This window comes from Thermobia domestica, chromosome 7, assembly GCF_964235325.1.
Source record: "Thermobia domestica chromosome 7, izTheDome1.hap1.1, whole genome shotgun sequence".
In the NCBI taxonomy this organism is placed as follows: Eukaryota; Metazoa; Arthropoda; class Insecta; order Zygentoma; family Lepismatidae; genus Thermobia; species Thermobia domestica.
The window spans coordinates 146,136,839-146,273,323 of record NC_137460.1 but is presented as its reverse complement, the minus strand read 5'-3'; the positions used below and the strand labels follow the sequence as shown (position 1 = coordinate 146,273,323).

General features: G+C 36.7%; 7 non-coding genes across 7 annotated transcripts; all 7 read left to right on the top strand.

The window, feature by feature from the left end:
* Positions 1-49,959: 49,959 nt before the first annotated feature.
* On the top strand, positions 49,960-50,032 carry TRNAR-UCU (transfer RNA arginine (anticodon UCU)). The gene has a single exon. It is a non-coding gene; the product is annotated as a tRNA-Arg (tRNA).
* A 1,384-nt stretch (positions 50,033-51,416) lies between these two features.
* Positions 51,417-51,489, top strand: TRNAR-UCU (transfer RNA arginine (anticodon UCU)). Its single transcript has one exon. It is a non-coding gene; the product is annotated as a tRNA-Arg (tRNA).
* A 24,801-nt stretch (positions 51,490-76,290) lies between these two features.
* On the top strand, positions 76,291-76,363 carry TRNAR-UCU (transfer RNA arginine (anticodon UCU)). Its single transcript has one exon. It is a non-coding gene; the product is annotated as a tRNA-Arg (tRNA).
* An 18,111-nt stretch (positions 76,364-94,474) lies between these two features.
* Positions 94,475-94,547, top strand: TRNAR-UCU (transfer RNA arginine (anticodon UCU)). Its single transcript has one exon. It is a non-coding gene; the product is annotated as a tRNA-Arg (tRNA).
* Positions 94,548-98,528: 3,981 nt separating this feature from the next.
* On the top strand, positions 98,529-98,601 carry TRNAR-UCU (transfer RNA arginine (anticodon UCU)). The gene has a single exon. It is a non-coding gene; the product is annotated as a tRNA-Arg (tRNA).
* Positions 98,602-102,582: 3,981 nt separating this feature from the next.
* TRNAR-UCU (transfer RNA arginine (anticodon UCU)) lies at positions 102,583-102,655 on the top strand. The gene has a single exon. It is a non-coding gene; the product is annotated as a tRNA-Arg (tRNA).
* A 3,979-nt stretch (positions 102,656-106,634) lies between these two features.
* TRNAR-UCU (transfer RNA arginine (anticodon UCU)) lies at positions 106,635-106,707 on the top strand. The gene has a single exon. It is a non-coding gene; the product is annotated as a tRNA-Arg (tRNA).
* Positions 106,708-136,485: the final 29,778 nt, after the last annotated feature.

Genomic DNA, 136,485 nt, shown 5'->3' with positions numbered 1-136,485 from the left:
CCAATAGTTTCTGCAAAAAAAAAAAAAAGATTAGTTAAATACCCTACCACTAAGCTACTGTGTCCCCGCCCACTGAATTGTCTATTAAGGTATATACAGTAGTTTTCTGAATTTTTTTCTTATAGGAAAGACCCAAAAGTACAAATCCATAAAGATCTCTATTTTTACGTCATAAAATATATAATTCCTTATATCTTAGTTACTATCTTAGATATTGACAGCGAATTTTCATTCTTTTGCACAGCTCGATGAACCCTTGGAATTGCCTGAAGAAAACCTAGGACTGAACTAATCTTTCGATCGAAATTGTACTGAGGTACTGATTTAACCCATAGAAGTACCATCTTATTTAATTTTGTTGCGACCAATAATTGTTTCCGAAATTTCAAGCTTTTATTTCACAGTGTTTCTCCAGATGTTAGATGTACTAGCTGGAAGTTTTGGGTAAATACATATTTCAAATACTGTTTACAAATGTCAGATTATATTTTCAAAAGCTTTTAAAATTTAATTTTGGTAGACTCCATGATGTTCTAACACCCCATGAAGATATCTAATTACTTTAAGATGAAATTGCTACTGGTGTTTATTAACTTTCCATGACCGATTTCGGAAATTTTAGCATCTAACACGAAAACCCCTTAACTGTGTTGGTCCTCCCTTTATTTGACAACATCTTGATAGCCGTTAGTCATATTTTAATTCAATTTCCGAATTGTAGCGTCAAGTATGCAAGCCCCACATACCTATAGTTTATTCCCCCCCCCAAAAAAAATCAGTTCTTTACATTTTAGAGACATGTATTTCCATATATCTAAAATGCAGAAATTAGGTACCGCATTGGAACCCCATTGGAGTACTTACTCACTTTTGCATAGCAAGGTAAAAACGCCAGTGGTTCTCACTTTAAGTTTGAAAACATACTATTTTGTCTCTTCTCTGAGCATCGTGAATCTGTCGGAGCTGCACCATAGTTGGAAAGACTCACTGATCCTTCCTATAGTGACCATGTAGTCAGAATTCAAAAAGGAGTAGCCCTTGAAGGAAAAACAATATTTTAAAATCCTTGCACCAGTAGTCGTCACCTTAAAATCACAATGTTCCAGTAGTAGTCAGGATTTTCTACCAGTTTTCATCACTCAAATAACTTGACAATTTATTCAAAAACGCACTGTGTATCAGTTTAGGGTTGAGAATAAAATATAACGTAGTAAGCTTAATAACTTTGCATCACTTTTAGCACTCAAGAAAGAAAATAAAAACGTTTTTACATACTTTTTAAAGCAATTTCAGAAAGAAAAATGTTAACTAAATTCAAAAGTTAACTGTATATCACTTCCACGTTGAGTACAATATTAAATACTATGTTTAATAACTATACGTCACTTTAAACTCTCGAGAATGAACATCAACGTTTGTACATACATTTTAAAAACAATCTGAGAAACAAAATAAGTTAACTGAATTCAAAATTTAATTATACATCACCTTAAGCTTAAGAATACACTATAAAATGCTGAGATTAATAAAAAATGAAATCTAAGTTTAACGTCCCACGGTTATGCCGGATAGGATAAGGAGACGGTGATAATGAGAAATGAGTGAAATGGTGGAATGAAGAAAGTGGGAGGAAACGGGAGAACCCCGAGAAAACCCACGAGCAAGGTGTTTGTCCACCACAAAGTCCACCAAAGAAATATCGAAAAATACAGCAATATCGAAATATAAACAATATCAAAAATCGAAAATATAGAAATATGAAAGAGATAATGTTAAAAAATATGGATATATCGAACAAAAATGGATATATAATCTTGGAATACGATTTGGTGGAATAATGAGGGAGAAAAATAATCATTGATTAAATATTAAATTGAAAAGAAATAAGAGCCTGACGCTCAAATACTTATCTATCCGGCACCCATCTTGATCCCCATAAAATATCATGAAGTGCTTCATTGATTCTAAACCCAATAATAGTAATTTAACAATAAACACAATATATAATTTACTACGCACCTTGAAATGTAGAAATTAATGATTGTAATCCCCAGCTTTCCAATAGACTTTGATTTCTCCAAATGAAGATTCGGATATCTTGTTTCTTCTCAAGCAATAATGGGTTACAATAATCAGTTGCAGTCCAAAGCCAAGTCACTAAGTTAAGCATAAATATAAAAGAATTCATTAGTTAGATGCATACAAAATCCTACGCATGTAAATCCGAATCTACTTGTATTAAATTGTAAATTTAAACAAACTAAATTATACTACAGTTATAGTGACATCAAACATACATTAAATAAGGTATACAGGGTGTCTCAAAAGTCCCCTGACATAGGGTAACTGTTATTACCAGAGTTACAACAGAATGTAGGAGGGAAAAGCATATCCAATTATGATGTTTTCAATCTAAAGTGAAGGAATTTTTAAAATCGGATGGCCCGTTTGCGCTGTACACTCTCTATGCGCCCAATGTGAAATGAAAATGCAACGTTGCCATTTACCTGGATCCACAACAGAAGTGAGTGAAGTTACTGTCTTTTACGCTAACATGTCGATGGCCAGCCCCCGTTTCAAACAGTAACTTCATTCACTTATGTCGTGGGTCCAGGTAAATGACAACGTTGCATTTTCATTTAAAATTGGGTGCATAAAGAGTATACAGCACATTCATCTTGTCCGATTTTTTAAAAAAGTGTTCACTTTAGATTGAAAACGTCATATTTCGAGATGTTTTTCCTCTTACATTTTGTCGTCAGGGAACCTATGTCAGGGAACGTTTGAGACATCCTGTATACATCATAAGAAGTTCCTTTCTAAATTCTACACGGATGTGGTTTCATTGAATGTGAGGTGGGTGATACACATTAGGCCTTTTGGGAGTACGTCACACGGACGACCGTAATTTTGTGTTCAAAATTTTTATGAACTGGTGGGATATGTGATACATATGGCCACGGGCTAGAATTTTCTCAGTATGTCAAATATGCAATCAGATTTCATGCAGCTTAATTTGGTGAAAAGCTATTGCCAATTGAACGTTACATTTACCTCTTTCTTGCAGATGTTGAACCATGCCGTTAGCACGTGAGGAATGGATCGAAATAATCAAACTGTGGGGCAGGAGGAGTATATGTGCAGTGGTTGCCGATTGCAGAGTCATCCACAATGTGACTCTGTGTCACATGTTTCAGTGTCACAGTAATTAACTAAATTTGAGAAGACGGGCACATTCGTGAACATACATCGTAGCGGTTCAAACTCGCGGGACCTTGTTCCTTCCCCATTTTGAACCGGTACATGAAAATGCCATTTACTCCATGTTTGCCTGCGCCGATTTTGAAAATTCCTTCACTAATCGATTTCTCCCGTCGAGTACTACAAGAACCAGTTAAAATCTCGCGGGCCCTTTTTTCTTCCCCATTTTGAACCGGTACATGAAAATGCGATTTTCTTCATGCTTGCCTGCGCCGATTTTGAACATCCCTTCACTAATCGATTTCTCTCGTCGAGTACTACAAGAATCAGTTAAAATCTCGCGGGCCCTTTTTTCTTCCCATTTTGAACCGGTACCTGAAAATGCGATTTTCTTCATGCTTGCCTGCGCCGATTTTGAACATTCCTTCACTAATCGATTTCTCTCGTCGAGTACTACAAGAATCAGTTAAAATCTCGCGGTCCTTTTTTCTTTTCATTTTGAACCGGTACCTGAAAATGGGATTTTCTTCATGTTTGCCTGTGCCGATTTTGAAAATTCTTTCAGTAATCTATTTCTGTCGTCGAGTACTTCAAGAATCAGTTAAAATCTCGCGGGCCCTTTTTTCTTCCCCAAGCCAATATTTTTTGTATATTTTGAATGTATTCAAGTATGGAACAAAAGTATTATATAATTCCCTTAGTAGGCTTCTCAACTTAATATTTTTCAACTTAAATTTTATTTATTTTAATTATTTATTTTCTTGTGACTCAATATTTAATTGCAATCGTTCATTGGGGAGAAGGGTGGCCATTCTCAAATATATAAATATAGTATTCTTAAAATTTATGTGTTCTCGTACTATTAGTTTCTTCCACTAGACCTGGAAATTGCAAAATTAATACCTGGAAAACCTGGAAAATTCAGGAAAATTGAGTTCCATATTTATCTATGAACACTGCTATTTACAATTTTTTTCGAATAGGGAGAACTGTACAAAAGGGTGTTTTGGGAATGGTATAACAATAGGTTTCTGGGAGTGTTGTTCGAAATGAAATCTTTAAGTTTTACGTCCCACTATTATACTGGCTAGGCTAAAGATAACGGGGTGTTGTTCGGTGGGGGTCAATGTTGCCAATTTTGGGTAAAGTCGCTAAATAAGGGGAATTCGACCTCAACGATAGCGTAGGTTGACCATAAAATTTTCAGTTAAAAACGGGACAGGTTCTTGCAACCCTAGACTTTTAGATCTACCTTTGTTCTTATCAGTGCCTTGATATCAGATTTCCTCCTCTCTCTCTTTGTTACAGAGCGGGTACTTATCAAAAAGGAAAGACACGTTGAAGTTTGTTCAACACACAACCAACTGCTAAAACCTCTGCTGCCTTTCCAGCAGTACTGCGAACTATAGAGTATGTTTAATATAGGGAATTTCAGTTCAATTTTTGCCGCTTTGTTATTATTTATACTTTTAAAAGGAGTAAAGGTATTGGGTTTGTTATTTACTTCTTTCATTTACATAAAACGGGACGAATACTACTTTTTTCCATCTACTGACGGAACGGCCGCGACACGCCCCTAAAACGGGACTGTCTCGGTCAAAACGGGACGTATGGTCGCCCTACGATAGCGACAAAAAAAAATTCCGATTGGAGACTTTTTTGGGTGATTTTTAAATGACGATTTACCTACTTACACATTTAGCGACTTTTTGCTGCAAACAAAATGTTCATCTGTAGAGAAGCATTATTAGTTCAAAACAGTTTTTTCTGTTTGTTTGTTTTAATCAGCGCAAGTGATGAAGAGTTTGGAAATACAGCGTCAGGGCCGGCGCGAGGGGGGATCGAGCCGTGCCACCGCCCAGGGCGGCACGTCTAGTGGGCGGCAAAATTTGAAAAAGAAAAGAATATTATTAAAATATAATGCTTCGTAATAGGCCCACATGGAAAAATAAAATTGTGTTCCCTGAGAATGTAATTTAAACTTACTTCACTCAGATTCAGGAAATTCAAAGCATTCCCCCTCATTTTCAATTATCAAACTACTAGCCACAGGTATCTCGTTCAAGATTTCCCTTGCAGCAGCGTAGATAAGATTTTCAGCTAGAGCGGATAAGATTGTCAAGTGTCTTTTATATTTTTTTCTATTCAGCAATACTCTAACGCTCCACTCCAAGTACGCAAAAGGTACACTCCCACTTGAGACAGGCGGTTCTAGCCTACAGCACCTAGAGACATTTAGGTTTTAGCAGCGAGTTTTTAACCAATTTACAAATTGTTCATTATCATGTCTTATCAACAATATATATAAATATATATATAATTGTTTTTATATTTAAGCAATACAAATCATGGCCGAACACATTAAAACAACCATGGGAGGGCAAAATAAATGCGACCATTACTGAGGAAAAGATGTCCAAATTTTTTTTAAATTCCTATTCTTAGTGAGTAAATTGAAAGTAAAATACTGTTTTTGTTGAGAGCTGCAACATATTATACTATAGTGCTAGACTGTACACCAGATATTTCTGGTACAAAGGATCGTTCGTTTTGTACAAATCACATACAATAATGGAGAATGGCTTACAAAAATTTGCGAACACTTTCTTGGTTTCGTACCAGTAAAAGACATCACTGGTCTAGCTAGAACTGACAGAAGTAATAATTAAACGGCTAAAAGAAATGAACTTCTATCGAAGATATGAAGGGCCAAAGATATGACAATAGTTCCAATATGAAAAGAAAAAATAAATTCTCAAGATTTACATGTTTCTTTACTAAACTTTATCGTTAACGATGTAGCCACAACATCTCAAGTCCACCGTTTCATTTTTTTTTTTTTTTTTTTTTTGTATAGTTAAAAAAAAGTTTCTGACTTCTTTTCTGCGTCAGTTCAACGTTGGGCCATACTAAAGGAACCTATTAGCAGCCTCACTTTAAAACCATTCAGCACCACAAGATGGGAGAGTCGAGTTGATGCTCTGACTTCACTTAGATATCAAATAGAGGCTTATTATACCTTACTTCAAATAAGTAACGACAATATAATAGAATGATCGCCCATGATGTTCTGTGTATAGCAAACCACCTGCGTGGCTTTACTTTCTTTACTCACTCGTTATGTGGTATGACTTTTCACTCCACATAAACATAGTAAACAAAAGTGTGTTTGATCCAGTAGGGTTTCTTTAAAACAAATCTGAGAACTTTCAGAGGAGCAGAAATGATGCAAAGTTTCAACCTTGCTTAATTGATGCGATGGAGTTGGCATCAGCATTAGATATGGATGATCCATGGATAGGCAATACAGTGCAAGCTCGAAGTCGAAAGAAGAGAGTTTCAATAGAAGGCAGAAGATGAAGCTATTGAAGATCCACAAACAAGATACAAGATCGATTTTTATTACAAACTTCTAGACGTGATTGTGTTAGATTTAAGAGAAAGGTTTGGGCAATTTAAACATCACAGCGAGTATTTCGATTTTCTTTACGATATAAATAATCTGAACGATATGCCACCTGAACTTTTGTCTGAAAAGTGCCTGCATTTTAATACGCGAAGAATCGAAAGATATTAACCCGTGATTTGAAAGACGAACTGAAACTATTAACCGCTATAATTAAGCCTAAAAGTTCATCAAAAGAGACTAAAATTAATCAAGAAATATGACTTTGCTCCCTATGTCAGTGTTGCAGTTATGATTTGGTTTATCTTACCAGTAACCGTGGCAAGTTGAGAAAGAAATTTTTCGAAACTTACTCTAAGCTTATTAAAAACTATCTACATTCTTCCATATCTCAAACACGTTTAAGTGCTCTAGTGATGATATCAATGGAACATCAATTGGCTGAAACATTGGACTACGCGAATGTGATAAAGGAATTTGCTCATACCAAAACAAGAAAAGTTTTTTCAATTAAACTATGTTAAATTGTGTATTTCTATTGTGTTTTAGTACATTATAAATCTTAAGCTAATTACTTACTTTTGCCGTAATATTTGACTCACTATATTATCTTTTTGCTCCATACTCTATTGGAAACACCTTTTGATATAAAATAAGCTTAAAAATTAAAATTCTTAGTCGAACTAAAGCATACATTAAAAAAAAAAAAAAAAAACTGTATGCCCTGCTGTATATCACGTACAGCAAAATCGAGCATACTGAATATTGTGTCATGTATGGAGTCGTTTAAATATTAAAGCATTCGAGAGAGGCAGTTCAATTTTTTGTTTACTTTTCCTTTTCATACATGTTTTTAAATATGGTATCTTACTTTTTCTTAATATCTGAATGTCTTCTGTCAAAATAAGGTTTGTGGATTAAAGGGGCGGCATTTGAAAGTACCGCCCAGGGCGGCAAAACTGTTAGCGCCGGCCCTGTACAGCGTACTCACTACTCCACAATCCTGCATTGTTATGTTACCCTTGCCCTCTAACGAAGAATAACTACAAACTTGATGTCCTTTAGTTCGCAGAGTTTCCGTTGAGAGACACACGTAATACATCATTACCGATAGCAACAAGATTAGCTATAGATGCGTGAATAAAGGCGAAGAAGGTGTTTGTTATATTTGTCCTCTGGGGTCTTTTAATTATTCTGCATGTTTTCTTTTACAAAAAATTGCTTAACGTAAGTACTGTAGTGTTAATTATTTCGGAACTATTTTGACCACAACATGAACAAAAGTACCCGAAACAACCTGAAATGATCCCTGAATTAAAGGATTGGTTGCGCTCTGTTTACAAAGATGTGAATAGAACCAGCGGCGCAAATCTGTCTTCAACATTGGGGGGGGGGGGGAGAGGGTAAGACCGTTACCATACTTTTTTTGGCGATGTCCAAAATACTTATGAAGTTGAAAAACAATGTTGTGGAGGATCAGAGTTGTCTTTAGCGTTAGGAGGCTGCAGATTTGAGGCTTATTCTGGGGGACATCTCTTTTATCTCACGTTCCTTTGTAGCAATCGGACAAAAATCATCAAATTTCTCCCAAAAAACACATTTCAAATCGGATTATTTGGGAGAAGTCCCCCTCAGTTCCAAGATTGGAGGGGACATGTATCCGTCATCCCCCCCCCGGGATTTGCGCCAGTGAGTAGAACATATTGTTTAGTTTACATCTACAACTTTTACAATGCTTATAGACAATGAATTTCTCGATTATTTCTTATAGCGACTTTTCACCCAAAATTGGAGTCGTCACCTCTCGTTTCGCAAACTTATTGCCAACATTTTAGAAACTGGTTGCGGGGAGAGCTACAATGGATGATTCAAGTTATTTCGTCGCTTCCGCTGTGAACCTAAGTACAAGATTCCAAAAGTCACATTTTTTTTTGGTTCCAAACAATATGTCTGCTGGGTGAAAGCATAGACTGGAATGTGTTGCCTTTCCTACCTTATCTTTAATCCCATAGTAGCTTCTTTCCCAAAGTTAAAAAAATGCAATTCTTCCTTTCTTAATAGTTCTTATTACCCAAAGTATTACGTAAGCATTGTATGTTACTTATGTAGCTCACAGAGCCGCAGCTATGAGCGAGCAAGCAAAGCACGTGTCCCGGGCGCGTGGTTGGAGGGGCGCCTAAAAGAGAGGTTATATATTAGTACTTTTCCTGGCGGTATTTAATACTTTTCATCAGAGTGCGAAATCATGAAATCAAAGTGAGAGGAAAAAATGAAATGAAATCTTTGAGTTTTACGTCCCACGGTTATGCCGGTTAGGCTAAAGGAGACGGTGATTATGAGAAATGAATGAAATGGTGGAATGAAGTAAGTGGGAGGAAATGGGAGAACCCCGAGAAAACCCACGCACACGGTGTTTGTCCACCACAAGGTTCACTTGGCGGGGCTAGGATCGAATCCGGGACCCCAAGCACCAGAGGTGAACGCTCTACCACTGAGCCACCGCGGCCCTAAAAGTGAGAGGAGACTGGAGGAGTGAAGAGAGAGAGAGAGAGAGAGAGACAGAGAGAGAGAGAGAGAGAGAAGAAAACGCTCGCACTTTTACACTTCAAAGTAAATTAAGTCATTTATTTTTTCTGTCCCCCTCCTCCCCCTCCCCTAAGTTCTACTGTCAAAGTAAATAGCTAAAAACACTCCCAGGCCAGAACCGCATCTACGTTGGAAATTTGATCGAGATCGGTCGGTCGGTGCAAGAGATTAAGAAAAAATGAAATGAAACCTTTGAGTTTTACGTCCCACAGTTATGCCGGTTAGGCTAAGGGAGACGCTGATGATGAGCAATGAATTAAATGGTGGAATGAAGTAAGTGGGAGGAAATGGGAGAACCCCGAGAAAACCCACGCACACGGTGTTTGTCCACCACAAAGTTCACTTGGCGGGGGCTGGGATCGAACCCGGGACCCCAAGCACCAGAGGTGAGCGCTCTACCACTGAGCCAGCGCGACCCATGATTTAACAGAGAAAATACATATATTGTACATTATAATTACATTACATTACCAATCTTTCGCAATTAATAAACCACAAGTCATTACACAAGCGTGGTTGGTTCGAAGTTTAGCATCCAATTCAGGTCCGAGGCTATCTGAGACTTGGTTCTAGATCTTTAACGTGGAATACGCACCACATGAGCTTCCAGAAGATTCGAATGAACGGGAGGATGAGGAAGATTTCCCCTCTCCAAGTAATTTAATAGTGTTCACTCTAAAGATAAACCGTATATAACTCTATAACTCTCAATCTTTGTCGTTGCGGGGCACTAGTTTGAAGTGAGGTGATCGTGAACAAAAATTGACCTGATGAGAGAGCATTTTCGTATTATGATTTATTACGATATTCGGCAAGGGTTAACACAACAACAATGTGTTCATCAGATAACTGTTACTTTTCCTGATGAAGCCCCATCTCAGACAATTTACAGGTGGTTTCAGGAATTCACGTGTGGTCAGCTCAGCCTGACTGATGGAGATTGTGCAGGTAGTCCATCGACAGTCATTATGCCCAAAAACGTTGCTGCTGTTCGTGAAATTATGAACACTGATTGGCATGTGACTTATCGCGAAATTCAGGAAATCTTAGGCATTGTAATGAGCCAAATACAAATAATATTGCACTATTATTTACGTGTAAAAAAACTTTGCACTCGTTGGATCCCACACAATTTAAGTCGCGCACAAAAGACGCCCGTGTAAAGTGGTGCAAAGTTATAACGAAACTGTTCAAGTCTGGATCATCTAATTCGGTGTTTAACATTGGAGCAGGTAATGAAACTTGGATATATACGTACGAACCGGAAACAAAGCGACAATCTGCTGTGTGGGTGTTCCGCGAGAACCTAAACCAATCAAAGTTGTTCATGCACACTGTGCCTCCAAACAAACGATTGCATAAGTTTTTGGTAAATCAGGTCATATTGCAACTGTACCATTGGAGAATTCCAGAACAGTCAATGCAGAATGGTACACAACCATATGTCTATCAGAAGTACTGAATGTGAGCAAACAGTTCAACCGTCGTATCATTCTGCACACGACTATACGAGCTCGCACACAGCAGCTGCCACAAATGATTTTCTGGACCAGGAAAGCGAAGTCATGACATCCGGCTTATTTCCCTGATTTAGTTCCCAGTGATTTCTTTTTGTTCCCAACAATAAAGAACATGTTGCGTGGGAAGCGCTTTTGCACCTCCAGAAGAAGCCATCGAGACATACAAACTGCAGGTTTCACAGATACCAACCTCGGAGTGGCATACCTGTTTCAAGATTTGGTTCTATCGCATGAAAATGCACTGCTATTCATGGGGAGTACTTTCAAAAGCAATAAAAAAATGCACTTTCATGTTCTTGCGTTCTATCATTTTCCCGAAACTTTCAGTGCAACCCTCGTATTGCATCACTGAGATATAAATAGCTTTGATTGTATATCTAGAAAAGTCACCCTCTCGTAAGAAGCTTCATTTGAACCCTTCGAGTTACTGCACTTCCCACCTGGATACAACAGGGTAAACGTAGTCTCAAGCAGGCCCGAAACCAGCCACATATGTTTAGAGGGACCATGAATATATTAGGGGGGCAAGTCATCAAAACTTCTCTTACAAATATCTAAATTGTGTTTTCTGTATTGAGGTCTGGAGGGGCCATGAAAAGTTTAGGGGGCAGTTGCCCACTAGCCTCCCCCTCTACTTACGGGCCTGGCCTCAAAACAAAACACTAGAATGTGCGCAACTGGGGATCAAAACACAAACGGAATAGGAGAAATAATTCAAGTGAATCAAAGCCTAGCATAGCGAGTTTTTGCGTATTAGTTGCTTTGTTAATACCTAATTCCTTCTAGAAATAGTGAAACAATACTATGAAGAAAAACTAATAACCGAATGAATCTCAAGGAACCGGAATAATTTCTGACTGATTAAACTAGTTATAAATTCTATAACTTACTGTTCCGTTGAAGGTCTCAACTCCAGCAAGTAGACCTACACAAAACCAAAACTAGGGAATTAAAAATTATTTTTCTTTTTTCATGTCGCACAGCTACGACCTTAGGCCAAAAGAGACTGACAATTAATAGAAGTGAACGCGTTTATGGAAGTAATTTGTTTCCACTCTCCCACCGAGAATCGGACGAGGGGCCACGTTTAGCAAGGCCACACGGAAATCACTAGACCAGTGGGGAAGACTACTAAAATACAAAGTAACAATATATTTAATGTATAGTAGAAATCAAATTAGTGTAAAGAATTGAGAAGGAATCTTATTCTAAATGCCAACAGGGTATATAGTATGCTATTTAACGCAGTTTATCTGAAATCGTGAACTGTGCACACCAGTGGCGTATTTAGGGGGGTGGCTTCCGGGCTTAAGCCCTCCCCGAAATCTTACTTAGTAAAGTAAATGAAATATCTTGCAGAATTTTCACATTTCCAGGCAAAGCCCCCCCCCCGAAAGTTAACAAAGCCCCTCCCGAACAAAATCGTAAATACGCCACTGGTACACACCAATATCACGGAACGATTTTTATGACGGTGCCCTTAAACTATACCAACTAAAGAAGTAGACCCAATTATCTTCGTGACATTAGGGAATGCAGGCAGGCGCATTAGCCCAGGTTGGGCACAGCTATAAAGAAAACGCATGGAAACAAAGTAAAACATCTTTCAGTTTTACGTCCCGCTTGTAACCAGAGTCTGATCTAGAAGGTAAAAACTGGGGGGGGGGGGCAGAACCCAGACTATGGTAGGTATATCATGAGTTTACTATAAACTTTGAAAGAAATATTAATAATACCTTAAATTATATCTGTCACTCAAAAAACTGGGGGGCCTAGCGCCCCCGGCCCCGGGCTATATCCGCCCCTGCTTGTAACGTAATAAAATGTAATACAAGTACTTGATTGATCAAATCTGGTTATCATACCGTGAACCACCACTCGTAAAACAATGAAAATACAGTTACCAACTACTATGTGGTCTTCACGTTGCTGTTAGTAACCACATTATATCTTTACTATTACTTATCGATATATAACATGCTCTGTCTCATAACATCTATAGCATCTGTCCAAGTTAAAATTCAGTTGTTTTACGTTTTTACCAAGCACAGAATATGAACCCAGTCCAATCCTACAATAGTCTCACTGTGAAAGGTGAAATTAAACTGCCTGGCATTCGAACCCATGTCAGGCATTTGCTTTAACGTCCGTTGCAGACTCTCGTGGCGGCTTGCGTGCATACCCATGGCTTTCAACTATGGTTTAGTAACCAAATCAAGTGCCAAGACAAATACAAATAGCAAACACGCCAACTCTCCATATCAAGTTAACGCAGATGGGAGGGGAGGAATGTATACCTAAATTCCAAATTTATGTATCCAAAACAATGAAAACATGTTTTAATTTTGAAAATTATGTTTTCTAGACCAAATATGAACTAACCAGAGATTTCAAGGAACCAGTTCGTCATAAGCTAGAACCATCGCATATCACTAACTATTCAAAATTATATTACTAATTTCTAATATTTCAAACTACTAAGGCAAGGGAATGAGTTAATTTTTTGTGGAAGTTAATTTGAGCTCAATTTACTTTCATATATACATACCAATAAGCTGAAAGTTTCAAGAAGGCCTGAAGATGGTCAAAAAGGGTTCTCAAGCCCTCTCTCCTGGCCTACATCCTAGCTACGGACATGACCGTGTTATACTACTCTATGTGAAGATACGTTCCTCAACCAACATAGGACATTTTTTTCGATTACTTACGTAAAGAAAAAAATATTTTATGCAACCTATATACACCTTTGAGTAATTTCAAAATGCTCCAAGATTTCAAATGACTTAATCCAACAGTCAATATTGTATGATATTTAAGTTATGAAATGAGAGCTCGGACCACGGTGGCTCAGTGGTAGTGTGGTCACTTCTGACGTGAGGAATTACTCCCTGTTCAATCCTTGTTCCAAGGTTAAGTACCATAAACTCCGTCGGTCCAGACCTACTATGTAAGTGAACCGGTAAAAATGCACTTTAAACAGAACATTCATAGGAACCAATACTAAACCGAGCCCTGCGGGGTGTCTAACCCCGTTCGCTTGCTGTCACTCGCTCAGTTATATTTCCCTTAGTAAGTAACACTGGAGATCTTATATTTGCAGGATTGGGGGAGAAACTAAAAGATACCCAAAATCACTTGTTCTGCTCAAAGTGCACTCTTACCAGTGAACGAAAATTAAGCAAACCTAACCAAAATATATTTATACGTAATTATGCCAGTTTTTTTTTTCCTTTTTAATAGAACCACTCAATCGTAATAAAATAATCACCCTGACTACTAAGTAATCTTGACTCGCTATCGCTCACTTGGCATTAGTATGTGAATTGAATATTGAGCTTTGATGAAGAAAGTAACCATCCTGGGTACCAACTCTCTTTACTTATATATGCGCACCAGCATTCTAGAACCTTCCCCGTAATTACTGTCAAAGTTGAAGAGCTATTGGGGCTTAACGGAATAAATAGGTCTACACTGTTCCCAAGTGCTTTGTGATGAATAAACACCATGGCCCTTTTTTCCACAGAGTTCTCTCGTTTCCTCCCACTTTCGTTATTCCAACATAATCATTCATTTCATAATCAGTCTCCCTCAGCCCCAGTGCATAATCGTGGGACATTAAACTTAAAAAAAAAAAAGAAAAGAAAAGAAAGATTAACGTAGTCTACACAAACTGCTACTTCTATAAACATACCTTCATACATTTACGTAAATAAAAAACAAACGAGCTTACGGAATCTCGCAGCACTGAGGTGAAAGTAAAACAAAACTAATTGAAATGTAAAATAGTAGATCTTCTAGTGCAGGAAAACCAACTTACTTGAAATCCTAGGTGAGTGACCACGATCAAAAATGCTTCCACTCTCCTTCTTATACTAATTTTGCACATCAAATGTCAAGCCAAGACGAAGCTAAGTCGCTTCTATGCTACTGAATTCTGGGTATTACAAAAATAATGACAACCCGCCCGCTAATGCTACCAATGAAAAGGATCCACCAGTTAGTAACCCCTACGGGCAATTTTACTATTGGGCAATGGAAATAAAAAAAAAATGCTTTTTACGTCAAGCAACTGATAGCAGACACTGATATATTACTTGTTTTCTCTGTTGTTTTTTAAACCTTTCAATACCCACGTATTTTTTCTGTAGTGGGACTGGGTTGTTAGTACACAAGATATACATGGAAAGATACAGCAGGCGGCGCGGTGTCTCATTGGTAGAGCGTTCACCTCCGGTGCTTGGGGTCCCTGGTTCGATCCCAGCTCGCGCCGTGTGGACTTTGTGGTGGACAAACACCGTGCTCGTGTGTTTTCTCGGGGTTCTCCCGTTTCCTCCCACTTTCTTCATTCCACCATTTCACTCATTTCTCATTATCACCGTCTCCTTTAGCCTAACCGGCATAACCGTGGGACGTTAAACTTAAAGATTTCATTTCATTTTCAAAGATACAGCACCGAGGCTACTAGGCTATATTAGACGTAGATCCGTAGCTTTCATTCAAACCACATTAGAGAGAACGGTGGCTCAGTGGTAGATCCTTGTCTCTGTGGCGTGAGGTCCCTTGTTCGATCCTCGACCAAGTAAGTTTGGGGTGGGCAACATCGTGTGCGTGGATTTTCTCGGGGTACTCCTTTCCCTCCAACATTCTCATTCCATCAATTCTTCCATCATCATTCACTTACTTTGATCATCGTCTCCCTTACCCTAGCGGACATAAGTATGGGACGTTAAACTGAAAGATTTCATTTCAATTCATTTCATTTCTCAAACCACAGTACCTACCATCGAGAATCAAACCTGTTCTGCATAGGCAGCGAAGTTCTAACTACTTGGCCATGAGGAATCCCATCAGGGGTGTCATTTAGAGAGGGCAGGGAGGGGCAATTGCGCCCCTGAGATTGAGATTTATATAGATTTTATCAATAGAATAGTATTAAATCAGTAAGAAAACGCAAAATTTTACTTATATCAAGAGGTCTTGCCCCCCCCCAAGCAAAATCTGAAATGACGCTCCTGAATCTCATCGATGTATGTTTGGTTTGGTCAACAATATATTTTCCTCCTTTGCTTCTTTCTTTAGTGGTTGAATAATAATAATAATAATAATAATAATAATAATAATAATAATAATAATAATAATAATAATAATAATAATAATAATAATAATAATAATAATAATGAGTTTCTTCGTGGTTAAGCGGTTAGCGTACGCGCCTTTGGCATGAGAGACCCGGATTCGATTCTTGGCAGGAGTTCATGTGGTTCGAATTCCACATTAATCAGTAGGTCCCGTCTCATATAGCCTCGCTGCTTAAAGGGACGTTAAACTCAAAATCAACTCAACTCAATAATAATAATAACATACATCCAGAAATGCTTTAGAGGTGGCTGCAAATCGGATGATTAATATGTATGCTTCATATACATAAAACAAAACGTAATAGACGACTAGTTAGCTTCCATGGGCACGTTGTATTACAGAAAGATCAGTATTATAAACGTAATTTGGAAGATGGTATAAATATAAAGAAGGCAACAATGTAATCCTGGTATCTTATGCGTTCATCACAGGGATGATACTGCATTGTAATATATATAGAATATAGGAATAGTCTATAGTTGTTTTAAGACATTGGAGAACTCCAGTATGTGACGTAAAACAAAGTGATAAACAATTCCGCTTTTTTCGCCTGTGATCAGTACTCCAACTAAGATTTTTTTTTTTTTTTTTTAAAAAAAGGTACATTGGAAGCTTGTACGGTGGCGTCAACTGCCGTGTCCCCGTACGAATCCTTCCATTTAACACAATGCTTCTTCACGACTGCCGGGTAGGAAGAGTTGCTCGAGACAGTTGTTCTAAAGCTAACGGTGGCGGCGACTGTTTTAGAGGAAGCAACTACAGTTGCCCCGTACAAAAGCTCCAATTTAAGCAATACTTCACAAGCAGTGACATAACTCGGTGGTTGCGTGTTAAAAGGACATTAGAAGAACTAAAACACGTAAATGACGTAATCGAATTTTCCGAAGAAATAAAATAAATTTCGATGATTTTTTCCAAACCAAACTTTGACTTTCCGCTGAATAAAATGAAATGAAATGAAATCTTTAATTTTAACGCCCCAGGGATATGCCGGTTAGGCTAAAGGAGACGGCAATAATGAGAAATGAGTGAAATGGTGGAATGAAGAAAGTGGGAGGAAACGGGAGAACCCCCGAGAGAAACCAAGAGCACGGTGTTTGTCCACCACAAAGTCCACTCGACGCGAGCTGAGATCGAACCAGGGTCCCCAAGCACCGGAGGTGAACACTCTACCACTGAGCCACCGCCCCCACCCCCGCTGAATAAAGTCGAAGTCACTACTTCAAAAATGAAATGAAATGAAATCTCTAAGTTTTACATCCCACGTTTATGCTGGCTAGGCTAAAGGAGACAGTGATGATGAGAGATGAGTGAAATGGTGGAATGAAGAAAGTGGGTGGAAACGGGAGAACCCCGAGAAAAAACATGCACACGACATTTGTCCACCACAAAGCTCACTTGGCGCGAGTTGGGATCGAACCAAGGACCCCATGTGTCAGAGGTAAAGGCCTTACCACTAACCCATCATGGCCTCTATTAATAAAATTGCAAACTTTTTTTCATGTTATAAGTGTACAGCATACAGTACATATATACATTGTATTATTTATACCTTTTATAAACCATGAGTTGTAAGTAACAGACCGTCTAACGTCGTAAATATATTTCACGTGAATTACTTTTCTATATTGAAAGTATTTATCACGAAAACCTATCAACATAATATTTTCAGATTTGAAACGTCAAAAACTGGAATGTTACGCGCTTACAAGTAGGTCAGATAAGCTAGTAAATTTGCATGCATAGTAAAACTAAGTAAAGTTGACTGATAATAATTTCCGCCCCATCACATTTGGTGCCTTAACTCTCTGTGCTACTCGACTATTTTTACAAATTGATTCCCTCCCTTCACAGTGTTTCACGAAACAAATCTTGGACCCGGTAGAGTTCTCACCTCTGACGCCTTGGGTCCATGGGTCGATTCCAGCTACTGTCAAGTGAGCTTTTGGTGGGCAAACACTGTGTGCGTGATTACTCTTAAGATTCTTCCGTTCCACCCCACTTTCTTTTTGCAACCATTATCACCTATCTCATCATCACCTTGGTGGATAATCGCAGGACGTTAAACAAAAAGCTTTATGTGAAAATATTCTAGCAAAAATGGCTAACAGTCTTTTAGACTACACGAAGACGATATTCGCGCTGAAAACGGTTTCTAAGCAAACATGTTATGAAGTTATGAGATTTACTCTATGTTATAGTAATTCTCCTCCGAGGAAGGGACCGTCTAAAAAGAAATAAATAAACACAACATTTACTTTGTGCACCTTGAAATGTAGAAAAAGTTTATAAGCGCCAATGTTCAAAGAATTCTCAAAATTCAGATTCGCCCATTCTTTCTTCTTAACTAACGGGTTAAAATAGGAAGAGTTGCAACCAGAAGTCACGTTAACATGTTAGTGATTTATTAAGCTTAAAGAGAGTTATACTAAAGTAATCGGTAATTAAATGAATATTTAATTAATGTTATAGTTAACTATTGTACTTACTCAGGCTTTTGTTTCCTTCCTTTGTTCTTTTTAGCTGTAAACAAACCTAGTTCAGTAAATGACTCTTCTTCTTCTTCTTCTTCTTCACCAATTTAATGCCCGAGGCAACAAATATCGTTGGATAGTTAGTAAATATATGAAGCGTATAATAAATTAATAAGATCGTGTTACGTAGTAAAGTATTAAAAGTATAAAGTAGAAGATATAGAATGAAGGGTGTTACGACCTCCCACGCCGTGACACGATATGCATAAACCGACCCGCAAGAAAACGACAGTTGTTCTTTGTTCAATGACGTCACTCATGATGAAAGAAAGAACTGTCCATGGGCGGTCAGAATCTCACATACAGATGGATGTATGAAATATATAGCTGACGTATATAATATACGTATACATATGTAATATACGGAAGTTTGTTCGATGTCAGACATCCTGCAGCAACATGATGTAATATCTAAGTGAGAAAAAGGCAGTAATTATGTAGTATATGGATAACGTATGCTCCATACAGATTTCCGTACTAAACGTAAGGATTCCATATATTTGTACAACATACCGCTGTCCGGATAACGGATTTTTCTCAGTGTAAAAGGTGATATTTCAGATGTGGATATGTCCAAGGTTGTCCCTATTGGCATGAGGTCATAGGAAAACCAGTGAGGAATTCAGAACAGTTCCTTTTTAGTACGTTTCAATACACTGCGGGTGAAAAGTGATAATGCACAAATACTGATATCACACTCGGAATTATCGGAGATATAACATCTGGGGAAACATTACTAACTGCTCGCATTCTAAAATTTTCACTGTTTTGCAGGGGCGTAGACAGGGCTTTTTGAGGGCAAGTTTTATTAAAATGTCTATCGTCATCTCTAAAATTAGATATAATTTACAGGAAAGTAGTGATTTCGTGGGGCAGGAGCTCTGGATTGCCAAGGCCTGCATTCTGTGTATGCCCCTGCTGCTCTGAATTGTCATAAGCTCCTCTTCAAATGTAAGACGTAAAATGTAATTAAGAAACGTATAACATAGAATACAACATATATAGAAAATATGTTATTATAAATAAGAAATACAGTAGAAAATAATTATAAAACATAATGTTGAAGGACAAGCTTTTTTAAAAACAATCATACTTGAATGTAAAATACACTTTTAAAACAATTTTCCATTTATGCAAGGCTACAAACAAGTGAGGAGTGCCATCTAGTAGCCACTATTCATCTCTTCGAACCAGAAAACTATGAATTTGACACCAATATTTTTCGTATTCTATTACTTTTTTTTACTGGTAACCCCTTTCCCTCCGTGGAATGGTTTCAGTGTCAGCCCCCACAGTAGATTGTTGAGATGGTAATTTATACGCATAGTAAATTCGTTTGAAATTCCTCCAAGAGTCAATGTTGCACTGTACGTTTTTTTTTTTTTTTCTGAGTCAAACTTCCTAAATATATAGACATACATTACAGTAAGAACTGAATTTTGTATTAACGCCTGACTGTCGTCGTTGTGCAATCATTCATGATGATATGCCGTAGGGAAATGAGTTACATTAAGGTTGTAAGATTTAATATCAAGTTTGAAACATCGCAAGTTAAAGAAACGCATGTAATAACAAATATCATATTTGAAAATAATTTCGAATTAAACTAGCTGTGACTACATTACTTCAAAATTGAACTTGTGGAATGCACAGTATGAGCGTAGCTCAAAGAAAATAATCAATAAGAATGGTCTTGATTCGAAGCTCGGACCATAATAGTAGGAGTAATTTACATTAACCATTCACCTAACAGACAATGACACACAGCGTTTGGCACTACTTTATCAGATGGTTCTATCAAATGTAACCCAATGAACACAATTGTGACAAATTTTACTGCCCTAAAAAGTGTTCTGAACAAGAAGAAGTTCATTATGCACATTGTAACTAAGTTACAAGAGGTTTATATCCTATCAGACCGGAGCATCCAACAAGTCAAGTTTTGGAATATCAAATTAAGTTAACTTTCAATGTAGCTAAAGGAAACGTATATGAATGAGTACAAAGTTCTCCGTAACAGAAAGGATAAAGTCATGGTTCGATAACTGCAAGGTTCGTGGTTCGAAACCCGTCTCGGAAGCTACAGTTTTTTAAAACTTCTTAATTCCTCAGTTCTCAAGATCTTTCTGTCCATTCGTAATCATCTGATGCTCTCAAAAGTGTTCTCCACTTTAATTCGACTAGTGCCTAATGTGATCCTCGCAGATCGAAACCTTCCCTTCTTCTGTTTCACAAAATCACAATTTTCGTCATAATACGAATGCTGTCCGATCATTTCCCCTCAGTTTTAAATCTGTGTATATAAATCATTCATCTCTGTCTCCATATTTAATCTCTCTTTCTCTCTCTGTCTCTCTCATTGTCGCCCAGGAATTCATATGGCTTGAGATCAAACCTTCGACTCTTGAAGCCAAATGTAAGCTCTCTAGCAATGTGCTATCGTAACTCTATAGGTTTGTTGCTAAAAGCAGTGTCATTTCAGATTTTATTCGGGGGGGGGGGGGGGTCTCCGCCGACAAAAATTTTTCAGTTTTTTATTAGTGTATTACTATACATTTGTTCAAACAATATGTATTTACGAAGCTGAAGGGAGGCCTCCTGTCCTACCTAAATGACGCTCTTGGAACATTTGCTTGCAATTACTGAAAAGAAATGAAATAAATCATTGAATAACACTCATTTCTGCCACTAGATATTCTCGAGCTCTGTGAATGCTTTACAGACTTTAGGAAGCACAAAACTTAACTGCCGTTATTGGCAATTTCCATAGGTTTCCTAGGGAGCATCTTACTAGCTTGTAGTCTTTAAAGAAGGGAAAGAATGAAACTAAATGTATTAATGAAGCTATGGGAAGATTGTGTGACTTTTGTATATATATATATATATATATATATATATATATATATATATATATAAGCTCTTAAAAGATATTTCAAAACAAACGAATGAAAAAGACTCTCTTAGAGCTGTAACATAGTGAACTTGATTCCTGTTTTTTTTTTCGTCTGAATAGAAAGAGTGTACTACGTCACACACACTGCTTTAAACAAGGACGGGGGAGGAGTTGGAATTGGATCGTACTAGAGGCAACTAATCGATTGAGATTTATATTTCTGGATGCATAAGAGACCCCGGTAAGAGTTTGTTATTAATTTGTTCTTAGAATTTTTGTAACAATTTCTATGCCGCGAACTGTATCAAATTGATCCTCCGAATGGGTGGAACATTCGCAAATGGTATCGACGGTTTGTATAGGTACAGGATGTGTATGCAAACGAAAGAGTCTTGGCCGCCCTCGGTTTCTGAGGAAAATGTTGCACGAATTCAAACTTCTTTCCCAACGTAGTCCTTCAGAATCAACTTGTCGTGCCAGTCAGGAGTTACAAGCGCCGACAACAACAATTTGGTGCGTTTTGAGACGTCGGTTGGTTATGAAGCCGTACAAGTTACAATTGTTACAACGCATTGTGTTCAGTGATGAAGCGACTTTCCGTGTTACTGGTGAGGTAAACAAACAAAATGTCGAATTTGGGGCCTACAGAACCCACATGCAGTCATTGAACATGTACGAGATTGGCCCAAAGTCAATGTGTTTTGTGCGATATCCCGATCATCTGTTTACGGCCCATTCTTTAATGGAAACACGGTTAACAGTCAGCAGTATCTCGCTGTTACAAAACTGGTTGTTTCCGAGGCTGCACGAAGACAACTTCATTTTTCAACAAGACGGGGCACCCCCTCACTGGAGTGCCAAGTGCGTGAATATCTGAATGAAACTCTACCGAACCGTTGGATTGGTCGTCAAGGACTTGGCGACTTAGCATGTCTCAGCTGGCCTCCACGGTCACCGGATTTGAAACCCTGTGACTTCTTCCTGTGGGGTTTCGTTAAAGACAACGTTTATGTACCACCACTCCCACAGAACCTGGAAGAGTTGAAGAACCGGATCCATACTGGCATAACATCAGTGACGCAGGAAATACTTGCCCGAGTATGGGAGGAATTTGAGAATCGATGTGATATTGTTCGTGTCGTTGATGGAGGACATATTGAACATCTGTAATTTGAACTTTGAACTGTAATTTGAACTTGAGAGGTTCGTAAATGTGTGTGTAAAATTTCATATTCGTATGTCTTAAAGTTTAATAAATATATGCATTCGAAATACGTATATTCTTTTTGAAACAGGGTGTATTACAGCAAATAAGTAAATTTTACACATTGTAGCCTAAATTAGGTTATCTTCCAAAATATTCTTCCGCAGGGATGTTCGGGGAGTGCACTGGGATACTCTTGGTGGTTTTAATGTTACGTCATGTAATTTATCTGATCCAGGAAAGCAAACCATTTTGAGATTATACCTGAAAGAGCTACTGTTCATAATAATAATAATAATAATAATAATAATAATAATAATAATAATAATAATAATAATAATAATAATAAACCCTTTTCTTCTAATGTGTGATACTATATCTCTTGAAATGCACTTGGAAGCGCACGAAAATAACCTAACCATCACTGCTGAAGTTTTGGGGTCGCAGTGGCTCAGTGTAGCCGGTGGGTGTAGCCAAGCGGTCTGAGGCGTTAGACTGATGATCATGAGGTGAAACCCATTGGGAGTTCGAGACCCTCTGTAGTAGCAAGGGTGAAATTTTAACTGTCCTCGATGTTTCTGTGTTTGTGTCCCTGTCGTGTCTGGTAGTCTTGAAAAGTGGTTCAAGAAGAAAATAAGTCAGGAAGTTTAAAAAAGAAGTGGTAGAGCGTTCACCTCTGGTGCGATTACGTGTTGTTTGCCACGAATCGATTTTTGTGTTGCTTGCCACGACTCTATTTTTGTGTTGTTTGCCACTGGATTGTTCTTTCTGATTTATCTTATATCATAATCGTGAAGCTTTATAGAAAATCGACTCATAAACTAAGGGTTGCCAGATGACTATATTATAACAATGAAATCCATTATATTTATAAATAGAATGCATACAATACATACGGTCCCAAACACGGTTACTGCTTCTATTCTGCAACCATAGTTTTGAATATTCATTAGACATTTCTATCCAAAGGTATTTTAGGAATGTTTTAGTTTATTCTCAAAATTTAAATTATATCTGAATGTTCCATTTCGTATCCTCTGACTTGGTCCGATAGCTATTTTAGTGTATTATGTTTTAGTATAGTGTATTTTAGTGTATGTTTTTGCTCGTTTGACATTAGACAGGACTTGATCCCTTATTAATTTATGTTTTAATGAGTTTGTATAGGCTAATTCTATTAAGATGCGATGGCTCAGTGGTAGAGTGTTTACCTCTGGTGCACTAGGGCCCTGGTTCGATCCTAGCTCGCTCCAAGTGGACTTTATGATGGACAAACACCGTGTGCGTGGGTTTTCTCAGAGTTCTTTCGTTTCCTCCCACTTTATTCATTCCACCATTACATTCTATTCTCATCATTACCATCTCCTTTAGCCTAGCCGGCATAACTGTGGGACGTAAAACTGAAAGATACATTTCATTTTCTAATTAGAAATACGCAAAGCCTACTTCGCGCGAGTTGGAATCTAACCGGAGACCCCAAGCAGCAGAGGTGAATGATTTAACACTGAGCCACGTTACAAAATGTCAACTGTAACACGTCTTTTCACCTCAACTATGGGTTGGTGAGCAACACGGAAATTTTAAAACTTTTCTCTCCTTGAGATTGCTGTTTTGTACTTTGGTAGGTTTTGTTTGTAAGCTCCCGCCAAGTGAACTTTGTGGTGGACAAACACCGTATGTGTGGGTTTTCTCGGGGTTCTCCCGTTTCCTCTCACTTCCTTCATTCCACCATTTCATTCATTACTCATCATCACCGTCTCCTTTAGCCTAACTGGCATAAACGTGGGACGTAAAACCCAAAGATTTCATTTCATTTTCTTGTTTGTAAGGCTATATGACATAAACTATGAGCTTCGTAAATGTTAATTTAAGAAGCTCGAAGTTGATGTCATATAGCCCTTCTGCTATTTCTAACCCGTTTCTAATATCCCGCAGCAAGCTTTCTATAGAGCTAATATGCTACAGAGAATTTATGCACCCAGAAGCATGAAATAATATGATGATTATAACTTCACTTCATATTTGGTTCTTAGTCCTAGGCGTCTCCTATAAAAATGCAGAATAATTTGTAATGGACAAACCACTAGCGGATTCAGAAGGGTAGTTTGGAGGGGGCGGTTCGCTTCCTGGAAGATAAGTGTAGCCTCAAGGTGATCATAATTTTAGTTTGTAAAAATAAGACGCATATGAATCCGGGGCTGGAGGGGCGTGTAAACTTTATTCCCAGATTCCATTTAGGGACCCGAATTTGTAAGCTTTTTAAATGAACGTATATTCTTTCTGTAGATTTAGATGAAATACGCAGTTCCGTTTCGGAGGTATGGAGGTGTGATGATTCACTTCACATATAGTCACCACCAGTGGCGTATTTAAGGGGGGCTTCCGGGCTTACCCCCCGAAATCTTACTTACTGTAGTAAAGTATATGAAAGATCTTGCAGAATTTTCACATTTTCAGGCAAAGCCCCCCCGAAAGTTAGCAAAAAGCCCTCCCAGAAACAAAATCGTAAATACGCCACTGATCACCGCTATATATCAGATGCGCTGTCTTGCACAGTAAATATATAATAAAAGTATACATGCATAAGAATAATACAAAATGTCAACAAATAACAAAATTCATTATGATATTTCTATGACAAAAATTAATGACCAAAATCATCATTAGTTTTAATAGTGATTGTGGTCGTTTATTTCTGTCGCAAAATACAATAATTAATTATAAAGTGATGTTTGATAGTATATGGCACATATTGTTCCAAATAGTCCAAAATATAGAGGAGCAAGCTTTAGATATTACTTTCATTTCTATTTACATCAGGATATAATTCAACAGATTGAAAATTGAAAAAAAAAATATATATATATATATTCAAACTGAACTCAATGGATGTTTTAGTGGCTCCGTGATTCTTCCCCGTGGTGATTGCCCGAACATGAATTTCGAATTTCCCCCGAAAGAAGAATGTTGTTGTTTTCCCTTCAAAGAACAGGCCTGCTCATTCAAGGTCCCAGATCAAACACAGGAGAATGAAATGGATACACTTTCAAACACATAATACTAATCATCTCTGCATTTAAACTTTGTACCGTACTACTAACAGGAACCCAGAGCGACGGTTTGAAGTCAAACTACAGCAGTAACATATAAAGAAATGAATTGTGAATATAAATCCTATATAATATATTGCAATATTCCTTAACCACATGAATCATTACTAGGTAAATACACAATTTATTCAATAAAATACAGCAAATAATATAATAAAAAATATCATTATTAAACTTTCTCTCACACAAACTCAACAGAAATTTTGTTAAATCTAGCACGAACTGTGTATATATTTTACATGAATTAAAATTATTTAGAATTACAATATAAGCCATTATAATGCATAAGTAGTAAAAAAAAAAAAAAAAAAAATGAAACCTCTTGAAAGATTAACAAACCCTACGATAAAATGAACGAAAAAAGATCAGAAATGTAAAACCAAAGTGATATTTCCGTTCATTACTGCAGACAAACTATATTTCCTTTAATATACCGACTGGTGATATTTGACAATATCAAATATTAAAAAAAAAATGCAAATTAAAATTTAATTTTGAAAAATTCTCATCTTTAAATGAAATTACCAATAGAGAATAAAGCACGTATAACTTGTTGTTTTTCTATCATCTCAGATATAATATGGACCCCATTTGGCCTAATCATATGCCCTCCCGCTGGTCTAGTCGCTAGCACATGCACCTCTGGTGTATGGGGTCCCGGGTTCGATTCCCGGTGGTAGAGCCTTTGGAATTTTAATCGTCCTCGATGTTTCTGCGTTCGTGTCTTTGTTGTTCTAGGTTAATGTAAAAGGGAGTAAAATAAATAGAAACCTAGTGTTAAGTAGTTAAGCAAGTTAATGAGGCACATTTGGTGGATCAGTTAACTTTTTTTTAAATGGCTAACACGCTTACCTTTGGTGCGCGTGCTACCGGGTTCGATTTCCGGTGGAAGTACAGTTGAACGAAAAAATGTTCGGATTCCACTATAATGATTAGATCCGCGTCTTCTTTAGCCGTTCTGGCACAATCGTGGGACGTTAAACAAACAAATCAAATATCATATGTATAATATATAATTCTTTATTAAAAATATATACATATTTTTTACGATTGTTGTTGTGCCCTTTTGATTCATTTAAAGATTTAGAAAAAACAATTTCAAAATCTTTTTCGAGTTCTTTCATCCATCTTTCTTGATTTTATTAGCGATTCTGATAAATCCAAAAAGTTCAATTTTCTGGGAATGCTCACGAGTTGAAAATAATTACGGGCAAAGACCACGACGGGCGGAAATCACACAACGTCTTAATCACCTTGCAGTCTATCTCTGTGAATGTTTCAGCACAATCTCAAATCTACCTTGTTCCTGACAAATTCCATGTTTCTAACCTTCAAAGATTCTTAGATATTTATATCTTATTATAATAATTGTAATCCCGCCCCTTTTTCTTTCCACCTGTTTTTCCCCATTTTACTACGTTGAAATGCGTGTCAAATTATTTTAAATGAGAAACCGAAATTCCAAATTTCAAGTGTCTAACCTTAAGAGATTCGGGAAAATGGCCATCTTATTAAAATAATTTCTACTCCGTCCCCCTTCCTTTCTTCGAATTTCCAAAAAGAATCCTTTCTTAGTGATACCCTACGTCACAAATCTTATCTACTGTTTGAATTTCAAGTTTCTAGTTTAATCGGTTTGGCCTGTGCGAAGATCAGTTATTCACTCAGGACCTCATCTTTTATGTATGAATTACAATAACAGCTTGTGTTATTTCACAAGACAATCCCGAATTTCATTTCCACATCTTTTTTCTAGGACATAATTTTAAAATATACATTTTTAGTTCAAAGAGTGAGTCGTCTTAGCCTCCTTCCTACAGCTATTCGTCCAACGAATGAATATTCTCGCTTCTTTGGGGCTTATGGTGACCGTCTCAAGGAACTAAAGACAGAAGTAGTCACAATTCAAATATGTCTGTATTAAGTAAAACAAATTTTGGTTAGACTCTGCTAGGCTTGTCATACAGATTGGATCGGCCGGGAAAAGAGCATATTTATATCTCCCAACGGTAAATGCTGGAAGTAAAAAAAGACCTTTGGAGGGGGTGGTCGCCCCCTCCGCCCCCACGTGGATCCGCCAGTGGGACAGACACCGTGTGCCTGAGTTTTCTCGGGGTTCTTCTGTTTCCTCACACTTTCTTCAATACACAATGTTTCATTCATTCTCATCATGATCATATCCTTTATCTTACACGACATAACCGTGGAACGTAAAACTGAAATATTTCATTTATTTTTTGTATATATATAAAATCCAGTTCTTTAGTCACGTAGCATAACAAAAGCAGAACATTATATAACAGGAGGTGATGTTAAGAACTCCAGTTATTTCATTTATATATTATATATCAATTATATCGATGAGAAAATGCAATTATTTCAATTCATTAAGCTACTGTGATATTAACGATGTTTTGTGTTCATTTGTTTGGAGCTTAATATTCTCTTTCAGCAACGTATCTAATGAGACCTCTTTCGTTCCAAAGGCGAGAACACTTATAACCTGATTCAGAGGATCACAGAGGTGCCTGGCAACCCTTCCTTTTTATCCAAGTGTGTGTGAATCTTCACGATAATGAGATCTGATAAGATCGGAATGCAAATACTGTGGCAAAATCGTGGCAAACAATACCAAAATCGAGTCATGGCAAACAACACCCCACGTCTGGTGCATGCGATCCCCCATTCGATCCCGGCTCACGCCAAGTGAACTTTTTGGTGGATAAAGTCCGTGTGCGTAGGTTTTTTCGGGGTTTTCTCCCATTTTTTTTCATTGCATCATCTTCATTTTTCATCATCACCGTTTTCTTTAGCCTAGCCGGGGACATAAAACTCAAAAGATTTACTTTGATATTTTCATTCTTCAATTATACACAAAGTTTGAAAAATAATAAAATAAGCAAACAACCAGTTATATTTCTGAAATTTAAGTATAGTTACTTCTGTGTTGGTTATCCGTCTCAGCATGAGTGTCACCAGAGGGAAAAAAAAGGGAAGGATTCATTGATCTTTCAAGTTGACAGTTGTTGGTTGTTTTACATTTTTTTAAATTCGAAATTAGCAAATGTATCATTTTCCTACTTCCATCTTAGAACTAGCTACGCACATATACATTTTAGAAGAGCATTCATTATAATAGTGTTTATCTCCATAATAAAGAGTTCTCTCTCGAAATTTGTGAAATGTCCCCCTACCTATTTCAGTTTTACGTCACATGAATATGCTATGTACACTACACGAATGAAATGGTAGAATGAAGAAAGTGGGGAAAGAACGGGAGAACTCCCTTTGAGGAAAGAGTTTTTCAGGTTTTGAATTACATTTAGCAAATTTATTTCCACCTCCGTTCATAATAGCTTGCTTCGGTCTTTAAGAAATCTTTAAGGTTTACGTCCCAAGTTATGCCGGCTAGGCTAAAGAAGACGTTGAAGATAAGAAATGAATGAAATGGTAGAATGAAGAAAGTGGGAAGAAACGGAAGAATCCCAATAAACCCACTCATATGCTGTTTGTCCACCACAGAGCTCATTTGTTAAGTCGGTCGTATGCCGCTGGTTATCCTTCTTGATTTGCAATTGTCCTCGAATCCCATGATCGACTTATTGATTCAGAATCCCTATTTCAAACTACATATTTTTTTAGATGTTTAATAATGATGAAGATAATAATGATAATTATTTATTATTCCAAAAATGTTTCCTACCCAACAACTAGTTACTGTGTGGTTATGAAGTTATATTTTAATATGAAAATCCTATTTTTATATGGCAATTATATTTGACCCAGGTTCATTTAGGAAAGACAGGAGGGCGATTACCCTGAATTTCAGAAGTCCATACTTTTTAATCGGTTGTATACTAATATAGTATTAAAAACCGAAACTTTTGGGGCTAGACTATGCAACTTTTCAATGGATGACAGTGTTAGTACCAAAAAATGTTATAAAATAAAGGATCTGCCCATCCGTATCTTCATCCTATGAACTCAATGAAGAAAGAAAAAAAAAAAAAGCATTGTCTGAGTAGGCACGTCTGACTGGCTACTCTCGTTTCCGCCATGATTGTTGGCTCGAAATATTGCGATCTTAGTGGCTTGGAGCGGGCAGAGTGGGTGTGGCGAAACTGTGACGTATGGCTTTACGATTTTGTAGTATGGACAGTTTCTCTATTTTATAACATCCTTGGCTAATGCTCAGGGGCGGCTGATGATTGGTTGTGCAACTGGATATTTTTTTAATACTAAAGTTTTCTTTTTAAGTATTGAAGTAGTATATCAAAAAAAAAAAAAATATTTGCTTTTGAGCGCAAGACACCTTTGCTCCTGATACAACTCTAAAATCATTTCAAAAAATGGAAGAAAGAGAGAGGTTTTAATTTCCAGTTGCAACGAGTGCTGCCACTGGATTCAGTACATAGAGCATATGAAAGAGGGCTCCTATGTCTTAATATTGAGACCGCATTTGTAAATCCATCGTTGCTATTATCGAAATATAAAATTATTTCGTAAATTAAAATTATTTGTGCTCACGTCGGTGCAGTTTTTAAGAACGCTCACTGCTTCACAAACTGTGCAGTATCGGCTCTCTCAAGCAAGATATTTTTCTTTCTTTTGGTATTGTTATTTGGTATGGTATTGTTATGAGCTTTTGATACCATTGATCAGGTCACAACCGGTTTCTCTCTTATCCTGCAGACAAATATCAAGGAGTACAAATATCAAAATTAGCTGCAAATGGGGTTCAAACAACTTGTTCATCCTTATCAACTGTAATCAGAGGTGTTCCCCAAGGTTCCATTTTGGGTCCTATTCTCTTTTATATATATATATAAATGACATGTTAGAATATATTATGTATCCAGCAAAATGTATTCTATATGCTGATGATATCAATATCATTATATCAGGAAAATCAATAGAAGTTGAGAGGAATTCTGCCATTTTAGTAAAGTGGTTAACAGCGACAAGCGGTTGATTAATTACAATGTAAATGTTCATATTTATTCCACCATTTCATTCATTTCTCATCATCACCGTCTCCTTTAGCCTCACCGGCATAATCGTGGGACGTAAAACTTAAAGATTTCATTTCATTTCATTTTGTTTTCCGAATTTTTGCCCGTTGTTAAGTGGCAATGCTGGATTCTATGCTATAAAGAAAAATTATGGACATTTTCTGTTATGTGGTAAATATATACTGAAAATTTTGTCTTGATTGATTCACTAGCAGAAGAGTAATAAAATATTTTGTATTTTATGATTTTGGTCACTCTAACAGTCTTTGGATTTAATGGAAGTACTTTTGTCAGATAGAAAGACCTCCAGCTCAGACTACAAATAATATCTCGATGTTTAATAATATAGTTTTTTAGGTGGCTTGCCAGTAGTGCATATGGGAATGAATGAAAAATGTGGAAAAAACGCTTAAAATTTTCCGGTTTTCCCTTTAGCACAGTAAGTACAAGAGGAAATTTCTTGGTGCGTGGGTTGGCAGCACTGTTGGAGTTTTGACTATGACCAAAAGTCGAGGTTAATGTCGAAGCCATCAAGAAAGCAAAGACTAATGATTTAAAGCTAAGCGGTATAGAATTTTCTTCTTTATAAAGTGCTGCTATCTAAATCTATTGAATATAACATATTGACCAAATAGTCAAAATTTGCAAAAGATAGATTAAATACGGTTTATATCTCAAAGTGCTTGCCTTTGATTACAAGACATCATCAAGTACTCAATGTAGATGTGATACCTTGTTTCAGATATGTTATTTCTTAATTCACAATGGCTTAAAAAACATCATTACATATCGCTAACGCTCAAGCAATACACCATTTAAGCAGATCCATAACTCTCATTACCATATTCAACTGTCATGGAGTATGCCGCAGTTGTGATGATGTACTACGTCACGATCAAATGCTAGTAAACAGGATTATTATTAGGACTGAAGAGATCGTATTCCCATACCACCATCAATAAAATCCGACATACTTGTTCGAGATGGTATGGATAATTTCGACAGAGAACAAGCTACATTTTCTGGAATGGATGGAACTCATGGCACAGTACGTGTCTTGTTTCAAGATCATCATCTGAATGACTAACTTAATGTCTCGTTAGAAGAACCAGATAGTCCAGAGAGATACCTAGGAACGTTTGGCATTGGTCACTTCACGAACTCGCATTGAAGCTATAGATGCCCCAAAACTATTGTACTAAACAAAGCCAAAACAAGGTGCAATATCCTCAGTAATTTCGTTCCTAGCAGTCACCTAATTACAGCAAATGAAATAAAACAGCAAGGCAGAAATTTTATCTCATATGATTTCTTTCAAGATTTCTTTAAAAAGATCCAACACACCTCAAGCAGATTTCCCTCAGGAAGTTGAGATTCCCTCCAGAAACGCTTTTGTGAGTGCACTCTCTGAACATCTATCTCACAGAATCATTACGAGATACACTCCAATTCTACCCTATCCTGCATCTCAGTATGACTCTATTGATACAACAATGTGTAATTTCCAAGGTATCTTGCGCCAGTTGAACGTTGAAGAGAATTCACTGTGGTGTGACGAAGGTGTATATCATATAGCTAAAGAAATCCAGCTCCTTCAACCAGAAAAATTTTCCAACATATTTCTTGGTCTTGGAAGATTTCGTTTTCAAAAAGTCGTGCTTGCATGTACTAGTCTATACCTCAAAGGCAGTGGAGCTTTGGAAATTCTTGCTAAGACTGAAACCATGGGTTCACACACTGCTGAAAGCGATTTAAAAGGAAATCACCAAAGCAGGGGAATTACAACAATAGGAATGCTTTTTGAAGTAATAGAAACATTGCAGTGGAAGGGGGGTCGCGGTGGCTCAGTGGCAGAGCGTTCACCTCTGGTGCTAGAGGTCCTGGGTTCGATCCCAGCCCCCGCCAAGTGAACCTTGTGGTGGACAAACACCATGTGTGTGGGTTTCCTCGTGGTTCTCCCGTTTCCTCCCATTTTCTTCATTCCACCATTTCATTCATTACTCATCATCATCGCCTCCTTTAGCCTAACCCGCATAACTGTGGGACGTAAAACTCAAAGATTTCATTTCATTTCATCGGAGTGGAAGGCGTTCATGGAACAGATTAATATAACTAAGTATTCCGAATTACCCTCAACAGTTAAACGCATACAGTTATCAGTGTATGAAGAACAAAGTTAATCTAAATCGAAAACCATCCGTGCCATCAGAATGAACTTCGAGAAATTTAGAGAAAGTGGAACACAAAGATGTTTACTCTTTGTGAGCAATTTGTCTCCATACTGGCTCCTCTTTTCCGAGATTTAATTCGAGCGGACAGAGAAAATAACTGGGACTTGCATGAGTGCAGCTTAAGAGAGTGTTTTTCAATTTTCTTCTCATTTGACAGAACAAATTATATTACCACGATTGCTTAAAACTAGAACAAGAACATCCTCTGATCTATAATGAGTTTAAGAACGGTCATTTCACAGTTTAACACAGTAGCAATAGATTTAACAGTGTTGCATTGGATCAAGCATTGGAGCAATACTACAATAAACCACCCAAGGAATATGGAGGTATAATCGAAGTAAACAGACGAGAAAAAGCCGTGACTAAACACAATCTTATCAAACATGAGAAAGAAAACATTACATATTTTTTGAGACAGCTCTGTGGCCTTAATGAAGATAATGAATATGCTCTTCATCACGAGTTTTAAAAGTCTTGAACACTTCAAGAACAGCAGAATATTAAAGAGATGCTAACTCTTGTGCTTGAGCAAGAAAATCCGTCCTCGAAAGTTGATAGTTGTGGAATTTCTAACATTATAACTGGAACAAAAAATGATCAACACACAGAGCCCGAAACGACTCAAAACGACACAAAAATGCATGTCTTCAAATTTGAACATACTTTAATGTGTACAAATGAATTGCCTTATAATGATGGATAGAAGGAAATATGTCGATTTTTTGACATTACAGATATGTCCGTCATGAACATAAAAAATGTGAGCAACTATAGCATGTCAAAATGATCTACTGCCTTGTTTTCATTAGTTTTGACGGATTAGTATGTTATGTTTCGATCACTGGGGCAATGTTATATAATTGGGGGTTATATAATTGCACGTCAAAAATGTATACACATGCGCGGAAATGTGAGGCGGTTGTCGTTTATCTCTTGTTATCAGTGTTACCAATGTAGCACTTTGTCGCTTGATCTATAAATTTTTAAGGATATTTTTATTTTAAAAAAATGGTCCATATACATTGTTAGAATAAAAATTTAGTACCTTTTAAATGTTGTCTAGTGACTAAACTAGCATCATTTCCACTAAAATTAATATTTCTAGCGCCTTCATGCAGTGTGTTTAGTGACAGTATTATTCACGTTGTTAGCGGACAGGTTTGACTTATATTTTTATGTCATACCTTGTACTTCGGGCTCTGTGTGAAGTAATAGCTGAGCACTTACTCTGTATGAAAGAAAAAGGAGACACTAGCTACAAAAACTTCATTCAAGAAAGTCTGATTGAGAAATTCAAAGGTATTGTAGATCCCATACATAAACAATTTCCAAAGACAAAAGAAACATGTATCTGCAACCGAGTCGGCGCTCAAGAAACAAATGATGCTATTCGATGAATAGAAATAGCATGTTCAAGAAGTTTCGATATTGTGACACTACTAAAATACGAGCTTACATCTACAGTACCTCGTATTATCTAACAGATGATGGGTTCTTAAAGAAAACAGATAAAACACAACTCAGCAAAAGACTTGAAAACAACTTGTTAAATAAAAATGATATAGTTACTTATCTACCAATGTACGAAACGAAAGTAGCAATGGTGATTGGTTTTGTGATGTACACGCGAAAAGTCTATGTCAAACGGTTTATGTGTAAGACGTTTGAAGACTACTTTGGCTACTTGTGGAAGATATTTTTAAAACTCTCCGAAGGTTGTTTGCGTACTGACATCGTGTTTGATTTGTATCAAGAGAAAAGTATAAAAAATTGGGATCGGCTGACGTGACAAAAAAATGTTGGTCATATTGATGTAATTGCTAGTAACCCAAATGTACCCCTCCCTGTCAACATGTAAATTTTGTGGAGTTTAAGCCAGAACAAAGCACGTTTTGTAGCAATTCTTCATTGAGTGGACTGACGATGAAGGAAATTGCGCAAAATCTTTGTATTTGGGAGGAGGTCACGAACAACCCAAAGCTATGCCTGAAATTAACTGAAGGAATTGTTAGTTTTACTGTGAATGTGACGAAGCTGATAATAGAATCGTGAAACAAAGCCAACAAATGGTCGAAACTAACTTCCATTGAAAGAGCTATGATTGCCTCAGTAGATACAGATGTTATGATTTCCGCACTGTACCATTTCAGAAAGAGTTATCAATAATGTGGCCTAAAAGAACTGTGGATTGTCAGACACACGACCATCTATGAGGTACACACCACTTCACAAAATAACGAAGAACATGGGCGACACTCATATTTTCTTCCTGCTGTTTACAGTCTAACTGGTTGTGATACCACAAATAAGGTTGGAACAAAACTTACACTTAAAACAACAATGACATCGGGAACACTGTTAAGCAATTTTGGGGCTGCTCCCTTGGATGAAGGAATACCACAAAATGCTGAGCATTTTACCGCAAAAAGTATTTGGTTCATCTAAAACAAACTGTGATATTGTACGATTTGAACAATACTACAAAGCGAAAGCTATCAACGATAGTCTTTCATATACAGCTTGCATATCTTCAGTGCTACATATGGATGACTGTGCTGGATGATACCCAAGAACTGAATCCATTAGAGTATGGTTAAAGAGAAGAAATAGGATATTTAAGCCTATAATAACGACTGAATATTTGAGACCTCCTGAATTTATCTCCCCCTTTACTTGCAAGACATACGCAAAAGTTAATGTTTGTCCTTGCAGAGTGAAACAAATATCATGTTGTCCATTCTGCAAATGTAAAGTAAAGAATATGTGTGTAAACGTGGGATGAAAGTGTAAGTTTATCAGACATTTGTGCACTATTATGTAAAAAGCATCACAAATTGTTGTTTGAGAATATCACTTAATATCAAATTTCGAGCATATTTCTTAGTTATAAAATATGAAATGTCAAGGATTTTTTTAAATTTCTCTTTTCACTTTAAATTAAATATTGGATATTAATGTTTAGTGAATTTCTAAGCTAAAGGTGACACGTAGTTCCACTTCCATCTTTTAGTGTTTCCACATCATTAAAGGAAAATATCCAGGAAAATATTTCGTGTGAATTTTATATTTATATCCCTTCTGTATATTTTCTTGTCACAAGTTATAATAACACAGTCATTTATTCCGAAGTTGGGCGTCCGCTTTCGCCCAGTTTTTTCGCTGTTATCTCCTTTCTACACTTTCTGCAATTTGTTATTAGGTTCATGAATTCGTGCTCTTCACAAACTTTTAAAAGATTTTGATCGTTATCAATGTATTGCTTCACAAATGTTAAAACTGTTAGTTCATTGCCCTTGCACATTCGCCATGTTGATAACATAAACGCTCATTTCTTTCCCACAATGCAACTGTTTGGTTACCTTGCGCCAAGTAGTTCCCTCCGCTTGCCGTATAGTTCCATGTTTATAACCGCTTATATATAAAAAATAAACAGATTTTTCGAGACTCTTATATATTATCAAGCACACATATGATCAAATTATCCATATCTTTCCTGTAAATGTTTAAAATTTTGCTTGAAACGGACGCCCAACTTTGGAATTTAACCCATAACACATATGTTACATTAGTACACACCTTATATTACATCTAATCAAACAAATTATAAAACGAGATATTATTTGTATCTCTGCGGCAGTTACAGTCTAAGCTGGAGGTCTTTCTATCTGACAAAAGTATTTCCATTAAATCCAAACATTGCTAGAGCGACCAAAATCATAAAATACAAAATATTTTATTACTCTTCTGCTAGTGAATTAATCAAGACAAAACTTTCAGTATATATTTACCACATACAGGGCCGGCGAGAGGGGAGGGCAGGAGGGGCCAGAGCCCTGGGGCCCGGGGCCCCAAAGGGGGCCCGGCGGCCGAGGATAAAGAATTACTAAATGTTGTATATTTTTACTCAGTGCGCTCTTTGTGAAACAATTTTTATGTACTGTGGTGTTGCAAAGAAATGACAGGTGACCAGATCCAAGAACAAGCAGCTGCATTAGTCCAGCGATACCCAAAAGATTTAGGAGATGATCTTTCTGATGAACTGCATAGCCTGAAATTAATATATTCGGCCAATTTTGGTGAGAAAACGCTTTCACCATGGGATCTCCTAAATAACATCAAACTTTGAATCTAGAAACTTTATTTCCAAATCTGACAGTGGTCCTTCGTATATTCGCCACAATCCCTGCTACCGTTGCTAGTGCAGAGCGCTCTTTCTCTCTGTTAAATAGAGTAAAAAATGTTTTACTCTCTATAATGTGTCAAGACAGATTATCAAGCTTAGGCTTGTTGACAGTGGAGACAGAAATTATCAAGTGTACCAACCTGGATGCTATCATTGATGAATTCGCCCTGAAAAAAAGCCAGAAAGGGAATTTTGTTTTAACTATTCGTAGAAAAGGATACATTGTAACTGTAACAGTTGTCTAGTAGTAATACATATAATAAATTTCTCCTACAGACAATTACTATTAATATCACACTATAGTTAATTTGAGCAATAGACCCTATTTCATTGAAATAACTAAATTAGGCCTAATGCCTCATGTCTTTAGTTAAGGAAGACTAACTGCATAGCTTACTTCTATATAATTATTTATAGCAACAATTTGTACAAAGATATTCATAGTACAGGGTAGGTTGGATGGTTGAGAACATTTACTTTCTCAACTTTTATTAACTATTTAATACGTTCTTTTTGTATTTCATTCACAAATTCTTTTGTTTTGATCATTTGATTGAGCATTGGAGGAGAACTTTTGCTATTACAAATAGATAAGTTACTTTTTTTCTGTATTTTGATGCCATTGTTTTAAATATATATATATATATATATATATATATATATATATATATATATATATATATATATATATATATATATATATATATATATATATATATATTATTCATTTTAGTTTTGAAGCCTTCAAAAATCTTAGAACCAACAAGTATAGGGTCTAAACAAAATCATAAATAGTGAATTAATGAAGTTTTTTAAGCGAACAGTGAACATAGGTTAGGTTCAGAGTTCTTATTATTCACTTATTTGGAGATATAGCAATACTGTTTAACATGTAAATTAAACGCATTAATGGTCTAATGAAGAGTTCAAAATAAGTCTTAATGTTCATTTTAGTTTATTTCCGTCCAAAGTGGTAAGTACGTAAAAAGTCATAAGGAAACATGTAAGGGGCCCGGTATTGCTCAGCCCCGGGGCCCGCGACCGCTCTCGCCGGCCCTGACCACATAACAAAAAATGTCCATGAGTTTTCTTTCTTGCATAGAATTCAGTGTTGCCATCTAACAACGGCAAAAATTCGGAAAAGGGAAAATTTTGAGGAAAATTTCCCTCCTTTATTTCCCTTTTGTGTGTACTACTGACAAGTGAATAACATCAGCTAAGAGCCTATACTATTACAAATCAAACGAAGTATAATTGATAACTTTGCGACAATTACAGCTTGAGTTAGATGTATTTAAAACGATTACAGAAAAATTTAGGAAACACGAAAGAACTATTCAAGATGGCGGCCATTGCGCAATAATGACCATAATTCAGAACATGTGACCAACTTTTTTAAAAAACACTAAAGATAGTAGAACTTGGTAAAACAAACAAGCCTTGTTGCTATCAAACTTCCAACAGGACTCTCCTAGCTGCTGATTAAGGACCATGCTTCTAGCAGAGTTGGCATGGGTCAATGAAAACTTGACCCACGACCCACTAACCCAACACCCACCGTTACCCACTCTGACCCACCACCCGCCATGACCCACTGTGACCCACCACCCACCGTGACCCACTCTGACCTACCACCCACCATGACCCACTCTGACCCACCACCCACCGTGACCCACTCTGACCCACCACCCACCGTGACCCACTCTGACCTACCACTCACCATGACCCACTCTGACCCACCCCCCACCGTGACCCACTCTGACCCACCACCCACCGTGACCCACCACCCACCATGAACCACTCTCATCCACTGTGACCTACTCTGACTCACCAAAATCCATCGTCATCAACTCTGAACACGATCCACGGCCTCTTCTGTACTGACTAAAGAGTTTACACTTGTAATAAAACAAGACCGATATTGTCACTAATCGGAGTTTGAATTTCTAGTCAATTGATCAAGCACTACTCTGTTACAATAACGGTGGACCTGACCTTTACGATATAAAATGATAAAGGGTTTGTCAGTGAGGAAGTTGAAACAGTTCGAGGTGGGGGGAAGGGAAATTAGTGTGTGCCTAAAATATACTTGTACTAAAAGAGTATTCTTGCAAGTGTTAATTTCTGAACGCATTCCAAAAGAAACTTCTATTCGCAGGAAAATACCCCTGTACAATATGGAAAAGGTTATGGTTTCTCAATTCACAGTATTTTTCTCACAAAAGACTTGAAAGATAAGTTTTTCATAGTGTACCCTATGTGAGAGCATCTCCATAAAGTATGCTCATAATTGTAATTTGTGTAATCACTAAAACACCACGTTAAATTTAAGTTACAAATTGCAATTATTATGAATATTTATTCAAAGTAGTTTCCCTAAAGCAAAGAAGAGACTTACTAAAAATTAGGTACAAAATCGAATAACACAAATAAGCCATTAGTAATACAAGTATACATTTTCCATAATTCGTTATTTTCCACCTTAAAACAAATCTGAAATTGGTTTTATTTTCTGTTGTTAATTTTTTCGTGGTAAACCATCCGCAGCGGTATGTCCATCCTTCAGACAAGAAATAACTAGCTCGTCTATTTCGAGCTTGTCTAGCGGTGGGCCATTAACATTGATGAACAACAAGTTAGACAATGTTTGAGCACTTAGTCTATTTCTAATATCAGTCATCTGTAAATTCATAAGGGGAAATCCCCGTTCGCACTCTTGTCATGGAAATTGATAATACTTCTACCCGATTTTTTGCAACTCCTCATCGACAATCTGCTTGTTAGATTTAAGTCTGATAACGATTTTTCTTGGTCAGTTTTGAAATACTCAGCAAGAAGTATCTCTCTCTATCACCATACAACATCTTTTCCATATCGACCATATCAGTTGGCAATGTCGATTCATGGAGAACAGAAACTTCATCTACCACTTCATCTTCGATAGGGAATCTTGTGAATAAATTATCAATTAAAGCCTGATAAACTGATGATTTCTTATTTGTTTATAAATTTATTTTTTGTAATTACACATGAAGGTTTGATACCATTCCCAAGTTCCCTACCCCGTCTAGAAAGCGAAAGGGAACGAGTTTCCTGGAAAGTGTTCATAGGTGAATGGGAATTTCCCTTCTTCTTCCTCTTCAATTACCACACTGTTGTTTGCCATGTGCCAAATTACGATGAATTTCAATTAAATTATTAATATCATAAAGTTGAATTATTGATACTTTTCAGTGGAAACAAGGATGAAATTTGAAAGTTCCAAATCAAGGTAAGTAGACCAAAGTAAAGGGGTAAAAAGAGTAAAATTTTCCATATAATTATGCGTACAATCCAAACTTAAAATTTCTGTGCAATTAAGCTTACAGTTCAAATTTTATGCCTATTTTTCTCACAACTTTATGGGTTGATTGCTCTGTGGTGTAAACGCTCCATATAATAAACATAAGCTTTAGCAATTATTATAGTAGAAAGCAATGGATATACGAAGCCAAGCACTGTATTTTTTGTTTGATTTTTTTTTCTTAAATAACATCGATCGTTTTCGATCATTTTTACAAAACAACTCACTACCAATTTTCCATATATAGAAAGTCCCCCCCCCCCGACATATAGGAGAATTTTAAAAAATGCTAGGACAAAAAGGACAAATTCTGTTTATTTTCAATAAAGAGTTAATACACTGAATTTCAGCTCCATAAGTTTAACAGTTTGCGAGATACTCATTTTTTTTCTTAAAAATTCTAAAAAATTCGGATTATCACTACCTCCTTAGGATATTATGCATTATAATGAAAGCAATATAACATCCCAGTTTGGATTAAGGCCTAACTATATATCAAAAGTCATTTCATTTGACTTTGCAATTTGACCGTGATGATCAGGCACACATAGTTACATTCATTTTTATATAATAATTTCTATATTACAGTGATTTAAAAATGTATTATTTCTAGTAGTTAGCTGCTCTAAAAACTCACAGGTCTCGAAAGCCAAGTAGTAGTATAAGTCCTATTGCTTTTATTACAATTAAAAATATCAATATCCAAAAGTGCCTGAAGGTCATTTTTCACTTAGTTTGATATACTCACCTCATGTAAGTAGACAGAAACAAATGGAAAAGGAAGGGAAATGAAGATCTTGAAAGTAAAACGAAGACAAATTTACCAGTCTTCAGAAGATACTATCTACAATGCAATGAGCAGAGTGAGTCGGTAGATCATACTGAGTCGGTGGGTCGCAGTGGGTCACGGTGGGTGGTGTGTCGCAGTGGGTCATGGTGGGTGGTGGGTCGCAGTGGGTCACATCCTGTTGACCCACGACCCACTGACCCACTCAGAAAACTTGACCCACTTGACCCACCGACCCACTGACCCACTCCGTCTCTGGCTTCTAGCTTCAGCCCATTTAATGTGGGAAATCACCGAATGCTCTACAGCGCTTCAGACCCCACTTTAAACTGTAGATCTCGATATATATGTCTTCGTTGCTGGGAAAAGCGTCAAATCGATCAATCAATCAATCAAGCAGGCATATACATCATATCATATATTAATTGCTAGTATCAATTACCCGCTTCGCTGGGTTAAATTAAGAAAATATAATAATTAATACTGTATGTTCCGTTAGTAAGTCACGTTTTACTATTACTAAAGCGCTCTTTGATATCGGTCATTTTCGATGATTTTTATATATCCCCTTCCCTCTCCATGTTGTGGGGCACGGTATTGAAAATATCTTTGTTCATCTCAGCGACCCCGAAAACTATGAATTCGACATTAATATCGGTCATTTTCGATAAATTTTAAATGTTCTACCCTACCCCACCTTTAAGCTACACCGTCAAGGTGATATGACAAAACCCATCTCAGATTCAAACTTCATCTAGGTAGTAAATTTGATCGAAATCGGTCCGGTGGTTCAAGAGCTATTAAGTTTTATTTATTTTTACATATCTCCCCCTCCCCTAAGTTTTACAGTCAAAGTGAAATGATAGAAAAACATCTCAGCCCCGAACCTCATCTATGCTAAAAATTTGATCAAGATTGATCGTTTGGTTCAAGAGTTATTAAGTTTTATTTATTTTTAACTCCTCCCTCCCCCTCCCTTAAGTTCTATCTTCAAGGTGAATATATAAGTACCATGCTAGACCCGAACATCATCTATATTGAAATTTTTTTATCGAGATCGGTCGGGTGTTTCAAGAGTGATTAAGTCACAAAGACAGTCACTTCCATTTCTATTTTTTACATATATATCTCCCCTCCCCCTCCCCTACGTTGCATCGTGTGAAAGTTAAATGATAAAAAATATCCCAGGCCAAAATGTCCTATGGTGAAAATTTGATCGAGATCGGTTGGGTGGTTCAAGAGTTGTTTTATTTATTTTTATATATAAATCTCCCCTTCTTCTCCCACTCCGCTAGGATCTAATATATATATATATATATATATATATATATATATATATATATATATATATATATATATATATATATATATATACATACTTTCCAGGCCGAACCTCATCCGTGTTGAAAATTTGGTCGAGATTTGTCAGGTGGTTCAAGAGTTATTAAGTTTTATTTATTTTTTTATAGATCTCTCCCCTCTTCTCCCCTCCCCTCCCCTAAGTTCTACCATGAAAGTGATACGATAGAAATCATCCCGATCTGAACCTCATCTATGTTGAAAATTTGGTTAAGATCGGTTTCGTGGTTTATGTGTGATAAAGTCACAAAGACAGTCACTTATATTTATTTATTTATTTATTTATTTTTACATATATCTTCCCTCTCCTCATCCCTAAGTTGCACCGTAAAAGTGAAAAGAGGAAAACATCTCACGCCCGAACCATACCAATGTTGAAAGTTTGATCGAGATTGGTAGGGTAGTTCAAGAGTTATAAGTTTTATTCATTTTCATATATTTCCTCCTGTTTTCCCCTCCCTAAGTTCTACCGTCAAAGTAAAATGATAAAAAACTTCCCAGGTTCGAACCTTATTTATATTGAAAATTTGATTGAGATCGAACTGGTGGTTCAAGAGTTATTAACTCACGAACATAATTACTTTTATTTTTTATATATAGGGTGTTAATGAACTATACCAACAAACTGTAAGATGTGATTCCTCACATCAAAATAAGAGAAAAAAGTTCAATGGACCTATGAGGAAAGTGCACAGTTCCAGAGTTAGGGATATCCAAAATAGCGAAAAAGCCAAAGTTCAAGAGGTTCTATTTCAAATTCGAGAGACTGTGGATGGTGGTCCTAATCAGAGTAATAGAAGTCACGCATACGCAATCCAAAAATGCATATTTCATTAATGTTCAATGGGTGTACAGATTATTCCCTGCAGGGTGAAATTCCCAGACATGCCATCAACCAAATTTTGAGATATGATCTGACTTTATGATTGGTCCAAAGCAGGTAAACGATAAGCCTTGATAGCAGTGAACACGGAATTCTTTGGCGCGATGTCGGAAGTCCTAAGGATCAGCAGCAGCACGGTCTCTCGTCCTTGGGAAAATGCATGGTGCGATGTTTTCTTTCACGCTTATATGTGAAGAAAACGTGAAATATACCGTGACGAAATACATATCACACGTTATTCCGAACACAAGAAATATGGAGCTGCCTGTTCTTAACATTTCCACCTTCCATCCGAAGCATTGGATGCCAATTGTTGTTAAGGTTTACCTCCTACCTACTTTGGATCCTTCTTGAAATAAGGGTATATCTGAAAACTTTATTGAAAACATATCTGAGAATTATAGGGAATACCCTCTACACCTATTGACAATTGATGAAATATACACTTTTGGATTGTGTATGCATGGCTTCCTTTACGCTGATAAGAACCACCACCCACAATTTCTGGAATTTGAAATAGGGCCTATTGAAATTTAGTTTTTTTCGCGATTTTGAACAGCCCTAGCTCTGAAACTATATACTTTTCGCCATAGGTCCATATAAACTTTTTCTCTTATTTTGATGTGAGGAATCACCTCTTACAGTTTGTCGGTATGGTTCATTAACACCCTGTATATTGATTTCAGTATATCTCCCCCTCCTCCTCCTCCCGTCGTTGCTCTGTCAAGGTGAAATGATTAAAAAAAAAAAAAAACTAGGTGCGATCCTCATCTATGTTGAAAATTTGATCGAGATTGATCGTTTCATTTGTCCATATAAGACAGAAAATATTTCGATTCATGAAAAATTGTTTCACTTGTTCCTACATAGTACTGAAAATTGTCTGAGCCATGAACATTTTCAGACTCTTTAAACGATCTTTCAATTTTTAACATTTCTATACATGAATTCAACCAATTTTATGATTGCTGAGGAATTGTTACTTGATTACTGATATTTTTTTTTAGAACGGAAAATTTTCCGGAAAAATATAGCGGAAAATTTTTCGAAATGGAAAATTTTCCACCTCACATCACTACATGGAGCTGAATTTAATATGGGATTCGAACCACATCAGCCCCCACTGGCTCTCCCGTGCCGAAGACGTATACGCTAATACGCTAACTATATGGCCATGGTCTCTCTCTCTCTCTTTCTGAGGCCCGTTCGGAAAGTAACCTCCGACTGGCCACTGTGCTTGAAGTAATGGGGGCAGCGCTACCATCTTTACACAAACGTGTGCGGTAGATCAGACTGCATCCAGCCGTGTTAGAGTGAACGTTGCCTGATCACTAAAGTTCATTCAACGAACCTTCTGATCCTGATGTAAACATTGCAGTATTGTATTACTCCGCCAGTCATCGGATGATTGGCTATCGGTCAGCGCTTCTTTCGAGAAGCACGTGCTTGTACCCTGCCGATGTTTTACTTATTCCCCGCATGTGATCATATTGTTAACTGTGATTCGCGCTAAAGTTGGGTCAAAACTATTTTCAATGCATGCGTATTCTCTTTTATTGCATTAATTCAATTTAGTTCTTAGATAAAGTGTTTATTTATTTCTAAGGAATTTTGGTAATGAGCCTTATAAGCAAGGACTATTTTCTTCCGCCGCATGGGTGTTTTAAGGCTCTCTAACCAATAAAATCAAACAATCACCACGTGTATTTGTTTACATGAGGTACTGAACGTTCCTTGAATAAACTTTAGTTCCACTTTTGTAGCTCTCAAAATGTGTGCTGCAATAGAAAATCCCGCCAAGTGTGAAGTGCGAGCTGTTATAGTTTTCTTACGGCAAAATAATATTTGGCAACACTTATGCATCGGGAACTTTGTGCCGTGTATGGACCAAGTGTGATAAGTGAAGGAGTTGTTCGTGAATGGGTTCGTTCATTTAAAAGTGGACGAACAAACATTCATGACTAAGAAAGCAGTGTCAGGCCATCAGTGGTCACTGATGAACTTGTTCAATGGAAAAGTTCCTGAAAATCCACGTTTCACGATTTCGGAACTTTCCGAGCTAAAGAACAGTCAATGATGTGGAGCCATAAAAATTCGACGATGAGGAGCTGAAAGATGTGGTCACAGGCTGGCTCAAGGCACAGGCGAGAGATTCTTACGCTGATGGAATTTCTAAGCTAGTGCAGGGATATGATAAGTGTTTGAATGTTTATGAAAACTATGTTGGAAATAGAACAAAGCAGTAGTTTTCAAATGTATATAATAAATTTTTCTTATTTACTTTGGTGTTTCTTTTCTAACCAATCGGAAGTTACTCTCCGAATGGCTCTAGTATATATGTACACACACACACATACACACACACACACACACACACACACACACACACACACACACACACACACACACACATATATATATATATATATATATATATATATATATATATATATATATATATATATATATATATATATGTGTGTGTGTGTGTGTGTGTGTGTGTGTGTAATTCATTAGAAACATGTTGGTTTCTATGTATTGTACAAATAATTATAACGGTAAGTTTTCTCAAGACGAAATTTATTTTTCAAACAAATGATATAGCAGCTATGATTTTGGTAGTTGAATACATTCACAAGTTATTTATGTATCTCCATAATTGACTCACTACTGTAGTCCCATTACTGTGGAACATTTTGTGTCTTATTGATAATTGAACATGGAACTACCTACACAAAATCCACACTAGTTGACTAGGCAGCAATTATTTCCTTGAACTGAATTTCAAAATTCATCATACGAAAGTGTAACGTATCCTGAAGTAAAGAGTTATATTTCACAAAGTATTTCAAGAGAGTTTCCAAATTCTGACGAGATCCCTGGCTAAGACACCAGTTAAGTTTACTACTACTACTATTATTTGAACTCTCTACAATCAAAAATCTATTGAATTTAGTGGGATTTTTTTAAAAAAAACAAAAAAGGAACATAAACGAAAGATTCTGACAACACTGTCGGCGTACATGATCAAGTGGTAGAATTTTTTCTTCGTCAGATACTCATTACGAGCTAAATGATTTCGATTTGGCAGCACTTGACGTAATGGGAGGTGGGAAGATGGACTTCGCAGGAACACTAGAGCACGAACACTCACATCGAGATGTGACAAACACACATCTTCGAATAAAAATATATAAAAAAAAGAAGAAGAAAGTCAAGAGAGCGTAGCCATTACGATGACTCAAACAAGATGATGAACGGACAGAAACCAGTAAATAATTGGCAATAACCCTTGTAAAAACCTGGCACCACTGTTTGAATAAATCCCTTTAGGAGACAGACACATGCTAAATGGGTTCTTGATTGCGAAGCCCATTCACTGGTTAACTTTTATTTTCCCATGACCCTCTTTTGTATGTGCGAAGAGCTTTTTATTGATTTTTTGATGAAAAGCGGTTTATGCTTGCACATAAAACGACGTAACAGCATCGGATAAACAAGCGAATTAGTGATTCAAATGTTGTCCATTGTGGTGCAAATTGCGAGCATGAAAAAAAGAAAAAGTGATAGGAGTTCTTTCTTTTCTTTTCGTTATATAATAAAGTTAATGGCAGATTGGAACTGTATCATGCTGAGTTGATACATTACACGCAAGATTGAGCTTCAATATGCATCATAACCGTTTGTGAATGCAACTTAAATTATGACAATTTTTTTCTTGTCAAAAAAGTATAAAGTATATTTTTATTTTTAAAAAAATGAAAAATTCAAAACTCGCTTTAAAGATGCTTAGAGAATATGAAAAAAGAAAAATAAGTTAATGAAAAAAACATAATTATAGCTTATATCAGGGTTTCTCAACCTGGAGGTCGCGAGAGGGTTTGATGGGGATCGCGAGGATAAGCGGAAGATGATTGAACTGAAAAAAAAATGATTTTAATCCATTCGCTTTAAGGAAGTTACTGCATCCACTATATAAAAGAAATAAATGCTAATATTATAGAAATAGATAGATATCATGAGATCTCCGCAATAGTTATATTAAAAGTCCCACACAAGCTTATTACAAACCAGAAATTATAAGGAGGTCGCTGGCAAGAGGATATGATAAAATGGGGGTCGTGATAGGAATTGGGTTGAGAACCACTGGCTTATACAATAGTTCTTTCTTTTGTCATTAAAAAAAATAAAATAAAAATAACTTCGTTATACAAACTTTGAGTGCCTCATCTTACGTCAATTAACCAAGAAGATATAAGTAGTATTTCACCTAAACCGAACTAAAAGAAATATCGAACTTACTCGCATGTACAAACATAGATTGTGGACAAATCCATGCATAACTGTGACATATGCGTACCGATTTTGATGATTTTTTTTTTTTTTTTTTTTTTTTTTTTTTACTATTTGAAAGAGCTTCCTTAGTGTTACATTTAAATTACAGCAGAATTTGATACTAGTTTTCGAGAGAGATTATGAAATTCCTCAAGGGATAATAGTGATAATTCGGGGCCCGCCGTGGCTCAGTGGTAGAGCGTTCACCTCTGGTGCATAGGGTCCCAGCTGGCGTCAAGTGAACTTTCTGCTCGACGCACATCGTGTGCGTAGCTTTCCTCGGAGTTCTCCCGTTTCTCCCACTTTCTTCATTCCACCATTTCATTCATTACTCATCGTCACTGTCTCCTTTAGCATAGCCAGCATAACCGTGGGACGTAAAACTCAAAGATTTCATTTCATTTCAATAGTGATAATGCCACAGTCCGTCTGTACTGTGTGTATGTGCAAGTGTAACTCTACCTAATATTAGGAATGTTCAACTTTGGCTATAAAATGAATTTTAACAGGTAACGAATGAGGCGAAGCTTAAAGATTTATGTGGCTGTGAAAGCATTAGTTCTAACAAATTTGACGAATCAATTGAAGCGCTTAGAGGATAAAGGTGGTATGTAACAAACTGTACATTTCGGGAAAATTGACTTTCACAACTAGGTCTATTAACATACACCCTTCATCGTTTCCAAATCTCTTTACTGGGACGAGGACTCATTAAATGATGAGTTACGTAACATGACTAACATATAACACCTGCATGAACCGCCAGACTTTAACGTTACGGAATCTGTAACATAACACCCTTATCCTTTAAGCGCTTCAATTGCATTTTTAAGTAAACTGCCTGGTTTCACAGCCAAGGGCGCTGATCCCGGGGGGCGAGGGGCTACGGGCATCTTCAAAGCTCATGTGGGCCCCCTTACTCTGCCGTGTCGTGACAAAACGCTGTAACTTTGGCGAAGAAGTTTTGCGAAAATGAGCCTTAAAGTTTTCATCCGAAAATGTGATCTGTATCGTGTAGAACCAGTGTATCTTGACTTTGGAAACACGTGGTTACATGTAATGTTACGTAAATGCATGTTGTGTGATTATATTTGGTGAAAATTGATTGGTTGACCATTATTGCCTAGTTACACTGGTTCTACACGATACAGATCACATCTTCGGATGAAAACTTTAAGGCTCATTTTCGCAAAACTTCTTCGCCAAAGTTACAGCGTTTTGTCACGACACGGCAGTACTGTATTTGTAAATGTACAATATCTGGCATAATTTGAATGCAATTTGTTTTAAAATCCTCATATATGGTTTCTGCATCTGAATGTCCCACCCCCTTCAAATTTACGGAGAAATCGGCGCCCTTGTTCACAGCTCTCAAAAGATTGTAGTAGTATGGTCAGCACGCAACGCCTTCCATTGGTATTTTTTTTACGGCTTTCTAAACTGGGAGTTTGTTTTCTCTAAATTCAAGTTGCTTCCCTGTTAGCTCATGATACAGGATACATCCTGAATATTTTTGAGGAAGTACTGGAATCCACTAATAAAAGTGGATCTGAAAAGGTGGGGGGACGGTAGGGAGTGACATGACGCCTCGCCGTTCCCCCTGCCAATATTTGCCCATTGTCTTTTTTTTTTTTTTTTTTTTTAGGAACTGGGGGGAAGCCGTACATATTATTTTCGAGGTTGGGGGACGGCGACCCCTGCCGGAATCGATCCCAACATAACACGCACTACAGACATGCACGCTATCATTCAACTACGCCTAATCAACTTATATTAATTAGATTCTGCTAATTACACTTATTTACAATATTAATTACACTTATTTACTCTACTAATTACACCTACATTATAACTTGTATTACTCGATTTCTACAAGAGATAGTTTTATTCCTTTCCTGATAAATTTGATAAAAACTTGGGATGCAGGGTACATTCCTCAAGTTAACTTACAATTTTGTAGGTTATGAACAAACTAGCACATTTTGTTTGAATCGTATGTTGTTTAATAACAACAAACTTTGTTTTATTATGTGAAACTTCATTACTCTCACTTACGGTGCGAGTAGATGTTCCAGTTTTTTGGTGATAACATACAGTTATGCTATTTCACGCATTTGATCACGGAAAACAGGCAGTAGGCATTACGGGTATAAAATTGCAAACACTATATATTTATATTCCTATGTTTTCTATTGCAATAAAATCAAAGCTTAAACACTGTATACATTGTGTCCCTTTGGCGCAGAGGATAGCGCGTTGGACCTCTAATCCAAAGGTCGTGGGTTCGAATCCCGCAAGGGATGTTTGTTTAGTTTTTTAATGCTTAAAAGGAGAAACCGTTGCCCCAGTAGAGACCTGCACGGGCCGGGCTTGGGCGGGCCGACTCTGTTATTTCTTTGGGCCGGGCCGGGCTTGGACTGGCCGACACTGATTTCTCTTCAGGTCGGGCCGGGCTGGGGCCGATCAATTGCAATTCTTTAATAATTATTGACTTTCATTAAACGATAATTGGAATAAAGCCAAACGTTGAAGAAGTGTGTCCGTGAAAAATGTTACAAAAAATGCAATAGCTATTTAGTTTGTGTTGCTTAGCGGCTCCACTTTCACTATAGAGGATTGCAGGCATTATGCGGTAAATTGAGCTCTGACCTTGATCTTCACTGAACTCAAAATATAAAAAGAAGGGGTGGGAATGTTTTGCCTGTCGCTAAACAATATTTCCATCTTCACTTTACGCTAAAAATCAATTAAGTTAGATTTTTGTTACATGGAATGGAGTTTTTGTTCTCTCGATGACAGGGGAAGTTCTAGGAGGCAATGGTACCATTCGGGAGGCAAGCGTCAGGTTGTGAACCAGAGATTAGAAAATGTTTCTGAGGGTTAGGTCAAATTTAGTACTAAATTTTGAGAAAGATTCGGGCTCGAGCTAATTTTTAAAAAAAATTATCGGGCCGAGGTCGGGCCAAAATCTTTTAAAATTTATCGGGGTCGAGCCAAAATCTTTTAAAATTTATCGGGCCCGGGCCGGGCTTGGGCCAAGAATTTGGAAAACTTATCGGGCCGGGCCGGGCTCAGGCCGGGCTCAGGCCGAAAATCTCCAATACTTTTCTGGCCCGGGCTGAGCCGGGCCTAGGTACGTTCGGGCTGGATTGGGCTCGGGCCGAAAAAATCGGCCCGTTCAGGTCTCTATGCCCCAGATATATTCGTCGCTTATATGACGTAGAACATACACGACCATTTTGCACTAGGCTCGGGCTCACTTCCTTCAATGGGGCTAGTACCAGGCCCGTAGCCAGCCCAAAAATGTAGAGGAGCCGGTAGAAGTTAGAGGGGTGCGGTGTGCGTGGATTTTCTCGGGGTTCTCAAGTTTCCTCCCACTTTCTTCACTCCACCATTTCATTCATTTCTCATCATCACCGTCTCCTTTAGCCTAGCTGGCATAATCGTGGGACGTAATTTAAAAATATCATATCATTTTTACACTGACCTGTTACTACAGAAGGATGTGACTAAGAGAGAAGGAAATGTAGAATTTTTTAAAAAATATTGTACTTTTAATCTGAGGTGGCTTGTGAGAGCAGTAACACAGATAAAGATTTTTAGCTGCTTCAAACTAAAAGAAAAAAACTCATTTTCCTCTCTTTTTTTATTTCAATAAAATCAAAGCTTAAGCAGCTTGTACGCCGTGTCCCTTTGGCGCAGAGGATAGCGCGTTGGACTTCTAATCCAAAGGTCGCGGGTTCGAATCCCGCAAGGGATGGTATTCAGTTTTTTAATGCTTAAAAAGAGAAATCATTGCCCCAGCTATAATATATTCGTAAGCGCAATTTATTTTAAATGTGATATTTAAACTGAGGACTCTTCAAACCTTAGTCTATTATTTGAAGAGTGGCGTAATTCTATCTCAAATAGTTTTTTTTTTTTTTTTTTCTAAAGCCTACGGTCACAGTGCATCCGATTTTTCCCTCTGGCGATTACGGCAGACCGCGTCTGCCGACTGCTTTGTCACACTGTAACCGATCCGTCGTCAGTCTGTCTTCTTGTGGGATACAGTATGGACGAGGAATTGCTGATATTAGAAAATCCTGTGTTAAAAATATTACTTTTAGAGGAAGATAGGAGCGAATATGTAAATACGATTTTTGAAGAAAGAGAGAAATATGGCGTCACACGGTATTTCCAAAGTAGGTGAAGCAGCCACAGAAGTTTTTTCAGTACTTCAGAATGAAACAGAATATATTTTGGCAAATCTTACAGAGATCCGAGGACGCATGGAGAAGCAAAGTAATTTTCGAAAATGTATATCAGCAGAAGAACGGCTTGCTGTAACGTGTAAATGGGAGTTTCAATACTTGCGATGAGTTGTAAATCACCCGCTAGTCTGGCGTAGTCTGACGACAAATACAAAATAATTTGTTTCCGAACGGTGGTCGGTAGAAATCGGCCGTAGTCGCCAGACCATGTCGGTGTCTCACTACGTACACTTCTCTCAATGCATTTGTTTATTTCACTGATGTCGTCAGAGTATGTCAGACTAAAAAGTCGATGAAAGTCGGATCCACTGTGACCATAGGCTAAGATGTAAGCCATATTGGTGTCGCTTACATCTTTCCGTCATGTAAAATGTGTAATATAATTGGTCGTTACGTTTCCTGGCACTATGCAATAAAGGCTACTGAGACTGAGTTTTATTCAGTGACACTGCCGCTTTTTATGCGGCATTATTTGATAGTTGCTACTCAGTGGCGGATCTAGTCCGGGGCTGGAGGACCTAGATCGCCCTATGGTTTTTTTGAGGAACAAAAATAATTTAAGCTATTATTTAGATATTTTATAAAATTTGTAAATTCATGATATACCTATCATAGTTCTGGCTACCTCCAGCTTTACCTTCTAGATCCACCACTGTTCCTACTAAAATCTTTGTAATGCTGACTTTGTAATGTTCAGAACAATCAGCAATTATAATTTCACTATTACAGACAAAAAGAATAATAATCCGGGAACACCTTCAGTCGGACAAGAGCATTAACACAGTCGAGCAGAGACAGTCGAGAGTTAATAATGCGCTGTTTTTCTCTGCTGGTTACTGGACAACATCCATGGATGTATTAGTGAAATGGAAAGTTGTCTCTTTGAATGCAGTGTCATTCAAAGATATTCAAACTGTTGATAATGATGTATTATGCAAAGGAGTTAAAGTGTATTGGCTGCCTGAAAAAAAAGAAACTGTGATTAAAAGAAACGATTACTATGAAACTGTGATTGAAAGTGAATATTCAGCACAGGATCCTACATTAGAACAATCCGAGTCAGAATCTATAGATGTCCCTCTCAGTGTTTTAAAGAAAACAGCACCAACGAACCTACTGAAAGAAGATAAGAACTCCGAAGATAAGCACGAAAGTGACAGTTAGTGTGAAAATGAAAATAAGAATGAACGTGATGGTTATTATGAAGATGAAGGGGAAAGTGTTCAATTACCTGATAGTGGTAATTCTGATCTTAATCCACCATGCAAACTGGAGTGTGAATACGTGAATATTCTATATAAATGTTTATTGTGTTTCAAGCATATTGCCAACATTGACAACTGCAGAAACCACTCATCCGCTTCTTCTGAAGAGGAATTTGAAATCAGGCCTTCTCCATGTAAGAAGCTTGTATAGGATGTTAATTGTCTTGAATTGGTGGTTCCAAGTGCATCTACAGTTCAATCACAGTTGTACCGGATGGAGAAAGGAGAGAAATACCAATGGAGATGTCAAGAGAACAAAAAGAGGGCAAATCGCAAGCTATGGAATGAAGGTAAATCATACTTCAGTCGGAATACAAGAAAGTTCATCCTTTCTCATTCAATGAAGCCACTAGTGGTTCTACGTGTAGAAAGCAGTGTAGACTAATAACAGATGAAGAGAGGCAAAATATACTTTCAGGTTTCTATGGAATGATAATTAATTGTCTGGCATGTGAAAAAGGGCTCAGTTAGAAGAAGAACAAAGAGCAAAAAATCAATATCAGTTACACTTATAGCCTTCCCTCACGACAACAATGTTACTTTCGTCTGTAAATTAATATTCTTAAATACTTTGAGCATTTCGGAAACAGTAATGCGTACCGTCTTAGCCAAAATTACTCCTTACGATTTTCTGGATAAAAGAGGTAGTTGGCATGAATACTTAGAAGTGAAAGAAAATATTGATTGATTCTGAAGTCGTTTACATCAACAGATTCCTACAAATGACGTCACATTACTGTCGTAAATTTTCTTCGAGTGAATATCTTTACCCAGACCTCACTATAGGAAATACGTATGAATTATAGTGCCAAGAATCAGATAAATAATCAAAGGCCAGCTATCAGCCGTACTATAAGGTTTCGAAATCAATGAATTTCTCATACAACAAACATATAACCAAGAAAAGTAACGTAAGAGAAAAAAAATAACAGACCAAGACTTAGCTAAACAATATTCAGACAAGATTGCATCAACAGTGTTTGATCTTCAACAAGTAATCCAACTCCCTTTATTAAAAGGGAGTGCAGTTTTCTACCACCGCCATCTATCAATATAAAATTTCACAATATACAATATTGGAAACAAAGACTACCATTGCTTCTTATGGCATGAAGGTGTCAGCAAAAGAGGATCTTCCGAAATTGCTATATGTGTAGGTGCAAATCTTCAACAACTTGATACTCAAAGCAGAAGGATATCGAAGTTTTTGCTGATGGTTGCAGTGGCCAAAGTAAAATATGATTGTAGCCACCGTGCTGCTGTGCACATTAGCAAATGATATAAGTTTGAAAAAAACATTAGTTTGTGTTTTTAAAGCAAATCATGAACAGAATGAGGGAGATTCTGCTCCCAGCACAATTTCGACAGCCTTGGCACATGCAGGAGGCGTCTTTATCCCATGCCAATTGGAACATTTACTAAGATTGGCTTGTCATGGGTCCCCATACCTCAATGAAAGTTGAAGATTTTAAAGACTATAAGAGTATTTCGAAAAGTGTATGTATTAAATCTGTGAGAAAATTTGATTCTCGCAATAAAGTGGATTGGATGGTTGTCCGGTAGGTAATGGCGACCAAAAAGGAATTGACAGGGATTTTTACAAAAACAAGTCACCTCAGTCAACATTATGAGAAGCTATCGCTGAAAAGGAATACTTTGGGTGCACTGAAACACATACTGTCACAATTTAATGTATCTGCCCCAAAAAATATGTCGAGAGAAAAGGATTTAATGCACCTGTGCTCGGGACCAACACCTGTCATTCGTGAGAACTAATGTCAAAAATTTTATTAGAACCTTGCAACCATGATATTTATATTTATTTGATTGTTTATATATTTTTTTATTCATGTATATCCGGCTTAAGAATGAAGAAAAAGAAGAAGAAATAATTTGTAATATTACACTAATTACTGTTGATTTTGCGAATTTATATTTCAAACTTGTAATTTTCTTTTTCCATAACGATTCGCTTTTGTTTATGGTTGCTTAGCAACCAGAACAAGAAGAGCTGTTTATTGAATGTAATGTATTAATAAAGTTATTAATGTAATTTCATGTAATTTCATGTATTAATAAAGTTACAAGTAATTAAGGTCTAAGTGTCAAAGTGTTAGATTGCATGTATGACAAACGCGTATATTTCTGTAAGACATATATTTTTTTTTAGCGTGATGACGTCATATTGAATGAGCACGCTACAAGTCTTCGAAAGAGCCATCATACATCATTTACAGGGCTATTATTTTACTGTATGTGTAGAACAGTTCAGTTGTATTAAATTTTATTTACATACCTCTCCTACAAAATTACACTTTTGGCACTTACGTTAGTACGTCGTGTAAGCGACGTATTGACTAATATATTGAAATCTGTATTAAAACTTAAGGTTGTCTTTTGTTTATCCTGCAGTTATCATATCTATGTCTCAGTACTCATCGTGATTTCTAGCAAATAAACTTCATATTTCTCAATGTTCTCAATGGAAAGCCGCATTTGTTTCAATACATTAATTATTCTCTATTCTAAAGAAAACACCCAATGAGCAATCATATAGGGCCTAGATGTTAAATCTCCTTATTTTCGGTAAGATATACTTGCATGATGTTCCTAAATATCAAATTCATATGCACTGAAATTTGTCAAAAAATAAAATTTATACACTTCCTTAAAAAGAAAATTTGGAGAAATTAACTTTCTTGAAAATATTAAAAATTAAAGAATTAGCCTCGAAGCTCTCATAACAGCTAATGTAACAACCTTGTCATCCGTATTACAGAGCTCCGGATGACTATGTAACGAACCTAAGAATTAGCGTTATTCACAGTTCCGCGTCATTTGGAGTCATGGAGAAAATTCCTGTTCAACTGCGTCAGATGCGGGCATTGACGGTTGTCTACAATAGGGATGACCACATTTTTTCGAAAAATACTTTTTCGAAAAATGAATTTTTCGAAAACGAAAAGTGAAGAACGAAAAAATTTTCTAAAAAACGAAAAACGAAAAATTTTTCGAAAAACGAAAACGAAATTTTTTTCGAAAAACGAAAAACGAAATTTTTTTTCAAAAAAAACGAAAAACGAAAAAATTTTTCGAAAAAACGGAAAACGAAAAAGTTTTTGGGAAACGAAAATTTTTTCGGAAAACGAAAAACAAAAAAAAATTTCCGAGAAACGGAAAACGAAAAGTTTTTCGAAAACGAAAAACGAAAACTGCCAAGAAACGGAAAACGGATAACTTTCGTAAAACAAACTGAATTCATTTCATTTGTCATTACTTCTAAACTACAGTATCCTATGCATACGTATAGGAAGTCTTATAGAACGGCTATGTTCATCTGTCTGTCTATCCATCCGTTCGTCTGTCGGCTGCCATCAGAGCAAGAGCGTTAAGAAATAGCTAGAAGCATACATAATTTTGCAACACGAATAGATTCATCTAACCTATTTGACTTTTATATAATCCAGAAGTGGTAGAGATCTGTCGCTTTCTGTTACATTGTTGATCATCACAGAACATAAGCGGTAATACTGTATATAGAACGTCGCGGTTTTTCAGTGTCCCAAGAATATATTCAATGTTCGCCCTTATTACACTTGCAGCTTAAGCTATGCATAAGTGTCGGAAGTCTTTAGAATGGCTTTGTCTGTCTGTCTGTCGACAGGTGTCAGAGCAAAAACAGTAACAGATATTCAGAAGTCGTTTCTTGCGGTTGATTTAGAGCCCCTAAAATAGGTTCGATCTCCTCCATTAACCCTCCATTCAAGCCGTAAGTGGTTCAAATACCCTTTTTTCGTTTCAACTTTTATCACTATAGAACGAAAAAGGTAATAGATAGCGAGAAGCGATTTATTGCAAACAATTTAGCGTCTTAAGACAACATATAACTATCCACAACATTCAATCCAAACCAGAAATTGTTTATATTTACTATTATTTCCTATTTACTATTACTACTATTATTTACTATTATTTCAATACTGAATTACGAGATATCGAGATGTAGATTTTTGCAATCGATTCAACTTCCAAAAAATAGGTCTATCTTTTCCATTAATCCTCTATTCAGATCGGAAGTTGTTCAAATTAACCGTTTTCGGTTTCAACATTAATTGATATAGACCAGAAATAGTAATAGATAGCCACAAGTGATTTTTTTTTCAATCAAATCGATACAGCGTCTCAAGAGTATATAAGCTATATATCATCACAACCCACAATACTATCGAAGCCGAAAGTGGCTGAATTTACTAGATATTGGTTTCAGTATTGATTTTTATAAAGCAAAAACTAAGAGAAATCGTATGCTGGTTTTCGTGATCGACTAAGTATTCCAAGAATTGGTTGTATCTTCCCTCTTGACCTTTATTTCCACCAGAAGTGGTTCAAATTAACGATAACAAGGTTCAACATTTATCACCACAGAACAAAATTGGTAATAGATAGCGAGAAGTGATTCACTTACAATCGATTCAGGGTCTCAAGAGGAAATACAATTACAATCTGCAACACTCCACAAAGGCAGAAATGGTTGAAGTTTATTACTATTTTTGATTTTACAGGTAATAATAATTTCCATAGAGCAAAATCGGTGAGAGATATCGAGATGTATCTTTTAAAAATCAATCCAGCGTCCCAAGAATAGATTCCACCTTCTTCGTTAACACTTTACTTGAACCGAAATTGTTCAAATTAATCATTTCCAGTTTTAACACTTGTTGCGACAAAACAAAAATTGTAATAGATAGCGACAAGCAATTTTCTGGAATCAATTCAGGGTTTTAAGAGAATATATCGTCATAACCTGCATCACTCTTTTGTAACCTTAAATGCTTGAAATTTACTACTACTTTCGGTTCCAATACTTATATTTTTAGAGCAAAAACTATGAAAGATATCGAGAAGAGATTTTTCTTAAATCAATTCAGCGTCCTAAGAATAGATTTCATCTCCTCCCTTAACCCTCTATTCAAGCCGGAAGTGGTTCAAATTAGCCATTCCTGCTTTCAATCTTTATCGCCATAGAACAAAAACGATAAGTGATAGCTAATAATGGCTTTTTGACACGGATTCAGCATCCGAGGAACAGATTCTATCTTTGATCTTATTAATCTATTCCAACCAAGAGTTTTAGTTATGCTACTTGTTACTGAAGTTTGAGTATTCAATTCGCATAGATTGGAAGTCTACCACAGTTTTACACTGTGAAACGAAACTCACTTGTTTCTCTACAAAAACATGAAGTAGGAGAAATGTATCACAATCATAGGCGTATCCAGGGGGAAGGCGATCGGGGGGATTGCACCGCCCCCCCCCCCCGCAGAAGGACACTTTCTTATTTTATATATAAATAAAACCCATGGCAGAAGTTGGGGGCTCTTAAAAGTAGCTCTAAGTAGCAGTATTACAACCCAGCGCCACTCCCCCAGAAGTCCGTCCTGGATCCGCCCCTGATCACAACTCCCGGTTTTGGTATTGATCACCATAGAGCAAGCATGGTAATAGTTAGCGAGAAGCATAAATTCAGAACCTTGGGAAAAAGACTATCTTCAAGTTTTATCCTCTGGTAGAAATTTACTGCCACTTCTAATTTCAATAGTGATCACTCTAGAGCAAAAATGATGAGATAAGGAGATATGTTTTTTTTTTTTTTTTAATACATGAATCCAGAATTCGAAGATTGTCATCTCGATCGTTATCCCTCTATGCAAACCGGAAATGGTGAGAAACTACCATTTCCAGTTTCATAGTAAAGAAAAAAACGATAGCCGGAAGCAGTTTTTGATATGGATTCTGTGCCATAATGGTAGTTTCCATCTCTGAGTTTAATGCAACTGAAAGTGATAAATACTTACTAAATCCCGGTTACAATATTGATTCTCATAGAATGAGAGAGATACTGGGAAGCTACAAACGTTTCTTTTAAATATATAATTTCATAATCTCAAGAAAAGATTTCAAGCAATGCCCATTTGTCCAATGGCTAGCGCGTATTCCTTTGAAGCACAGGGTCCTGAGTGGGAAAACATTAAACGCGTTACGGTGGTTCGGATTCCACTTTAAAATGTAGGTCCATGTCTTGTATAGTCTCACTCGTTACTGAAAAGGGACGCTGAACTTCAACAAACAATCAAATAAAAAATATTTCATTTTAGTTGTTCTACTGAAGTTAGTAGCAGTAAAAACTAATACGAAAACGAAGACCTACCTGTTTAAAATTTGAATTCTCGTTTGATGAGATTATTATAGTCAGATACTTAGTTCTTTGTCCTACCGTATATAAAACATCTTTAAAACAAATAAACAATTCAATAATATTTTGTTAGTATTTAATTGACTATTTTTGAAAGCAACCAAGTTGCTTTTGATACTGACTTAGTTAGTTATAGAAAATAAGAGAAATGAATGAGGGATCTTAGTGAGGAGTCTTTAGAATCAGTTCAGTACACATAATCACTTCGTGTTTCATATTTTGGTAAAACGAATTGTTAAAAGTCAACTTATCACAGATTTGCCTGATACTATCACGATCAGCTTATACAGGATCCCTCTATTTCGTAATTTGTTAGTCTTTTCTTACATTATAAAATATATTGTCGATAAACTAACTAACTCTATGGCTTATGGAACTCGGAGGTTCAATGCTGCGTTCACAAAGCTCTCCACTGACTTCTATCCTTAGCCAACAGCATCCCGTTTCTACTTTGTATTCCTATCTCTGCGAGATCCAACTTAATATTGTCCTCCCATCTGCGCCTAGGTCTTCCTAATGGTCGTTTTTCGATTGGTGTTCCAATCAAGACTTTAAAAGCGTTTCTACTTTCTTCCATCTACATAACCTACCCACTTAAGCCTCCTAGACTTGATGACCCTAACAATGTTTGATAAACCGTATAAATTATATAGTTCCTCGTTATGAAGTTTCCGCCATTCCCCATTCCCGTTCCTCTTGGGTCCGAATATTCGTCTCAGGATCTTGTTCTCAAATACTATCAGTTTATGTTCTTCTCTCAGAGTAAGCGACCATGTTTCGCAACCATATAGAACAACAGGCATGATTATCATTTATATATTTTAAGCTTCAAATTCCTCGACAGAATTTGCGACAACAAGATATTTTGAACGGAATAATAACATGAATTCCCTGCTTTTAGTCGACATTTAATTTCATCGTGCATATGATTTTCGTCTGTTAATATTGATCCTAGATATTTGAAAGTATCCACTTTATCAAAAGTATTATTTAATATTTTACGAATCCATAATTTGCTGTATTACGGTCCCAACGCACTTCCATGTATTTAATTTTCTCTGCATTTACTTCTAAACCAATTTCCCTGCAAGCATTTAATAAGATCTCTGCATTTCTTTCTATTGTTCTCCTATCATCCCCTATTAAATTTACATCATCAGCGTATGCTATAACCTGGTGAATACCGTTCAACTCTAGGCCCTGGTTGCTATCTTTGATTTTCCATATATCGTATTCCAGAACAAAGTTAAATAATAACGGCGACAACGCATCTCCTTGTTTCAGGCCATTTTCGACGTGAAAGCTCGTGGACAAAAATTTTCTTACCCGAACTTTACTTTGGGATTCATTTAAACATATCTTAATTAATCTAATTAGTTTTCTCGGTATTTCAAGTTCTGTAAGAACATTGTATAATGTTTCTCTCCTAACCGAGTCGTACGCCTTTCTAAAATCAATAAATAGTTGATGTATCGGGGTATTATATTCCCTCTTCTTTTCGAGTATTTGGTGAATGGTAAATATTTGGTCGATAATTGATCGATTTCGTCTAAATCCGCTCTGATAATCTCCGATAATTTCATCTGCGTATGGGGTCAATCTTGCTAATAGAATATTTGAAAGGATTTTATAGGATGTTGATAGAAGAGAAATCCTCGATAACTCATTGATAATCACTATTAGTAAATAATTATATTTTAATATTCTGTAAAATATAAATTTTACACTGTTTACCTCTGTGAATTATTATTTCTAATTTATATCCCTCAAGAACTGAGGACCAAAGGTCTGTACATTACAATATTTCGTGCTGAGCTCGCACGCATACCAAACTCGTTAAAATCTATGACCATATAAACTTTGGTCAATATCGGATGAGTTTAACGCGTTTTAATGAAATTTCTTGATTTTACTAAGTTCAAGTCCAAATTTTCTGGCCAGTATTTTGAGAAAAAAATACTGTTACCAGCAGAGGCGGCCTTAGTAGTATGCGGGGCCCCGGGCGGGGGGGGGGGGTTTGTTAGGCGAAGTCCCTCCCCCGAAGCCAGGAAACATAGGTGAAATTTTTGAGGGGATAAGGGGTTCTTATGGCATGGGGGTCGATATAACTTACCACATTAATGATTCGGAAACATTTTACATGTATGCAAGATCAACAAACTAGAACACATAATAAAACTATCACTGACTCACGAAGCAGCTGCTTTGACGGTCACAGACGGAAGTCCACTTTTCTGGCTTTTCGCTGTGCAAAATCGTTGATAAGGTCCTCGTAGTCCATTGTTGAGGCAACTTCCTTTTCGATGGACAAAATAGCTAAACCGCACAATCTGCTTTGCGACATTGTTGATCGTAGATAGTTTTTGATAAGTTTCAACTTCTAAAAGCTTCTTTCCGCGCTGGAAACTGTAACAGGAATTGTCAACATAATTCTGTATGCAATAACGATGTTGGGAAATGAATCTCGAATGAGCCAAACGTACTGAAGACACTCTTGGGCGGCATTGATGTTATCAGGAAGCATTTCACGAAAAATCTTCAATTCTGCGCACAAGTCAATTCCATCCAAATCGCGTGAATCTTCTGCGCGTAACATGTTGTCCAAATCCATGCAACACTTTAACAAATAATCGTCGTTCAATGACCGCAAACCCTTCAAGTTGTATAGAAATCCAAAGATTGAAGCATACTCTTCCAGTTGTTCGAATCTTTTTTCCATTGAGGTAAGTGGTTGATCCACTATCCATAAGAAATATCCTGTTCTGAAGGACTCCTCCGACTAAGATGTTTCTTCGTCGTTACCCTCATAATCGAATTGTTTTTTCTTGCATCTGACTCTTCGTTCCTTGAATTTCTGAGCTACATTCATTTCGGACGCAATTTCCTTTGCTGCGATCATAGCATCGGAGAATCCGGTTTGCCGGTACTTTTTCAAGAAAGTAACAAGGCCTTTGATTTGCTGTATTGCCACATCGAGCTGCATGCCAGCTGATTGCAAAGTTTTGCTGACAGCATTCACAGCAAATAAAATGTCATACCATATGATTAAGCTCAGAATAAACTCGAAGCTTTCGAGCTCATAATTTGCAAGACATTCGGCTTCACTTTTTACTAGCGGATCATTGGCGGTATCTGCGACAGTCGACAGTGCCTCCCTGACTTCTTTCGTCTGATAACGAAGCGCTTTCACACTTTCCAGGCGGCACTCCCACCGCGTTTCTGAAAGTGATTTTGTAGTCATGAAAGGCACGGTTTCTTCCAAAATTGTCCACCTTTCAGCCGAGGCAGCAAAGCATTTATATATTCTCTGTATGACACCAAAAAACGTCACTGCTTGGGAGTTGCAATTAGCCATGTCTCCTAAAACAAGGTTCAAATTATGGCAGCCACACGGAGTGTAAAATGCTCGACTGTTCATGCGAAGAATGTGCGCTTGAACTCCTTGGTGTTTTCCCTTCATGTTCGCACCCCTGGCCACGGCAATCGGCGACGTCCAGACCGAGGTTCGGCAGTGCGGCAAGAAGAGCTTCAGACAACCCCTTTCCTGTTGCGTTGTCCACATCCAGAAATTCGATGAAGTGCTCCACCACCTTCACTTCCGGATCTGATACGTCCACAAAACGCAATATTATGGACATCTGCTCTTTGTGGCCAACATCAGGCGTGCAGTCAAGGATGACGGCAAGTTTCACTTTATCAATAATTTTCCCCTTTACTTCTGACGCCATCAGATCGATAAGCTCGTTTTGGATCCTATGCCCGAGGTAATGGTCGTGAGCCTCGTCGTTCTTAATTCGGCGGAGATGTTCTTGCATGGTTGGATCGAATTTGGCCAGCATCTCACCTAAACCTAAAAACTGACCATTGATCGGCGCATAAAGTTTCTCCGTTCTCCCACGAAATGCGCTGTTGTTTTCGGCAAGGTACTGTACAATCGCTAGAATTCTTGTTAACACTGCGCGCCAATTCTTTTCTTTTCTAATTCGTTCTAGCATCATGTTATCTATTGCGCTACCATTGGACATTCTACGAGCTAATTCCAACCACGCTGTCATGCACTTAACGTGATTTACAGAAACTTCGTGGTGCTGAAGTTTATCGCCAAGATGCTTCCAGTCGCAGCAGCCTTCGTTTGCTAACTGGCCTCTAGTAGCTGTCGTACCAAACAACTTACAAGGAAAGCAAAATACTCTGTCTCTGATCTTCGAATAACTTAGCCATCGCCTATCCACTGTTTCTCCGTTCGGCATCCTCCGTGTAAAGAAATTGTTCGAAAAATGTATGTTACCTTCGTCCTTTGGGTATTCACGGTAACTTAGCCTGATTGGACCCTTCTCCACTAACATGTCACGCACTTCACTGTTAATATGTTTCCAATTACCTGGATCGTATATGTCCTCGAACAGTGTGCTCGTCGTTTGAAGAGTGTCAGAAGTATGCAGAGGAATGGTCGCACTTTCACAGGAGAGGTCACTTTCTGGGTCTGTTGCAACAACGTTGTCCCCAGAGAATTGCACCAGGTTTTCATTGTTGCTTGTGGGACAACAGGGCGTAGAAACAGTTTTGTTGCCGGCTAGTTTGTTTTCTTCGTCGGACGCAAAACTTGGCATCACAACCTGGTCTGTCGCATCACACCGGTCGCTCACAGTCACACACAAATCATCATCCGTGTTCTCAAGTTTTAGGTATTGATCCGCTGATTTTACCGCTACAACAAACTTGTCTAAAGATCCCTTTTGCTTCTGAATGAAATCTTTATATTTCCGTTTCTTGGCTTTCGCAGACCCACTTTCGTATTTACGGAATTTGTCTCTGTCTCTACCACTCATGATGGTCACTTATTCTTTGCCCAATAAACGAATAATCGGAAGACACTCACGCACTAATCATAATATTACGTATCCACATCTCACTATGACTGCGCGGTCCGAATTCCGAAGCCAATTTGAGGTGCTACACAAGGCGTGCAATAGGAGCTATTTCTTGGAAGCGATGACTCAGAGGTGTCCGTAGCAACAGGATTACTCTTCTAACCCAAAAGCAACAAACAACATGACTTCTCACTCTATTTCGACAACAAAGAAAAGTTGAGATAATGTCATTTAGAGCCACGTGCATCGTATTAGCGTCGCCTTGTTTGCTGACCCATTGTTAATCCGAAACTCGGGGCGTAATAATTACGGTACTTTAAAACTAAAAATTTCATGCTAAACGCTTTCATAGAAATGGTGTAGATTTTGGGAATTTAAGGCTTCTAAAAGTAAAATATTGAGTAAGAAGTTCTGGTTTATGAAAACTGGTTTCCGAAGAAATCCACCACACCGTATTATTAGCCAAAGTATTCACTTTAACTCTAAGCTACGGTATGATCTGTCAGGAAAGTAAATGTACACCTATTTTTCGAGTCTAGCATTCCTGTGCTCCATCCGTGGAGAGTATGAGAATTAAATCAATCAAATGTTTACTGAGGGGCAAAAAGAAAAGCTTAATCTGAATAAGACATTGCAGAGGGGCACAAGCTGTGAATACGAATAGTGCATTGTGTAAATAAAGGACGACACCGAAAGAGAAAGCCAGAAACAGCTGTTAAACTTACAAAAAAAGAGTAAAAATTGTCGAAGTGGGAACATAAAACACAAATACAACAAATACGCCGACAACTAAACGGTCACCATGCCATGATCTTGGTGAAGTGGTTAAGGTGCTGGCTTACAAATGCAAAGGACGCAAGTTCGAGTCCTCAGCAAGGACATTTTTAAAAATTTTTGTTAATAATACATACAACTCATGAGAGATGATAAAAGAGGTCGTATTTAGTTTTTCGTAGCAATTATTATTGGTAATGTTTAGTACTGATAATACTTTTTGTCTTTGCGTATTGCTTTTGTTCTTGTCTTCATTTCGAAAGAGAAGAATATCCGAACAAATGCCACCAAAATTCCTCATATTTGGAATGTAAACGCCATTTGCAATTAGTGAAGAATAAAAATTGAACGTTCCGATGTAGCTGCAAAAAATAAAAAGAAAAACATGGAAGTGGACCATACTCATGGTTACTAAAAATACAATTTCTACATGCCTTACACCTCCCGACCACGTTTCTACGTTAGCAAGTAAGAGGTTTGTGTTTAGGTTAGGTTGGTCAATACGTTTTGCAAAGGGGCCCGGTTTAGCTCTGACGCACCACAGGTGCGAGAAGGGAGAAAAACACTTTTTCTCTCTCCCTCTGTGTGTCTACTTATCTATCTATTTGTATATATATAACGCTATTTGTGAATGCCATAACCACCCTAATTTTCAGCGGATTGAGACGAAACTTGGCACAAACATTAATTGTTGAAATATCTTGATGAGTTCGTTAACCAGAATAATCAGATGAAAATGTTCAAAATGGTGGCCCTTCAAACTCTTAAAAAGTTCCAAGGGAACCAAATTTCGCCCATAAATAGGTATTCAGAAACTTTGAATAAATTTTCCTCTTTTACTGAAATATTTGTGTGCAAAAACTTATTGAAATATTGGATCCGATTAATCGCCTAAAGAAGGTTCACGCCCTTTCGCTACGGTCATTTTTTTTTTTTTTTTTTGCAGGAGGGGGTTATTTTCCTATCGGAACAAGATGATTGTTACTGATGATATGAAATTACACATTGAAAGTGAAGTAACTTGTGTAACGTGTTATTTGAAAGAATAATATAATAAATGTGCATTCCTCTAACACAGAGAACTCATGTATTTCGAGTTCGGGAGCCTGAATGGCGAGGAGTGTTATTTGATTTGCTTTTTAGTAACACATTGCATTGCAAATAAAGGTAGGCACCATTAGTGGTAAGTAAAATAATAATAATAATAATAATAATAATAATAATAATAATAATAATAATAGGTGTTGTTTGTGGCAAGGTAATATCTTAATCAATTCTTCTTCAAACGTAATGATTGTAGCGCCATATCTCCCTTACAAACAAAATATTAGCAATTTATATCGAGAGAACGAGAAACTGTAGAGCGATGGGACCATCGTTGGACAGTATGCACTCATAGTACTCAGAAAAGTAAGCGATTTCAATGCAAAAGGAACGAAGAGTCATTGTCATGGGTAGTCATGGGGCCACGGCAGAGCCCTCTTTAGGCAAAGTGTCAATAACTTATATCGAGAGGTGATACTGGGATGGGACCAACTTTGGACACCGTGGACCCATAAAGCGCATCGAAAAAATAGGGGGGGGGGGCGCCAGCCAGCCTTACTTATTTCCACACAATAATATAAAATTATGTTGTCGAAATACACACACGAGTTAGCTACTAATATTTCATATTATTATTATTATTATTATCGACAGCGTCTTTTCATTACGTGTGCGTGTTTGACATGAAGCCAAAGAGAAGATCCATCATTCGTAGAAAGAATAATAGTCAGTTACTTTAACTGTGAACGACAGCGAAAAATACGAAAAGAGTGGACTACCTGTAGAGTAAAGAAGCAAAATTTTCTCTCAAATGGATAAAAAATCAAGCCGAGATTAATTCGAACTCGCATGGACGGCGCGAAAAGCCAGTGCTTTGTCCACTTTTTTTTTTAACTGACTCACTGAACGTGTTTCAGTAACTTACTTATTGCTAATTTTACTTGCTTCACTCGTTTAACTTGCTTTTTCTAATAACTTATAACGACAGAGACACGAGCACAGAAACATCGAGAACAGTTAAAAATCACAGATGCTCTCCCGCCGGGAATCGAACCCGGAACTCCATAGACCAAAGGCACACGTGCTAGCGACTAGACCAGCGGGAAGGGCACCACTCTCTCCCTGTGTCGTTAGGGATTACGACCACTGTCTTGCCAGCTATCACTTCTGTGGGTTGTATACTATGATCACATGTTTCTTCTCTGCTGCAAGAGTAAAACCTACATTATATGTAATACATGAGGTATTTAGACCTACATGCTCTTCATATAATGTAATAAAAGGGTCATGCTGGGAATAAGAAAAAGAACATTCCTTGGACAAAACGGAAACTATTGGCATCAAAAATATTTATCTACGAGGCATGCGCAGTAGTATATTTCAGAATAGTTACTGTTTTGTTCAGTAAACGAAGAAAGGGGTATAAAAAAGCAAATATGTCGCGTCAACGAGATCGACCAGATTTGACAGGGGCGGAAGCAGATGTATAGTAATACAACAACTTCGCTCAGTTGATACGAGCCGAGCAAGTTGATATCACTACCCGAGTTGGTCTTCTGCTTGGGCTCAAGAATTCGACCGTGCAGGTCTCAGCCTTAATTTTAAGAACTACAGTATAATTATAAGTACTACAAGAAAAATACCTTTGACTCGACTCGGATTGAACTCGAGTCGAGTCGAATTTTGGCTCGACTCCTGCTCATCCCTATTTGTATTTATATTTTGTTTCCACTTCAACAATTTCTACTCTTTTTTTTCTTCGTTTACCTATTGTTTCTGGATTTCTCTGTCGGTGTCGTCCTTTATTAACACCATGCACTATTCTTATTTCCAGCTTGTGACCCGCTTCAATGTCTTATTCAGTTTAGGCTTTTCTCCTTACATTGACTTGACATGTGATTGATTTAATTCTCACTTTCCGCGCACAACCGATGAAAATGTTTTATTATTATTATTATTATTATTATTATTATTATTATTATTATTATTATTATTATTATTATTATTATTATTATTATTATTATTATTAGTATTATTATTATTATTATTATTATTATTATTATTATTATACTATTGAACTTGCGCGGCGAAATTACTGTATAATACGATATCATTTCAGTAATTTTATTCCATTGTATGTTATTTAATTTATTAATGGGCACTAAATTGTCTCCAGATCAACGAATAAATTAACTACGGCATGCACTTTGGTGGAAATATCATTACATGAACATGTTTGGAACGAACCAATAATCTTATTGCAATGATATTTCCACCAAAGTGCATGCCGTAGTTAATTTATTCGTTGATCTGGAGACAATTTAGTGCCCATTAATAAACTAAATAACATACAATGGAGTAAAATTACAGAAATGATATCGTATTATACAGTAATTTCGCCGTGCAAGTTCAATAGTATAATAATAATAATAATAATAATAATAATAATAATAATAATAATAATAATAATAATAATAATAATAATAATAATAATAATAATAATAATAATAAATAAAAATAATAATAATAAAACATTTTCATCGGTCGTGCGCGGAAAGTGAGAATTAAATCAATCACATGTGAAGTCAATGTAAGAAGAAAAGCCTAAATTGAATAAGACATTGAAGCGGGTCACAAGCTGGGAATAAGAATAGTGCACGGTGTAAATAAAGGACGACACCGAAAGAGAAATCCAGAAACAGCAGGTAAAATGAGAAAAAAGAGTAGACATTGTTGAAGTGGAAACATAAAATACAAACACGAATAGGGATGAGCACAAGTCGAGCCAAAATTCAATTCAACTCGAGTACAATTTGAGTCGAGTCAAAGGTAATTTTCTTGAATTGAGTTCCGAGCCAAGTCGCTGTTTTCGAGGTCTAGTTTCGAGTTGAGTTGAGTTTGATAATGGCTCTCTCGCTCGTTCTGCTCGTTTTAACTCGTTTTGAAATATTGGCCTGATCAGACTGGAAAGCAAAAGCCATGAGAAATGTAAGCAGTAATGTGGAATACTTTTAGTGTTGCTCACGACAGAGGTGCGTCTCATCTCGTAATTTTAGTGCATCTCGTGGGGCAATTTTAGTGTATCTCGTCTCGTCTAGATAACGAGAAGACAAGAGTTTATTATTATTATTATTATTACGAGACAGCCTCAAATGTCGTAATCACCAATATAAGTATATACTGTAGTTCTTAAAATCAAGGCTGAGATGTGCACGGTCGAATTCTTGAGCCCAAGCAGAAGACCAACTCGGGTAGTGATATCAACCGGCTCGGCTCGTATCAACTGAGCGAACAGCTCGAGTCGGCTCGGTTGGGATGAGCCGATGACCCGAGCCGGCTTAGTTGGAACAAGCTATCGACTCAGCTCAATTGAGCCGATGGCTCGAGCTTTCTCGGTTGGGATGGGTCACCTACTCGGCTCATGTGAACTGGTTCGAGCCAGCTAAGTTGAAACTAGTTCATCAGCACGTTTCGACTCAGCTCAACTAAGCCGATGGCTCAAATCGGCTCGGTGTGGTGAGCTGTTGGCTCGGCTCACTTCTCGATTCGGTTCGATATTGAATGAGCTGTAAGCCGAGCCGTTGAGAAGCCCAAACCCGGTCCCAGCTGTTTTGAATATATTTGGATGAAGCCTATAACTTTTAACAATTTTTTGCTCGAGCCCGAATACTTGCCCCTTCGGAACTCAAACCCAGAACGTGACCGATGTTCTTGCCTCCTGAAGACTTCCAGACGACCGTATAATAATAATAATAATAATAATAATAATAATAATAATAATAATAATAATAATAATAATAATAATAATAATAATAATAATAATAATAATAATAATAATAATAGTTTTAAACTTGCCCTGAAATTTGGCAAAACTTACTTAAAAGTAGAGATTTCGGGGAAAGGGTTCCGTACCTTCAAGACACACCTCTGCAACTACCAACATTTTAAACTAGAACCTTTTATTGAAGTTTCATGTAGAAAGTATGTTTTGAGGAAAATAACTGTAATAAATATAACTGAATATCACGCGACAGTAAGGCATATAATAAACTAATTTTTAGAATATGCAGAGGTAAATATAAAAGCTTTGCTACAAAAATACCTACACAGAGCATAATTCAATGAGCTCTGAAATATAATGTAACGAAATAGCCTATGAGATTCAGTCTACAGAGCAATTGTTACTTAAAGAATGGACATACACTATTTCGAGAATCGAGACAAGACGAGAAATGTTTACCATACTTTTCGTCTCGTCTCGATTCTCATCTCCAAAGAGAGACGAAAATTTTGAGTTAGCCTTGACCCGTCTCGAATGTGAAATGTTAATTCTCATGTTATTTTATTTGTTTTAGAAACGAGATGAGAAACTCCTCTTCTCTTAACAACATTAAACCAAACCGAAATATTCTTTCCAAATGTCACGTTTCTGCTTGTAATGGTATAACCTGAGCGATAATTAGCTCCTAGCTTTTAATCTTCTACGAGATAAAAATAATTATTATTACTATTATTATTCCTGAAGATTTGATAGTTCAAGTATTGAAACATCCGAGTATTCAAATATCTGAATATAATAAAACGTATGTTATCGCCGATCAATCGCCATCAAAAATCCTAAAGTAAAAAAAATACAATGTGCATTCGCACAAGCACCTTGACCACTAAACCGCGATCGCTACGCGGTAAAAGATTCGTTTTTAGTCTGGTTACGTTAGGTTTCTTTGTCTCCGCTTGCAAACTTATATGTTATATTTTACGATTCAAAATGTCTTTCGTATTTCTTTTATGAAGTCTGCAAAGTTTATATTAATAACTTGAGTTTTTCTTAAACCACTGGTTCACAAGTTCGTTCTTTCTCCACACGAAACTACAAATATGACAGATTGAATTCTCATACTCCCCATTTCTTTCAAAGCAGTCGCCATTACCTGGTCAAAGACTTATTTCCGCCACGATTCATATTAACCAAAATAAATTCATTTTTCGGAAGCGGAACTTTCACTTTCCGGATTTCGAAAAATTATGGAATTCAGTTATACTCCGGAATTCAGAAGAATTTCGGAACTCGGAAAGAATCCGGAATTTAGAAAATTCCGGAATTGAGAAATCTCCGACTTTCGAAAAAATCCGGATTTTCCGAATTCCGGAATGTTAACGAAATCAGAAATTTCTAAATTCCGGATTTTTCCGAATTCCGAAATTATTACAAAATTGGAATTTTCCGAATTCCGGAATTTGTCCGGCTTTACTTTCGGGAGTCCGAAAACTAATAATTCCGGAACGGGTTATCCCTAGTTTATACACAACCTTTCAGAACACTAAGCTAGTAGCTGTCTACAAACAAACAAGTAATGCAAAGCATGTTGTATACTGCAATACGTCATGTATTAAAATCCGACACCATGACCCTTTTATTACATTATATGAAGAGCATGTAGGTCTAAATACCTCATGTATTACATATAATGTAGGTTTTACTCTTCCAGCAAATAAGAAACATGTGATCATAGTATACAACCCACAGAAGTGATAGCTAGCAATACAGTGGTCGTAATCCCTAACGACACAGGAAGTGAGGGGTGCCATCGCCGCTGGTCTAGAGGCTAGCACGTGAGCCTTGGGTGTATGGAGTCTCGGGTTCGATTCTCGGCGGGAGAGCATCTATCATTTTTAACTGTTCTCGATGTTTCTGTGTTCGTGTCCCTGTCGTTATAAGTTATTAGAAAAAGCGAGTTAAACGAGTGAAGCAAGTAAAATTAGCAATAAGTAAGTTACTGAAACGCGTTCGGTGAGTCAGTTAAAAAAATAGTGGACAAAGCACTGGCTTTTCGCGCCGTCCATGCGAGTTCGAATCAATCTCGGCTTGATATTTTATCCATTTGAGAGAAAGTATTGTTTCCTTTCGCTACAGGATGGATTTTCTCTTTGGTTTCATGTCAAACATGCTCAGGTAATGAAAAGACGCTGTAGATGATTAATAATAATAATAATAATAATAATAATAATAATAATAATAATAATAATAATAATAATAATAATAATAATAATAATAATAATAATAATATGAAATATTAGTAGCTAACTCGTGTGTGTATTTCGACAATATAATTTTATATTATTATGTGGAAATAAGTAAGGCTGGCTGGCGCCCGCCTCCCTAATTTTTTCGATGCGCCTTATGGGTCCACGGTGTCCAAAGTTGGTCCCATCCCAGTATCACCTCTCGATATAAGTTATTGACACTTTGCCTAAAGAGGGCTCTGCCGTGGCCCCATGACTACCCATGACAATGACTCTTCGTTCCTTTTGCATTGAAATCGCTTACTTTTCTGAGTACTATGAGTGCATACTGTCCAACGTTGGTCCCATCGCTCTACAGTTTCTCGTTCTCTCGATATAAATTGCTAATATTTTGTTTGTAAGGGAGATATGGCGCTACAATCATTACGTTTGAAGAAGAATTGATTAAGATATTACCTTGCCACAAACAACACCTATTATTATTATTATTATTATTATTATTATTATTATTATTATTATTATTATTATTATTATTATTATTATTATTATTATTATTATTATTATTATTTTACTTACCACTAATGGTGCCTACCTTTATTTGCAATGCAATGTGTTACTAAAAAGCAAATCAAATAACACTCCTCGCCATTCAGGCTCCCGAACTCGAAATGCATGAGTTCTCTGTGTTAGAGGAATGCACATTTATTATATTATTCTTTCAAATAACACGTTACACAAGTTACTTCACTTTCAATGTGTAATTTCATATCATCAGTAACAATCATCTTGTTCCGATAGGAAAATAACCCCCTCCTGCAAAAAAAAAAAAAAAAAAAATGACCGTAGCGAAAGGGCGTGAACCTTCTTTAGGCGATTAATCGGATCCAATATTTCAATAAGTTTCTGCACACAAATATTTCAGTAAAAGAGGAAAATTTATTCAAAGTTTCTGAATACCTATTTATGGGCGAAATTTGGTTCCCTTGGAACTTTTTAAGAGTTTGAAGGGCCACCATTTTGAACATTTTCATCTGATTATTCTGGTTAACGAACTCATCAAGATATTTCAACAATTAATGTTTGTGCCAAGTTTCGTCTCAATCCGCTGAAAATTAGGGTGGTTATGGCATTCACAAATAGCGTTATATATATACAAATAGATAGATAAGTAGACACACAGAGGGAGAGAGAAAAAGTGTTTTTCTCCCTTCTCGCACCTGTGGTGCGTCAGAGCTAAACCGGGCCCCTTTGCAAAACGTATTGACCAACCTAACCTAAACACAAACCTCTTACTTGCTAACGTAGAAACGTGGTCGGGAGGTGTAAGGCATGTAGAAATTGTATTTTTAGTAACCATGAGTATGGTCCACTTCCATGTTTTTCTTTTTATTTTTTGCAGCTACATCGGAACGTTCAATTTTTATTCTTTACTAATTTCAAATGGCGTTTACATTCCAAATATGAGGAATTTTGGTGGCATTTGTTCGGATATTCTTCTCTTTCGAAATGAAGACAAGAACAAAAGCAATACGCAAAGACAAAAAGTATTATCAGTACTAAACATTACCAATAATAATTGCTACGAAAAACTAAATACGACCTCTTTTATCATCTCTCATGAGTTGTATGTATTATTAACAAAAATTTTTTAAAATGTCCTTGCTGAGGATTCGAACTTGCGTCCTTTGCATTTGTAAGCCAGCACCTTAACCACTACACCAAGATCATGGCATGGTGACCGTTTAGTTGTCGGCGTATTTGTTGTATTTGTGTTTTATGTTCCCACTTCGACAATTTTTACTCTTTTTTTTGTAAGTTTAACAGCTGTTTCTGGCTTTCTCTTTCGGTGTCGTCCTTTATTTACACAATGCACTATTCGTATTCACAGCTTGTGCCCCTCTGCAATGTCTTATTCAGATTAAGCTTTTCTTTTTGCCCCTCAGTAAACATTTGATTGATTTAATTCTCATACTCTCCACGGATGGAGCACAGGAATGCCAGACTCGAAAAATAGGTGTACATTTACTTTCCTGACAGATCATACATTAGAATGTTGCAGAAGCCCCGCATATTTGAGCTGACTGTGACAAGAGAATATTCTATCGCGGGGCCTGGGGCGGGTGCCCTAGTCGCCACCCCCAAAGGCCGCCTCTGGTTACCAGCTAGTCAGAGCATCAATGCAAATGTGTACTGTCAGCAGTTTCGCCGTGTTCCAAAAAAAAAAAAAAAACACTCAAAACTCTGGAGCCACCACTTCTGAATTGCTAAGGGGTCCTCGTGTTACAAGACAATGCCCCACGTTTCTAGGATGACCCGAGACACCATTCTACACTTTGGATGGGAAACAATTGCATCCACCATACTCCCCGAATATTGCACCGATTATCATCTGTTTCATTCCTTGGACAATCAGCTTCCCAAGAGAACGCCAGTTCAAATCCCTAGTAGTGAAATGCTTCCGCCGTATTTGTCGTTCGAGGAACTACTGAGGGTTCGGAAGCCCATATTCTAGGTGGAAACCTAAATAAAACGAAGCAAACAATTATGATCACATTCTGAATGTTAATAATAACAATAGTAATATAGTATACATATTTCCCACTACTAGCCAAGTTTTATGGGAAAATTGACAATTGAAAATCAAAGTGAATAATTTTCTCCATTGTCATAAAGCTTTACTTTGGTAAATTTATTAAGGTCTGTCGTTAACATCTCTTTTTCCTCGGTCATATAATAGGATACTTGTGACAATAATATGTACGATACAATAAACTTAGATTACAACACTATTAATATAATACAACGGTGTGAGTAAACTACTTCCTCATATAAATTACATTGCATTCCAATATAAACCTTGCAACATTACATAATTTACTTATTAATAATATGGAATCTGTCAATATGTGTTAAATCACCTTCCTAAATCTAGTTAGAATATATAATTAGTTAGAAACAGTATTATGTAGCTACCTGTTAGTTTTATTACATACGCTATGACTACGTACAGTAAATGCTAACATTGTTCGTACCTAATGTTACTTGCACAAGTTAGGACGATAATATTAACTTCTTCACTTATAAATAGAAACTTTTCTCCATAATAACTGAGCTCAACTTTTCTTTCAATCATTTACTGAACAGCCTTAGTAATATTTCTCGGATGAACTGGTGTTTTTTTATTCTTCCGAATACAGTATATAGCTTCTCCATCCTTATGTGTTAATTCCTCTGTATTTTCTAAATTAGCTCAGTTCTAGTAATTTTATTCGGCCCTTGATTCGGATATTCCGCTGCTCTTTTCTTACAGATTTACATAACAGAAAAGAAAATATTTTCCATCTGACAACATAGCTTAATTTTTCTGTGCGCAATCCTGTACATAGGGACAGTTTGTCAATGGTTTATCAGATAAAACTGATAAAATCGGAAAAGTGTGGGCAAATTTCATTGCAGCCATTATTTACGGCTTTCTAAATTGGGAGTTTGCTTTCTCCTAATTCAAGTTGCTTCCCTGTTGTCTCAAAATGCTGGATACATTCTGATTATTTTGGACCAAGCACTGGAATCGATCCCAACATAACACGCATTACAGTTATGTGCGCTATCATTCGACTGCACCTAGTCACCTTATATTGATTAGACTCTACTAATTGCACTTATTTACACTACTAATTACATCTACACTATAATTTAACCATTTAACTTGTACTATTTTTTTTTCTGAAAGAGGTGGTTTTGTTCCCTTCCTGATAAATTTGACAAGAACTTGGGATACAGGGTTGAAACCACAAGTTAAATGATAGTTTCGTAGGTTATGTATATACAAACTAGCACATTTTCTTTGAATCGTATGTTGTTTAATAACAGCGAACTTTTAGTTTATGTGAAACTTAATTACTCTCACTTATGGTGATAAAAGATGTTCTAGTTTGTTGGACATAACATACCGTTACGCTATTCCAAACATTTAGTCACGGGAAGTAGGCATTACAGGTTTAAAATTACAAACATCATATTTATTTTCCACTCTCTTTTTATTTCAATAAAATAAAGCTTAAGTATTTCAGGCAGCATGTCCCTTTGGCGCAGAGGATAGCGCGTTGGACTTCTAATCCAAAGGTCGCGGGTTCGAATCCCGCAAGGGATGGCTGTTAAGATTTTTAACGTTTAAGACGATCATTGTTCCAGATATATTGAGTAATACATTGAAATTTCTATTGTATGGACGTCTTTTATTCATGCTGCATTTATCAGATATTTTCTATGTCCCAATACTCATTCTGATTTCTAGTAAGTAAACTTCATAATTCTCAGATGTTCTCAATGGGAATTCGCATTTGTTTCAATACTTTAACTATTCTCTAATCTAAAGAGGATACCCAATAAGCAATTATCTATTATAATGCTATAATAGCAAATTAATTTTTTTTTAATTCGTCGTCCCGTTTAAAGGGTTGTGCCCTTTCTTCGGGTAAGTGCTGCAATGTAGATCTATGGAATGTAGATAGATGGTCTAAGGGTTGTCAGGTTTATTATTTCTTTATTCATCATATTAATATTAAACATATATGGATTGAAATGATTTCAAGAGAAAAAATAAATTAAAGAAATATATATATATATATATATATATATATATATATATATATATATAACACAAGTAGTAATAGATTAATGGCTACAGGTGTACATTGCCAGTTATTACATAAACACAAATGATGAGAGGAAAAGAAAGTTGAGGGCTGCAGTAAAGAAAATGAACAAATGTAATGAATGGATGAAATGCAGTGCTTTGGACGTCACATCACAAGGTTATGTTAGTTTAGACGAATGAAGTTATCTTCTGTTCCTGGGGGGATTCAGAAACTGATGAAGACGGAGGAGGCCCTTGTTAATAGGTATTACTGTGCATAGATATGAGATGGATAGATATGAGATGAAAGTTCTTGCGGTCGGTAGATAGTATAGATTTCGGGGTCCAACATGTCTTCATCTAACTGTAAATGATATAATGTCATGAAGTGTTGGAGAGGGGTGTCAACGAAAGTTGGTGGGGCATCGTTGTCACGGTCGTAGCGGAGTATATCAAGTATCATAGGATGTGGGTGTGCCAAACGTTTGCTGATGTAACGTATACGAAGTTGTTCCAGATGCGTTAATAATGGCGGAAAATCGATCATATCATAAATTAAACGTGTTGGATACGGTAGGCTTATGCGGTATGCTAGGCGTATAGCATGGCGTTCTAGTATAGCAAGTTTTTGATAGAATTTTAGGGGCGCAGATGTCCAGGCTGTATGTCCGTAGGTTAATGTACCCCGCATGAAGGTTTTATATGTATTGAGAACGGTATTTGCCCTTAAGCCCCAGGTTGTGCCAGCTAATCATTTGAGAAGATTAAGTCGATTTTGCGCTTGACCTATGAGTTTGTTGAGGCGTGGAGTCCAGTTGAGTGTCAAAAATGACAACGAGATACGTAATAGTACTTGAAACTGGAATAGGCGTAAGATCAACCTGAAGGCGAAGTAGATTTGGGTTTCGATGTACTCGTGAACGGCGTCGACGTGGTAAGAAAACTATGGTTTGTGTTTTGGAAGAGTTAATAATCAATCTCCAAACATGACACCATCGCAGAAATGCATCAATAGCTACTTGCATTGTTTTATTAAGAGATTGTACGGTGTGTCCAGTTGTGAAAAAAGCAGTGTCGTCAGTAAACAAGATCAGCGACGTACAGTAGTATAATAAAGGAGATAAAGATGAGCCTTGTGGTACACCAGATTACAGCAAGATAGGATGAGATAGCGTTCCATTGATTGAGATATAAGCTAGTCGACCTATTAAGAAGGAGTGTATGAAGAGGATGTGCGAAGTTGGCACGAGGTAGTTACGAAGTTTACATAGTAAACCAGGGTGCCAAACTTTGTCAAAAGCCTTTTCCAAATCAATTGTTACAAGGCAAGAAGGAAAACCTGTATTATATTGATTGTAAATAGCTGTGGTGAGACGGAATAATTAATTTTGAGTACTAAAATTTGATCGAAATCCAGCTTAGTGTACTGGAAGAAGATTATGTGAGTGAAGATGGTCGTGCATGCGTCGGACAAGGATTCTTTCCAAGATTTTGCAGAGACAACTATTGAGGTGAATAGGATGTGACGATAGGATGTGACTTCTGATGGAGGTTTCTTTGGTTTAGGAAAGAGAAGCACCTTTGACTATTTCCAGTCGAGTGGAAAATATCCAGTTCGCAGAATAAAGGTATAGATTGTGCTAAGAAAGAGTAACAAAGAGTGAGGCGCTTGTCTGATGAGTACATATGTAACAGAGTCAAATCCTGGTGCAGTATTGCGTTTACCTTTAAGTGTATTACTAATAGTTTCGGGGTGAATCGGCATGGTTAGAGGATTATTTGGTTCCAAATCATGATTAGTAGATGGGCGAAAGGAAGTAGAAGCTGCATCGGTATGTCGATTTATAGCTGCTTGCAAGCGATCTGGTGTATGCCAACCGGGTAGAGGTGTAAATATATCTTGAAAATAGGAAGCAAAAATATTAGCCTTTTCTGCATCCGTAAGGACTGCTTGATGATTATGAACAAAAGAGTAAGGCGTTCGAGATACTCTACCGGTTAATTGATGGAACTTGCGCCAATAGTTTGTAGGATGTGTTTCATTAGCTAGTGTGTTGCAAGTTTGAATCCAGTGGCGTGTCTTAAACGCAACTATATAATAATGAGTGATCCTCAGGTAATGGCGATGAAGCCGAAGTGCTTCAAGGTTACCCGTAGCGAGATATTCACGGAAAGCTCTTCGGGATGCTGAAATAAATGGTAAATATTGCGGAGGTAACTTAGGTTTGTGTAGCTGAACTTCGATTGTTGGAATGGAACGTTGTGATGCATCTTGAAGGGCTGTAGTAAGTGCAGTGATTGTGCGATTGAGTTTGTATTGCGTACTAGGCTTTCTGAGCGTAGTTACTGCAGTATCTAAATCGGTGCGATATTGTTCCCAGTTTGCCCTTTGGTAGCAGTAGACCTTCTGAGGAAGAGGCTTCGGCTGAGTGTTGGGAGAACAATGAAGTTCGACTTTGATGGGGACGTGGTCGCTACCTATGGAGTCAAGTACAGATATATGAATGGACTGAGATAGTGAAGATGAAGTTATGACTACATCAGGAGTAGTGTGACTGATAGGACGTGTAGGTTTTGGTAAAGTATGAAATTCAGCTCGTGTTTCATTCCGAACAAAGTCGAAAAAGTTGTCTTTGTCAGGTTTGGAGCGGCTATGAAAATTGAGATCGGCCATGATAATGTAATGCCGGAAGTTGGTATCAATATAGCGGAAGAAATCATAGCTGAAAGCTCTGCCTGGACGATAGTAAATAGTAACAAACGTAACTGTTTTGCCTCTAAAATAAATTGTCGTGATGTTATGTTCAGGAAGGTGAAGAGCAGGTGGGACAGAACTGTACAATAAGGAAAATTTTGCCGAATACCAATAGCTGTGCCTCCGTAGAGACGTAGTCCAGTTGGAGCGTCATGTTGAAGTAAGTGATACTTCGGTATATAGCATGTTAAATATGGCACAAGATAAGTTTCATTAAGAGCAAATGCGGCAATTTGTTCTTCCTGGAGGAGTGGTGTAAAGAGCAGTTGGTGCATCAACAGCGATCGTATGTTAAGGAAAAGTAAATTGTAACTCATAATGAAAGTGAATATAAGTCCGCAGGTAGAATTGTCCATATTAAACATAAACTTCAAGTGGTTGGATTTGGAAATGTACTGTCTGTCCGGAATAAGTTGCATGGAGTTGTAGATTAAACAACAGTTTGGCTGCGTGCGTGATTGAGTTAGAATATGGTTGCGAAGAAATGGATGGATGTTCTGTAGAGAAATAGTGAGAAACCGGAGTAGATCTTCGACAGTAACTAGATGGCGTAACGAATTTGCTGGGGGAGTTGGTGCATCGACCGAACGTATTGGAACAACTAGTTCAGGCTTAGCTGGATAGCTTTACATTTATAGCTATACGCTGGGTGATGTTCAGAACAGCGATTACAGCGTGGGGGTTCTTGAAGGTTTGGACAGTTTTTGGTAGGATGTTCGCGAAAACAATAACCACATTTGATGTTGTTTGTGCATTCGGCTGTCGAGTGTAAATTATATTGTTGGCATTTCTCGCATCGAACAGGCAGAGGTGCTGGCGTGCGAGATGGCTCAACCTTATAACGACGTCTATAGATATATGCGCCCTTGAAGAGAAGTTGGTCAATTAGCTGTTGTTGATCAGTCAGCACTTGCACGAGATAAGTTGACCTCTGGTTGTTCTTGATCCTAATACAACGCTTTATAGGCAACCCTTCCTGGTGAAGTTCAGCAAGAATTTCGTCATCAGTAAGATCAGGTTTTACACCACGAATAACTACGGACCACATAGGAGGTCGCCGTGGTGGAGGTGGAGTTCTGCGTGTACTTGGTTGTAAAGTAGAAATCTTTGCTTTCGTCCCAAAAATTTCATAAGTTGCCTTGTTACGAACATGCGTGGCGAAATTTGGGTTACTGGATTTCAAAATGATCCCTCGGCGTGTCTTAATTTCACGGATCTCAGAACGAGGGATGTACTTGATTAATTGCTGGAAGACATCACGAACAGTGTCATACTTCTGATCATAGTCGGTTAGCAAGGAGTTGTACACAGGATCTGACTGGTATTGCTGCTGTTGATTATCGGCAGAAGTGGATGCCCAATCCATAGAGTGGCTGGCTGCTGTAGTCTGATTACCATTGGGAGTAATTCGTTGCTTCTTTGGGTCTAGGGCTTGTTCACCATCAGAGAAAGATCGAGAACGAATCCGATGTCCTTTAGTGATGCAACCAGCGTAGGTAGACGAAGGAGTAGTGTTACGGTCTGAACGAGGAGTTCCCGTAACAATCCGTGGTTGCGTCTTTTGGCGACTGTTAGACCCGATGTTGAGTGGGGGAGGTTGTAATCCTAAATCCTGACCGAGATTCGTAGATCTTGCCAATGTCTGTCATCGTGATAGAGTAGCCAAGGGCCGAAGCCCAGATGAAGATGAAGAAAATGAAAAAGATGTTAGATGAAGTTCAAAAAAAAACAAGACACCCTCCGAAAGTGAAAACTTTCGTCAGACCCCTAAGTGTTGTAATTGTGCTATGCTCGCAAGTACGTATGCTATACTTGGTCTTTGCTGGCACAGTAACTGACACAAGAGAGGTTAGGTTTCTTGGTAAGGTATGGAAATTAAAATGCCTGAGCTCCAACCTATAACTTCGGCTTTCAACTCTTTCATTTACAGTTATATGTGATTTCACATTTAACAAAGACAAGCATTTTAAGTGTGTATACTTGAAATAAATTAAATTCTTTAAATAGATCTTTCTCATAAAGATTATGTTTTAAATTATTTTTCAAAGTCTTTATATTTTCATAAGCATTCTCCAAAATCAATGCATGTGGATTGTGCTGTCATCTTTGGAGTTCTTTTAAACTATACGTTTGTGGAAGTTTATATGTTTGTGGCCAATCCTTTCGACAATGAGATCTCGGAAACTACAGGCTCTAGAAAGATGACGTTTTTACTGATCGATTGCAAATTTTACGTAGTTTGTTCAGTTCTAATTGTATATTTAAAGAAACATGGCCATTATTTCTTTATTACAGTTTTACGGGTATATTGGAAGTATTGAAATTAAAAAAAAGAAAAAACTAAAGCATCATATCCTATGCATTATACATTTCAATACCACATTGTTGTATATAGGGGTTGTATATGTCTCAGGGGTTTGTTTGACGGCCAAATAATAATGAAAAAGGAAAGATAACCATTTTTCTAGTCTAAGATGAATCTTTATTTTTGGAGTGTTTTACCCAATGAACACCATATATCACTGACATTATAATTAATTGTCTATATAATGCATTTGTTTATTACATACTGCATGCAAGAAGAAAGAAAACACTTGTCATAGATGAATTAGAAACTCCAAACTGAAGTAGGCTCAAATCTTGCAAACGATGCGAGATATCGAGAAAAATAATCGAAAAAATCTTCTCTTGCCGATGTTTTATCAAGACTTCTTTCACTTGTGTCTGCAAAGGGACTTGTGCATATGTTGTGAGTAATGAAAAGGAGATTTTTGCTCATATGCGAATGATGCGCTGTGTTGAGAGCGCAGGTTCAGCTAGTTTATCTATTAAAATTCTACAACAGCAATAAAAGTTTTTTTTTTTTTTGCTAGCCCAAATCTAGCCCCTCGACTCAGGAAGAGATAATCAGGAAAATAGTATATGGACTACTCTCGTTGGGATAAGTGATATTTATTTATTTATTTATTAACATTCAATTTTCATTGGATTTTATGATCTTGTGATCATAAACATTAGTTTAAGGTAGAAAGGTGGATATGGAATGATTATGAGGTATGAAAGTAATGAGTACGTGCAATACACATCACGACACATAGGTGAGGTTAGGAGAACAAGTGAGGTTATCTTCTCGCCCTGGGGCAACGCGAGGCATTGATGTAAGACAGTTGGTGCCCTGTTAGTACAGTAGGATTACTGTGGATGATGAGATGGAAAGATGAAATGTGAATGAATATCGAGATGAAATGCATCGAGAAGAGGAATGTCGGGATGATTCGGAGGGACAGTGTAGCGATAGAGAGTAAAAAGCAGAGAGAGAGAGGAGTGGAGCGTAATGGTGGGAGAGTAACGTAGTCGGCTGCAGTATGTACTGTGCCCATGAGTAGAGGGTGGTTCATTGTCAGTCGATCAGTGATATATTTTAAGTGAAGATTTTCTATGTTTGAAAGAAGTGTGGGAAAAGTAATGCGACTATAGAGATCAGCAGTGGGGCTTTGGTAAGGATATACGGTAAGCGATTCTGAAGGCATGACGTTCTAAGATTTGTAGTGTTTTATAAAAGAAGGGTGCTGCAGGTATCCAGGCTGTGAATCCGTAAGTCAAACTGGTCGGAGAAAGACCTTATACGTAGTAAGAACTGTAGAGGCTTTGAGACTCCAATTGGTGCCAGTCAAGCGACGGAGTAGGTTAATTCCATTATAGGCTTTGGACAAAATAGATTTTAAGTGAGGTCTCCAGATGAGATGTTTGCCCAAGAAAAGTCCTAGATATTTGGCTGTGTTGGAAGAGTGAATTCTTGTTCCTTGAACGTAAACATTCAACGGCGTTGGGATGCGGTGAACCTTAGTGCATTTTCCAGGAGGCACAAAAACAATTGCTTGAGTTTTGACGGCGTTGATCTTGAGTTGCCATTTGGATCACCAGGAGGTGAATAGGTCGATAGCTTCCTGAAAATGTTTGTTGATGTGCTGTGTGGTTTTGCCAAGTGCTAGAATAAAAGCGCCTGAGCTCCAACGTCTAACTTATGATTTCAAACCTTTGATTTACGGGTATTTGTGATTTCAAGTTTAACGAAGACAAATATTTTAAAGTATGTGTACTTTAAATAAATTATTTATTAAATAGATATTTTTTATGAAGTTTACTTTCTAATATTATTGTTCAAAGCCTTTGTATTTTAATAAGCTTTCTCCAAAATCAATGCATGTGGATTATGCTGTCATCTTTGGAGTTCTTTTAAACTAAACGTTTGTGGAAGTTTATATGTTTGTGGCCAATCCTTTCGACAATGAGATCTCGGAAACTACAGGCTCTAGAAAGATGACGGTTTCACTGATCGATTGCAAATTTTGCGTAGATTGTCCAGTTCTAATTGATTATTTAAAAAATACATGACAATTATATCTTTATTACATTTTTACGGGAACACTGGAAGTGTTGAAATTAAAAAACAAAACATCATATCCTACGCATTATACATTCCAACACAACATAGTTGTATATGGAGGTTGCATACCTCTCAGGCGTTTGTTTCATGCTCAAATGACAATGAAAAACGAAGGGTAACCATTTCTTCAGTCTAAGAAGAATCTTTATTGTTTGGAGTGTTTTGCCCAATGAACACCATGTATCACTGACATTATAATTAATTGGGTACATAATGTATTTGCTTATTACATACTGCATGCAAGAAGAAAACACTGAATACATAAATTAAAAACTCCAACCGGAAGTAGGTTCAAATCTTGCAATCGGTGTTAAGTATTGAAAAAGTAATCGAAAAATCTCCCCTTTACGGTATCCCTTGCCGATTTTTATCAAAACGTTTTTCACTTGTGTCTGTAAAAGGACATGTACAGATGTGAGGAATAACAAGGAGATTCATGCTCATATGTGAATGATGCACTGTGTGGAGATTGCAGGTTTAGTTAGTATAGATATTAAAATTCTTTATTATGGGTTACATGAAATTATTACGTACTAAATTTATGTGCTCTGAAACTTGTCAAAAGATAAAATTTATGCATTTCACAAAAGGAAAGAGCAGTTTCTTCTAAAATGTCTATAGAAATGTTTAGTATATTAGTTAATAAATTTGGAGGAAGTAATTTCCTTGAAAATATTAAAAACTAGCATCAATTACCCGTTTCTTCGGTTAAATTTTTAATAATAGTAATATGTTCCATTAGTCAGACACCTTTTACTATTACTAAATCGCCCTGTGGTATCGGTCATTTTTGGACATATTTATATTTCTCACCCTCTTCCTCCCCATGTTGCGTTTCTGAATTTTAATTTAAACGGCATCAGAAGTATCACTGTTCATCACAGCAACCCCGAAAACTATGGATTCGGCACTAATATAAGCCACTTTCATTGATTTTTATATATATACTCCTTCCGCAAGTTGTGGGCCCCGGCATCGGAAGTGTCACACTGTTCATTTCAGCGACCCGGAAAACTATGGATTCGACACTGATACTAGTCATTTTCGATCATCTCTTCCTACCCTCCCTCAATGCATGGGGCTGAATTTGGATTTAAATGGCATCAAAAGTGTCACTGTTCATCTCAGCGATCTCAAAAGCTATGAATTCGGCACTAATATTGGACATTATTCGATGATTTTATATACTATATATATATACTCGCTCCCATGTTGCGGGGCGCGGCATCGGGTTCATCTGAGCGACCTCGAAAGCTATGGATACATACTGATATTGGTCATTTTCGATCATTTTTATATATATATCTCCTCTTTCCCCCTCCCCAAGTTCCGGGGCTAAATTTGGATTTAAACTGGATCGGAAGTGCCACTGTTCAACTCAGCAACAATGAAACCTATGGATTCGACACTAATATTGGTAATTTTCGATCATTTTTAAACATCTCCCCCTTCCCCTAAGTTGCATCGCTAAAGTGATATGATAAAAACTATGCTAAGTCCGAACCTCATCGACGATCTACGATCAGGGCCGGAGCTAGCAGTTTTGCCGCCCTGGGCGGTACTTTCAAATGCCGCCTCTTTAATCCGCAAACCTTATTTTGACAGAGGACGTTCAGGTATTAAGAAAAAGTAAGATACCATATTTAAAAACATATATGAAAAGGAAAAGTAAACACAAAATTGAACTGCCTCTCTCGAATGCTTACGTAATATTTAAATGACTCCATACATGACACAATATTCAGTATGATCGATTTCGCTGTACGTGATATACAGCAGGGCATACAGAAAATTTAAAAATATATATGCTTTAAGAATTTAGTTTTTAAGCTTATTTTATATCAAAAGGTGTTTCCGATAATGTGGAGCATGAAGATAATATAGTGAATCAGATATTACGGCAAAAGTAAGTGATTAGCCTAAGCCTTATAGCGTTCTAAAACACAATAGAAATATACAAATTTTACATACTTTAATTGAAAAAAACTTTTCTTGCTTTGGTATGAGCAAATTCCTTTATCACATTCGCGTAGTCCAATGTTTCAGCCAATTCGTGTTCCATTGATATCATCACTAGACCATCTAAGCGTGTTTCAGATATGGAAGAACGTAGACAGTTTTTAATAAGCTTCTTTCGAAAAACTTCTTTCTCTACTTGCCACTGTTACTAGTATACAAAATCATAAGTGCAACACTGACATTGGAAGCAAAGTAATATTCCTTAATTAATTTTAGTCTTTTTTGTTGAATTTTTAGGCTTAATTATAGCCGATAATAATTTCAGTTCGTCTTTCAAATCACTGGGGTTATATATCTTTCGATTCTTCAAGTATTAAAGTGCAGACACTTTTCAGACAAAAGTTCAGGTGGCATATCTTTAAGATAACTTATATAGTAAATAAAATCGAAATACTCGCTGTGATGTTTAAGTTGCCCAAACCTTTCTCTTAAAGCTAACACAATCACGTCTAGAAGTTTGTAATAAAAATCGATCTAGTATCTTATTTGTTATCTTCAATAGCTTCATCCTCTGCTTCGTACTGAAGCTGTGTCTTCTTTCGATTCGAGCTTGTACTGTATTACCTGTCCGTGGAACATCCATATCTAATGCTGATGCCAACTCCATCGCATCAATTAAGTAAGGTTGAAACTTTGCATAATTTCTGCTCCTATCAAAGTATTTAGATATATTTAGAAGAAACCCGACAGCATCCGAAACATGAGAATCAATGCTTTGGAGACTTTTGCTTACTACGTTTATGTGGAGTAAAAAGTCATATCAGGTAACGAGTGAGCAAAGAAAGTAAAGCCACACAGCTGGTTTGCTATACATAGAGGATCGCAGGCGACCATTCTATCTGCTCTATTGTCGTTACTTATTTGAAGTAAGGCATCATAAACCTCTCCTATTTGATATCTAAGTGGAGTTAGAGCATCAATTCGGCTCTCCCATGGTGTGGTGCTGAATAGTTTTAAAGTGAGGCTGCTAATATGTTCCTTTAGTATGACCCAACGTTTAACTGACGCAGAAAAGGAGTCATAAACTTCTTTTACTATACAAAAAATGAAACGGTGAACTGAGGTGTTCTGGTTGCATCGTTAACGACAAAGTTTAGTAAAGGAACATAAAAGGCTTGGGAATTTATTTAAAATATTCTCTTCTGAATACCTGAATGTTTGCTTTTCATATTGGAACCATTGTCATATCGTTGGCCCTTCTTGTCTTCGATAGAAAGTTCATTTCCTTTAGCTGTTTAATTATTACTTCTGTCAGTCCTAGACCAGTGGTGTCTGTTACTGGTACGAAACCAAGAAAGTATTCGCAAATTTTTACAAGGCATTCTTCATTCCTGTATGCATATAATTTGTACAAAACGATTGTTGTCATTTGCTCTGTACCAGAAATATCTGGTGTACAGTTCAGTATTATACTATAATATGTTGTAGCTCTCAACAAAGACAGTATTTTACTTTCAATTTACTCACTAAGAATTGGAATAATTTCATTTTGAACATCTTTTCCTTAGTAATGGTGGTATTTATTTTGTTCTCCCATGATTCTTTTAATGTGTTCGGCCATGGCGCTGTCAAATTTATATCGCTTAAATATAAAAACAATTACATATAACGTGTTCTCTAAAATATAATTGTTGATAAGATATGAAAAATGTGTAAATTGGTTAAAACTTCGCTGCTAGAACCTAAATGTCTCTAGGTGTTGTGGCTAGAACCGCTTGTCTCGAGTGGGATTGTTCCTTTTGCATACTTGGAGTGGAGCGTTAGAATATTGCTGAATAGAAAAAAAAATATCAAAGACACTTGATAATTTTACCCGCTCTAGTTGGAAATCTTATCTACGCCGCTGCAAGGGAAATCTTGAACGAGATACCTGTGGCTAGTAGTGGCCTGTGGATGATCATTGAAAATGAGGGGGAATGCTTTGAATTTCCTGAGTGAGTATTTTCCTGAATGTGAGTGAATTAAGTTTAATTACATTCTCGGGTGAACACAACTTTATTTTTCCATGTGGACCTATTACGAACCATTATATTTTGATACTATTTTATTTTCCAAATTTTGCCGCCCACTAGATGTGCCGCCCTGGGCGGTGGCACGGCTCGACCCCCTCTCGCGCCGGCCCTGTCTACGATCATCTCGTATGTTGAAAATTTGACCGAGATCGGTCGGCTGTTTTAAGAGTGATGAAGTCACAAAGACAGCCACTTCCATTTTCATTTTTTAAAAGTATCTCTAGCCCCTCCCTTTTCCCTACTGTTTCGTATCTTTAAAAAATTAAGATTTGTTAACATTTACTTTGAATATTAAGAATAATAGAATATATTGAATATGAATATTGAGAATATATATTTGGTTTGTAATGAAAAGGTTAAGGATTGTTAGCTAACAATTTTATTGTACGATATTAAACAATGACACAATTGACAGATTCTGTGTATAGCTACTTTAAAGCACAATTTATTGGAATATTCATTCCTGTCATTAGATAATACTATTAGCTCATACAGAAATCTACACATATAAACACATTCAAACAACAAACAACAATGATGTCTTTTAACTTTATGTCTGTTTAGGAGCCATTATACAAGATGAATCTAAAGAATCTATAACTAATTTACAACAAATATAAAACACATTTATAGTCGGTAGTAATAGTGAAGCATCAGAATTAATCAAATGATATGATGAACAAATGAAATTTCTGTCTGTCGGGAAAATCATCCTATCACTATCAGCCAACTCTAAACCAAAGCCAGAAATATTTAAGAGGATAACTTACGTTATTCGAGGTAGGAAAATCATGGTGGTGGTTGTAGTGCGTTCAGCCAACAATGAAGAGTAAGTTGCAATAGAGATCCGAGATCTGAGAGATGACTTGTTATTTCCAAGCTCACTATTTATATAACAAGACTACGCACTTTCACTTCTTACTTCCATAAGTCACCTGTTGTTTTTCCTTTCAATATTCATGTCTGTTTTTATTTTTACATATTCAAGTTTCTGGCTATGAATTACCTTTTATGAAATTTTATTTTTTTTTAATATTACAAATAATTGTTCTAAATTATACCATAGTTGCATTAAACATGACACTACGTTGCAATGTCAATGTGAAATGATGAAAGCCATCCCAGGCTCGCGAATCTTATATATGTTGAAAGTTTGATCGAGATCGGTCGGGTGGTTCAAGAGTTATTAAGTTTTATTCATTTTTATACATCTTCCCCTTCTCTCCTCCCGCTCCCCTAAGTTCTACCGCCAAAGTGAAATAATTAAAAATACTTTCCAGGCTTGAACCTCATCTATGTTGAAGATTTGATTGAGATCGGTCGGGTGGTTCAAGAGTTATTAATTCACGTTCATAGTCACTTTTATATTCATATATTTTCTATATTGATTTTTGTATATCTCTCCATCTTCCCCCTCCCCTACGTTGCTCCGCCAAAGTGAAATTACAAAAAACATCCCAGACACGAACTTCATCTATGTTGAATATTTGAGCGGGATTGGTCTTTTGGTTCAAGAGCTATTAAGTTTTATTTTTTATATTTCCCCCTCCTCCTCCTCCCCTAAGTTACACAATCAAAGCGAATAGATGAAGAACACTCGCAGCTCAGTGGTAGAGCGTGCACCTCCGGTGCTTGGGGTCCCTGGTTCGATACCAGTCCCCGCCAAGTGAACTTTGTAGTGAACAAACCGTGTGCGTGAATTTTATTGGGGTTCCCCCGTTTCCTCCCACTTTCTTCATTCCACCATTTCATTCACTACCTCCTTTGGCGTAATCGTGGGACGTAAAACTTAATCATTTCATTTCAATTTTTTGATTGGTTTTGAAACTGGTATTGCAGTTCTTACCTAAAAGTGTAAGTTATGCAACTCACATATCTCTGTTGTCGTTTGGTTCCATAAACATTTAATCAAGTACCTGGAAGTTATACATCTTCATATAAGTGTGTGTTTTATTTATTGCCTATATTGAGTTTGGCAGACAAGAAACTGTACCATAAAGCAAGTTATAGATACAAAAGTGTTTTGTTTTGATATGAAATCTTGTTTACATGTAGTTCTCCATTTGGATAACATTTTATCCTGAGCTTTAGAGAATTCTGTGTAGAAAATTACAGCTACAATTTATTTTGGATATAATGTTAGTTTAACATTATTCTTTACAGAATTCCTTCCTTTTTTACTGTTATATTGTGTTACGAGTTTTGGCATAAGAAACTTGTGAATACCGTTTTAAACGTTGTCCCCTCCAAATTTTAGCAGCCTTAATAAATTGTATATATAATGAGAATGGAGTTTTAGTTTATTCTTAAATTTTGATAGGATAATTTTGTTCCAGGAAATCTACTACACTTTCAGAACAGTTATAAAGTGTTCACTGTCAACTTTATAATAAAAGAATTTTGTGGTTGAATGCTAATCTAATAGCTCTATAAATAATTCATTGAAACTATAAAACCCACTGTCAACTGATTTGCATTTTTCTTTCGTATCAAATGACTGATTTTCTCTGATTCTTGAACTTTCTCCGGATTTTCTCTTCAGATAGCAGTAATTAAGTGTTTTTTTCGTATTATAGTGGGAAAACAAAGGTGGAACGTACTGCTGTCTCTCCACTAAAATTGAAATGAAGCCCAAAATTTCCCAGTCAAAAAAGCCACGGGTACTTATTTATTAAAAGAAAGCAGTTTATTTTTAACCATTGTATTTCTAGCTACCGGTAGCTCTTTCCAGTGGAGACGAGAATATCATTGTTGTCTGAATATCAGAGGTACATACATTGTTTCATTCATAGTATTAAGAGACAGTAATTCAGAGACAGACAATTCACCCCTGGTGCGAAGGATCCCTGGTTCGAGCTCTCTGCCTATGTGTGTGTGTGATGGGTAATTTAATACCGTTTTTGTAAGTTTCGTCGAGGTCCGTTCATATTCTCTTTTCACCAATTCTTCCATTATTATTAACTTGTATTTTATTATTCAAACCATTTACGATTGTCAGAGCGTAAAACCATCTAGTTGCTAAATAACTTTACTGTTGATTCTGTTGCGTTCCACATTCCACGAGTTTAGTTCTGTAGGGGCTAACGCATAAATTCGTTCTCTTACATCTAAGTAATGTAACTATACTTTATATATCCCGACCAGCGAAAGAATACAGACTGAAAGTTTTGTAGTGTTATCAACCGGTAAACTTATAACTGATCTACCACAGTTCTTATTGTCCTGTTCGTAATAAACAACTACTATAAGATAAAATAAATACAGCTTCAAAAGTTTCGAAAGTTATTTTGGAAAATTTTAAGTCACCCACGAAAAGTATACACATCCTCGATAAACATTTGGTAACAACTTGCGAATAAATTCACGTCAGTGTTGTAAAAAGGATCATATTCTTCCTATTGCAAAGAAACCCGAGTTAAAATTAGTCGATTCGACAGGTTCGAAGTTATTGACAAGGAAGCATGTAGGGTATGTATTATTTCATTGCTCAAAAATAGAAGCAATAAAACAAATGGTCGGAAATCACGCGATTGTCTCATGCTAACTCATGAAGAAGATGGCTGCTAATGTTCAGTACGTAAGTTCAGTATTGCTTAAACAAAATAAAATAAATGTAGTCACTCATTCTCTCGCAACCGCACGTACCACACTTAAGAACATAACTAATTAAAGACAACTTACCTTTGATTGAAATTCTCTGTTAATAACAATACAGGAATTTTCAGAGGGAAACGGGGAGAAGTATGTTTTACTAAGCAAGACTGTATATCTGATATATATGCTACTTCTGCTTTCAGGCTAAACCCAGTCCTTTCAAATATATCGATAGTCATTAAAAAAAAAAAAAAAAAAAAACACCAAAAAAATCAAAAAAAGTGCAACCGTTATTACAAGGTTTGTCGGGAAAGTATTGAGACTGGGTCTAGGAAAAAAATATAGATCCGATTGCTACAATTTGTTAAAATTCTTCGAAAATTTTACACCGCAGCATTGCACCACCGCTTACACACCGCTGCCAGCGCGATTTCCAAACAGCTTACGCTTCCTGAAAGTCAGCTTCCGACAACCTTATCAGAACACACGTCGTTGCTGCTTGGATAGTCAAAACATCGTCAAAATGGCGACCTAGAAGCTTGTTTTGTATTTTGGAGAATACCAAAAAGACCGCTGAACTCATGTCGGGACTATACAGTGGCTACAACAACTCAGCAACATCGATTTTTCCTGCAGTGTTCCTTCAACTTCACAGCAACTCCGTCTATGGATCGTTCCATATGAAATCACCAAATTTGAAACTAAAATGTGCCTCATATGTTTTAAATTTTATTCAAATTTTGCACATGTGTTGCAGTACGCAAACATAACATACCTGTAAAATGTTACAACTCTACCTCAAAGAGAACTGCTGTAGGAGCCATTCGAAATTTGGGGGTTTCGAATTGTGCAAAAAATACCTAAGTCCGCCTTCGACTTAAAGTACTATAACCACTAGATCTCTGGAGATATTGAAGCTATTTGAAAATGGTTTTCACTAAAACAATCTTAGAATCTGTAGCAATTAAAACATTGTAGTAATGAACTTCTCAAGTGAGGTTAAGCATATGAATTTCAGCATCTAAGAGGAAAAAAGAAGAAAAAATAATGTCAAAATTTGGCAACTATTTCTGAAAAAGGGCCACCTAACACCAACCTCAAATTTTCCAAATAAGTAGCTCTTGTGTTCCTCTTGAACACATAAAAAGTAGAAGGGTGTTTTTTGGTATGTTCAAGAAAAAGGCACTTTTTGCACAAAAACTCCCAAATTTCCAATTTTCCGTGTTGAAAATGTTTATAATTGTCAAGGCTGAAATGACTGAATAAATGAATTGTGCCAGAAATCTCAAACTTCAAAATACCATTGCTGAAAGGAATCAGATTCTGTCATTAGTTCCAAACTCATGGACGACTATGAAAACTATTGAAACATTTCAAACAACCGAGTATCTCGTTTGTAAAGCCCAGAAGATCAGAAAGGAGCATTGTATTTTAGCCAAACCTGGTTCTAAAAAAGGATATAGTATTTCTGCAAACACCATTAATTTAGTCACAGAATTTTACAACAGTGATGAAGTGCTCTGAAGTGCTAGACTGAGTGTCAATATCAGCAAGCACATGAATTTCACCATCAAAGGAAGAAAAGGAGAAAAAATAATGTCATATTTTTTTCAATTATTTCTGAACAAGGCACACCTAACATCAACTTTAAATTTTCAAAATAACTAGCTCCGGTATTCTTGTTTATGATATAAAGAAACTAGGAGGGTGCTATTTGATGTGTTGAAGGGAAAAAAAATAAAAACATACTTAATATCTCATATTTAATTTTTTAGTAATATGACTTGCATGGCTAAGTATATTCCTCTACAATGGTTGGTGATTCTTATGAAATAATAACAATAATAATAATAATAACAATAATAATAATAATAATAATAATAATAATAATAATAATAATAATAATAATAATAATAAAAAGCAAGTAGGAACTCTTCCTCAAATGTAATTTATAAAGAGATTTTAAAACATACGCAGCCTATTTAGTGCTGTTTGATTTAAGAATAAAAAAAAAAAAAAAAAAAAAAAAAAAACACTGAACAATAGTGAACTATCGTTATATAATACACAAATAACATTTACATGTTTGGTTGATTGTAAATAATTTGAAATATTGAGCCTAAGATTACTTATAACCAATTTTAGAGAAGGTCTTCTCAGTAGCTTTAAATTCTTCTTCAGAAATGCTGTAATTTCTGACAGTACCAGTTGAAATACAATTACACTTATTTACTCTACTAATTACACTTACATTATAATTTCTATTACTTGATTTCTACAAGAGGCAGTCTTATTCCTTTCCTGATCAATTTTATAAGAACTTGGATTATAGGGTTGAATCCTCAGTTAACTTACAGTTTCGTATGTTATGAACAAACTAGCATATTCTGTTTGAATTGTATGTTGTGTAATAGCAATGAACTTTTAGTTTTATTATGTGAGACTTATTTACTCTCACTTATAGTGGTGGTAGATGTTCCAGTGAGATAACGGGTTATGTCGGATAGACGGGGGCCTGACTTATGTGTAGAACAGAACCCAACCAACCCCTGCGGCGCTTCTAACCCGTTCCTACTTCTACTTCTCCTACTCTTCTTACTACTACTACTAGTTCTACTTGGTGATAAATGCTGGCCACCATCTGTCCGATATATGACGAGATAACATACAGTTATGCTATTTTAAGTATTTAATCACGGAAAGTATGCTTTATAGGTTTAAAATTGCAAAGACCATAAATTTATATTCCTCTCTTTTCTATTGGAATAAAATCAAAGCTTAAGCAACTTATACAGCGTGTCCCTTTGGCGCAGAGGATAGCGCGTTGGACTTCTAATCCAAAGGTCGCCGGTTCGAATCCCGCAAGGGATGCTCGCAGAGATTTTTAATGCTTAAAAAGGAAAAATCAGCTATACTGACTAATATATTGAAATCTGTATTGTAGGGGCGTCTTTTGTTTATGCTGCATTTATCAGATATTCTCTATGTCTCAATACTCATCCTGATTTCTAACAAGGAAACTTAATGTTTCTCAGATGTTCTCAATGGGAAGTCACATTTGTTTCAATACTTTAATTACTCTCTATTCTAAAGAAAACATCCAATGAGCAATCATATAGATGTTAAGACTATTTATTATTATCGTTGTTTTTTGATGTGTTGAAGGAAAAAAACATAATTAAAGTCTCATATTTAATTTTCTAGTAATACGACTTGCATGGCGAAGTATGTTCCTCTACCATGGTTGATGATTCTTATGAAATAATAAATAATAATAATAATAAAAAGCAAGAAGGAACTCTTCCTTAAATGTAATTTATAAAGTGGTTTTAAAACATACGCAGCCCATATAGTGCTGTTTGATTTAAGAATAAAAAAAAAAAAACACTGAACAATAGTGAATTATCGTTATATAATACACAAATAACATTTACATGTTTGATTGATTGTAAGCAATTTGAAATATTGAGACTAAGATTTCTTATCACCAATTTTAGAGAAGGTCTTCTCAGTAGCTTTAATTTCTTCTTCAGAAATGCTGTAATTTCTGCCAGTACCAGTTGCAATACTGGTTACTCCAATATTAATAATGCAGTTTTCGTATGTAATCCAACATGTGTCAGGTGTTTTTGGCTAGAAAAACATTTTCGTGGGTCAATGGGGATGAAGGAAATTCACATTAGTCTCGAAGTCCTGTGAATTCTCAACTATTTTTCCAATCCACCATTTCTCTTCAGAAATACACGCAATAAATTGCTCACATGAAAGATTAATGTCTTTCGATTCTACTGAATTATTTAAAGTTAATGTTGTCTCTGAAGAGGATACACTACTGACTTCAAGTTTCAACAGGCTGATGTGTTCATAATGATGAATTTCACGCGTCGCTTGCGACGTTGTTGATTTTCCAGTCTCTTTTGAAGCATTGGACAAAGGTTTCCAACATATTCCAGCGTAAAAAAGCGATTGGTTATAGTTGGTTATAGTTTGACATTGGTTGTATTTTGAGAAAATTCGAAGAAATCGGCAACAGTAACAATCCGGTCATCCAGTGGCCTCTGTAAACTAGCAAGTCTCGCTAGATATTTCAGTGTCTCAACTATGTCATCGCAAACACTTTTGCCGTAACTTGTGGCAAAATAGTTCCACGAACAAGTGAGTCCAAAATCATTCGTGCAAGTATAAGTTGACAAAGTTTTTTTTATAGTCTTTATATCGGGTTGCTGACCCATCTGCAAAGTAGATAACGTGTTTAATTTAGGGAAAAACATCGTTAACATACTACAAAACAATAACTTGATAAACATAAAATTTAACTGTATCGTGCTTTAATACATCATTGTCACAACATAATGAAACATTTGATAACAGAAGTTACAGGATCTCTTAGGATGTTGCACAGTTGAGTTGAATGTTCGTAAAGAGCTACTATTAAACTTCATCTTGAATAATACAGGTGTAGTTTTCAGCAAAATCAACTATAATTGAGCATGATTTGTTATCCAAAGTCTCTATTGTGTGTATTTGAAGTAGTTGCTCTGGGATTTGGTTATGAAGTGATGCTGCGGTAATTTGTCATTCTGTTCCTACCAAAATCTCAATGAAGTCGTCTGTATCTTTAATCATTGTCTCCATTTGTGTTCTGTCAGTTTGAATCTATTGTTTGTACTTATATCTTATGAGTGAATCAATTCTTTAAATGCACAAACGAGATACTCGGTTGTTTGAAATGTTTCAGTAGGTTTCATAGTCTTCCATGAGTTTGGAACTAATGACACAATTTGAGTCCTTTTAGCAATGGTATTTGAAGTTTCAAATTTCTGGCACAATTCAATAATTCAATCACCTAGTCTTGACAATTATAAAAATTTTCAACACAGAAAATTGGAAACAGACATTGGAAATTTGGTGGTTTTGTGCGAAAGTGCCTAAATCCGCCCTCAACTTACATTGTCATAATTTGTTTTCTTGAACATACCAAAAAGCACCATTCTAATTTTTTTCTATGTTCAAGAGGAACACCAGAGCTACTTATTGTAAAAAATTTAGGTTGATGTTAGGTGGGCCTCTTTCAGAAATAGTTGAAAAAATTTTGACATTATTTCTTCTTCTTTTTTCCCCTTTGATGCTGAAATTCATATGCTTGAGCCCACTTGGGAAGTTTATTACTACAATGTTTTAATTGCTACAGATTCTAAGATTGTTTTAGTGAAAACCATTTTCAAATAGCTTCAATATCTCCAGAGATCTAGCAGTTTCAGTACTTTAAGTCGAAGGCGGACTTAGGTGATTTTTGCACAATATCCCCAAACTTCGAATGCTTCCTACAGCAGTTCCCTTTTAGGTAGAGCTGTAAAATTTGACAAGTGTGCTATGTTTGGATACCACAACATTTGTACAAAATTTGGAGAAAATCTAAAACACGTGAGCACCTTGATTTGTTGATTTCATATGGAATGACCCGTATTACTTTCCATGACTTGACCTGTACGCCTATAAAACGTAGAGATTCGTCTCAAAGGAAAATGGCTGCAAAAACATGTTTAAATGCACGTGGAACAATTGTCATCTCTCCAGATGGACTTCGAAAAAAGTAATCGCGCCCTTAGGCCAACAAGATGAGCACTCGTAATGTTTTATTTTCTTGGCCGAACTGACAAACCTTCGAAGCATACTCCAATCCTTGCGCAAAGGCAATGACAACTATGCTTGCTCCATATGTAAAGTTGAATACAACGTGAATCCTGACGATGAGAATTGGGCACAATGTGTGGGTTGCAGTACATGGTATCATGAATTATGTGTTTTTAATGCCGATGACTTTTAAGTAATGATTGTTTGTCAAGTAATTAGAACACATGAATAAAGAACGGATATTTGTGTGATTATTTATTTGTATCCTTCTGGTTAACAAAAGAAGAAAACTTAAAAATATCACAACATATTCGTTGTGTTTGTTTTCGTTTACTATAAATTATTGCTTTTTGTGTACACATTAAGATTATTTCATATGCTGCCTGTATTACATTAAAACTAAACTTTCTAAGCTGTCACTGTTCCCAGAGAATTTATCGAATTGTAAGTATTTCGACATATAGCATGGTTCACTTTTATATTTTTCCTACAGTTATGAGTGGGCAATATGTACTGTCGCCGTGTCATTCATTTGTGAAATATTAGCTTCCGCGCTTTTGGCGGGGGAGACCCGCGTTCGATTGCCGGCGGGAGCTCATGTGGTTCGGACTCCACGTTAAACAGTAGCTGCACGTCTCATATATCCTCGCTGCTGAAAAGGGACGTTAAACTCAAAATCAACTCAACTTAATTTCTACAAGAGGCAGTCTTATTCCTTTCCTGATCAATTTTATAAGAACTTGGGTTATAGGGTTGAATCCTCAGTTAATTTACAGTTTCGTATGTTATGAACAAATAGCATATTTTGTTTGAATTGTATGTTGTGTAATAACAATGAACTTTTAGTTTTATTATGTAAGACTTAATTACTCTCACTTATAGTGGTGGTAGATGTTCCAGTTGGAGATAACGGGTTATGTTGGACAGACGGGGGCCTGACTTATGTGTAGAACAGAACCCAACCAACCCCTGCGGCGTTTCTAACCCGTTCCTACTTCTACTTCTCCTACTCTTCTTACTACTACTACTAGTTCTACTTGTTAATAAATGCTGGCCACCATCTGTCCGATATATGACGAGATAACATACAGTTATGCTATTTTAAGCATTTAATCACGGAAAGTATGCATTATAGGTTTAAAATTGCAAAGACCATAAATTTATATTCCTCTCTTTTCTATTGGAAGAAAATCAAAGCTTAAGCAACTTATACAGCGTGTCCCTTTGGCGCAGAGGATAGCGCGTTGGACTTCTAATCCAAAGGTCGCGGGTTCGAATCCCGCAAGGGATGCTCGCAGAAATTTTTAATGCTTAAAAAGGAAAAATCAGCTATATTGACTAATATATTGAAATCTGTATTGTAGGGGCGTCTTTTGTTTATGCTGCATTTATCAGATATTCTCTATGCCTCAATACTCATCCTGATTTCTAACAAGGAAACTTAATGTTTCTCAGATGTTCTCAATGGGAAGTCACATTTGTTTCAATACTTTAATTACTCTCTATTCTAAAGAAAACATCCAATGAGCAATCATATAGATGTTAAGACTATTTATTATTATCGTTGTTTTTTGATGTGTTGAAGGAAAAAAACATAATTAAAGTCTCATATTTAATTTTCTAGTAATACGACTTGCATGGCGAAGTATGTTCCTCTACCATGGTTGATGATTCTTATGAAATAATAAATAATAATAATAATAAAAAGCAAGAAGGAACTCTTCCTTAAATGCAATTTATAAAGTGGTTTTAAAACATACGCAGCCCATATAGTGCTATTTGATTTAAGAATAAAAAAAAAAAAAACACTGAACAATAGTGAATTATCGTTATATAATACACAAATAACATTTACATGTTTGATTGATTGTAAGCAATTTGAAATATTGAGACTAAGATTTCTTATCACCAATTTTAGAGAAGGTCTTCTCAGTAGCTTTAATTTCTTCTTCAGAAATGCTGTAATTTCTGCCAGTACCAGTTGCAATACTGGTTACTCCAATATTAATAATGCAGTTTTCGTATGTAATCCAACATGTGTCAGGTGTTTTTGGCTAGAAAAACATTTTCGTGGGTCAATGGGGATGAAGGAAATTCACATTAGTCTCGAAGTCCTGTGAATTCTCAACTATTTTTCCAATCCACCATTTCTCTTCAGAAATACACGCAATAAATTGCTCACATGAAAGATTAATGTCTTTCGATTCTACTGAATTATTTAAAGTTAATGTTTCTCTGAAGAGGATACACGACTGACTTCAAGTTTCAACAGGCTGATGTGTTCATAATGATGAATTTCACGCGTCGCTTGCAACGTTGTTGGTTTTCCAGTCTCTTTTGAAGCATTGGACAAAGGTTTCCAACATATTCCAGCGTAAAAAAGCGTTTGGTTATAGTTGGTTATAGTTTGACATTGGTTGTATTTTGAGAAAATTCGAAGAAATCGGCAACAGTAACAATCCGGTCATCCAGTGGCCTCTGTAAACTAGCAAGTCTCGCTAGATATTTCAGTGTCTCAACTATGTCATCACAAACACTTTTGCCGTAACTTGTGGCAAAATAGTTCCACGAACAAGTGAGTCCAAAATCATTCGTGCAAGTATAAGTTGACAAAGTTTTTTTATAGTCTTTATATCGGGTTGCTGACCCATCTGCAAAGTAGATAACGTGTTTAATTTAGGGAAAAACATCGTTAACATACTACAAAACAATAACTTGATAAACATAAAATGTAACTGTATCGTGCTTTAATACATCATTGTCACAACATAATGAAACATTTGATAGCAGAAGTTACAGGATCTCTTAGGATGTTGCACAGTTGAGTTGAATGTTTGTAAAGAGCTACTATTAAACTTCATCTTGAATAATACAGGTGTAGTTTTCAGCAAAATCAACTATAATTGAGCATGATTTGTTATCCAAAGTCTCTATTGTGTGTATTTGAAGTAGTTGCTCTGGGATTTGGTTATGAAGTGATGCTGCGGTAATTTGTCATTCTGTTCCTACCAAAATCTCAATGAAGTCGTCTGTATCTTTAATCATTGTCTCCATTTGTGTTCTGTCAGTTTGAATCTATTGTTTGTACTTATATCTTATGAGTGAATCAATTCTTTAAATGCACAAACGAGATACTCGGTTGTTTGAAATGTTTCAGTAGGTTTTATAGTCTTCCATGAGTTTGGAACTAATGACACAATTTGAGTCCTTTTAGCAATGGTATTTGAAGTTTCAAATTTCTGGCACAATTCAATAAGTCAATCACCTTAGTCTTGACAATTATAAAAATTTTCAACACAGAAAATTGGAAACAGACATTGGAAATTTGGTGGTTTTGTGCGAAAGTGCCTAAATCCGCCCTCAACTTACATTGTCATAATTTGTTTTCTTGAACATACCAAAAAGCACCATTCTAATTTTTTTCTATGTTCAAGAGGAACACCAGAGCTACTTATTGTAAAAAATTTAGGTTGATGTTAGGTGGGCCTTTTTCAGAAATAGTTGAAAAAATTTTGACATTATTTCTTCTTCTTTTTTCCCCTTTGATGCTGAAATTCATATGCTTGAGCCCACTTGGGAAGTTTATTACTACAATGTTTTAATTGCTACAGATTCTAAGATTGTTTTAGTGAAAACCATTTTCAAATAGCTTCAATATCTCCAGAGATCTAGCAGTTTCAGTACTTTAAGTCGAAGGCGGACTTAGGTGATTTTTGCACAATATCCCCAAACTTCGAATGCTTCCTACAGCAGTTCCCTTTTAGGTAGAGCTGTAAAATTTGACAAGTGTGCTATGTTTGGATACCACAACATTTGTACAAAATTTGGAGAAAATCTAAAACACGTGAGCACCTTGATTTGTTGATTTCATATGGAATGACCCGTATTACTTTCCATGACTTGACCTGTACGCCTATAAAACGTAGAGATTCGTCTCAAAGGAAAATGGCTGCAAAAACATGTTTAAATGCACGTGGAACAATTGTCATCTCTCCAGATGGACTTCGAAAAAAGTAATCGCGCCCTTAGGCCAACAAGATGAGCACTCGTAATGTTTTATTTTCTTGGCCGAACTGACAAACCTTCGAAGCATACTCCAATCCTTGCGCAAAGGCAATGACAACTATGCTTGCTCCATATGTAAAGTTGAATACAACGTGAATCCTGACGATGAGAATTGGGCACAATGTGTGGGTTGCAGTACATGGTATCATGAATTATGTGTTTTTAATGCCGATGACTTTTAAGTAATGATTGTTTGTCAAGTAATTAGAACACATGAATAAAGAACGGATATTTGTGTGATTATTTATTTGTATCCTTCTGGTTAACAAAAGAAGAAAACTTAAAAATATCACAACATATTCGTTGTGTTTGTTTTCGTTTACTATAAATTATTGCTTTTTGTGTACACATTAAGATTATTTCATATGCTGCCTGTATTACATTAAAACTAAACTTTCTAAGCTGTCACTGTTCCCAGAGAATTTATCGAATTGTAAGTATTTCGACATATAGCATGGTTCACTTTTATATTTTTCCTACAGTTATGAGTGGGCCATATGTACTGTCAAAGTGTCATTCATTTGTGAAATATTAGCTTCCGCGCTTTTGGCGGGGGAGACCCGCGTTCGATTGCCGGCGGGAGCTCATGTGGTTCGGACTCCACGTTAAACAGTAGCTGCACGTCTCATATATCCTCGCTGCTGAAAAGGGACGTTAAACTCAAAATCAACTCAACTTAATTTCTACAAGAGGCAGTCTTATTCCTTTCCTGATCAATTTTATAAGAACTTGGGTTATAGGGTTGAATCCTCAGTTAATTTACAGTTTCGTATGTTATGAACAAATAGCATATTTTGTTTGAATTGTATGTTGTGTAATAACAATGAACTTTTAGTTTTATTATGTAAGACTTAATTACTCTCACTTATAGTGGTGGTAGATGTTCAAGTTGGAGATAACGGGTTATGTTGGACAGACGGGGGCCTGACTTATGTGTAGAACAGAACCCAACCAACCCCTGCGGCGCTTCTAACCCGTTCCTACTTCTACTTCTCCTACTCGTCTTACTACTACTACTAGTTCTACTTGTTAATAAATGCTGGCCACCATCTGTCCGATATATGACGAGATAACATACAGTTATGCTATTTTAAGCATTTAATCACGGAAAGTATGCATTATAGGTTTAAAATTGCAAAGACCATAAATTTATATTCCTCTCTTTTCTATTGGAATAAAATCAAAGCTTAAGCAACTTATACAGCGTGTCCCTTTGGCGCAGAGGATAGCGCGTTGGACTTCTAATCCAAAGGTCGCGGGTTCGAATCCCGCAAGGGATGCTCGCAGAGATTTTTAATGCTTAAAAAGGAAAAATCAGCTATATTGACTAATATATTGAAATCTGTATTGTAAGGGCGTCTTTTGTTTATGCTGCATTTATCAGATATTCTCTATGCCTCAATACTCATCCTGATTTCTAACAAGGAAACTTAATGTTTCTCAGATGTTCTCAATGGGAAGTCACATTTGTTTCAATACTTTAATTACTCTCTATTCTAAAGAAAACATCCAATGAGCAATCATATAGATGTTAAGACTATTTATTATTATCGTTGTTTTTTGATGTGTTGAAGGAAAAAAACATAATTAAAGTCTCATATTTAATTTTCTAGTAATACGACTTGCATGGCGAAGTATGTTCCTCTACCATGGTTGATGATTCTTATGAAATAATAAATAATAATAATAATAAAAAGCAAGAAGGAACTCTTCCTTAAATGCAATTTATAAAGTGGTTTTAAAACATACGCAGCCCATATAGTGCTATTTGATTTAAGAATAAAAAAAAAAACACTGAACAATAGTGAATTATCGTTATATAATACACAAATAACATTTACATGTTTGATTGATTGTAAGCAATTTGAAATATTGAGACTAAGATTTCTTATCACCAATTTTAGAGAAGGTCTTCTCAGTAGCTTTAATTTCTTCTTCAGAAATGCTGTAATTTCTGCCAGTACCAGTTGCAATACTGGTTACTCCAATATTAATAATGCAGTTTTCGTATGTAATCCAACATGTGTCAGGTGTTTTTGGCTAGAAAAACATTTTCGTGGGTCAATGGGGATGAAGGAAATTCACATTAGTCTCGAAGTCCTGTGAATTCTCAACTATTTTTCCAATCCACCATTTCTCTTCAGAAATACACGCAATAAATTGCTCACATGAAAGATTAATGTCTTTCGATTCTACTGAATTATTTAAAGTTAATGTTTCTCTGAAGAGGATACACGACTGACTTCAAGTTTCAACAGGCTGATGTGTTCATAATGATGAATTTCACGCGTCGCTTGCAACGTTGTTGGTTTTCCAGTCTCTTTTGAAGCATTGGACAAAGGTTTCCAACATATTCCAGCGTAAAAAAGCGTTTGGTTATAGTTGGTTATAGTTTGACATTGGTTGTATTTTGAGAAAATTCGAAGAAATCGGCAACAGTAACAATCCGGTCATCCAGTGGCCTCTGTAAACTAGCAAGTCTCGCTAGATATTTCAGTGTCTCAACTATGTCATCACAAACACTTTTGCCGTAACTTGTGGCAAAATAGTTCCACGAACAAGTGAGTCCAAAATCATTCGTGCAAGTATAAGTTGACAAAGTTTTTTTTATAGTCTTTATATCGGGTTGCTGACCCATCTGCAAAGTAGATAACGTGTTTAATTTAGGGAAAAACATCGTTAACATACTACAAAACAATAACTTGATAAACATAAAATGTAACTGTATCGTGCTTTAATACATCATTGTCACAACATAATGAAACATTTGATAGCAGAAGTTACAGGATCTCTTAGGATGTTGCACAGTTGAGTTGAATGTTTGTAAAGAGCTACTATTAAACTTCATCTTGAATAATACAGGTGTAGTTTTCAGCAAAATCAACTATAATTGAGCATGATTTGTTATCCAAAGTCTCTATTGTGTGTATTTGAAGTAGTTGCTCTGGGATTTGGTTATGAAGTGATGCTGCGGTAATTTGTCATTCTGTTCCTACCAAAATCTCAATGAAGTCGTCTGTATCTTTAATCATTGTCTCCATTTGTGTTCTGTCAGTTTGAATCTATTGTTTGTACTTATATCTTATGAGTGAATCAATTCTTTAAATGCACAAACGAGATACTCGGTTGTTTGAAATGTTTCAGTAGGTTTTATAGTCTTCCATGAGTTTGGAACTAATGACACAATTTGAGTCCTTTTAGCAATGGTATTTGAAGTTTCAAATTTCTGGCACAATTCAATAAGTCAATCACCTTAGTCTTGACAATTATAAAAATTTTCAACACAGAAAATTGGAAACAGACATTGGAAATTTGGTGGTTTTGTGCGAAAGTGCCTAAATCCGCCCTCAACTTACATTGTCATAATTTGTTTTCTTGAACATACCAAAAAGCACCATTCTAATTTTTTTCTATGTTCAAGAGGAACACCAGAGCTACTTATTGTAAAAAATTTAGGTTGATGTTAGGTGGGCCTTTTTCAGAAATAGTTGAAAAAATTTTGACATTATTTCTTCTTCTTTTTTCCCCTTTGATGCTGAAATTCATATGCTTGAGCCCACTTGGGAAGTTTATTACTACAATGTTTTAATTGCTACAGATTCTAAGATTGTTTTAGTGAAAACCATTTTCAAATAGCTTCAATATCTCCAGAGATCTAGCAGTTTCAGTACTTTAAGTCGAAGGCGGACTTAGGTGATTTTTGCACAATATCCCCAAACTTCGAATGCTTCCTACAGCAGTTCCCTTTTAGGTAGAGCTGTAAAATTTGACAAGTGTGCTATGTTTGGATACCACAACATTTGTACAAAATTTGGAGAAAATCTAAAACACGTGAGCACCTTGATTTGTTGATTTCATATGGAATGACCCCTATTACTTTCCATGACTTGACCTGTACGCCTATAAAACGTAGAGATTCGTCTCAAAGGAAAATGGCTGCAAAAACATGTTTAAATGCACGTGGAACAATTGTCATCTCTCCAGATGGACTTCGAAAAAAGTAATCGCGCCCTTAGGCCAACAAGATGAGCACTCGTAATGTTTTATTTTCTTGGCCGAACTGACAAACCTTCGAAGCATACTCCAATCCTTGCGCAAAGGCAATGACAACTATGCTTGCTCCATATGTAAAGTTGAATACAACGTGAATCCTGACGATGAGAATTGGGCACAATGTGTGGGTTGCAGTACATGGTATCATGAATTATGTGTTTTTAATGCCGATGACTTTTAAGTAATGATTGTTTGTCAAGTAATTAGAACACATGAATAAAGAACGGATATTTGTGTGATTATTTATTTGTATCCTTCTGGTTAACAAAAGAAGAAAACTTAAAAATATCACAACATATTCGTTGTGTTTGTTTTCGTTTACTATAAATTATTGCTTTTTGTGTACACATTAAGATTATTTCATATGCTGCCTGTATTACATTAAAACTAAACTTTCTAAGCTGTCACTGTTCCCAGAGAATTTATCGAATTGTAAGTATTTCGACATATAGCATGGTTCACTTTTATATTTTTCCTACAGTTATGAGTGGGCCATATGTACTGTCAAAGTGTCATTCATTTGTGAAATATTAGCTTCCGCGCTTTTGGCGGGGGAGACCCGCGTTCGATTGCCGGCGGGAGCTCATGTGGTTCGGACTCCACGTTAAACAGTAGCTGCACGTCTCATATATCCTCGCTGCTGAAAAGGGACGTTAAACTCAAAATCAACTCAACTTAATTTCTACAAGAGGCAGTCTTATTCCTTTCCTGATCAATTTTATAAGAACTTGGGTTATAGGGTTGAATCCTCAGTTAATTTACAGTTTCGTATGTTATGAACAAATAGCATATTTTGTTTGAATTGTATGTTGTGTAATAACAATGAACTTTTAGTTTTATTATGTAAGACTTAATTACTCTCACTTATAGTGGTGGTAGATGTTCCAGTTGGAGATAACAGGTTATGTTGGACAGACGGGGGCCTGACTTATGTGTAGAACAGAACCCAACCAACCCCTGCGGCGCTTCTAACCCGTTCCTACTTCTACTTCTCCTACTCGTCTTACTACTACTACTAGTTCTACTTGTTAATAAATGCTGGCCACCATCTGTCCGATATATGACGAGATAACATACAGTTATGCTATTTTAAGCATTTAATCACGGAAAGTATGCATTATAGGTTTAAAATTGCAAAGACCATAAATTTATATTCCTCTCTTTTCTATTGGAATAAAATCAAAGCTTAAGCAACTTATACAGCGTGTCCCTTTGGCGCAGAGGATAGCGCGTTGGACTTCTAATCCAAAGGTCGCGGGTTCGAATCCCGCAAGGGATGCTCGCAGAGATTTTTAATGCTTAAAAAGGAAAAATCAGCTATATTGACTAATATATTGAAATCTGTATTGTAGGGGCGTCTTTCATAGGTGTCCAAACTCGCGAGCCCGGCTCTCGTGAGCTCGGCACTCGCACTCAACCGAGCTCGCGCTCAATTATTGAGCGCGAGCCTAGTTGAAAAAAGTGAGTGCGAGCCCGAGTGAGCGCGAGCCCACTTGAGATTAGTGAGCGTGAGCCCGAGTGAGCGCAAGCCCAGTTGAAAGAAGTGAGCGTGAGCGCGAGCCCACTTGAGATTAGTGAGCGCAAGCCCGAGTGAGCGCGAGCCCAGTTGAAAAAAGTGAGCGCGAGCCCGAGTGAGCGCGAGCCCACTTGAGATTAGTGAGCGTGAGCCCGAGTGAGCGCGAGCCCAGTTGAAAAAATGAGCGCGAGCCCAAGTGAGCGCGAGCTCTGTTGGGAAAACTGAGCGCGAGCGCGAGTGAGCGCGAGTCCAGTAGAGAGAAGTGAGCGCGGGCCCAGTTACGATTAGTGAGTGCGAGTACAGTTAAGATTACTGAGCGCGAGCCCAAGTGAGCGCGATCACAGTTGAGAGAAGTGAGTGTGATCGCGAGCCCAAGTGAGCGCGATCACAGTTGAGAGAAGTGAGTGTGATCGCAAGCCCGCACTCGCTTCGCGCTTACGTGGACTCATTTGCTTCAGAGACAAGAACATAAGAAACGCATTCCATGTGCAGCATTGAAAAGGAAGATTTTGGTAGGTGAGTGTGAGTGAGAGTTAGCAAAAATACCCATCTCTGCTTCGTAAGCTCTGAATGAGTCGTAGCGTTTTCAAAATTCTCCCATCATTCCGAAAGATGCAGTGATCATATGATGCTTGTATTTTATGGTTGAAGGTACAGAGCATAGAGGGAAGTGAGACAATTCTTGGAAATTGCTATCTATTGTTACAGAGCAGCAGGATTTTTGCACATGGGTTTCTTGTCCATATCGAAGGATAGTATGAAACTAGATTTATGTAACTAGATTTCAGTGGAAGTTTTTTATTTTTATTATTATTTATTTATTTCTAAAGAATTTGAAACAATGCTATAAGCAATGAATAAAACTACAACAGCTTACTTTTCTTTTCTTCTTCTTGGCCAAAAACTATATGAATACTCCGTATAACACATTTAAATTACGGCAAAATATTTACAATCATGCACTTGCGCCTTCCTTACACCGTGTCCTGGGTTGGAGTCCTGATGAGGAGAGCCTTGAAATTTGATCGTATTGCGGTGCTTATGGTTCTACCTTAAATTGAAGGTCACCGTGTCATATAGCCTTTGTACTCGAAAGAGTGCAATAAGCAATTTTCTCTGCTAGTGTAGTGATTAGCGCGTATTTCCTTTGTTGTACGTGGTTCCAGGTTTGATTCAGAGTAGGAGAGCACAAAGTTTAATTTTTCATCATCATCATTCACTTTCATTAATCATTCACCTCCTTCAGCCGAAAGACCTTAATGGTTTGACGTTAAATTATGATTTTTTTCGTTTTTTTTTTCTTTCTTTAATCGGTAATCGAATATGGTTTAGTCTTTGAACTGTATACACGGAAGAATAAAAGTTTATTCAAAATATTTGAAATGTATATTTGACGTGCAATTTATTTGTTTTCAAAATTTCTGGTAGGTTCAATAGTTCTATTCATTTCTAACAGTTAGCATAAGGTTCTACGGAGATCTATTGTTCTATTAGACTAAACTTGAGCTTAAATGTCACCTGGACTCTCAACAATCAATATAGTGACTCTTTAAAAATGTGTATTCGACATGAATGTAGGTCGTTCTCGATTATTTATACGTCACCCTTTTATCCACCGCTAGGGAGACCGGAGATATCTTGCCCTACAATATTATTGTGATTGTATGTCATATGTGTATCAAACTTCGTTGAAATTGCTCCAAGCGTTCTAGAATTAAACTTGAACATACGTAACATATTCTAATGGTGATGCCGAGACCGAGATTACTCTAAGTATCATGTTTCTCCTCTTTAAATTTCGAGACGAGACAGACTTTAGTAAATCGAAACTAGACCGAGATACAACATATCGATCGAGCCTTACTTGAGAGTCCTAAACAAAACCGTGAACGAGAGACAGTTAAGAATGGGCACGAGCGAGTTCGAGCGAGTTTTCATTGAAACTCAACTCGGCTCGAAACAGACATATTTGAGCTCGACTCGAAAACTCGAATCGAAAAATTTCCTCCAACTCGGCTCTAAACTCGACTCGAATTTGAGTCAAGTCGAGCCAAATCGAGCCCAATGTTGTGTGTAGTTTCAAATACTTTCTTCAGATATCCTACATTGACAATATAATTATTATCAACTAGCAGCGTTCACCCCGCTTCGCTGCGGTCACCCTGGAACGCAATAAACTTTGTTACTTAGATAATTTTTACTTTTTCGCTTTCAAGTGATATGATAAAAACCATAGAAGATTGGAGTAAATGTTAACATTATATCGCCTGTCATTTATGTTAACCCGCCGAGTGACACGGTCATGTGGGTTGCATATAAATACGGTTAGATTTAGCTATGATGAGCTAACAAAGGATTTGTACGTTATGGACACTTGAATGGTCAATTATCTCAAGACACTGGTAATTGAAAATTAAAGTGATATGATAAAAACCATCTAGGGTCCAAATCTTAATAACCCCCCAAAAATGAAAGAAATTGGTTCAGCCGTATTAGCGTGATGAGCTAACAAAGGATTTGTACGTTCTCTTTTATATATATAGATGATACTTACTGCTACTACAAATTATTATTATTATTATTATTATTATTATTATTATTATTATTATTATTATTATTATTATTATTATTATTATTATTATTATTATTATTATTACAACACCGTGTATATACATGAAAGATAGGCGATTTGTATCTAAATACTAAAAGCGAGTTGACTGTTGACTTCGGTAGTCGTGAAGTCTAGGAGGGAAGGCATTATTCACGTGGTTCTGGGTCTGATTTCTGGAGGAGCAAGTATTTGGGCTCGAACCAAAAATCCTTACAAGTTAGAGAGCGCCGGCCAAACAAGTTCAAAACTGCTCGGCTCGGGTTTAGGGTTCTGAACGGCTCGAGCGGGTCGGCTTACAGCTCATTCACTATCGAGTCGAGCCGACAGCTCACTCAACAGAGCAGCGATTGGTAGAGATTAGAATTTCAGTATAAGGCAAGATCATGGGAAAAGGAAAACTATCAGATTAAACCAGAGTATTTGTTAAAATATCAAAATATAAATTGCATAGTTGGTTGGCTTGGAATCTAGCGTCCCTTTTCAACATCAAAGCTGTACGAGATGTCGCCGTACGGTTTAAGATGGAATGTAAGCTACCGTTATGAGTTGAAACTTTTTAATGATCTCCCACCAAGATTCAAACCTGGAACCCCATGCTTCAAAGACATGTGCTCTGGCTATTCAAGTATAATGTAATGCAAAGTGTTGGAATTTATTTATTGGGGTTTAATGTTGGTTTTCGGTACCGAGGATATCTCAAACAAATTTCCTGTTGCTCAGGCTCTTGCGACTATATCAGCGGGGCCACATCAGATGCGAACTATAGCTTAACGTGGGATCCGAAGCACATAACCTGCAAGGAAACGAACCCGGGTCTACCACGCCAAAGGTACGTACGCTAACCGCTTTGTCAGGAAGGAGCTGCAAATATTGATCGAAACAAGACCGAGACTGATACGTTGTTTTTCGTATACAGATACATATATTAATATGGATGTAGGAATAAATTCAAAATGACAATATAACACCAACTAAATTATTTTCCAAGTTTGATTAAGATAAATAAGCTGTTTTGGTCGTTAACTTTGTTTATACCTAGTTCAACAAAGGGGAAAAAATTTCGTGACAAAGTTTCCTATATGCTAATGCTGTGGTGATAAATTTACCGATGACAAAATTACTGTGTAAAATTTTCCGGTGACGAAATTACCTATATGCTAATATTTTGGTGAAAAAATTACCACTGACGAAATTACTGTGACAAAATTTTCGGTGACAAAATTACCTGTTCGGCAAATTGCCAAGAATGGAAGTGAAAAATGGCCAGCTTTAAGTAAATTTGGTGCAAGTTGTTCGATGTCAAGTTGACATACAGCTCTTAAATGGGCCTTTTATCTAGTTAATTTTGAAACCAGATACACGATCATTATGATAGCGCTAAATTTGGACAACATAATTCAAACCATCTTCGAGAGAAATATCTGTAAATAAACGTTTACATGTGGACGCATAAGTTACATTCGTTCAGCTTAATAAAGCTTAATTGACTGATTAAGTTTAACGAGGTTTGTGAAAGGGAAACCTCTATATTAATTTGGAATCTAAATTAGATGACTTGCCAGTTCCCACTGGTGATCACACCATCTCGTCTTGTATAAATTCTCGAAAACTTCTTTCTTGTCTGGATTCTCGAGGATTCACATCTCGTCTCGTTTTGTAAATTTAAGTATAAAATGTATTCCCTTATCTAATAGTTCTCAGAATCCTTCTGCATCAGGAGAGAAGTCTAAGAAGGATGTAATTTAACAATATTTAAACCATATTTCTTATTGGAGTATATTGTGTAATGATTTGAATATCTTAGGCGTTCCTATATGCTCTTCATTGTGATCGTATAATTACTTTTATAATTTATAGGTTTTATATACGGATCATTTAGCACTGAAATGATGTTTGAAATCTAAGACTTGGATGAACTAGTGTTGCTCACGAGACTCGAAAATTTTCTCGTCTCGTAGAGAAAATTGTAAGAGTGATAACGGTGACAAGGTTCAAAAAGTGTTATTTTCAACAGTAACTTTCAACATATTGTTTCTTATAATTATTAACAATAAAGAGAGATATAAAATTTATATAAAGGATTGAGTTAGTAATTTGCACGAAATTAGTTTAGTAAATTTCGTTTAAAATTCCAGCAATAATACTCTTTGTAATAGGCCTATATGGTATATATTTCTTATGTGGAAAATTCTTTGATCCACTTTTTAAAATTTGAATACAATACGCACCACAGAAGACACCTGCACTAAATTCAAAGAAATCTCTGCAGCACGGGACGAAAGGTCATTCGCCGCTCCCCACTGGCAGACCATCGCAAAAATCTTTCACTGCCCCTCCCTCCCAGGAGCCCGTCCTAGATCAGGGCCTAGATTTCAATAATAGATTACCTGTAGGCGTTATAGCTGCAGATAAAATGTTTTCTTTGGATACCGTAAAGTGAATGCACAGAAACATTATGTTCGTTCTGATTGCTTTTCCAAGAAATGTATACAGCTTCGTGAGTAGGTGATATTGTTTAAGACAAAGATCATCCAGTACCGTAAGACGGGGTTACTTTGCAGCAGATGTAATGAATTTTAAAGAAAATCGCATGTAATTTATAAACGTAATGATTTAGAACATTATATTTTAAACATATAATAGCTAGATATATAAGGAAAACATTCGTGCAAGTGCATTTGTAAACATTCACGATGGCCGTGATTACTATAATATAAACTTTGGTGCAAAGTAACATCATAGGTCAGGATACTTTGCACCACATACAAAAAATATGTTGAACATAGGAACATAATGTTTCTGTGCAATGTTTTCCCTTCAGTATTTATACATTTCACTTCCTACACAAAACTGCATGAAATCTACAAATATTGATATTAGAATCATGGTACTGGTATCAGTACTTAGTATGATTTATCGATATTGTGTATTTTCTGGACCGGCACAGGAACCATATTCTGATTTTTTAGCATATATCCAACAAAAATGTCAACTCAGGAACGAAAAAAAAAAAATCCCCGTGAACTGATTTCCCTTGGTAGCTCTTTGTGCCCAAGAATATCATCCAACCGTAATCATTGGAAAGTTTACGGGGTTTGGGGCTTTTAGGCTGAAGCCTAGCCAAATTTCAGGATTTCTTTTTTTAAAAAAAAAAATAATGTTAGTAAGTCCTATGTGTGTAAGCTTCAAGCCCCCCAAAACGTCCAGCGATTAAAAACAAAACAAAAAAAAGAAAGGAAGAAAAAAGAAAAGAAAGAAAGAAAAAGCTAAGCCTTACTGAGTGAAGCGAATGAAGCGGATCCGCCATTGTTCGCAATTTATTTTCCGACAAGAAATTAATTCCAGCATCTACCTTTATAGGATATTTACCTAAAATTAGAAAGTAGGAGGTGGCAGTAGTAATAATTTCCTCTCTAAGCTATATTTTGGACCGGTGGAAAGTAACCCCTGATTAAAGGCTGAAGCCGCCTACTCCCAGTTTTATTTTTTCTATGTAAACTTTGAGTATTTCTTGCGAAGATTATTCGCCAAAATACATCTCCAGGAGGAAAGTACAGAATAGAAGACTTTCGCAAGTATAAAAATTACATATGTTAATTAGTCTTGTTACATTGTATGTTCTAAATAAAAGAAAATTAAATCTTCGAATTTTACGTTCCACGCTTAGGCTACTATGTAGGGTACAGAAGAGGGCGACGATGACATGAACGAAGAGGAGTAGTGATGAGCAAATGCAAGACTAAGACCAAGACCCAGGTGGTCTTGGTCTTGCACACCGAGTCTTGGTCTTGGTCTTGCACTGGCACACTTGATCTTGGTCTTGGTCTTGGTCTTGCATCGGGATTCCTGGTTTTGCTCTTGGTGAAGACTCTTGTAAAAACTGCAAGACAAAGACTCTTGCGCTCATCACTAAAGAGGAGAAATGTAAAAATAATAGGAGGAAACGGGACAATCCGAGAAAACTCACGCACGCGGTGTTTGTCAACCACAAAACCCATTTTGCACAAGCTGGGATCGAACCAGAGACTCCACTCGCAAGAGATGATCCCTCTACTACTGACTCACCGCGATCTAAATAAAGTTTTGATATAATCAGTGAGAGATGGATTATTCTTTCTTGCCTTGTTAAATATTAGCCACTTCTTTGTCCAAATATGTCTATTTCTTTATTCTTTTTCTCAACAACACAACATTGATAGTACCTGCATTTAAAACCATTGCTTCAAAAGTAATGTTTGAAGGAGACTTCATGTTGTGCTAACTTTAGAATATTTTCTGCAAGCCTATGTAATTGGTTGTTTTTTAAGTCAATAATTTATTGAAGTAAAGTAATATTTAGGACGTTCAGAGGACAATGAATCCAAGTTCATTTTCAATAAAGTTCAATTTTGCTCAGCAAATTAATTTTATTTAAAAACCTAATGTCTTCGCAGTCAAGAGTCCGAAGTAAATGTAACTAAAACCATATGAAAGGGCGTGGAATAGCTTCATATTGCAGCCGCTAGACAGAGGTGCCAGTGGGGCAGGAGGGCAGTCGCCCCACCCCCATTCTGAATTTTAGATTTTGGGACCAGTAAACCAGTTTTAGAAATATTTTGATAAGCGAAGTCCAACAGAAAACGGTTGGAGACAAATAAACATAATAAAAAGTGAAACAGGAAAATGACACAGGGCCACCCAAAACATCGCGTGGACAAAGCCTCGCCGCCAAAACCTCGTGGGTCCTGAGATCAAGCCAACGTTCAAGAATTATCCAAACTTCAACACTCCCTTACGAGGAGTATTTTGCAACATACCTTCTTATGGTACAAGGAGAAGATTTGTACCAAAACGTAAAGGTTCTATGCTTAGTAGTTTTTTTAGATCTGGAGAACGGCAAAATTCATTCAAGGCATTCCATTCCATTCCTCCTTAGGGCATGCATTTCGCAAAATATTGTCTTATCTGGAGCTAGTGCCCTTGTGGAGCAAGAAGATTTATACAAAATGTCAAGTTTCAAAACCTAATAAGTTTTGTAAATCTGGCGATAGAACATTCTACATTGAAGAAACCGTCGTGAAGAGGTTTTATCCTGACAACATTTCTTCCCAGGCGACACTACGTCTCGCTTAATTTAGACCAGGCGAGATTCTGTGTCGCGCGATCATTACAACCAGGTTTTGGTTAGGCGAGATTTTGGGTATGGCGATATTTTGGGACGCGAGGTTATGGCAAGGCGAGATTGTGGCCCGCGAGGTTTTGGGTGGCGAGGTTTTGGCCAGGCGAGGTTTTGGGCGGCGAGGTTTTGGCTAGGCGAGGTTTCGGCCCGGCGAGATTTTGGGCCGCGAGGTTTTGGGAGGCGAGGTTTTGGCCAGGCGAGGTTTTGGTCCGCGAGGTTGTCGCCGCGAGGTTTTGGCCAGGCGGGGTTTTGGCCCGGCGAGATTTTGTCCCGCGAGGTTTTGGGCGGCGAGGTCTTGGCCAGGCGAGGTTTCGGCCCGGCGAGATTTTGGGCCGCGAGGTTTTGGTCCGCGAGGTTCTGGCCGCGAGGTTTTGTACCCAAGCCGTTCCCTCTGTCTTTACGGTGTATCTGAATTGCCACAACAAGGTAGTATGGTTGGATATACACACCAACAATTGACCTTCGCCTTATCTCCACTCGCATTCAACTCACGGTGTGAGGTCCAATTGAACACAGACATCCACGAAAAGAGACAGAACTTTCTTGGTTACCTTTATAGTTATGCACAAAAGTATAGCGTTTGGTCCCGGACAGTAGTTCTTGATTAAGCATAATAAAAACTATCTTGAATATGATTTATGGATAATAATAATAATAATAATAATAATAATAATAATAATAATAATAATAATAATAATAATAATAATAATAATAATAATAATAATAATAATAATAATAAGAAGAAGAAGAAGAAGAAGAAGAAGAAGAAGCTAAAATAGTGTTTTTAGTTTTCCAGAAGGAAAACAAAATTTTCCTTTCTTTCAGGCCTCAAAAACACTAGCAGCAACACATTTTTTTGGCTTTGTACATTGTAGCTGCCCCCCCTCAAAAACGACGGACCCCCCTACACAAACCTGCTGGCTACACCCCTGCCCATTTGATACGAGCTGCGATCGAACCAGATACCTCACGCACCAGAGATGAACCTTCTACTACTGAGCCATCACAATCTAAATAAAAATTTGATATAATCAGTGAAAGTTGGATTATCCTTCCTTGTCTAATATTAAAATCCTATTCCTTGTCCAAACATACCTATTTCTTTAGCGTCTTTTCTTTATTCTTTTTCTCAACAATATAACATTGGTAGTACCCGCCCTTAAAACTTTGCTTTCGATCGATCCATTCTGCAACTGCTTTCCTCAGCTTATATGCGTAAATTCATGCACAATGCATGAACTGCATGACGCGCATAAACTCACATCGTTAGTTTACGCGCGTAAACATACGGTAGTGTATAGCTGAGCTTATGTTGCAGACCGACATTAAACAGGTGTTTGCTTCAGGAATAAAATATAAGAAATGTATTCCAAGTACAGATTATAACGACCTGCAAGATTTTAACCGCTATGCAAACGAAAATGAAGGAAAAGTGCGTTCTGTACTATCTGAAGTGTATTATATTTATCCACTCGACGAATGTTTGACATCTGACCTGTGATCTCATTGTCGAAACATCTTTGGGAATGGAAATCCCATTTTTTCATACTTATTATCAGTGGTGTTTGAGGCTGGCATTTGTTTTTGTTTTGCAAATTCCATGGCCATTTTCTTTTTCTAATAGATCATAGAGTAAGGAAACTTCTTGACCCTACAAGGTAAGAAATTTATATATAGCAACTAATGTGAAGCTTACGTTCATAGAAAAGTCGAGCGAAATATGTATTATTTTAATTGTAGGTTCTTTAAATCTCAACAAACAAGAGTAGCTCTTAATAGTGTTAAATACATGTAACATAATTTTTTCTTAGCTTATTAATTTATATTATGAAACATTTTATTTATTCTTAAAAAAAAAAAAAAAACGACAGTTTTAGCAAGTTAATTTTACTGAATTCTTCTTGAGATCTTTAAATGTATTTTACGCGAAATTTAATTACTGCACTATGTAATTTTAATATTTATTTTTAAAAAACTGAAGCAATATTATATTTATATTTTAGAAAATTTGAAAGCAAGGGACACTTAAATAGACCAGAAGGAGAAATATACAGGGTATCCAATATACAATGCAACCCGGAGTTTGGGATAGAACTTTTGAACCTGAAGTAATACAGGAATAATGGTTATACCAAAGTGAAGCTTTGTTCATGCATATATTTTTAAACTAGGAAGCAACGATTGAAGTACACTAGGAACCACACAATGTTGCCAGATGTAACCAAAGGTGTAATTTTTTTTTTCAAAACAGTACATTGACACATAACTCATATGTTTGGATGTTCTTCGTTAATTTTCAGTTTGTTTAGTTGGAGTAGCTTGGAAAGTATGGAGCAGAAAAAAGAATTTTTCATTTCCACCGATAACTAATCGGATGAGGCCTCTGTAAGGGGTAACTAGGGAAATCGTAGTTTTCATAAATTAACACTCTGAATTGGCAACTTTACTGATGTTTCAGTGCATCAAAAGGTGTGTTAAGCATCTAATTACATTATGCAATTCCTGAAAACAATGAAAAACAAACTTTGAAATTATAATGAAATTTGTTTTTACTTATATGCATCCGGCAACACTGCTATTCATTTCTATGGGGCTATTTAAAGCAAGAGGCATACAAGAACAAATCTCGAACTATTCAAGACCTGGAAACGAACATTCGCGGTGCCATTGAGAACATTAACACTTCTAATCTTCGTAAAGTTGTTGCCAACCTGGTGAAACGTGTGAACCAGTGTTTGAATCAAAACAGAGGACACTCCCAGCATCCGCTGTAGAGCTGGTAACTCATTTCTGATAGTAGCAGTGTTACCGGGTGCATGTAAGTAAACGTTTTATCATGTTAATTTCAAAGTTTGTTTCTCATTGTTTTCAGGAATTGAATAACGTAGACAGATCCTTAACACACCTTTTGATGCATTGAAACATCAGCAGTTGCCAATTCAGTGTGTTAATTTATGAAAAATACGATTTCCCTAGTAACCCCTTACAGGGGCCTCATCCGATTAGTTATCGGTGGAAATGAAAATTTCTTTTTTCTGCTCCATACTTTCCAAGCTACTCCAACTAAACAAACTGAAAATTAACGACAGAACATCCATACGTATAAGTTATGATTCAATTAACATATTTTGCAAAAAAATTGATTTACACCTTCGGTTACATGTAGCAACACTGTGTGGTTCCTAGTACTTCAATCTATGCTTCCTAGTTTAAAAGTATATACATGAACAAGGCTTCATTTTGGTATAACCATTATTCGTGTATCACTTCAGGTTCAAAAGTTCTACTATCCCAAACTCCGCGTTGCATTGTATATTGGATACCCTGTATATACATACATACATACATACATACATACATACATACATACATACACACTTCCTTCCTTTAAAGTCTTTTTATTTTATTTTTTATTTATTTATTTATTTTTTTTTTTCGAAATCTACTCTGAAACGATAGCATTCAGTTTGCCACTACTCGATTTTGGTGTTGTTTGTCACAATATTTTCATACGGATTTATCAGATCATATTACAGTGAAGTTTAGCACATACCTAACGAAACAGCTAAAGGTTACCAGGCATTTATATTCATATTGATTTAATGTGATTAAGTGGTATGTATTCTCGTCTTCCGGACAAATGAGGTATCATATACTAATTGCTAAAAAAAAAAAAAAAAAAAAAAAAAAAAAAAAAAAAAAAAAAAACGGAAAACATCCTAAATTTTACGATAGCTTCGTCAATTGACATAATTGTTTAAATAGTAAGGTAGTTAGGGATCTCTTGCCTGTCAGATGTCAATTAACAGATTAATAATTTTTTTCTACAACAAGCAAGACTTTATTTTACATGAATTAAAGACCAAATACAAATTCAATTTATGCTCTTTCGCAGGAGACCAATTCGACAAGCTTGGAGCCTTATATAAATGACAGCGTTTTGGTACTAATGAAAAATACAACTTACGGTATAAATGTTAATTTTCGACCCATGTTGTGTAGATGCTGGTCGGATTACTCGACGAGATGCTGGTTGGTTGCTGAGATGATCCTTGGTCCTCTCCCTGACCTTTTTATATTGTATAAATTTCCTCAGTCAGACCCTGAGGTTCTCCATAACAGCCTTGTTTGTTCACTTAATTACTTTTTACGCTACGTGACTGCCGGAGAACCTCATTAGTCCACGATAAGTGTGACTGTTTATTCAAAAATTCTTTTGTAACCTAATTTAAGTACACATACATTTTTTACATATAATTACTAGAAAACAATGCTAGTTATTTCACTAAACTTTTTTGATATATTCCTTTTTGCAATATGTTGAGCTAACTTTTTTTTTTCAACTCATGTCATAGTTTCAATACAGTCCCCCCACTGATGAGGAACTGTTCCTGAACATCACCGTAGTGTGTCATTTTTTTTTTTCAACTACAGTTGTGTAATGAAACTATGACATGAGTTGAGGGGGAAAAAAAGGAGTGACACACACTACGGTGATGTTCAGGAACAGTTCCTCATCAGTGGGGGACTGTAATGGAACTATGACATGAGTTGAGAAAAAAAAAGCTCAACATATTGCAAAAAGGAATATATCAAAAAGTTTAGTGAAATAACTAGCATTGTTTTCTAGTAATTATATGTAAAAAAAATGTGTATGTGTACTTAAATTAGGTTACAAAAGAATTTTGGATAAACAGTCACACTTATCGTGGACTAATGAGGTTCTCCGGCAGTCACGCAGCGTAAAAGGTAATTAAGTGAACAAACAAGGCTGTTATGGAGAACCTCAGGATCTGACTGACGAAATTTATACAATATAAAAAGGTAAGGGAGAGGACCAAGGATCATCTCAGCAACCAACCAGCATCTCGTCGAGTAATCGACCAGCATCTACACAACATGGGTCGAAAATTAACATTTATACCGTAAGTTGTATTTTTCATTAGTACCAAAACGCTGTCATTTATATAAGGCTCCAAGCTTGTCGGATTGGTCTCCTGCGAAAGAGCATAATCTGAATTTATATTTTGGTCTTTAATTCATGTAAAATAAAGTCTTGCTTGTTATAGAAGAAAATTATTAATCTGTTAATTGACATCTGACAGGCAGGAGATTCCAAACTACCTCAATATTTTAACATAATTGTATTTCCTGTTTTAACGCAGTTCGTAAAATTACCTCATTTTATATAATGTAGCTACTATTTTTTCCGTTATGTTATGCGATTTAAAAACTGGCATTTATATACTTAAAGAAATGTAAAGATGAATCGAAAACTAGAACCACATTATGCTTATCATTATCATTATCATTATGCTTATCATATATAACTTCTTGACTCAAAGTGATATTATGATGTAAGTTTCATATTCACAAACATCTTGCTTGACCTTTCATTAACTTGTAATTTTCTTTGATAGGTGTTGTTTTAACAAATTACAGGCTATAATCAATGCACAATTTCAAAAATTTAGTTTTAATACTCTTAAATTTGACTTAAATTAAGAAATGTTCATATTTACTGTATTGTAACAGGACAATATGCCTTCAAACAGCAAACACATAATTAAAAGTAGAGGCTGCTCCGGAGGGAAGTCACCGTTAAAAAATTAGTTTTCTTTCTTCAAGTGAGAGAGAAAAGATAACCTAATGGACTTACAAGACGTGGGACTCGATTAGAAACACTATTTTACGGGCCCCAGGTTTCCAACTAACTTGCATATATTATATATATATATATATATATATATATATATATATATATATATATATATATATATATATATATATATATATATATATATATATATATATATATATATGAAGGGCTTGGAGTAATATAACTTTAAGCCACATTTATACGTATTGTGCAACGAAATTTATCGCTGCACTACAATACAAATTAATGAAGGCAAGAACACCATTTACGATATTTACTGCCATCTAATCTCAATTTTTGCAAATTTGTCAACAGCAACGGGTAGATTTTGTTTTTACAAATGCGGCTTAGCACTATATTGCCCCAAGCCAATTATCTATCTATCTATCTATCTATCTATCTATCTATCTATATATATATATATATATATATATATATATATATATATATATATATATATATATATATATATATATATATATATATATATGTGTGTGTGTGTAGGGTGCAAATTACCGGGAGAGATGAGGGGGAATTTCCCCCTCAATCACATTTTCTTCCCCCCCCCAAAGAAGTCAGCTGAAGTATATCCACCGGGGATGCTCGCTTCCCCCCAAACTATGCTCAGTATAACTCCAAATTTCTTCGGAATGATCGATGCAAACTATTCAGTTTTGGTCATTTCTACTTAAACCTGATTATCCACTATTTTCAACGTTGTTTAGTTGAACTATATTATTATGACTATGGTTGTTACTTGCAACTGTACCTTCGTACCCTTCAGTTCGTCATTGTTCGTGAATTTGAATGTACTAATTGCGTATAACAAAGCCACATATGGATTTATAAATGTTCTTAGCGGTTGGTCAAGAAGAAGTAAACAAATAGCTTCTTCCACCATACTTGGCGAAGTTCGGACATGCCATATTCATCCTCTACATTTGTATCGATTATCATCTTATTTTAATTTTTGTTATAACATGTTATTTCATTTTCCAGTGTACTCTTTGTTAGTACATGCTCTTCATTCCCTAGTAGTTTGTGTGTATGCAACTCAAAAGTTGCAATTAATTTGTGATAGCAATTTGTGATAGCATAGCAATTACTGCCTTTACAGCTTACGGAAATGAACTTTTGAAACTGTACTCAAAATCTGAGTACATCATTCGTCGTTATAGGTATTCTCTCGTAAATATATGTTAACGTACACGCTGGGGATTCGCTCCTAGTGAGCAGACATGTTAGTGAAGGTGATTTTTAGGTGAAATGAAATGAAATCTTTGAGTTTTACGTCCCACGCTTATGCCGGTTAGGCTAAAGGAGACGGTGATGATGAGTAATGAATGAAATGGTGGAATGAAGAAAGTGGGAGGAAACGGGAGAACCCCGAGAAAATCCATGCACACGGTGTTTGTCCACCACAAAGTTCACTTGGCGGGAGCTGGGATCGAACCCGGGACCCCAAGCACCAGAGGTGAACGCTCTACCACTGAGCCACCGCGGCCCCCTGATTTTTAGGTGAATAAGCGCATAATTTAAGATTTGTTTCAGCATTTGTTAATACGACTGGTTCTCCGTGTCATTGTCCGTGTCTGTATCATAGGTGTCCAAACTCGCGAGCCCGACGCTCGTGAGCTCGGCACTCACGCTCAACCGGGCTCGGGCTCAATAATTGAGCGCGTGCCCGAGTGAGCGCGAGCCCACTTGAGATTAGTGAGCGCGAGCCCCTGTGAGCGCGAACCCAATCGAGAGAAGTAAGTGCGAGCCCGAGTGAGCGCGAGCCCAGTTGAGGGAAGTGATCGCGAGCGCGAGTGAGCGCGAGCCCAATTAAGAGAAATGAGCGCGAGTGCGAATGAGCGCGAGCCCAGTTGGGAGAAGTGATCGCGAGCCCGAGTGAGCGCGAGCCCAGTTGGGAGAAGTGATCGCGAGCTCAAGTGAGCGCGAGCCCAGTTAGGAGAAGTGAGCGCGAGCCCGAGTGAGTGCGAGCCCAGTCCAGAGAGATGAGCGCGAGCCCGAGTGAGTGCGAGCCCAGTTAGGAGAAGTGAGCGCGAGCGCGAGTGAGCGCGAGCCCAGTCCAGAGAGATGAGCGCGAGCCCGAGTGAGTGCGAGCCCAGTTAGGAGAAGTGAGCGCGAGCGCGAGTGAGCGCGAGCCCAGTCCAGAGAGATGAGCGCGAGCCCGAGTGAGTGCGAGCTCAGTTGAGAGAAGTGAGCGCGAGCGCGAGCGAGCCCAATGGAAAATGGCCATCTATGGCGTCTTTTGTTTATGCTGCATTTATCAGATATTCTGTATGTCTCAATACTCTAACAAGGAAACTTAATGTTTCTCAGATGTTCTCAATGGAAAGTCACATTTGTTTCAATACTTTAATTGTTCTCTATTCTAAAGAAAACACCCAATGAGCAATCATATAGATGTTAAAACTCTTTATTATCGATACTTGCCTGATATTATTACATATCAAATTTATGTGCTCTGAAACTTATAAAAAAAAGTATGCACTTTACACAAAAAAGGAGCAGTTGCTCTAGAAATGTCTAAGTCATGGTTTCTCAACTTGGGGATAGCGAAGATAAGGGGAAGAGATAAATATAATTAGAATCTTATACCGGAAAGTATTTTTAAATATTATTTTGAATTTTGTTCTGATAGGCATATTTTTATTTCTTTACATACTGTTAAGAAAAAAAGGTCTACTAAACATTTTCAAAAGATGCAGAGTTGTTTAAAAATCAATTTACATGAAAGAGGTACGATATGAAACTAATTAGAACTGCATATTGAAACACCAGAAAAATATAAGTGCAACAAAACCTGCATATTGAAATACAAAATACAATTGAAACCTAATGAGATACCTAAGCATGTTGTAATTTCACTAGTGCAGCAATGACCGGTTCAATCTTCGTGACGCACATTATCAAGCATTTTCAACTGATAAGCGATTTCTTGTTTTTGTTTTAATGTTTACCATGGGAGGAAAACCACTTTCGCACAGGTACGATGTAACAAATGGAATTATTACTTTTAAAGCAGCAGATATCACACCAGGATATTCTTCTCCCGTCTTCAGCTACATCTTGTCCAAATTTTTGTTACAGAAAACCAGTTGCAAGGATTTGTCGCACGATAACTCTATTATTTGGTCAAGAAGTTGTGGGCTTAGATCAGCTACTTTGATGGCCTCTTCAATGAAGGAGTTTAATATCCATCTTGAACCAACACCTTCAGCGTAGGCAATATATTACTGTTACTGTATCCACTATCGCAAAAGGGGCGCTCAAAATTCGGAGGAAATGTGTTACTTATGTTAGGAAAATGTATGTTCACATATAAAATATGGAAGGAAAAAAGAAATAAAGTGCGCAAAATCAAAGAAGAGCAGGGTTTATTTTTGAAAATTTTCTTAGCTTCGCGCTAACCATGGTGGCGCTTCGAAGCTGGTCTATCAACCTCACTCATATGTACGGGGGCGTCGTCGTATACTCTCGCCCCCGGCGCTGAGGTTCCACGGTACGGCACTGTTCATTATATACAAGAAATGGATTCTACTATTATAGAAATAGATGGATATCGTGAGATCGCCGCAATTGGTACATTAAAAATTCTACACAAGCTTATTACAACCCAGAAATTAGAAAGGGGGCACTGGCAAGAGGATATGATAAAAGAGGATCGCGATATAAGTTAGGTTGAGAACCACTGGTCTAGTATATTAGGTAATAAATTTGGAGAAAGTATCCTTGAATTGACTTTTTAAGCTTCTTTGAAGCTTGGGGAATAGTAAAAAGTCAGCTGAACTCATGTCGTGACTATACAGTGGGGTGGGTACAACAACGCAGCAACGCCGATGCTAACCAGTAAAGACGTCATAACAAGCAGGGTGTGACTCGGCGTGTTATCATGATGGAGCTTTCAGCATTTGGCTATCTCCGGTCGGACCCAGTTGATTCTGTCTCGCAAGTTCGAGGACTTCCACGTAGTAACCAGCTACGATTCTTAGGCAGAAATTCTTTGTATACTACTCCTTTCTTGTCAAAAGAGACAATGAGAATTGTCTTGATCCTGGACTTGGACATTCTTGCTCTCCTGGGGCACAGGGACTCATTGGTGTGCCTCCAAACTTTGGCGCTTGCTGTCAAGATCGCATTGGAACACCTATACTTCATCATCTATTACGTTGTCGAAAAAGTCCGGTTTACTCTCCATTTGCTCCAACATTTGATGGGAAATTTGAAGTTGTTTGTCGTTTTGTTGACCGTCCAGGTCTTTTGGCACGAACATCGCACAAATCTTGTTAATGTTTAAATTTTCAGTAACAATTTCGTGCCCCACTGTTTTGGGTAGATTCAGTTCTTCGGCTATCATTGTTACACTCAAACGACGGTCTTGGTCCAAGAGTTCCTCCACTTTGACGAAATTTTCGTTCACACGAATAGTCGAAGGACGTTTAGAGCATTCGTCGTTCTTCACGTTTTCCCGTCCGTTCTTGAAATCTCCATTCCAACGGCAAACCTGGGTTCTTGACAGGGCTTGGTGTTGGTGACCGTCCTTAATCATGGTGAAATCTCTGAAGCGGTTTTTTCAAAAGTGAAGCAAAGTTTAATGACGTAACGGTGCTCAAGCAAGAGCTGCATTTTGAGCTTCCTAAACTCCCGACGTCATTTTTAAACATAGTGCTCACAATAAGTAACTCTTACTCTGCCAGAGCTCAAAAGTGACTGTTCTGGGTAGCGTTGATTAGCTAAGAGACCCACCACCACCAATCTCCCTCATGGAGGATGCGTTGTTTACAACTGAAACACTGTGCTGTAGTCTGTCTAATTACTTTTAGGACTAACCTTGTATGTCTAGAGGGTCAGACACAAAGTTAGCACTGGGCTTCCATGTTTTAAAATTAGACTGTGTGTGAAAACACTTAGTAGAATTAATTCTTTATCGCCTGAGTGCTAGGGATAAATTCAGAGATCCCAGAGTGAATTTCTGTTTTCATAAATAAAAGATGTGAATTTATTGTATTCGGAAGGAATTATATTTACGCTTACACCACCCATACGTTCATATTTTATTCAAACACTTTTACTCAAACTTTACCAAAGGGCTGGATTTCGATAGTGATCCAAAAAGAAAAATACAATCGAATCAAATTCTACAAGTCAACCTGTTTTGTACCATTACAGTCGGTGTAATGAGGTTTTTTGTTTGTTTGGAGGAGTCCAATATTTTTTGAATGTACTGTACTATGCGATGTTTCAAAATATATTTTTCTGTCTATGTAGTAAATTCATTTGATCTTTATTTAAGCCAAAATTAGCGTGGAAGCTTTGAATAACATAGTGGAAATTATAGTTCGGGGAATAATATCTATATTTATACATTATTTTAATGTAAATGTTACATATGGGCATTTCAAATGGATTATTATTGAAATCATACACCTTAATGCTATACGAAAACATAGGCCCACAATTGGACAGAAATTCTTGAAATTATCAATCAATCTGATATTTGGCAGAATAATTTAGAACCCCTTCGTCCCTCTGAGATGCTCATATCCTCCCAAAATCCGGTTTCATCCAATTTTTACCACTTTCTATTAGTTTTATAATTTTTCCACCGCCAAAACCCTTTGTTATGATTGGAACTATTTGCGAAGCGCTAGTATTAAGGCGCGATTCTTCTCATTCTCTACCTGGGACACGTTTCACGTAGGAACATATAATCCTCGCTCCTGGAAAATTTTATTTTTGACAGGAAAACTAACCAGAAATCAGGTAAAATTAGTTTCAGTAAATAAATAAACTTGTTGGAAGCAGAAGGGAGCCCTGAACAGCTAAATTCTGCAGTGAAAACAGACTGAAAACCGTGAAATATAGAATTCGACCCAAGCAACGCCATGTTTGCAAACAATAATAATTATGGACAGGATTCGTTGTAGTATGTGATCTTTTTCAAAACTGTTTGAAGATTAGCGTTTTCCCTTAATAACTTTCGTTATCCTTAAAAAAAATACGTTAGGTTGCGATAGGCCTGTCCTAGCATAGCTTTTGTTTGTATATGTAGTAGATGTGACTTTTTTTAATTATCATTAACATGGCGGTTGGTGTAGGTTTCTTTATCGTTAAATTAAATTTCACAATGTACGTGTAAGTTAGAACAGGGGCTCTCATTTATTCCTAAGTTGATCAAGCTTCCAACAGGGATGGGTTGAACGATTTTTCGTTAGGGTTCTTTTCCCTTCAGGAAAGGAACCCTTACCAATTAGTAGTTTTAATATGTCCTTTCTATGGCATTAAAAGAATTTGGGAAACCATTATTTACATCAGTAGTAGGGCCATTGGGCTCTGATTATTCAGTTTCTTTTTCCCCAGTTTATAGAGGCGATTTAGAATGTTGAAAACAATGATTCATTCAGTGTGAATATAGTGAATTTGTCATAACATGATTTAACGCATATAGTGATATGTATTGGTATTTGTTTCTCAGTTTATGTGGCATGTAACTTGCAATGTATGTGTGTATAATTTAGTAGTTTGACCGTAGTAACATGCCAGTGAGTGTATGATTTTGTTATTTACGGACAGTGTCTTGTTATTTATTGATTATTCATCTGCTTTGGTCCCTCGTAGTAAGTGCATTGACCCATAATTAAAATTTATAGTAAATTTTGTACCGTATACTACTTATAGACGATATCAGAGTGCAAAGAATATTTTATCGTGCACAGGCTGTTTTCGTACTGCTAGCGCCATTTCATCCGAGTTAAAAATTATTCGCTGCTAGTGTTCTGTTACTCAAATACTTAGTGATCTGGTCAACACGAAAATTACCCTTTTTGCTATAAATAATAAGTAAATATTAGTTCTGGCCAATAAAGATAAATATTTAGATAATTCACGTTGTAAATTACCCTTCTGGAAAAAGCACGGACATTTATATAACCTAGTAATCAAATTATTAATAATAATAAACTTCGCGTTTCCACTTAACTCAAAGATCGTTTATATGGCATTATTTTTGTTGCCAGGTTACATTCACGAATCCTCTCTATCGCTTTCTGTGAGCAATTGCATTGTTGACATTTTCTGATGTATAGTTGCATGCTATTGAGAACATTGAATACTCATTGCATACAAGATAAATTCGAAACCGTGAAGTGAAATATATCATAGTTTGTTGTGAAAGAATTTCATATTTAGTTCATATAAAATCACACGTGTTAGTTACTGTATTATAATAATTTGGTGATTTTAATGTAGACAGTAGGACTGCTTTGAGCAGTCTCGGGCGTAATGATAAAATATACGGTGTATGAAAATAAATCGACGTCGTAGAGAAAAAATAAATATATAAGAGAATAAGTGAGTAATAATAATATTATTGATATATAGATGTATATCGTAAAAAGTATGAACAAATAGTAGGATGCTCGTGTGTATATGTGCCCAGAGGTAAAATTTGCTACGAGATATTAATTGCATATATATAATGATAAATTTCTTAGTGCATTAATTATCACGTTAGAATTTTGTATGAGGGCAATGTGTTACGTAAAAATGATGGATGGTATTTTCACTTTGTGGCTCGACACCCAATAGTAAACATACCAGTTAACTGATCAATTGGACTGACAATATACTAATAGTCATATGACAAACGATTCCGGATATTCTCCAGTCAATCAAAGAATAGAATAACCGTATGCAGAATGGACCATGGATACAATTTAAAAATACTCGTTCAGTTTACTTTTGCGATACTACTTTGAAATTTTTTCCCACGTCACCTCTCTAAGCTAAGTTCACTATTGTCCACAGAGGTAACGAAGTAGACAGGATCGAATACTATAGAAAATTTTATTACAGTAGACTCCGGTATTACCGTATCCAGGTGTCGATCCTCCCTCTCCTTCAAATATTTTTATTTTTGCTTAGTTTTAATGGGGATCCTATGGTATAATTTGTACCGTACGGGTGTTTCAAGGTACATTGCGTTATAACTCTCCTATTTGAGCTTTTTCATCCGTATTTTTTGTTTTTCAAGTCCAGAGGCATTGTAGAAGACCTTACGTATGGTTTCATACCTTCCTGCATTGAGACATAGAAGGTGATGACGTCATAATTTTAAAATATATATTTTCTCTTATAAAGCCTATGTTCATTATTTTTTGGCGTGTTTATTTTTGCACGTAGAAGATTGAAATTTTGCACAAACATTCAGTCCACTGAGTAGTATTTAACAGATTTTTTCCAGATTTCTGCGTTAAAACGGGGGTGTGGGGGATCCAGAGGGGCAAAAAGTTGAAAAAAGGGATATTTTTACTCCAAAATCCCTTTTTTCGGGATTTTCCCGCCTTAGATACATGATGGAGGCACGTGAGTCATACCGTCTGAAAGGCAGTTCTATTCTGAAGAGAATGATGGGCGAACATGACCCTAGGGTAATTACGGATGTGTCAGGGAATTTTTATCAAAATATACTTCTGTATAGGGGAATATGGGACATTGTCAGTATATATATTTTTTGACGGGCTTATTTTTGCATCTAGAAGATTGAAATTGTGCACAAACATTCAGTCCACTGAGTAGTATTTAACAGATTTTTCAGATTTCTGCGTTAAAACAGGGGGGGTTCAGAGGGGCTAAAAGTTGAAAAAAGGATATTTAGACCAAAAAATCCCTTTTTTCAGGATTTTCCCGCCTTAGATACATGATGGAGACATGTGAATGGCACCACCTGAAAGGCAGTCCTATTCGAAAGGGAATGATTGGCGGATTATAGTCCTAGGGTAAATAGAGATGTCTCAGGAATTTTTTTGCCTGAGATCATGGTGTTTTACAATAATTTGGGGCATTGTGGGAATTCTTGATAAAATTTCTCCCGCCCTTACTATTCCAAGATAGAAACTTGAAATTTGGCACACACATTCAGTCTACTAAGTACTATTTATCAGATTTTTATGAGATCTCTACGTTCACACAGGGACGTTCCAGAGGGGCTCAAAGTGTGAAAAAAATTCCCCCCTAAATTTCTCCTTTGACATCATTTTTCCCTCTCCTGGTATACGGTACGTGGTACCATTCGAAAGCCAGCTCCATTCTGAAGAGAATGAGGTATGCACAATAATGCTAGGATAAATAGTGGCGATGCAGTAGCTGCTTGACTGAAAGTCTTTAAAAAAAAAAAACTCCGGATCCCGTAAGGGTTAAACTAGGTAAGTATTGAAATTAAACGATACCTCATGGTTGACAGCCTTGCGGATGCAGAAGACATAAGTAAGATTTGCCAGATAACTTACTAGTACAAAATTTATTTTGTTTAAAGTTTTTTTTTTTTAAATTTGGCAAATCCCTGTTAGGATTTCTTCCGTTTTATTGACTTTAGTCTAGTTTTCCATACTTTACTCGGAAGTCTTCTCAGTGGGTCGGATAATTTTTTTTAGAAATCCTAAATTAAGAAATCACACTGACTTCCCGGTAGTGCCGGAGTCTTCAAGGTCACGAAGTGAGATTTTCATAAAGCCATTGTCTTTGTGGAAATCTCGCTCTGGACACGGACTAGCTGTGGGTTTGGAGATATTTATCTTAGGCCACGCATTTTAGTAGGCCAAACCTTTTTCGGCATATGAAAATATATTTGGCTGCTGTTTGTTGTAAATTCGACCACTTATCTTTGTAGTTTTAGTGTCCTAGCTTATTTCTTTGGTGTCGCTTTTGCTTCTTTCTTTCTCTTCACTATCTATCCCTCTATTCTCTTCTTCAAGATTTTTTTTATTAATAACCTTTCCCCCCGAATTTTGAACTTGACATGTATCAATCGTTCGACATGTATCATTTAGACTTAACTTACCAGCTGAGATGTCGCGAGACACGACTCGTAGAGGTATTCGTTAATGTGGAAGGTCAAGGGAACGTTTTATATCATATTCCAACCCACTGCGGTAGTGGGCGGTGGTTCAGTCCCGATACAATTTTGCTTTTTTTATTATCCGTTCAGAATTCTCCGTCAGATTATCAGTCACTTTCTACTTTGTTCCATTGATAGTCACAAGTGTAAAGGTTGTTGTAGTTGTATTGGGTCCAAAAAATAGTGTTAACATTGTAGAATCATATACTCATACATAAGCTCATGTGCTTAAGAACCCGCCATGCTATTTAAATGTTTTCCCAGTTTAAGTAAAATATTTGAGAATTCTAATATTACCACTATGCGCGGGTAATTAGTTTAATTTGTATATGTACGGTAGATCGGATCTTTTGTGTAAAGTGTTGCAACCTTAAAACTCAATCTGTCGGGATTAATAATTTGAAAAATTGAATAATTATTAATATATATATATATATATATATATATATATATATATATATATATATATATATATATATATATATATATATATGTTGAGATATGAACGTGTATGGAATATGAATATTGAACTAAAATGTATAAAGTTGAAGTGAGTAAATAAATATGTGTAAAGGGTCGTAGTACTTACTCCGAATGTTTCTTGGTTGTCATAGTTACGAAATATCCGATAAAAATATATAAAATGGAAAAGTTGTAAAATACCGCCGCATGTTAGATATTCTCGTCAAACTTTGGAATGTAATTAAGTAATCTATGTAACAACTAACATCCTATGTAATTTACTAACTGCATGTAGCATGGGATTTAGGCAGGTCATCGTAACCCTCATGTGTCCTCGAATCAACCATCAAATTAGTAAGCCAAAATCCTTCTCTAGAACTACACTTCAATTTCCGTCTCTCCCATACGAATCCTCAAACTTCACCAGTGTTTCCATCTTAACAGTTGTGTTTACCATACCAGCAAAAATCATTCTGAACTTGGAAAATTCTCATGCAGGCATATATATAGTGCAAGTCTAACGATAAATATGTGTAATTAGTAGTACAAAGCAACATCTATTGAAAGACAGTGAATGCGATAGTAAGCCAATGACATAATTGGTAACATGGTCATCGTGATGCGATTGACGAGACTTTCATCTTTTAAACCCGCTAAATGGGAGAACTTTTACAAACTGAATATGTGTTTAATTCTTTATAAAACCGAATAAATGAGATTAACGTATATACATCCTTATGTGCAAAGATAAGAAATACCAAAAGTGAAAAATGTGGACACCAGAAAGGGTGCTTCGACGATGTAGGGTGCTTCGACGAAAGTACGAGAAAGGACTCGTTTAAAATCACTTTCAAAATACTCATAAATGAGATAGAGACTCATTACAAATCCTCATTTTATTTTTTTTTTCTTTTCTTTCCATTCGTCAAATTTGTATATTAAACTTATTAACAAATTTATTTTATTTTTTTTTTTACCAAAAGCTAAATAAAAATTTAATTTCATTTTTTAATTTTGAGTATGTCTATTAATAAAATATATAAATATAGGTGTATATACTGATACATTATTATTATGCAATTTCGTATGTGATTTGACCCATGTAAATGTATACTTATTGCATGTTTATGAAATTCTGTCTTAATTTCTTAGTAAATGTAATAAATGTTCACCAAATTGTAGTTAGATGGTTTCTTTTGAAACTATTATTATCCATGTTAATACGCTGTCCTGTATGTATGTGAGTGTGTGTGAATGAATGGCAAATTTAGTCTTAAGTAGTAGCACTTAATATTGATTTACTATGATAATATTCATAATAAGTGCGTAATAGCATCTTATATGTGTTAGTGTATGACAAAGGTTATGAAAGATAACCGATTCAAATCGGCTGTAAGAGAAAAGCCAAAATAACAGGATGACCCAGAATAACGACAGTCTTTTCAGAAATCTCAAAGCATCTATTTGTGGAAAATATACACTGACCTTTTTTTTTTTTTTTTTTTTTTTGCTGATTCAAGTATGTTTGATCTCTATTACAAAATGCAATTACTGGATACAGGCTAACACTTCGAAATAATAGACAAACAGTTAAATTAAAACTTCTCGTCACCTGAGCTGGGTTAGGGCAACTGCCGCTTGTGCAGTTGCCTGGATCCAGGTCGGGGTCATATGAGGGAACATGTGTCTTTTCGGGATCACTTCAAAATTGATCCTCAAATAATAACATTTGAATATGAATCACCTTTTTAATAACTATTAAAGTTCCTTTACCATGTCTTCATAATTATCCAGTAATCCTTTATCCCTAGTTCCTTCTTCTTTCCTCCTTTTCCTTTTTCTCTTTTCCTGCTTTCTCCTACCTTCTTTTCTTCCTCACTCTTTTTTTCCTTTTTCTAATAGAACTGAAGAGGGGTCGTGACTGGGAGTCGTCACTATTGACACGGTCATAAAATTGTTTCGATGTTTTTCTTCGTTAGTCCGATATGAATTAGTTAATACTTAAACCATACACAAAACATTTACAAAATTCATTAATTTATTTTAATTTCATATGTTGACTAAATTATTAAAATTACAAGAAACTACAGTTCAAAAGATGGCGACCACATTTTTCCCACTCACGACTTTACATTCATCAGACACATGAAGTCGAAATGGATAGTTTTCCAAACTGTTACATGTTACTATTTTTTGACTCAGCAAAGAAGTAGCAATCGCCTTAAGGAAAAATAATTTAAGCGAAATTCTGTATTACTATGCCATCTAGAGACTAAACTGTCAACCTACTTCCAAGATATTGGACCCCATTCTATTGTAAGCAAGAACGAGTTAACCCACATGTTCACAGGTGTGCAAGTGAAGTGTTGTTAGGTAGAAACATCTTACATACGGATCCTGTCTTTTGAAATGTATAAGAGATCGCCAATTTATCGTATGGTCTGACTCGTGTGGGGGCAGAATTGTAGCATAAGGCTTGTACTTATGCTTCTCAATCCAATCACGAATCATTGGAATCAATCACGTTGTAATTCTTAGGTCATAGCTTACCTAACGACTCTGAATTTGGTAATGTAGAATGTACTCTTAAAATACAACAATTCCTACATGGTTATGAAAAGCAGCAGGAAGAAAAAAGTTCACAGTGAACAAACTGAAGATGGATCACAAGTATGCAGTAACTATTTTGGAAATTCATCACTAAAGTAATATTGGTATAAATAGACAGAGAGTAAGTTGTCTTTCAACCCATGAAATTAATTTGAAGAAAAATGAACCAACAATGCTTTCATAAAGCACAGCATAGCCCAAGAAGATGTACGAAAGATAGATATCATGAGGAATGAAAAAGAGCGAAGGACATCATTAAAAATGTAACTGAAAAACACGTATCCCATTAGTTATAAAGGACAACAGAGCGAAGTAAAAAGTTTCGTCCCAGGGTCCCCCGCAGGGTCCCCGACGGGATCCAACTCAAAATTGTCAAATGGAAAGAGGGGTCAAATGATATATCGCTTGAAAGCTCTTGTAAAAAGAAAGAAGCTACAACAAGTTCCGATTCTCTACGATCACCCTATGCAACATGGCGGCGGGTCAAAATATCATCAATACTACAGAGTACAATACTACAGAGACTGTTCAGTCCTCTTTCGTGACACTACTGAAAAGTGTTTTGTCTCGTCGCGTAGTCAACACTGGTAACATACACAGTATGGAAATGGAAGCGTTATGGTGGACAGGTAAGCATATTATATTGAAACGTCTAACGTTGTTCTAAGAATTAATTTACCATCGCATAACGTACAAAGGATATATCATATTTACCTTGGAAACGGCTGCTGTCCGTTATGTAACAGATGTGCACTTCACACAGCACGTTTTACCGAAATTGTCGTCCATGTACAGCAAGACAACGGTCCAGACGGCGATAATAATTATAGCCCACATCTTCAAGCTCTGCCTCTCCCATGCTTCGAAATGCGGTCATTATACGTTGCCTCATATCTTCTGGTGTAGTTGGTCTATTCGTGTAAACAAGCTCCTTGAGTCTACCCCAGAAATAATAGTCCATTCACGTAAGGTCTGGAGAGCGAGGAGGGAAAGGAGTATTGGACCCTCTTCCTAACCAACGGTGCGGAAATAAAGTATTTAATGTACCTCTGCATATATGAGCAGCATGTGCCGAACAACCATCCAATTGCATCCACATATTACACAGCACATGAAGTGGGATGTTTTCCAGCAGTTGCGGTAGATGTTCTGTCAAGAATTGATGGAACAGAGCCGATGTTAAATTTCCATCAATAAACCAGGGCCCAATTACATGTGTTCCAATGATACCACCCCACACATTGATGCTCCAACGTCTTTGTCTGTCGATCTGTAGTGTCCAGTGCGGATTCTCCGTAGCCCAATAATGCGCATTGTGTAGGTTGACATGACCATCACTTGTAAATATTGCTTCGTCTGTCCACAGCACGTATATACTGAAAAACGTTGGGTTTGTCCTCAATTTCTGACGGGCCCAATTAAAAACTGGAGGCGCTTATTACGGTCGGCATCTGTTAGCACCTGGCACAAGGAGATATGATACGGGTGCCGTTTATGCTTCCACAGTATACGCAGTACAATTGTTTGATTAATTCCGCGATCCCGGGCAATATCTCTTGAGGATGCATTAGGACGTACTTCGACTGCAGCCAAAACAATAACGACATCGTTGTCATCTACAATTGGAGCATGTTTGTGACCCCCATATTGAGGAGGTATGCGCCCTGTTTGTTTCAGACGATTTGCTAACCGTCGAAGCACATTATGGGACATTGATTGTCGCTGTGGGAACCTTGCGTTATAAATTCGGGCTGCAGCTCGATAGTTTTGCTTACATTTCTCTAACACCATTAACATATCAAATGCCTCCCTGTTCGTATATGGCATTGTTCCAATACAATGCTATCTTTAGCCGACACTGCATTAACACACGATATTAGGGTAGTACGTGCCACGTTCTACAATGAAATGGAAGCCTTCTGACACACACACACACACACACACACCTCAATTCGTAGCGTGTATTACTTTTGCACAGCACAAATACTTCACTACAATTCGTACTAACGACCCTTCAGCAAAGCCTGCTCAACTTACTGTGGAACAAACTGTGTTCCAGCGTACCTCACATTCGTGCCTTTCAATTCAAGGTTGTCTGCGACTGTTTCTCTCGAAAAGCGTATGTTTTGTACAACAAACATAAACCAGCAAATAGCACAATCCAGTTGCAGTAATCGTTATCAAAGATGTGTATGTTTATTCATTTCGGCATTTCATTTGAAGTTATACGTTTCACAACATTAATGTCTCATGAATTTCACTCTTACACTACGCATAGGGAAGAAAAGGGCAGGTAAGGACAGGGCTGGAACCTTGCGTCAATCCCATTATTCGCCTATTGTTACTGAGGAACACAGCTTAAGCTAGGTATACAGACAAACCAGGCTGTGACATCATTCAAACCTAGGTCGGGAATTGGGGCGAAAATGCATTCTTGAACGGAAATAACACAATAACGCGGAGAGGGTCGCAACGAGACACTCGGGGATTGGCAAGATTTATACGTTATTGGATAGCACACGGCAAGTCCAGAATACAGATATATTTATACTGCTGTTTTGGGTTCTGGGCTGACTGCGGGCAAAGGGTGCAAAACAACATGTCCCAGGGGAATGTTCCGTATAATTGCTGTACCCTGGAGAGTTATGGTGTGCATCATGGAAACAAATCATCGCGTAGTGCATACAGCCGAAATATTCCGTCCGTTGCACTAGCCAGTCGGGAGGACACAGTGTTCAATTTCCTTGATCCCATAGTGTCGGAGGTCTGGGAGGAGAGAGGCCACCCTAAGAAGCAACATCACAACTACCGACAAAGGGCTTTCAAACACACATCCTGTGCGGACACCAAGGTCAAGATCTGAGAAGAGCCCCAGACCTCTTACAAAACAGATACAGGAAACATTGGTAGAGCATGCTTGCCTCGTTCCACATTTCGAAGAATTCTGTGAAAAAGTGAAAACAATTGTTTTCTCCAGACTGACTAGTGTCATTGACTCAATATTTCGGCTGTGTGCACCACTCGCTGATGTGTTTTTATGATGAACACCACAACTCTCCAGGGCTACCGGGCACTGTCCAGCAATTTTACCGCCAATTCCACTGGAATATGTGTTTTTTCATATTCATTTCAATGCA